Source organism: Hydra vulgaris, chromosome 10, assembly GCF_038396675.1.
Source record: "Hydra vulgaris chromosome 10, alternate assembly HydraT2T_AEP".
In the NCBI taxonomy this organism is placed as follows: Eukaryota; Metazoa; Cnidaria; class Hydrozoa; order Anthoathecata; family Hydridae; genus Hydra; species Hydra vulgaris.
In genome coordinates this window covers 16,413,856-16,558,034 of record NC_088929.1, presented here as the reverse complement: position 1 = coordinate 16,558,034, position 144,179 = coordinate 16,413,856, and the positions used below count along the sequence as shown (strand labels likewise).

General features: G+C 27.7%; 3 protein-coding genes across 12 annotated transcripts; 2 read left to right on the top strand and 1 right to left on the bottom strand.

Annotated features, from left to right (window-relative positions):
• The first annotated feature begins 8,910 nt into the window (after positions 1–8,910).
• LOC100213607 (malectin-A) lies at positions 8,911–17,444 on the top strand. Its single transcript, XM_065807384.1, has 4 exons — positions 8,911–9,410; positions 12,587–12,766; positions 12,846–12,903; positions 17,132–17,444. Exons 1-4 carry the CDS (start codon positions 9,021–9,023, stop codon positions 17,341–17,343), a joined length of 840 nt encoding a protein of 279 aa, XP_065663456.1. The 5' UTR covers positions 8,911–9,020; the 3' UTR covers positions 17,344–17,444.
• Positions 17,445–33,144: 15,700 nt separating this feature from the next.
• On the top strand, positions 33,145–97,378 carry LOC100202951 (membrane-associated phosphatidylinositol transfer protein 2). Of its 10 annotated transcripts, XM_065807378.1 has the most exons (24): positions 33,325–33,448; positions 44,391–44,496; positions 51,866–51,975; positions 52,150–52,172; positions 52,982–53,132; positions 53,429–53,491; positions 55,414–55,503; positions 56,257–56,544; positions 56,849–56,897; positions 56,977–57,179; positions 58,175–58,550; positions 58,694–58,806; positions 58,889–59,150; positions 59,430–59,599; positions 61,839–62,136; positions 62,467–62,730; positions 62,800–62,945; positions 67,821–67,937; positions 68,194–68,310; positions 72,008–72,147; positions 72,972–73,121; positions 81,355–81,538; positions 88,593–88,718; positions 96,908–97,378. In XM_065807378.1, the coding sequence occupies exons 7-24, from the start codon at positions 55,426–55,428 to the stop codon at positions 97,160–97,162; spliced, it is 3,336 nt and encodes a 1,111-aa protein (XP_065663450.1). In that variant the 5' UTR covers positions 33,325–33,448; positions 44,391–44,496; positions 51,866–51,975; positions 52,150–52,172; positions 52,982–53,132; positions 53,429–53,491; positions 55,414–55,425; the 3' UTR covers positions 97,163–97,378. The 10 variants fall into 10 exon arrangements, with proteins under 10 accessions (XP_065663446.1, XP_065663454.1, XP_065663449.1 ...); XM_065807376.1 differs by lacking the exons at positions 52,150–52,172; positions 52,982–53,132 and adding an exon at positions 34,336–34,403 and having other exon boundaries at positions 33,312–33,448; XM_065807374.1 differs by lacking the exons at positions 52,150–52,172; positions 52,982–53,132 and having other exon boundaries at positions 33,145–33,448.
• A 19,313-nt stretch (positions 97,379–116,691) lies between these two features.
• On the bottom strand, positions 116,692–143,185 carry LOC101236409 (coiled-coil domain-containing protein 42 homolog). The gene is given in 12 exon segments (XM_065807373.1): positions 116,692–116,977; positions 117,169–117,253; positions 121,221–121,293; positions 123,411–123,474; positions 123,693–123,728; positions 127,173–127,247; positions 127,607–127,663; positions 133,664–133,778; positions 138,819–138,904; positions 138,998–139,102; positions 142,754–142,859; positions 143,029–143,185. Coding segments are annotated over 12 exon segments (933 nt in total). The 5' UTR covers positions 143,085–143,185; the 3' UTR covers positions 116,692–116,902.
• Between the last annotated feature and the right edge of the window lie 994 nt (positions 143,186–144,179).

Sequence of the window (144,179 nt, the reverse complement as noted above, 5' to 3'; positions counted from 1 at the left end):
CGATAAACTTCTTGAAAAATGTTTGCATGGAAAAACGCAGAATCCCAATGAGTCTTTAAACCAGTTGATATGGAAGCGATGCCCAAAAGATATATTTATTGAAAGAACTGCTCTAAGTGTAGGAGTAGCCTCAGCTGTACTAAATTTTAATGAAGGGCAGCAGTTCTTAAATAAGTTGTTTAATGAGCTTGGAATGGAATTCGGTGTAAATGCGCAAAATTACTGTTTACGTAAAGACAATAAACGAATCATTAAAGCAGAAAAACAATGTAGTACTAAAGCAAAATCAAGAAGAAAAAGTTAAGAGCAATAAAAAAAGGTTTTTGTGACCAAAATAAAGAACTGGAAGGTGTAACTTATAAAAGTGGTGAATTTTGAACTATTTTATTCTTCTTTTTTTTTTTAATTGCGTTTTTCTCAAAATCATGTATTTGGGGTTTGCGACGTGGATTTTTTAAAAAACCAATTATCAGATTTACTTGAAATTTGGCACACATACTCACTACATTAGTATCTACAACATACACTAGGATAATTTTTATTGCTTCTCTCGTTCAGTAACTTTTAATCATTTTTTTTCATAAATTACCCCCAAAATCGCAAAATTTTACACAAATGCAAATATTTTTTGATTTTTTTGACCATATCAAAATCTTCTAGTCTATGTTGCAATGCCACATGTAATATATCACCAGGCAAATTTTCAATAAAAAATATATAAGGGTTCTTGAAAAATCTCTGTCGCAGTTTACCCCATTTATGGGCCTTCAGCGATAATTATGCTGAAGAAGATTTGTCATAATTTTTTTTTTTTTTTTTTTGCTTATTGATGTTATATTACACATTGTAGAATTTTTTTTTATTTGAAAAAGTTGATTTTTTTTTTTTTGCTAATTACTATACTACCACCTTAAGAGCTATATTTGTGAACGTTAATTATTATATTTATATTTATAATTAAACAGAATGTCATGATTTATATGTTAATTAAAATCGTTGTTTTAGGCTCATAAAAAATGATCGGTGATAACGGCAACTCTAGAGCTACTCGCAGAGCACAACAAGACCCTTCAGTTACATCTAGAAGAGGTTTCTTACTGCCAACAAGAAGGCAAATAATTGCTACATATTATTTGGGCTGGAGTTCTCAAAATGAAATTTATAAAAGAGTGCGGAAGAATTGTCCGTGGTGCCATTATTATAGAGTTGCATATGGCAATTTACTTTTCACTTTTTGTCGACGGAACGCCTGACGTCTCTCATACTGAGCAAATTGCATTTGTTCTCCGTTTTGTCTACTATGGTATTGATAAAAGATGGGTAGTTAAGGAGCGCTTTCTTGGGGTCAAAAATCTCGAAAAAAAGAAAGGTGTGGATATTGCCAAGCTAATTATGGATGTCTTGGATCAAAATGACATCGATCTGAAGAACTGTCGAGGTCAAGGATACGGCAACGGTCCCAACATGCCTGTTGTGTACAAAGAAGTACAAGCGATCATTCTTCAGAAAAATCCTCAAGCTTTCTAGATGCAATGTAGCGCTCATAACCTTAACCTAGCTTGTGTTTATTCCCTTGAATCTTCTGTTGAAATGAAGAACTATTTTGGCCGGATTCAGTTACTCTAGAATTTTTTTAGTGGAAGCCCTATACGATGGAAAATCTTAACCAAGATAACTGGTTTGTCTCTTCATCAAACCTCACAAACCTGATGGAGTAGACGCGTTGAGGCTGTGAAGCCGTTGGTTAAGCGACCCAGAGCAAATCTTTCTTTCTTTGCAGAAACTTCGGGACCTTGATTTAATTGCTGATCTATTGAATGACTTAAAATCTTTGGAGAAATGGATTCAGTCATTTGAGTTTATCATCATGACAACCTCCTGGTTCAAAGCGCTTCAAGCAATAAACTATTTCAGCGTGTCATTTCAATCAGAAAGTATTACTTTGATGGTGAGATGAAGCTTGTGAGGATTCTTATTGAGGATCTTATTAAATTTAAATCTTCTTGGCCCGAATTAATTAATAAAGTACATTTGGTTGCCTCCGGTCTAGCTAGTTATAGATTTCAGTCAAAACTAGTTCAAAAAAGGACAAGGAAGAGGAAAACCTTTTAGAAAGAAGCAAGGAAAGAAGGTTATTTCTACGAAAACGATGAAAAGCAGTTTGAGATGAACGTATTCAACACCACTCTCGATACTTTAATTCAATAAATAAGTGACAGATTTTAAGCAGCATAAATAGACAATAAACAGTTTCTTGTTCCTGTGGCTCTCAGAATCTAATAGTAGGTCAAGTGAAGAAAAAGAAATTGAACCACCTATGCTAGATGAAAAATATAAAACATTGGCGCAAATCTATGTGAACGATGTAGATGAATCTTATTTTAGAGGTCCGTCGTATGGATACTTTAAAGCGCGCCAATCTTTTCGGTCCAAAAGAATATCTTACTTCAATAGAGCTATTAAATGGAATCTATCAAAAAGGTCTAGTCTATCTTCGAATCAAAATGTATTTTATTACGTATTTTTAACACTATTCCCGTTTCCAACGCCGAAGGAGAGCGGTCTTTCAGTAAGCTTGGTCTAGTCAAGACGACACTAAGATGTACAATGAGTCAAGACCGGCTTACCAATCTCTTAGTTATATTTATTAAATTCGATCTTGCAAAAAGTTTGTGCTGCAACGAGGTCATTGCAAATTTTGCTTTAAATAAAGCCCGGAAAGTCAAATTCTCATGAAGCATTTAAAATATCTATTACATTTAAAACATACAGTTACTCGCAATATAATAAAGTTCAGTAAATTGTCATCTTGTGCTTTTTTTTTTACTTTTATTTCAAATTTGTTTAAAAAATAAATAGAAGCCTCCTTGACTCTAGTTACCCTCTCAGCCTTTGAAAGTGAACTTAGTTTAAAAGAAAAAGACTTAGCATTTTGACAGTAGCTAAACCTTTTTGAATTAGGTCAATATGACAGCGCGCTAGGTAAATTTTGAGCCCAGGTGTCATATAGGGTCGCGGCGGGCCTGTATATATATATATACATATATATATATATATATATATATATATATATATATATATATATATATATATATATATATATATATATATATATATATATATATATACATATATATATATATATTTATGTATATATATATATGTATATATATATGTATATATATATATATATATATATATATATATATATATATATATATATATATATATATATATATATATATATGTAATATAAGGTGCCATATATATAGATATAGATAAATATAAGATGCCGATTGTGGAATGCCATTTTTATTTTATTAAAAATATCATGAAAGAAGAAAACAATAAAACATAGCATTATCAACACGTAATATTGAAAGTATCCTTTATAATATTATTTTTTTGTTTATAAGATTTTGAAGCTTAAAAGAGTTGCTGTTATTACTGTGATTAAAAAATTACCGAGTTCATTTCTGCATTTTTGGTCTGCTAATGTAGAATAATTAAATTACGGATTACGCGGTTGGATGAACAAAAAAAAATCTCTAATGCCGTTTGCCATACCCATGATATGGAGGAGGCCGAGAGATCATCATGCAGATTGTTATTTTTATTGTGTCAACTTGACTGGGCTTTCTGCAAAGAACAAACACAATGTTGTTTATCAAGTAAAGGATTTAGCACGTAGGACAGTGAAACATTGTAAAGAATTTCTTATACCATTTCCTCCAAACGTTGGTAAAGGTTCTATTATAGATGAAATAGATGGTGCTGAAGGTGCAACTGGTGGCGTTCCCGGACCGTCAGCAGATCATGATTACATTATAAGATAGATATTTTGAGCCAAAGATTTTAACTCAAGGACAATAGAATGATCTTGTAAGAGATCTATCACTGTCTAAAGAGAAAGCAGAGCTTTTTGCATTGAGACTACAGAAGAACAATGTTCAAATGACAAAAATGTTTGTATTAGTTACTACCGAAAACGGAATATTAACTTAGCAAATTACTGTACAGTAGGCAGCATGGTATAGATGGTCTATTCACAGAATTATCTCAGACGTATGCAGCTTCTGACTGTCATCTATTTATGCATTTGTCGCAGAAAAGCCTGTAAGCAGCTTTCTTGAATAATGGAAATGTTAAGCCATCCATCTCTATTGCCCATTCTTTGCATCTAAAAAAGACAAATGACAATATGAATATACTACTTAAGGCAATCAAATACAATCAATCATCATTTACTTCTTCAATAACTGATTACCCATCAATGGCATAACTGTGGAGATCTTAAAGTTAAAGGTATGTATGAAGGATTTACAACATATTGTTGTTTCATTTGCTTGTGGAACAGCTGTGCTACAGCAAAACACTTCAGCTAACGTGAATGGAGTCTATGGTCTATAAATGTTTTAGGAACAGTGGCCTGTATGTCCCTCTAGTTGATCCGGAAAAGATCTTTGTTGTTCTTGATGTTCAAACTTAAGTATGTTCATTATTTGGTTTTAAGTCAGAACTCTAGCCACTGCGCCAGAGCTCTTTAATAAGCTTAAGTAATGGGTAAAGTTAGTTCAATTTTTACGAATTTTCTAGAAGCAATAGCAGTAAAATTAAAGGCGGGATATTCTGTTGGACCACAATTCCCAGAGCTTTTATTAGATAGTGATTTTGAAAAAGTCTTCAGTCCAATGGAATTGAAGCTTGGCTGGCCTTTAAATGGACACGGGCAAATTTTCTGGAGGATAGCAAGTCTCATACATAAAAGGACGGATTTTCGAAACTCATTGATGATTATAAAGAAATGGCTTATCGAATGTCTTTGAAAATGCAGTTCCTGCATTCCCGCCTAGACTTTTTTCCCGAAAGCATTGGTGTAGTTAGTGGTGAGCAAGGGGAAGGCTTTCACCAAGACATTAAAACTATGGAAGTTGTTTACCTTGCACTTTGTAATAAAAGCATGATGGCTGACCATTGTTAAGTATTGTATCGTGAAACTTAAGACCAAAAGTTTAAACGGAAATCGTACTCTCAACGCAAATATTAGCATGTAATATGTATATTCTTATTTTACAATAATCTTAAATGCTCTCTTTAATGTAAAATAGCTGTTTGCAGGTTATCGCGAAGTAATAAACAAGTGAATGATTTATTTTAGGGTGGGTCGACAAGCGTTTGATTCCTACCACCAGTTACGGATTCAGGGTGAGGGGGGGAGAGGCGATGGGTTATGCATCCCCCCACCATCACCACCAGAATTTTTAAGTCCTAAAGTATCTTAGAAACTTTTTTTTAAGAGTTGCAAAAGTGATACAAAGTACAAAAATATTTCAACACCATCCCTCGAGCAAAAATTCCTGGTTCCTTCACTGCTCACCACGCCGCTGGTATTACATTGATAAACTTGTTTTTCCACACAACGAGCTTGTTTGTTAATGTTAATGTTTCGGAGCTTAAGAGTTAAGAAATTATTATAACCACCTTTAAGGAGAAAAAGAAAAAAATTTACATGTATATGTAAAAAAAAAACGGAATGTGTCTATAGGTATTAGAAGGCAATTTTTCAAAATTGTTATTTGTCAGCCCACCCTAATGTATATGTTGCTTTTTCCAAATAAATGGTTTGTATAAAATATGACTTATTAAATACTTCATTTTGATATAATTATAAACATTTTCATAATGCACAAAAGCGTAAAAAAATTTAAAAATTATACTTGCTATAATAAAACTGAAACCAGAATTATATTCAGCATTGAATATACATTTAGAAAAGCTTATTTTTGTTTGTGATGATAAAAAAAGTTAAATTTTAATAACCTGTGTAATTAGTAGTATTTTGTGAAATTAACAAAAAATATATATAAACAGTGCTTTTTTTGTAGAAAAAAGGAACTCACTGTATTTCTCTTTATCTGTCAAAGATGAAGCATAAATAAGCAATTAAGTTTGTTAATAAATTCATATCTTAGGTACGCGTAAATCCGACCTTAACAGAACTGTTTTCTTCGTCCAAATTTTGTGCTTTTTTCAGTACTTTTAAGAGTGGCATGAATGTGTTTTTCTGAGTTATTTTTTTAGAAATTTGCATCAACATAGATTTCTTTTGAGTACTAGAATAGTTTAACTTTAATTCTGCACGAAAATATTTTTTGTAAAGTTTTGTTTATAATGAAATTATTTTTGCATTAGGTATGTATTGAAGGAATGCTGAGACTTTTTTCAAATATATTCAGGCATCAGCAAAAATCTTTCTTCTTGCCAAGTTTCATGAAAAAAAGCACCCCAGACACCCTACTAACTCACCCAAAATAAGTACCTATTTTTGACTTGAGTTCCGCTATTCACCTGGGTAGTTGTGGGAGGGTGTATCATAACAAACATTGGAACATTAATAATGTTTAAATGAATATTATTATATAAAATAAAATTGAATATTATATAAAAGTATATAAAATATAAAAGATATTAAAAAAAGTTCAAGTTTTCAGAAAAAAATTAAAATTTTCTTAATTATTAAATTAAGATTATATAAAGATTTAAAAAATCTAGATTTTGAATATATTAAAGGGTGTTAAAGAAGCCCTTTTAACGCCCGCATACGTCTTTTATGAATCCTTATTCACCTTTTTAAGACCTTTCTTTTGATACCAAGTTTTATGAACTTTGATAAGAATTGACAAAGTTATGACATATAAAGTTAAAAAAAACTCTAAGTTTGGTCACCGTTTCTTTAACAAATCCATACATTAAAATTTCGACATTAAAAATTCTATAACATTATGTAGAATTGTTCAATTTTTATAATTTTTCACCTTTAAAAACTTAAATAAAAGTTCTTTCTAATGATATATAACAATCTAGTATTTGATTAATCTAAAAGTTTCATGTCACATACCTATATATATATATATATATATATATATATATATATATATATATATATATATATATATATATATATATATATATATATATATATATATATATATATATATATATATATATATATATATATATATATATATATATATATATATATATATATATGTGTGTGTGTGTGTGTGTGTGTGTGTGTGTGTGTGTGTGTATCCGTTGTTAGGCTCCCTAACAAATAATACACAAAGAGTCAAGATCAAATAAAAAGCCGTTTCCAATGTAAAAAGTTTTTTGTATTTTTTCAAACAATGATAAGTGTTTTTTTTTCGAGTGTGGGCTAAGTGGGGTGAGGGGTCACGGCGCTGTATATAAGATATAAGTTAAACAAAACTATAAACTTCTATAACAAATCCTAAAGTTTTTTTCCAATTTTTGTTGGACCATCTTGTCTCCTTTTCTTGCTCTTAGTGTCTACAGCTCAATGCCTTACCCTAAGTAACCAAGAATCGACGTACTTTAACGGGTCAAAGCTTATTTGCGGTGGTCCCAATAATTTGATGAACAACAATGTTCAAACTGTTTTGGTCATCTATGTATCCATTGTTGGTATGATGATCAGATTCATCTGTGAAAGTACTCGTTCACATTAATTTGAGGACATAGGTATAGTACGTAGAGCGTGTACCAAATGAATCAAATTTTCAAAATATTTTTATTTTACAAGGTATCCAAAGAATCCACGAATCATTTCTCTTTCATTTAATGATACTCTTATTGCCAGATTTCTTATTTTAGTTTCACAAAATGTCATCTGAGTATTAATGTTTTTTGCCATTGTTTTTGGTCTAAGATGCGAGCCTATTGAGCAAATTCAATATCTTTGTCAGCAAGCAACCTTTTCTCAATTGACTCTAATAAGTTTTATTTAAAAGGCGTTCAGATCAATAGCCGAATCATTTTTGGAATTTTTATTGTGGAGTAAAATTCCATGAAAATGGAGATTCTGTACAGAAACTAAGCAAACTTGTTATAGAAACTTAGCGCTTCTTCAAAACGATTCACCAGCTTCAAAATGATTCATGCACTATCAGTGTCGATATCTGGCGTATAGTGGTTGACTCATCATTTATTAACAAAACTTTGCTCTTTGATTTTATGACTTCTGCAATAATTTTTTTCCTCATTTTGTTACCTATGTAACTGACTTCAAATCAGTCATGAAACAGTAATGCTTTGTCAGTGTGTTCATGATACCATAATAATTCATTGCCTGCATTGATTTTTGATTAGCAAGTTAAAAAATTTGAAATAAAATTTAAAATAATAAGTTCATAAATTTGTTATCTGGTCACGTGACCGGGGCAAGATGACTTATTTTGCAAATTTTGCCTCCAATTTTAAAAAAATTTGAAAAATACTTACTGCTCTAACTAAAGTAACACAAAATAAACATGCTCCACAAAAAATATTTTTAAAAAAGTTTCACCTGAAGGACACCATTCATTTTGAATAACCGGAAGCACGGTATTTTTTTATTAGCGCAAAAAGTAAACTTATGCACATAAAATTAGGTTAATAATATTTTAAAAAACCAATTGGCGTTTTAAAATACAAGATGGAAATACAGTTTTGTTTTCACCCATTTTTAAGTTTTTTTGTTGAGTTGTTTTATGGAAAATCACCCCATTCGCAATCTTACCCCGTGTTCCCCTATATATATATATATATATATATATATATATATATATATATATATATATATATATATATATATATATATATATATATATATATATATTTTGCTAATTACACAGAATACTACTAATTACACAGTTTAACAAAATTTAACTTTTTTTTCTCAACACATAAATCCCATATATATTCAACACATACATAATATATTGACAACCCCTAATAAATATTTCAGAGCACTTCGCCACTTAATTGATTTTTAATTGTTTTGGATATATTTAATACGGCGTCTATCTCTGGCGTAAACCAGTTCTTTATTGATATCAATAAAACATTTTAAAAACGATTTACAGATAAAGTAATACTTTTTAAGTATTTAAATAAATATCTTACTGCGCTTCACCGCTCGGTTGCATTTTTGCTAGTGTTAGAAAATTAAGATATTGAAAATGGCGTCTCTACTGCACATAATGGCAGTCTTTCAACAACGCTTTTCTTTCCATTTATCAATAGCTTTTTGTTATATTTTTCTGACTTGGTTTAGTGTTTCATATGTTAATTGTATTGGGGAAGTTGTATATGCAGTTAATTGTGGCGGATCGGCGCATACTGATTTAAATGGGGTTCATTACCAATCAGATAAGCTGTCATTTGGAACGCCATCAGATTATGGCAAAAACTTACAAATAGGTAGAGTAGCTCCAGCTGATCAAATTTTATATCAGACTGAGAGGTATCATACTGCAGATTTCGGTTATAGCATACCAATTAAAGACGAAGGAGACTTTGTTTTAGTTTTAAAGTTTTGTGAAGTTTACTTCCGTGGTTCAAAGCTAAAGGTTTCTTTATGCGTTTTATTATGTATTAATTTATTCATTATTTTAAGAATTTTTTTTTTTTTAATATTTGCCTATCAAATTTATAAACTTAATACGTATAGATATTGTCATTAAAAACTGTTGTTCTTGCTAATAATCTGAATTTTTCAAGATTTCATTTTAGTATTAAAGTCATTGAATTTAATACTAAAATGAATTTACAAATTTTGAATTGTAAGTTTTATTGATTCTAGTAATTTATTATATTTATAAATAATTTTAATTTCCGTTTTCACTAATTAAATAAATTAAACACTATAAAACAATTATTAGTTATAACATTACGTGCTTTAATTCTATATATATACATATATATATATATATATATATATATATATATATATATATATATATATATATATATATATATATATATATATATACTAGACAATTTAAATGGTATTTGCATTCAAACAAAACCTTAAAAATTATATTTACATTCGTACAATACATTTAAAAGCATGAATCGAATTCTTTTTTCTTTTATATATTATATAATCGATTCTTTTTTCTTTTATATATTATATAATCAGATTCTTTTTTCTTTTATATATATTCTTATATTAAAATATTACTAAGAAAATATTAAATAGTACTAGTAAGTGACCGGGGCCCCAGCCCCATCTAAAAATGAGACTTTTTGCAAACTTGGCCCTTACAAAATTATAAGATTTAGCAGAGGTTGATAGCCGGGGCTAGAAAAAAATGTATAATACTTTTTGTATTTTTTATTTTATATTTACATTTACTATTTGTTGCATACTGGCATAAATTTATATATTTTTAAACTCTTTACTTACATCAAGATTGCAAGCAACCACTATTAAGTTATGAGTTACTTTAAAATAAAGGACAGTTTAAAATACTAGAAAATGGTTAACTGAAGACTTTAAAAGTTGCAGGATGTATTTAAAATGAAAACACAAAGACGGGGAAGAGTTAAAAGGCTTTTTTAATGTCCAAGAACAAAAAACTGAATTAATAAAAGTTTTTATAGCATGAAGGGACAGATACAGTAAAAGGGTGCAAGTTGTTGAATAAGAAGCCAAGTAAGAATGAGTTTTGATTTATCGTAATAGTAATGATAGCTTGTTTGAACATTAACCATGATAGTATTTGTAGAAAAAAGAAAGAAATGCAATCTTACAACAATGGGAGAGTGGTTCAAGCTTGGCAGATAAAGCAGGTCTATGTACATTTACAATGTGCTTTTAGATTTTGTCTGAGAGTAAGAGGGTTTTTATTCGTCAATATAGGAATGCCAACAATATTGCAATATTTTTTTCCAGTAAATAAATCAGTTTTGTTGCCTTAAAAAATTTAAATCCACAAGCCACTGCAAACCTTAGGCTGTTACAGAAGAGAGATCAGATTATAAATCGACGCTTGTTCTAAGCAATCAAAAAGTGAAGATTTTTTGTCAAGACAAGAGTATAAAGTTGAGTCCATAGCTATTAGAGGTACTTTAGATGTAAAATTTTCATGAAGATTGTTATTGTAGATAAGAAACATTACAGGAGCAAAGATAGAACTTTGTGGTACCCTTAAAGTTACTCGAAATAAAGGGAAGTGTAGGCCTTCAAGAATAACTTTAATTCCACAGTTAGAAAGATAAAGTTTATTAATCTCAAAAATTTTATATAAAGAAACTAATAGCAGAGTAAAGAATAATCGTAGGATAGTTGGAAAGGTAAAAATGTTTTCTAGAGTTTTAAAAAATTGGAACCACTTATTTAGCACTTTTTAAAGGTTTAGCAAAAATTGAAGAGAATTCTGGTGAACACTTTTTTAAAAATATGATTGAAATTTTGTCTGGAGCACAAACTGTAGAGGTGTTCAATTGAGAATTAACTTATGAATTCAACTGGCTATTCAACAGATAGATTCGACAATCGTGTATATAATTGCAAGAAAATACACAAAAATAACTATGGAGCTATTCTTTCAGCTTTTTGTTATTCTCGAACTAAAAAATGAAAATAATTTGACATGTTTTTGTTTATGAAGATAATGAAAATTATCTTCATAAACAAAAACATGATACCTTGAACTAATACTTCCTTTTATAATAACATAACAATGGTAACTCATTTTAAAAAACTGCAATTAAATAATTCTATTATATAACTTTTTAAATTGATCAAAAATCGGGATAATAATATTTGCAATAGTGCTACTGATGATTAATACTGAAAGGCCTCTAGTACTATATAATATTTTTTTTTAGTAATATTTTAATACAAGAAACATTAAAAAAAAAATTAATTAATTTTTTGAATATTGCTGCTTTGCTTGACTTCTTTTTCCTTTAACATTTAATTGTTTAGTATTAAATTGCTTGCTATAAATATATATATATATATATATATATATATGTTGAAGGGCATTTGATATAGATAACAAATTGTTACTAGTATTTCCTACTTATATAGCTGCTGAGGGCTTCTGTACATACATCTATTATTTTATAGCCAGCTATTGCAATCTTTTCTTTTATTGTTCTTGGTTTTTTTCTTTTTCTGAAAATTTGGTATGCTGTAAAAGTAGGAAAAACTAGTAACAATTTGTTATCTATATATGCTATATATATACATTGTAGTGTGTATATATATAACATTTATAGGTTGTTTTTAGTTTTTCCCATGAGACCAAAAAAAGTTTAAAAACCCTTAGTGGATGTAGCGGCACTCTTTGAATGTTCTAACTATTTGTCAGTTGATATAGCTGCACTCCTTTTATGTTCTGCCTATTTGTCAGTCAGTATATGTACACTCCTAGCATGTTCTACCTATTTGTTAGTCGATGTATTTGCACTCCTCTGCAATAGTGACTAAATAAATTAGTCAATAAACAAAAGTGAAAACAAATAAATCGAATAATAAAAACAGTAAAAAAATAAAGTTAAAAATATTCTAAAAGTTTTTTATTTTTATTAAAAAAAAAAAAACAGAAAAAAATACCATTCTAGTCTATTCATCTGTGTTTTTGCGGTTTTTAAAAACTATAAAATTTTATAATTTTCTCAATTAATTTAATTGTTTTTACATAAAGTTTACTTTTTTTCATCTTTAAACACAAAGTGTTGTTAAGAGCAGTTTCTTTACCACAGACATTAAACTTTTATTATTTGATTTCAGGTGTTTGATGTTCGGTTAAACCATAATTTAGTGGTAGTTAAAGATTTAGACATATATGATCAAGTTGGATATGGTATTGCTCATGACGAATACATCCCTTTTAAAATACAAAATGGTCAACTCAAAGTTGGATCTAAATCTACACCTTTTACTGGACATCTTTTTGTAGAATTTATTAAGGTAAATTGTAATAAAAAATTTTGAGTTATTTGTCTGTTTCTTTTTATAATTTATTAAAATATGTTGTTTTACATTTTAGTCATATTACGACAACCCAAAGATTAATGCATTAGTAGTATTTAAAGGTAATGTTGAAGGTAAGTCAATCTTTTTTAAGTTATAAATAAAAAATTTAAACTAAAATTTGAATTACAAATTGCAATTATAGTTAACATTCTTATAATATATATAATTAATAATATAGTTATAACAAGTGATGCGTAAGTTATCAGACAAATCCAAATTTCATTATTTGAGCATAATAATTAGTTTTTGTGGTTTTATGCGTAGGCATAAACGTTCTATAAAATATAAACTTTATTATTTGAAACACAATTATTTAAAATGAGGTTAAATGCAGCTGAACGAGAATCTTTTCGAAAGCGACTAAAAATGTTTTTTGTAAATAAACCTATTATAAAAAAAAATAAAATCGTAAATCATTTTGAAAAGGAAGGATTTGCTCAAAGTACAATATATGATAACCTAAAAAGACTTGAAGCTGTTCAATCGTGTTCTGATAGAAAGCACCCTGGTCGTCCGACATCCTGGACTAGAGAAAAGAAAGCCGAATTAACCAGACTTGTCAACAATCGAAAAGGGGTCAGCCAGAGAAAAATAGGTATTAAATTCAGTGTAAATCAATCGAAAATTGGTCTTCAGTTAAAAAAAATGAATATTAAATATAGAAAACGTGAAAAGACTCCAAAATACATTATAGAACAACAAATAAAGGCAAAGAAAAGAAGCAGGAAACTAGTTAACCAACTCTATAATACAAAATCGCTTCTAGTCATCGATGACGAAAAATACATTTTTTTTGCAGGGGACAACATGCCTGGAAATTCTAGATACTACACAAACAACAAAAAGACATGCCCAGAAAGTGTTCGTTTTTATAGGAAAAGAGAAATTTCCAAAAAAATTATTAATATGGATAGCCATATCTGACCGTGGTATGTCCGAGCCATTGTTTCGCACTTCCAAGCTGTAGCGATCAATTCATCAATCTATATTAATGAATGTTTAGAAAAACGAATTCTTCCATTTATTCACAAGTATCATGGAGACTTTAACTATTTATTTTGGCCAGATATAACAAGTTCTCATTATTCTAAAGATTCTCTAAATTGGATGGACCAATATGTCTATTACGTTGATAATCCCCCAAATGTGCCTCAAGCACGAGCAATTGAAAATTTTGGGGGACATTTGGCACAGAAGGTTTACGAGGGAGATTGGCAAGCTTCAACAGAGCAAGTTTTGATTGATCGCATTAAACTAAAACTACAAAAATTGATTTAAACTTTTTACAGTCGCATATGAAAGGCGTCAGAGCAAAATTGAGATCAATTGCAGATGGTGGTGTTTTTTCATATAAAAATAATATATTTTTATTAAAAGATAAATGCTTTATTTAAAAAAAATATAATAGTAGTTTGTTTTTTTATTTATAAATAAGTTATTGATGTTTTTATTTTGTCCGATAACTTCCGCATCACCCATTATTATAGTTAATTATAGTTAGCATACTTGCATTCATACATACATACATAAATACATACATACATACATACATACATACATACATACATACATACATACATACATACATATATACATACATACATACATACATACATACATACTTATTAACATTGTCTATAGTTAGCATACATACATATAGGGTGCGGAGAAAGTTTTGTCCCACTTTTTAAGGTAACCAATTGATAGTAAAATCTTTTGCAAGAAAGATTAAAATTAACAACATTTTTATTTAAGTTCAAAGAACCAAAAAATTATAATAAATGTTCAAAGTTTCCACCATCAGCGTCGATGCATTTCTTCAAACGCTTTCGGAAGCTTTCCATGATGGTCTCAAGCTATTGGACGGTAATTTCATCCCAAGGTTTCTTCAGAACCAACTTCAAGGCTGTTGTGTACCTTTTGCCTGACTGTTGTGTATCTTTTGCCTGAGACCTTCTGTTCCAAGATCGACCAGATTGAGAAGTCAAGGGGGTTCAAGTCTGGGGAATTACTTGGCCAAACATCTTTGCCCCAGAATCCCGGAAAGAGTTGATTACAGAGACTGATTGTTGACGCGGCTCCATGGGCAGGGGCCCAGTCCTGTTGTAGCGTAAATCCAGCCTGACCAAAGTGATTTGAGCCCATACAGCTCCGCCACATTTTTCAGAATGCTTTGTTGATAAACTTGGGTATTAACTTTCACATTTTGATCAATGAATACGAGCAGGGTCTTTCCGGTAACACATACGCCTGCCCATACCATCACTGACTTCAGGAAATGCCTTTTGACTATCAATTTAGCCACAAAAGTGTTCTTCAAACCACACTTGAGAAGTTGACAAAGATTCTGGGAGTTGTGGATAAGTTGAATAGTAAAAATCTTCTCGTCCGTGAATAACACTTGCTTCAATCAACCACCAGCAACCAGACGCAACATTTTCTTGGCACGTAGCTTTCTGTTTGCTTTCGCTTGATCACTCAAGAAGTGGGCCCGATTGATTCGATAACTACGCAACCCAAGCTTTTTTTGGATAATTGTTCGCACACTTTTTTCATCAATTCACCAACACCAATTTTCATCAAAGTCTCCGGCCATCTTTCTCATCGAGTGCAAAAGGTTTTGGCAGATCTTACAACGTACTTTGTTGATGTTGACTGGAGTGACTGCAGTTGTCGGACGGCCGCTCCAAGGGCAGTCTATCTCATTTTCTAACTCTTTGTATCATTTTATGGCCCTGTTAACCATTCGCTTTGGATAATCCATCATAGAAACAATTTGTGGGCTGGTTTTTCCAGCTTTCAACAATTCAATGATGCTAGAAAGAGATTTCAATGAACAATTGAAATCTCTTTCTTGCATCCATTTTCCTAAAAATGGCAAATTTTATTTTTGAAATACACAGTAAATAGCAATTAAAATTGTAAGATAAAGTTTAAATTGTAAGAAATTTTCTAAATAGCAATTTAAACCAGTAAGATAAAGTAAAAGCAAATGAAATTCTCTGAGAAATACACGTGTTCAATGGTTTTTTAGAAGTAGGACAGAATTTTTTACGCACTTATTAACATTGTCTTTTTTAATTGTAAAGATAATTCTGTGACAACAAGTTAGAAAAAAATTGTTTTTTTTAATTCGCTTAAATTCATCAAGTAATCAAACATTTTTGCTAAAATTGTTTTTAAAAATGATATAAGAAATCGTGGCACATTGTGTCATATGATGTAGATGGACATATTTTTTAAATATAACCTTTAATACAGTATACAGCCACAACACTGAAAGCTATGCAGTTTGTCAAAATCAATAAAGCTTGGAAAACTTGATCTTTGAAGTAGATTGTTTTCTCTTTAAAATAAACTTTTTCAAGAAATAAATTTTATCCTCTATGTTTATTTTTTATTGAATGAGTATGAACCATATTCATAAAATTCTGTCAGCTTCAAGCTAAGAAGATCCTATTGAAATATTTTACCAGCGGTATTTTTTATGCTTGAAGTTAATCTGACTGATTTATCATTTTCTTGCACCATTTAGTAAAATATGATGAAATTTATACAGCTGAGGAAAACAGATATAGGCGAGTTGCTTATTTTGAACTAGTTCATGTTATCAACAACATAAAAAATCAACTTGTTTCTCCGCGTAGCGGCTTCGTTTGCTAAGATTCATGTTTTGAAGTTAAAGAAATGAGAGAGCCATACAAAAAAGGTAGCCTCCTCGACTGTAGTGGTTTTCTCTACCTTAGGGAGCTGAGTAACAAAAATAAATAAATAATAAAAGTGAAATTTTTATAATTTTGTAATAACTGCTTACATTTCAGTTGAGGTAAAGTTCTTGTAACGGTGTTCTGTTCATTCGTTTTATTCTTTTGTAGCATAAAAATAGGTTAGATTAGATAAGGTTACAATTTATTAGAACAGTAATACATTTTATAAAGGACGCACAGGTCCAAAAAATATTTAAGACTCAGACAACGTGCCCCACAACGATATGTATGAGAAAAGATACACAAATTCCGATTTTGACCCATTGTATTTTTATCTGTCTGTGATTTTTTAGGTTTTTAGGCGTTTTTTTAAGTATATAAGTAATATTATATGATGAGTATATAACAACTTGATAAAATAATTGGCAACCGAATTTTCGGTGGTTCGGGCGAGTACTTTGCCGAATAATCGGTATTCAGTAAAATCACTATTCGTGGCAATAATAATATCAAAATAGGGTGTTTATTAATAAAGTATTTAATAAATGATTTCGTATGTAATGAACCAGTTTTAATTCCAATTTGTTTTTAGACGTTCCTCGTTTGCAACCTTTAGAGCAGAATGAAGAAGAACAGCGGGAGGCTGAGTTCGAAGAAGAACTTCCCAAAGATAAAAAGAACCGGAAAACATCTGGACCAAAAGTAAAAGATCCATATGAGCTTGACGACGGAAGTTATTTCTATCCATTTATTATTGCTGTCGGTCTTTTCATTCCAACACTTCTTTGTCTTTGCAAACTTTAGACTATTTGCCTGAACTAGAAAAATGTATATTTATTTATTATATAGAGAAAATGGAAATTTTCTTGAAAACAAATTAGTTATAAATATAAAATTCAACTGGATATGTTTTTTGTTACTAAAAGAACCTGCTGCGTCTTGATACATATTTTTCGTTTTCGAGGCTTTTAAAAAAATGCAAAATTTAAAAAAAAATTGTTGACAGCAGTTAGAGCCAAAGATTAGATAGGTCGTTAGTTAAATTTGTTTATTAAAATGATTTTGGTTTTTAGTATATCCTTTCGGCATTTAAGATAAAATCGCGGAGAAAGTTTCTAAAAGTAGTTTTTTCAATTCGTTGTCGCCCTGTTATTGAAAATTTACGGTATTTCTATAGCTGCCATTTTTTGATATACCTTATAGGAAAAGGAAAAGTTATAACTTATAATACCCAATAATTTGTTATAAAGTAATATGACCATTTTGTCTCCGTGTTTAGTTTTCTTTAAGACTTTCTTGATATAATAGCACTCACGTTTTAGTGTTAACATTTTGCGCACGATGTGGCATTTAGATGTCTGAAGATTTCTCTTAGTTTGAACTGAACTATATTTGGCCGATTTTCAAAAGCTTTAAGAAATCTTTTTAATGCGGGGTTGTATTGATTGCTTTAAAGTAAAAATACAATTTATAATATTAGACTTTATAATTAGTAAAGATGCATTTTTAAAGTACTTAGTGACTAGTTAACTGCATCGAGAAGATCTTTTTTTAAATTCGATAGATATTATATTCCGTAAACTCGATGTTTGGTATTATCAAAGTTTTAATGATCACATCTAAACATTTTACGCTTGTAAATCTTTAAAATTGCTACTAATATTATAATATCATATTGTTAAAACTGTGTATGCATTTATGCTTATTTTGTATAACATTCAATCTTTCATATTTTTTGTATATTTTTGTATTCAATCTTATAACATATTTTCTAGCCATTATCCTATATCCTATATCTGGCCATGCATGAAATGCATGGTATTTAAAATTTAACAGTTAAACACATATAAGTGTGTGTGCGTGTGTTTATACACACACGCACACACACACACATTTAAAAAGTTTTGAGAAAGTATATATTAATCATTTATAAAAGTCTTTGTATAAAGTTAGGAAAAAAAGTTTTTTAATAAAAGTAAAAAATATTTTATTTAGTAACAAAATGTAAACTTCAGATAAATTAATTAAGAAACAAAATTTTCTATATATATATATATATATATATATATATATATATATATATATATATATATATATATATATATATATATATATATATATATATATATATATATATATATATATATATATATATATATATATATATATATATATATATATATATATATATATATATATATGTATTAGGTATGCCTAAATACGCGTTTTACGGATCCGAGTTTTGTGCTATAAATCTGTTCCACATTTTTAAGAGTTCGCGTTAATAATATCGCGTATTATTAACGCGAACTCTTAAATCGCGTATTTTTTTTTTCTGTCTCTCTTTTTTTTTCTGTTTAACATAAAATAAGATTTACATTTTAATTTTCAAAATATAGTTCAAAATTATAAGTAGGTAACAAAATTCAAAAAGACTTTTAAAGCAGATTGGGACTCTAAGAAAATAAGGATAACGTTGCATCATCACAATCTTTTTATAAAGCCCCTTTAAAAATCCATTCAAGCAAAACTAAAGGAACAAAAAATAAAATGAAAAAATTATAAGATTTTTTTTTTTTTTTTTTGTTCTTTTATTTCTTCACAATAACTATTACAATAAAATAAATGAAAGAAAATGCATATAAATAAAAAATTACAAATTTTGTTACATATAACATAAGAACGCGGAGAATTGCAGAAGATCAGTTAAAACAATTTCATAATGTGTATAAAATGAAGTCAAATAGAGTTTATAAAACGAAAGTTAGAAGTAAAATTTGACGTTTTATATAAATACTTAAAATCAAGACTTGATAGGTATAAAATGTATAAATTAAATTAAAATGATACACAAAAATAAAATTAATAAGACAAAATTTAAATATACAAGTATATAATTAAATAAATATTTTTTATATAAGAATTCGTAAAAACATAAATATATCAAAACAACTAAATTTAAAAATATAAAAGTATGTTTTCAATAGGGAGAATGATATTTTTTAATTTCCTTTTAAATGCAAAAAAGTTCCAGTCGTGAAAAAAATCAAAATGTTTCAAAACTATATTGTTCCATAAAAATGCCTCTCGAAAAGAAATACAAAACTTGCCTAAATTGGTTTTGAAAACTGGTTGAAGAAGGAAATTATCATTTCGTAAATTATATTTATTTTTTTCTTTAAAGGAATATAAATTGTGAATAGAAACCGGAGCTGTACGAGTTTTACATTTAAACATAAAACACAGTACATTAAAAATATTTAGTTGAAATATGTTTAAAATAATCATTTCAATAAAACGAGGCTTAGCATGTGAAAAACCGTCTTTTAAAATTAATAAGACGTGCAGCATGTTTCTGTTGGCGATGAAGAGATTCTAATTTACTTTTATTAACACTACCCCAAGCTGCATTCGCATAGTTTATGTGGCAATGAATTAATGAGTGGTATAGTTGAGTTAAAATATGTTTGTTTAATATGCTTCTTGCTTTACATAATATACTTATAATTTTCGAAATTTTGCAGGTAATGTTTCCGATATGTTTTTTCCATGTGAGATTTTCATCAATTGAAACCCCTAAAAAGTTTGTACATGTTGCTCTCTTAATTAGAACGCCATCAATAAGAAGAGGAGGAAGCTCGATTGGAAGTAGACGTTTTTTAGAGTTAGAATGAAAAAGAGACCATTTTGTTTTTTCAATATTCCGAGAAAGTTTGTTTGATTTAAACCATTAAGAAACTTTCATTAATTCATTTTCCAAAAAAAAAATTGTGTCATCAGCACAGATCCTTGAGAAACTCCGTAAGTTATTTCTAATAATTAAGATCGCGATAATTGGTCAAAATGAACAAATTGTTTTCTATTGTGTAAATAACTTTTTGTTAGCTTAAGAAAATTTCCTGTGATTCCATAATATTTTAGTTTTTTGAAAAGGATTTTATGGTCAATCATATCAAATGCTTTTGATAAGTCAACAAAAATGCCTAAAGTAAATTTGGACTTTTCAAATGAATCTGTAATATATTGAGTTAGTTTTAGTATAGCGTGCTCAATAGAGTTATTTTTCTTAAACCTATTTTGATTTTTATATAATATATTATTTTGAGACAGATGTTGGAAAATTTTGTTATAAAGAATTCTCTCTAAAATTTTAGAAAAAACAGAGAGAACAGAGATAGGACGGTAATTACTGGCATTCAACAACTCTCCTCCTTTAAATATTGGTGTAACTTTTGCTACTTTCAACTGATCAGGAAATATTATGACTCTGAACATTATCGTATGAGCGAACTCAATACCAATCTATATCAATCCAATAGTCTTGGTAATTTTTGAGTGAATATATTTTATTTGGGGAAGCCAGGATACATTTTTATCTATGAAAATTCTTAAGAACTTTATACTGACTTGTTTTTAATGTTTATCATTCGAAAAAAGAGCGAGCAAATTAAAAGGCATATTTAATTCTTGTGTTTTTTTTTATGGAACAAAGTTAAATTTTTTTGTTGATAATAAACATTAAGTGAAGGTTTGTTTTCCCTAAATTAACTTTATTAAGTTCAATCTTCACATTCGTATATAGTTGTTTAATATCATTATTGGAAAGAAATAGATTAGTAACATTTTTTACCTTTTAATCCAGCTATAGGTTGTATTAATTATACCGAATGCTTTATTTTATTTAAGAAAATGCAATGATCATCTGTGTTGAATGCTTTAGATAAATCAATAAATACTTATAAAGTGCATTTTTCTAGCAAAACCATTATTTATTTAATTGACTATTTTAATAATTGCATGCTTAGTCGAATGGTTTTTCTGAAATTTGATTTGTTTTAGGCAAAATAAGTTGTTTTTAGTAAAATATTCAAAGATTATAAATTACGCGTTTGAACAGTTTTAAATATATCTTTAAAGAAAGTAATAGTATTGGCCTACAGCTCGTAATGTCTGAACGATTATTGTATTTGCAAATACCAAGCTTTAGTGAAAGTTTCAGTATATGAAACAGAGGTCTGCTTAAGCTAGTTTCATCACATCCAGGTGATTTTTTTCTTTATAGAAGAATACGCTGCTTCTTTATTGCTTAAATCATTTAAATTCTTTTATTGTTTTACTTTACAAATTCTTTATCGCTTAAATCATTATTATTTTTATCTTTTAAATTTAATTTTTTTTACACATTTTTGCAAATTGTTTTACAATAAAATAGTGAAAAGTAAAAATCGTTACGCTATAAGAAATAAATAAAATATAAAACAAATACACAGGTATTAAAAAAAAAAAAAAAGACATCAATGCGCTGGAATACAAGGCATTTAGATGTTTTACTTTTCAGCTTCTTCTGTGACGGCCAAGGTTTAAAAAAGCGCTGCCTCAAGGCGGTGAGGCGTGCGCTTTTTGTAAGGTTTTTTAAACCTTGACTATAGTCAAGGTTTAAAAAAGCGCACGCCTCACAGTCTTGAGGCAGCGCTTTTTAAAACATTGATTACGGCAATATTCAAATAACTGCAATGTCCGTCAAAAACCAATAAAGTCAAAAACCAATAAAAACCAAAAGTCAAAAACCAATAAAAACCAAAAAATAATTTAATATAAAGATTAAAAACTAGTAAAAAAGTAACATCAATAACATTTTTGAAACGATATGGCAGATTTTTTGAGCACATATTTCATATGTATATTTTCTAAGTTGTACTCTTTTTATATCAAATCCTATTTCTTGAAGACGAAATACTTTTATTTTCAACTCAGCTTCTACTGTTTTGGGAATATCGCACTTTCGACCTAGTTTACGTTTTGGTGGCCTATCCTTTCTCGATAACGGGTCTCTGAGAGTTCTTTGAGGAATAATATAATCTCGCAATGCTACCGTTTACGAATTTCCAGTTCTAACAGAAAAGAGTGCCTTTTTCAAATCCTTTTCTCTTCAAATCCTCTGTTTTCCATTATGCCCTAATAGTTATCTCGCTGGGTTTAGTCATTCTAAAAACAACAACAATATTATTTGACAAGTTTCAAACAAAAATTATTTAATTATTATAAAAATCAACATTTCATTTGATAAATTACAATTAATGCAGTTATAAAAATCTTTAGGTTAAAAACATTTAAATAATGAGGTTGTGAACAGATAACAATAACAAAAGTAAATTTCAAAGGAAAAGGTATTCCCTAAACAGACATTTGTTCAAAGTTCACAAAATATGATGTTTAACAACTAAAAAATGATTTATCTATGGAGTTCTGACATTGTTTCCTAAATGCCGTCACAAAATTTCTTTGAGCCAACTTTCAAAAATGAAATGGCGTTATAAGCCGCCTATGTTATTATAAGGTAAAGCAGGGTAACATTGTCACATCTTTAGAAAATAATAATTTGTTTTAGTTGTGACAAACTAAACTTGGTATGCAATATTTTTACACATTTACCAATGATATTGCTGCCATAAACTGATGAAGAATTTAATTAGTTATCTAATATTATTGGTAGATAATTAATTTTGTTGATGGGGTTCAACTTTCAATGTTACCCCTATATGGGGTAACATTGACAGTAGTATGTTTATGCTGTAAAAGTGCTTATTTTCTTATCTGAAACAACGAAATAATTTTTTACGATTTCGGTTTCTGATGTTTTGTTCTTACCAGTATTATGCAACATTGTTAGGTGTTGACTTTTTAGATTTGTTGACATTTAATATCTTGGTACATTTTTTTGATTAGATTTACTCTTTTAATTTAGGGATCGCTTCGTTTGATTCCATTTCATGTAAACGTGAAAGATTTATCAAATGTAAGCATTCCACCAACTTTTGCTTGATTCTTGGCCTATGGGGTGACTTAAGCATTCCTGTCAATGTTACCCCAAAACTGAAACATGCATTTAAAAAAAATGCATGTTTCAGTTTTGGGGTAACATTAAAATTTCTTACATGCTTCGTATCTAAAAACTACAACAGAAAAACACATGTAAAATGATATTATAGTATGTTTTTATTTGTCTTTTAACTAAAGTTTTTTTGCAACAAAAAAACTAGAAATTAGTTTAATTTATGCCCGTCATGTTGTGTTGTTATTTATACTTATTATTATGCGAATCAAAACAGTTAAATTTGTTCATTCAGCATCTGGCCTTAGCATCTGTTAAAATAATTTAAACAATAGTCGACGGGTGACGGGTAAAAACATTTAATCAAACACATGTCAATGTTACTCACATGTCAAAGCAACCCAGCGTTACCTTACTACTTTATAAAGCAGTCTAATAACATAAAGAATTAAAATTATTCATGTAAAAAATTGTTTTGTAAACATTAGTTGTTGTTTTTTTTTAAGAAAGGGGGGGGGGGAGAGCGGAAAAGGGGGTAGATTTTTACTGCATTGATGATAATTGAGAAAAAGGTAGGGAAGTGATCAAAGTCACTTTTAAAAATACCTTTTTTAAGAGATTTATTAAAATTATCAATTAAAGTAACTGGTGTTGTTATTCTTCGCTTTTTAAAATTAGCGTACTATATAAAAAACTTTTTTCGCATTTTTACTTAGGTTTTGATAAAAAAAAATTTGTTGTCTGTACTTCAATCTATTTTCAGTGTTTTTATTTTTAATAATAGCAAGTTTTTAAGCTTATTATACAGTTTTTTGTTATTTTTTTGACCAATGAGAATATTATCAATTACAGTTGCCTAGTTTTTTGTAACACGATTGGGTTAATTGAGCCCCTGAGATGCATAGTGGTATAAGTCACTCATATCTAGTTTTGAGAAGTCTGAGCAATATCACCATGGCTATGAACAAAAACAGCTGTTTAGTGAGGAGCATAACAAAAAACAGTTCCAGTATCATTATCAATATCATTAGACTTATGCCACTCTGCCATGTAATAGAATAAACAAAATGCTAACCATTGGTAGCAATAAGTTAAAATATTGAAAAATGTGACTTATACCACTATGCATCTCATGGGCTCAATTAATAGTTGATAAGACATTAATTTTAAAAAGTATATCAAAGAATGATTTTGTTCTAAGAAAAAATTAAACAGTCGATGAATCAAGGTTTATGTATTATGTATGTATTCTCCGTTTGACAATAATTACAATAACAAAATAAAACTTTTTACTAAACTTTTTAAACTAAATCTTTAAATCTAACTTTTTAAACTAAACTTTATTGATTTAAATTATCGCTTCAGCACAAAACTTTTTAGACTTAGGAAGACAAATTTTTTACTGGGCCCACAAACAAAATTTAAAGGTCATTTTTTAAAAAGTATTATAATTTACAAATACAAAATTTGACAATTTTTAATATAATGTAAAATTTGATATATTTGTTCAGCAAACATATTTACATCTATTCTCATAACTTTTATTTCTGAGATGACAGTTTTAGCACACTTAAAGGCGTATATAGTGTCACTAAATTTTCCCTGCAATTTAACTATAGGCTCACGAAGAAACCACATAGTTCTCACGAAGGAACCACATAGTTCTCACGAAGAAACCACATAGTTCTCACCAAGAAACCACATAGTTCTCACCAAGAAACCACATAGTTCTCGCGAAGAAACCACATAGTTCGCTGTAGTGTAACTAGTGGTATTATTAAATCAAAACTCCCAAACACTTTCTGAAAAGTATATGCAAGATGTTTGTCTTCAACCATTTTAAATCATCTTGTAACAAAAATATCAATAAGAATCTTTGGTCTATTCAATGTGTGAAATTGGTTTTCGTTTACACCAAGTTAAAAAATTCTGTTCGCTTTGCGCCATTTTTCATCCATTTTATAATCTCCTTCCTTATATTTAATGCGTTTTTTATTTTAGGTATTTTGCAAGAATAACTAATAATCAATCTTAGCCTATAACACGCGCAACGGTGTATATTGATTTTGGTTGAATGCTCAGAAATTGTGCTTGTGCACCTGATAACGAACCTGCCAGTGATGCTGCACCATAGTATCCTAGGCCTCTCATATTTTCAATAATGCCACAAACTCCTCGCGCATCTTACGTTTCTCACCAAAAATCTTAGTACAAGGGATAGTTGCTCTGTGTGGTGAGAATCAATGATAGAAAAATATTTGGCTTCTTTTGTTTCTTTTATTATAAAAGCTTGTACCATACTTTTTCCTAAAACCAAGATAATCTAATTTTAAACCTTTGCTGAAATATAACGAGCATTTTTCACTTTTGAACTTAACAAATGCTGTTGCAGTTAATTGTTAGAATCTCCCATTAAATTAAGCAGAGAAGTAGAGTTATCAATATTTCCAAGTTTATCTACATTTTCAAACTTTCCTCGCAGAGGTATACATTGTCTTCCACAATAAATAACAGCTTTCATTATACATTTTAAAATTCGCGTATTGCATTTGATTCGTTCAGCAAGTTCTTTACTTAATTGACTGTCAACTCTAAAAAGAAACATTTTCAAGTGTTGATTAAATAATACAATATTTGCCATAACAAAATTCGAAATAAACTCTTTTTTTGTGATCATCCAATTTTCCTTTAAGCTTATTCCAATTATCAAAGAGTTTACACTAAACCGTTTAAAATAAACTAAACTTTATTTAATAATGTTTAACAAAATAATATTTAGTTTAAATTTTTTTTTGTAATATTCTATACTAGCTGAGATCGGACCCGTAGAAATACGGGTCTTTGTATATGTATATTTATGTATAGAAATATATTATATGCATATATATAGTCTATTCCAAAGCGAACTTTTCTATACTTTTTCCTAGCTTTCCGGATCCGTAAAATACGGGTCTTTACCAAACCTACCATTTCTATACATATCTATTCCACATCGATTATTTATACACCTATTCCTTATTTACTTCAATATTTTTTAGTAAAACAATTTATTCTGAAAAAAACATTCAAGAGCAGAAAACTTGTGCACCTTTTCCGCATATGTAGAGCTTTTAAGAGACTTATAATTAGGTTTGTTTTTCTGCTAAACGCATTTCATTGATAGCTCAGTGGTTAAGTACACTGTCATCAGTTTTGTTATGGGGAGTTTAAGACCTTCCCTCAGCGTAATAAATTTTGAAATTTTTTCAATCTTGCTTACATATTTATAGCAAAAAAATAATAATATAACAAAAAAGATTTCTAAAATTTAAAACAAAATTTTAAAGTTTCTCATTTTATTGATATATTATACGCGATTATTCCATGTAATGCCTGCAAACTCAATATTTGCTCAAGACGTTTAAACTTACAGACGTTTGTACGTAACGCTATACAAATGGAACTTAGAAGATCTCAGACCTAGGGTTAAGACTATTGTAACTGTAATTGTAAAAATTAAATACAATTACACATTACAATACAATAATATTGTATTGCAATATTACAGAAACAATTAAAAAAATTAATTTTGGTATTGTATTGCTGTGATGAAAAACAATTACAATAAGTATTGTATTGTTTTTTTTCTAAAATACAATAAAATTCGGGAACTATTGTATTGTATTGTTTTAATGAAATAAAATTACAATAACTATTGTATTGTTTTGATAAAAACAATTACAATAACTATTGTAGTGTATTACTTTACATTAAAGTAGAAAAGCTAACGTATTTTAACGTATTTATATTCATCTCTGACGAACTTACTATTATTTTTGCTATTTTTTATTTACGAATTTGCAATATATTGCAAATTTTATCTTTTACATATTTAGATTTCGCATCACCTATCTTATTATTAATTTGATGAGCATTCTGTAGTTTATTACTGTAAAATATTCTGTAATTTTTAAACTTAAAGAAAACTATTCATTTCATTTTTATTATTTATTTTACCTTTCTCAGGATGTATTTTATGTTGAATCGCTATCTTAGGTCTGCCGAATCCCTTTCATTTGCAGAAAAAAATGGTGGTTTCCTTTTTTTTGATCCTGTTAACTATGATTTTCAATATTTAAGGTTGCCCAATTCACCATTCTGGCACCCTTCCCACTCCCATTATGTTTCAGTAAAATAGAATCAATCATTAAATATTAGTTGCACCCTATTTCAAGGGTACAAGGGTATATAGTCGGCAATTGGACTATTAAAACATTTATTAAATTTTGACACTACAATAATTTTTTTTATCACAATCACAATATATTGTTATTGTATTACAAAGACGAATTACAATACAATATTTATTGTTATTGTAATGGGTCATTACAATACATTTTTTTTTCAGATATTGTTATTGTTTTATAAAGATGAATTGCAATACAATGTTTATTGTTATTGTATTACAGAATTACAATAGTTATAAATCACAAGTATTGTTATTGTTTCTAAATTAAGCTAACACAATAACAATAATTATTGTTACTGTTATTGTTTTCATTACAATTACAATAGTCCTAACCCTACTCAGACCACTAAAACATAGTCATAAAAAAAAAAAGTTCTTTCTATGATGATGATTAAAGCCAAAAAAATTTTGCGCTTCGACGTCAGCTCGTGGTAAATAAACTTCGATGCGTCAAGTTTCCTATTGCATTTATCTTACATCTTTTGATTTATTTTAATTATGTTGCATACAGTTGCACATAAAGATATAAAACTGGTACAGATATATTATTTCACGGATAAGATAATAATATTTATTACAATAGTTATAAATAAATAGTTTTTGTCTTTATAAGAATATATCCCACAAAAACATATTCCATATATCTTTAATAGAAGGAGTTTTCCCAAAAAATTTGAATAAAATTTTATTAAGTTTGTTTTTCTTGTGTTTTTTTGCCACAAAGTGACGTCACATGCGCTAAAAAAATTGTGGCTTCAACGATTTACGAAAAACTCGTCTATCATTTTTAATGGTCTAAGAAGCAGATGATGTAATTTTAGCAATCAGAAATTATCAAGAAAGAGACAAATCTAAAATTGAAGTTTCAAATTTTCCACTTGGATGAGACAATATGTTTTCAATCTGTTTTTTAGCAATCAGAAATTATCAAGAAAGAGAAAAATCTAAAATTGAAGTTTCAAATTTTCCACTTGGATGAGACAATATGTTTTCAATCGTTTTTTTTTTCAATCTGAAACGGGAGTAGCAGGACTGTCTTATTAAGTTTATTCTTTATTAAGTTTCTGACAATTTTTTTTTCAGACCATACGCAGTCATATATACCATATTAGGACTAATTTCCTGAGCACATTAATAACATAAACTTCTCAATATCATGGCACATAGGCAACAAATTTTTTCTCTCGGTGTTTTGATGTTTTTAGAAATTTTAGCTTTTTTAAAAACTTTTTCGTTTGTTAAAGTCTATAATATCGTTACATATTTATTTATTTTTTTTTTTTTTTTATTAACTTTTATTTCGCTGATTTAACAATATTACAACTTTTTATATAAAATAAATAACATCGTAAACATAAAAAAAAAAAACCCTTGATAAAAAACGTTATTAATTTTTTTAAATTTATAATACATATACACATACACACATATATATTAGGGTGCATCCAACGCCCCATACATTCAAAAATTGATCTGTCCCTATTCTTAAAACTTTCTACTGGTTCTCACAAGACACCCTGTTAAATTTTTTCAAAATTGAATGAGATTTAGGGGGGCCACCTCAAGTCTGAAACTTGCAACAAGACCCTAAACAGAAGGAAAAAAAGTTTTTCAAAAGTATGACATGTTGGGTCTCAAAAGAAGCAAAAATTTATAAAAATTTCAAAAATAACAAAATTTTACACAAGAATTATTATTCTAAGTTTTATTGCATAAAAATTATTATTTTTTAACAAAAAATTGAAAAAAAACCTTTTTTTTCATGTTTTTGTCAAAAAAAATTTTCAAGGTATTTTTAACAAAAAAATGATAACTATTTTTGAAATTTTTATAAAGTTTCGCATCTTTTGAGACCCAACATGACATACTTGAGGTTTCAGACTTGAGGTGTCCCCCTAAAACTCATTCAATTTTGAAAAAATTTAACAGGGTGTCTTGTGAGAACCAATAGAAAGTTTTAAGAATAGGGACAGATCAATTTTTGAATGTATGGGGCGTTAGATGCACCCTAATATATATATATAATATATATACATATATATATATATATATATATATATATATAATATATATATATATATATATATATATATATATATATATATATATATATACAAGTATATATATACAAGTATATATATATATATATATATATATATATATATATATATATATATATATATATATATATATATATATATATATATATATATATGTATGTATATATATATATATATATATATATATATATATATATATATATATATATATATATATATATATATATATATATATATATATATATATATATATATACACTGTTATAATCAGTCAGGGACTTAAAGAAGGTAAAGATGATGCGTTTATCATCACAACCTTTTCATAGAGCCCCTATAGTCACTCATTAAAAAAAAAACATTTTATTTTCTAAAGTAAAATAAAAATTCATTAAAGCAAAGCTCTTTTTTTTTTAGTGTAAAAAATTGAAAACAAAAAAAAATATTAAAACACATAAGAAAAAAAAAAAAATAATTATAAGAAAAAAATTTAAAAAAACCTGAAAACAAGTATCGTAAACTATAATATATATGTCAGGAATCAAGGAGATGCATTTTAGTTTGTCGTTTAAATAATAAAATGATTTTTAGATCTTTAATATTTTTATTTTGGAAATGATTCCATATTGATGGGCCACGGTTTGTAACTAAAAAACTTGACTGCTGTGATTTAATTTTCCCTAGGTGATAGTCGTACCTGGTATTTGAACGCAGATTATATTTTTCAGAAGATGATATCAAAAAATTATCTGAAAAAACGCTTGGTAGAAGATTATTTTTATACTTGTACATAAAAATTAATATCTGTAATGAGTTAAGTTTCTCAATATCTAGAACCATCATGCTTTTCATTACTGGGGCCGGGTTTACTAACCTATTTAAAAAATTAATTGCTTTGCATGTATGGTTTTCCAGACTTTGCAACTTTAGCAATTTGGTTTTATGGGTGCTGGTCAATACAATATTTGCGTACAAAAGCTGACTATGTACAAGACTAAAGTAAAGCATATTACGTGATTTACTATCAAGAAAAGGTCTTGACCTATAAAAAAAACACCTATTACAGAGGACACCTTTGTTTCAAGAAGACCAGTATGGTTTCTCTATGACAAATTTTCATCAAAAAGTACTCCCCAAAATTTTATGTATTTTTCACGTTTTATTTTATTTTTATAATTAAACAGTTTAGGCAGCTTTAACGGAAGATTAATTGATTTTTTTTTTTATGGAAAAGAGTAAAGCTAGTTTTTTCACAATTTAAGGATAATTTGTTTGCTAAGAACCAGAGGTTGAAATTTTTGAGTTCAGTATTCATAGTTTCAAACAAAATCTTTGCATCAGGATGATTAAAAAATAAATTTGTATCGTCAGCATTTATAGTTGTAGATATTTTTTGGGAAGCTTTACACATATCGTTAATATATATTAAAAACAATCATGGACCTAGGATTGAACCCTGAGGAACTCCACACGTAATATCAAGGGCTCCTGATTTTAGCAATTTGTATTACTCCTATCTAGTAATACAAATTGCTTTCTGTCAGACAAGTAGCTTTGAATCCACTTAAATGTTGAGCCTATTATGCCGTAATATCTTAACTTGGCAAGTAAAATACTGTAATCAACTGTATCGAAAGCCTTGGAAAGATCAATAAAAACTCCTAATACCAGTTCATCACTATCAAACGACTTATATATTTTGTCAGCAAGTTTAATAATAGCATGCTCAATAGAGCAATTGCTTTGAAATCCAAACCGATTTTTGTATAATAAATTATTTAATGTAAAGTACTTATTAACTCTATTATAAATTACTCTCTCATATACTTTGGAAAAAACTGGGAGTAGAGAAATAGGTCGGTAGTTAAAAACATTATTGCAATCACCTTTTTTGAGAATGGGATTAATTTTGGCTAATTTAAGTTTGTCAGGGAATATGCTATTTTCAAATGAAGATGATATTAAATAAACTACATACATATGTTTGTATATAATCTCTATAAAACTTCAAAAGTATTTTGTATTTTAAAATAATCGAAAAAAATAAAAAGTCACCTGTGGTAGGAGACTCGAACCACGGCTTATTTGTTCAGAAGCTTGGCGCGCTATCCAGGCTATCTTAAAAGGATTAAGTTTGGCACGACAAATTCTACTAAATCGTATATATTAAATTGAAAGTAAAGCAAATATTCAAACCAGAGAAATTAAACACAAACTAAATAAAAAGCGAATAACTCCACTACACCGTGTAAAGTAAATTAATCTAAATGTAAACTAAATATAAAACGACTAAACCCTATAATTTAAATTAGACTAAATACCAACTTTAAATAAGACAAATAATTCCACTAAGCCGTATTAATTAAATTAAACATAAAACGATTATTTAAAGTGTAAACTAAATTAAATTAAATAGTAAAGCGCACGTGTTCAATAAAAGTAATTAAAAATTGTTATCAAAAATAGAATATCCATATTCTCTCGTACGTACCTCAACTCGCCCATATATTTCAATCAGTACATAGATTTCCACAAAATTAATTCAATTATGAAGATTCTTTTCTTTTAATTAGCTGCTTTCGAACTAGACATCTGTTTAACTTCTTTTGTAATTACTCGCTTAAAATTCAGTTTAATGTAATTGTGTTTCTCCTACCCACAGGAGTTTACAACCTTACTTGTTCTAAATAGCGACCTGACTTTTGCTTGAGTTGCGAACTAGAATAAAGAAAAAAGTTTTGTAATTTTTGCGTAATTTTACCTGAATTATAAAATAAACATAAAACAAGTGTACAGTTGCATCTAATATACTAATATTAGATGCAATTAAAAAGTCTGTGCTCATTTTTTTCTTTTAATAACCAGCTATAACACTGAACATCTGTTCAACAAATATTATAACTATTTAGTTAACACCTTTTCTAATATAATAAATCCTTTATTTTTACTCAGGTGATTACAGCTAAACATCGCAAGTGACTAGACTTACTTGGTCCAGTTGCGATCTTTACGTAGGATTATAATATATTGTAATTATATAATCTCTCAAATAAAAAATTTGAATTGTTTTAATCCTGATAGGAGACATTAAAATTTCAAAAATAAAAAATAACAATTAGCCTGGTTTGGCGCAGTATTATTTTTTTTTTAATTTTTAATTAATAATTCGCAATATTAAACAAAATTTGGTTTTTGAAAAGTTAAAAACAAAAAAGAAGCAAGTAAAACATTTTAGTTTTTTCTTACTCTATGATGGAAAAAAAAAAATATATAGTTTAAAAAACGTTAAGAGAACATTTTTTTTGACCCTATTTATTATTCCATGCCAATGTGATAGTTTTTTTGTTGTTGTTGTCGTTGTTGTAGTTATTCATAAACATTCAGAAAACTATTATATTCAACACAATAGTTATAGGATAACAAACATTTCTAATATTTACGAATGATTACAAAAACTCATAAAAATAATTGAAGTTTTAAAAACCGCCACATCTGCCTCAAGCCTGTAGATGCAGCTGTTCGCAAACCTTTACAAACGAATCTGCACCTATTTTTACATAAAGTTCACTGTCGGTAATTTTCATTTATAAATAAATTTTAACAAAACTTCATTTTAAGATAAAAATAAAAAAAAAGAATTAACATTCAATTATTCATATTTTAACTTATGAAGTTATGTAAAGACGTTTTAAATACTGTGTCAAGGAAATAAAAATTGTCTTCTTGAGAGGATTGAAAGTTATCGTGTCAAGGAATTTACGTAGTTTACGCATTAGTAAACTTACACTTTTTGTAAGTGACAATCAATCTTAATATTTACTTTAAAAAAACTTAAGAGAAAACTTAAGAAATGGAAATCTAATAATAAGATAATTATTTAATAAAGTAGTTTTTTAAACAACCATATCTCAACAAAAAAAAATTCTAAATAGTTTTAATGATAATAAATAAATAAATGATAATAATAATAAGTAATAATTACTAAAATATATATATTAAGTATAATTTTTTGTTTCATATTTCCGAATTCGTATTCGATATCAAATGCATCGATTAGATTACTGTTTACATATTTGGAATTTAAAGTGCATAACTTTTAAGTGTAACGCTTGTCTTTACTTTAATGTTGTCTGTGATAAGTATCACAGACAACATTAAAGTTTATATTACATCAAAACATTAAATATTATATTACATCAAAAACTTATTCACAAAATAATCTAAATGCATTGCATTTCTATGCAGCATTACTTGCTATCGTTTCAATAAAAACTAAACGCATTTTAAAAGCGAAACTTCTGTTCAGTAAAACTAGGAATGCGTTAGATAAAATCGCCAATTACTTTTATTATAACTTAAAAAATTAAAAACGCGGTTCTATGTTTTTTTTACATCTAACTTTTTTGAACTTTTTTATTGTGAATCGATAAACAAAATTTATGAATAAATTTTAAGAGTCATTTTAATAAATACTTTTTCTTTTATTTAGAAACTGTGTGATAGGAATTAGTGCGGGATAATCGAATAGAATCTTATTTTTTCATAATAAAAAAAAACAATTGATTAGCCTTTTTAACTAGATTTAGTGTTATCAGTATATTGTAAAAAGCTAATTGTTAAGGATATTCTGATAAGTGATTACAATCTATATTAGCAGTGTACTTCATTTATATTTAAAGTAATTGTGAAGTCAAATTTGAAAACAAAGTTGTTGCATCAGATTGAATACATCAAAGAAAAAAAACCTGTATGTACTATTATTCCATTAAATCAATTAATAAAAAGATGCATGTGATATATATATATTTATATAATGTTTATAAACCTTTTTAACTTTCTTTTGTTTCAGTAAACTGCTGATTATAGAAAAACGCTTACATTTTTACAAATAGCACGTATATGTAAATTTTCTCTCGTATCAAGCCCTAAATCCAACGTATACTTCACGTATGCAAACGCAAAAAAAAAATCTTTTCATTAAAAGACAGCATACCAAACCTTTTGTTAATATATGTACACACACTGCGTTTGAGGCTAAATAAATCAGTTTATGTATAAATCCTATAGTGCGACTATCCGTATAAATCTTACAATGCGACTATCCGTATAAATCCTAGCAAACTTATTCCTTTTTATATAATTCAAGTAAAAATTCTAACACTTGATAATGATAAATTAATTTCCCTTCAAAATATTGGACATATAACTATTTGTTTTGATAAGCTAAAACTTGAAAATAAATTCAGCATTTTTATCTGTTTTAGTTACCAAGTCCTTTGATTATATAAAGTATAGCCAAATTTAAATAAATTTAGTTACATGTTTGTTCTTCTTACATGTTAGCCAACAAAAATAAAACATAATTTTGACCAGAATTTTTCTGATTTAGTTGGATTTAATTACGAGACATTGGTATTATGATTGCAAATCCTATAGGATTAATACATGCAAATCCTAGAGGATCAATACATTTATACTCCAAGTTTTTTTTTAATATATAAAAAAGTTAAAATGTTAAACAATACATTAGAATAAATAAAGAGAACTATATTTAAACTTATTTAAAAAACAATTGATTTAAAATCAGCACCCCCAGTTTATATATGTGTATATATATATATATATATATATATATATATATATATATATATATATATATATATATATATATATATATATATATATATATATATACACATATATATATATATACACATATATATATATATATATATATATATATATATATATATATATATATATATATATATATATATATATATACATATATACATATATATTTGGAAGAGGGGGGGGGGTGTTATCTTGTGTTTATTAAATTATCACATACTGATGTCTGAACCTAGCATATTTACAATACAAGTTTTTATATTTCACGAAAAATTATTTTTGCAAATAACTTATAACAAATACAAATTTAAACCAGTAGGACAAAAATGAATGATTAATCCGACGCTGAGGAAATATAATATTTATGTATTTAATTTTGTATATTTGGACGCATTTGCAATATTAAGTTTATAAAACGAAAAAATATGTTTATTATTGCGAATAAATACACATAATATATAACCAGGGTGACGGAACCAGTCAATGCAAAGTGATGAGACATAGAATACTTAAATTTTAAACATTTGAAAATTCTAAAAAAGTTTACATAACAAACTAGCTTAACTTTTAAATTTCAATTTGAAATCATTTGAGTTTAAAAAAAAAATTGTATTTTATCAATTAAATTTTATGGTAGAAGTTGGTTTGTACTAAATGATATTAATCCGTTTTTCCTTATTTCATCTATATACAAATTGTGCTATGTGGCCATGTGACCACATGTCAGAGATTGAGATTGTAAGATTGCCTAAGACTAGGATTATAATATATTGAATGTTAGAAGAAAATGAACTAATGAAAATGTTATCAGTATGGGTTTTGGTTTTTGCAGTTACACGTGTTGGAAGAATTGTGGTTGGAAATAAGGAATGAAAGCACAAAGATTCAAAATAATTAGACACGACCTGTGGTTCTCTTAACTATGTCAAAAAGTTTCATTTTATTATTATTGAGTTTGATAAGTGTTTACTTCATATTAGTATTTACTACTATTTTTAAGCATCCTTGATGTAACATCTTTATTCAGAATATATTTGATTTGATTTAATTTGATTTAAAGGGTAGACGTTTTTTTATATTACGTCTGACTTTTTTGCACAAAGTTTGGGAAGTTAGACAAACAATACTGTTCTTTACGGTGTCGCCTATTTTTAGGAGGTAAACGATATCGCCTATTTTTAGGAGGTAAACTGTATCGCCAATTTTTAGGAGGTAAACGGTGTTGCCTATTTTTAGGAAGTATTTAGTGATTAGCCGTTTAAAAAAAAACAAATTTGTTAAAGGCAAGTTTTTAGTGTTCACAGTTGCATTAAAATAATGATAATAAAAAGACTTTTTAAAGTACACTTTTAATCTTGTTGTTTATTTATTTTTTACTTTATTTATAAAAAGATTTTAGTATGCCCATCATTTAAACTGACTCAAATATTTTTTAGATTGTTTAAACTGTTTTCCCCAGTGAATTTCAGTCAAAATATATCTATATGGTTATACCAAGAAAAAGTGAACTTTTTTTTATCCAAGTACTGATGATTGGCCCCTCAAATTTCTAATAAATTATCAAAACTAATCTATACAATCAACGATTCTTAATGTTCTTAAAACCTTTTCCTGTCTAAATGTACTCACTTTTTAAAATGGTAATTAAGCCCTGTCATTATGAATGATGTTTTGTTATTCCAAACACGCAAAAATTGGGCGCAATAGCAAAAACATTAAATAAGATTTTTATAGAATATTTGAAATCATAAGCCAATTATATATAAAAAAACGAATAACTGTATTAGTCAAAATATTTAAAGTACAATCATTACGAATCATCGTGTGGAGCTGTTTGACTGCTAAATAAGTATGTCGATCTTTGATATTTTAATCTTTTCTTTATTGCTTAAAGAAGTGTAGTTTTTATAAAGTTTTTATTTAAAAGGACTATTTTATTTAATTTGTTGCAGATTTTTTTTTCTAAAAATAATTTTTCATTTGATCGCTTGATTGATTTTCTAGTCATTTATTTGAAACTAAAAAAATTAAACCGTTACATTTTTCATATTATATTGTATCATATAATATTAAATGATTTTTTTTGTTAATAACTTTATTTTTAAACTATTATGACTTAAGGGCTGAGATAACAAAACGGTATCAAAGACACGAGGGTACTGGGTGCTAGATATTAGGCGCTTCAAAAAGGAAAGATTAGTAATGATATTAAACTTAAAGAAGGAAAAAAAAAACGTTATTTACAAGGTTTAAATTTGCGTACGTCTGATTCATCTTGATTCAAATTCAAATTAATAAGAAAAAATTTTATAAAAACTTAAAATTTCAATAAACATCAAAACAACGGTAGATAATTTTTGCTCATATGTCACGATAGAGATATATTATCACTTACATTATCAATGTGCTTAGGTAATTATTTTTAAGTCTGCGCGTTTAATACACATCAAAGAGACACGGTGCATAGGAACATACTCTAAGACCTTGCAACACGTCCCCAGAGATTTTATTTTTGATTATCATTAGAAAACATTTCCTCATTCAAAAAATGTAAACGACAACTTTTTTTAGTGGGGGCCTGGGGAGAAAACACACATTTTAGGGCAGTGCCCAGGAATTTTGTTGTTCAAGATAGGTAGCTAATAAGCATGGGGCATACTCAAATTTTTAGTATGTTGATACTGGTAGCAAATGAGGATGACTTGCAAAAAATTAAGGTAATTGAAGCTAAACCAACCCCGCCCCGATCCCTAACTGCCCCTTTCCTAGAACTACGTCTCCTTTAATCGTAAATTTTTTTTTTGTTCTATTATAAAGTAGATCAAAATTCATCGACAGATTTCAAATTTCATCAAAAAATCTCTTTTCGTTTAAGATTTATAACAATGCAAAGCCTAAAATTACCCCCTGAAATAACCTTAAATGGTCTCAACTTTTAAACGAAAAATTTTTTTTGATGTAATTTGATATCTGTCGATGAACTTTGATCTAGTTTAATATAAAACAAGCAAAAAGTTGAAAAGTGTTTTTTGGAACCATACCCTAGGGGGGATTTGGGGAATCTTCTCGAACACCACAAAATCATGCCCATGCCTCATATTTAGATTTTCAGAAATATTTGTGATAGATTTATCAATTTTATTTTTTAAAGTTTTTAAAAATTTTTGTTTAACATTAAAATTTACAGACGGATAAGTAATTTTTATTACTTTCTATTTACATTTTTATTGAAATAAAAACAAAGCAAAGCAACCTTTAATTATTAACAATTAGTAAAAGTTAGCAGTTGCTAATTGTTAACAGTTGCATAATAACTCTTTGCACGCGTTGATATACGAACTGAAAGCATGTTTTTAGCCATTATATTGACATGTGTTTATAGGCATTATATTGACATTTGATTGATATTACCGATATATCATGCCAATATTATCAATCCATATCAGAAGTTTTTATTTGAAGCATTCATTTAAAATGCCTAAACATGCAGAAGAACATAGTGATTTTGTAAAAAAAATTTGCATTTGCTGCTTCAGGAAAGGCACGGATTTAAGACCAATAAATAATCCTGAAACAACTTATTTAAATCTAAATAAAAAGAAAAATGACTACTCAAACCTTATCAAAACTATATTCTGGAAAGATTATTCAGCGGATAATCCTGACCTTCCTACCATGCTTTGCTCAAAATGTAGAAAAAAGCTTGCAGGGACTGATCCTTACTTCATTATGCGACCGTGTTATGAAGGTAATTATAACTATATTGATGTTTAATTTACTTCATTTAAAATTTAGTTTCGCTATTTTAGTTATTATAGTTGTCATACAAGTGCTATAAAATTTAGACCTGAATACCAGAGTTATTAGAGGGAAAAAATGTGAATGTTTTATTTGTGAAAATGGGCGCAAATCAAAAATGAAAAAAATATTGGCCCCAATGGTTGATTGTGTTTCGGGAAAGCTTGTTTATCAAGGCGCTGAAGATGTTTCAAATAAACCTGCAGAAAGACTAGTTTGTCAACATTGTTATGCCCAAGTGGGACAGGGAATTCCATATCCCTGTACGAAATTAAATAGACAAAAGAATTTGACTGCCATTGTAAAATCAACACCCCCAACAACGCAAGGAAAAGTTTTGTCCAGCTCTATCAAAGATTTCAGCACAAATGACTCAGAGAACACCTTAGTTTTGAAAACGTTTGGTCCGAAGCAACTCACTGTCTCTTTCGGAAAGACTGAGGTTAAGAAACCTTTCTTTTCTTTAGATAAATTGAACAAACTTCAATTAAAACTACATTCCAGGTAAATTTTTGTTGCTTAAAAATACTTTTAAAAATAAATTTGTTATGAGTTTAAACCCAATTTTTGTAATAACCTTATTATGATTTATAAGTAATCGCAACATGATTGAAGTTGCACGATTTCTGAGAAGTGAGGCAGGACGAAAAAGTGTGGAATCCGGTTTCAATATTAAGCTGATTGAGAACAACAAAATAATTGGAAATTTATTCAATTGTGATAAACTCCCATTGCTATTAAAATTAAAAGAAAGCGAAGAGGTAAGTAAACTATTTCCAAAAAAATTATTTTATAGCTAGATTGCAATTTGTATTATTCATTTTGATTTTTTATGAATGTATAGTTGGTAGAAAAAGATACTCCTATTGTGTGTTGCAATGACATTGAAGAACTCGTAGCAATGGTACTTCATCACAGAAGTCAAGAAACAAATGATGTTGATATCAAGTTATGTGTAGATGGAGGGTAGGGATTCCTAAAAGTTACACTGTCAATAACCCTAAAACCAGAGTTAAAAAATAATAAAATTCCAGAGAAACTGAGCAAGAGTGACGGATATGCGTGCAAAGATTTTAAAGATTCAAGCCTCCACAAAACTATTATATTGGCCATTTTGCCTTCATTGAACGAAAAATACCATAACTTGCGGTTAATATTAGATAAGCTAAACATTTCATCCTTAGATTACACAGTATCTGAAGATCTAAAGATTTTGCTTCAAATGGTTGGAAAACAAACTGCAACATCAAAACACCCTTGTCCGTATTGCATGACGTTATCTCCTGACTTTCAAAAAGCTGATCATTATACTCTAGAGTCTTTGTGTACATTGTACGACCAATGGATGGCTGATGGTGCAAATTTAAAAAAAGCTAAAAAATATACTAATGTTGTTAACTCCCCTTTATTAACAGGCAACAAAAACAAAAAAATACTAGAACTTGTAAATATTCCTGGACTACATATACTGCTAGGTGTTGTAGACAAAATTTTAAAAGAGATTGAAAAAAATTTATTTGAAAACAAGTAGTGTGGGTTACAGTTTGTTAATCAATATCTGTCTAAAATAAACATCTGCAGAGTGTCCTACCAAGGGCAGCATCGTTTGGAAGGCAATGCTTGTCATAAATTGCTTAAAAACATAGACAGCTTTGAACTGTTTTTTCAAGAGTTTAGTCTTGGAGTTTCCGCTGCCAAATGTATTAAGGTACTTAGAGATTTTGAAAAAATAGCCCATGGTTGTTTTGGAAAATCATTAAGCTCCACGTATGTTAAAGATCTAGAGGAGTTCTCTACGAGCTATAGAAATCTAAGGGCTACAATTCCTTTGAAGGTACACATAATTGAGCAACATGTTATTGAATTTATCAACATAAAAGGTGGAGTCTTTGGTATGATAAATAACTTTTAAATTTGATTAAAAACAATTTATAATCTTAGTAATTAAATACTCTATTTCAACAGTTGAATCGTAAAATTTGCATAATTTACGACGAATATTTATTAAGTAAACTTGCATTTCTTTTGTACTTCTACTGTTCTATAGGCTTAGGTTACTGGACTGAACAAGCTCTCGAATCCATTCATCAGGATTTCAATCAGTTTTGGTGAATGAGAAAAGTTGGAGAGCACAGCCCAAACTATATAGAGGCGCTGAAAAACGCGGTTGTTGCTTACAACTACAAGCACTTTTAAAGTAGCTTTCTATTTGCAGGAATGTAGTTTGTAAAAAGTAAAGTGTTAAATCTCCTATGAACAAACGTTTAGTATGACTTTGAAATGTAAAATATCAATCATAATGTAACCATAAAAATCAGAGTTTTTTTTTTTACTGTAATAAATAATTGTAGCAAACCCTTCTCGACCCCTTATAGCCCTCCCCAGGGTATGGTTCCAAAAAACACTTTTCAACTTTTTGCTTGTTTTATATTAAACTAGATCAAAGTTCATCGACAGATTTCAAATTACATCAAAAAAAAAATTTTCGTTTAAAAGTTGAGACCATTTAAGGATATTTCAGGGGGTAATTTTAGGCTTTGCATTGTTATAAATCTTAAACGAAAAGAGATTTTTTGATGAAATTTGAAATCTGTCGATGAATTTTGATCTACTTTATAATAGAACAAAAAAAAAATTTACGATTAAAGGAGACGTAGTTCTAGGAAAGGGGCAGTTAGGGATCGGGGCGGGGTTGGTTTAGCTTCAATTACCTTAATTTTTTGCAAGTCATCCTCATTTGCTACCAGTATCAACATACTAAAAATTTGAGTATGCCCCATGCTTATTAGCTACCTATCTTGAACAACAAAATTCCTGGGCACTGCCCTAAAATGTGTGTTTTCTCCCCAGGCCCCCACTAAAAAAAGTTGTCGTTTACATTTTTTGAATGAGGAAATGTTTTCTAATGATAATCAAAAATAAAATCTCTGGGGATGTGTTGCAAGGTCTTAGAGTATGTTCCTATGCACCGTGTCAAGCTAGGGTCAAAGACAAGACACAAATTAAGAGGTGAAGATAAGTGATTAGAGTAGTCTGAAAAACGAGTTGCGAAATTAACTAAGTAAGAGATTAAGAATTACAGAGGCTATGAGCTTTAGTACCTGCATGGTTAGTGGTGTTAGAACCAAGCCATTCAGTGTGATGAGCCTTAAAGTCACCAATAACAACAATATTGGAAGAAGCATAAAAAGAGAAAAGGCTTAAACCCTTTGATCAGAAATAACAATTAAAAGAGTGCGTGCTTGAGAAGAAGGAGAACAGTAAAGAACAAAGAGAAAAGTAATTGAGTAAAAAGTGGAAGCACATATAAAATTGGATAGAGGATTCAAACCTGATTTCCTAACAAACAGATAAGTTAATGAGTAAGTATACCCCAAATCAAATAATAGTAGTCATCAAAACTGAGATCCAAAAAATAAAACAACCGAATTCAACTTAGTCTCACAGAGAGCAGGCAAGTTTAGTTAAATTTTCAAGAGGTAAGATTTAACAGATGAAAAGTTACTTTGAAGACCACGAATATTTCTAAAAGATATATTGAAAAAATTAGGTAATAGTGACGGTTTTTTATGTTTAATGTTTTTAGTTACTTTAGACATGTTTAAGTTAAATCAACATTAACTCTTGAACGTGCGTCAACGAAACCCCTGCTTTAATTGCTCTTTTTAAAAAAGTCTAAACTTATGCCTTAAAAAGGGTAAAAAAAGGGTTTTAAAGGGCTTCCTAACAGTTTCTTGATGCATAGAAAAGACATATTTAGTAACTGTATTATGTAGAAAAGCTAATTGTTATGTCACAGCCAACAGAACTGCATCCAAACAAATTCAAAGTGATGGTTGGCAAAGTTAAATAGTGGGCAAGTTTTTTTCTTCATTATCTTTTATTGAATCTTTTTTTAACGTACTTACTTATGAACAACATTGTCATACGCTTGACCCCTGCATATCTTACGGTTTGCTTTAAAAACATTGTACACGTATTCAAAAACGCGATATTCTCTTAATATCGTTTTATTTGTAAAAACAACCATTCTTTTAAAAACCGATCATTCTTCCGACCATTCTTATAAAAACTGCAACAACAGATCATCATGTGTCAGATCTAGTGTTAAATCAATAGACCAAAATAGTCACTATTACTGCCTACTTTGGTTTTTCTCTTAAATAAATGAAAGAGTTACGCAGTAAGCCTTTTATTCATTTTTGTAATAAGCACTTTACAAATTATAGTTTTACCTTAGATTAGATTTAAAATGATTAGAACAGTGATACATGCAGAGGCGATTTTACGAAGGAGTGGAATTCCCCCCCCCCCCCCATTAAAAAAAAAGAAAAAAAAAGAAGGCAATTCTCAAGTCACAGCCGGGTTTTTTTACGAATTTAGTCGGCTAGTCGGTTATTTAACTTATTTAACACCATTCAGTCGGGTGAATTTTGACATCGAGTTTTGGGTAATTTGAATTTATTACCTCGAGTGTAAATATAGTTTATTAAAAAGAAACTTGGTATATTTAGGCCAACTCAATTTTTCAGAATTTTGTCACATGTAGTCATATCTTGCTTAAAGCGACGAATTTCTAGTAGTTCCAAACCGAGAGTTCTAAGTCTATTAATATATGAAAAGTTATTTAGGTTAGCTATCTTCTTGGAAAAACGTCTTTGCACGACTTTGTTTAATTCTATGTGGTTTGACGACCAAACCGGAGAGCAATATTTTAAAATTGGTCTTATGTAGGTAGTGTAGGCTTTTACGATAACACGTGGATCACGACTTTTAAAACACTTAAGGATCAAATATTCTCCAATGTTTGATGCATGGACGATACTTGCCATATGATTATTGTAATTTAAGTAAGGAATTATTAAATTAATAAAATATTATATTACAGTAGTTGTATAGAGTTCCTTTATAATTATAATACAAAAGCTGTTATCGTCGATACTGTTTGCGATTGGCTTTTTAAAAACACGGGCACTAACTTTTGTTTCCATATTATATTTCCGTATTATACAAATACTAATAAAAAAATACTCTCACACACTGAAATAAATTCGCTATTTTCGAAGTACCGATAAAAAATAATTTTTTGGGATTTTTTCCCTAAATAAATAAACCGTAAACAAACTAAACGCTAATTTGAAGGAAAATTACTTCCTAACATAATAGATTGAAATGTAATTTTTATTTTAATTATTTTTGAGTAACTGGCAAAAATATACAAGTAATTTGGAAGTTTCAATTGCGTCAATTGCTAATTCAAGTATAACTTAAATTATTTATGTTGTAGCTTCTGTTTCTAATGCAGGTAAAATCCTAATCAAAACAACAAAGAACCCAGATGTAAATAAGTTATTTAAATGGAAAATACACAATCAAAAAGTTAGTAATGTAGCGGAATTAAATTTTCAATGGTAAGTTTTATTCAAATTCCATAAACTTTATCCGAGGCTGTTAATCTTGTAACTGTTGACTATCATGTTTAAATTATCAAAACTTATTCATTTTTTATTTTTTTTATTTCTTTGTTTAGAGTTTTAAAAACTTTTGATACTAAGCAGCTAAAGACAGGTTTATAGTTAACTGAATTATGTCTCTCTGTTATGCAGGAGTCTATTTTTAACGTTAGCTATAGCATAGTTTGATAATGTAAATAAATTGTACTTTTGAATATTGAGTGTCTTTATAAAAGTTACAACCATGCTATTAAGTTTGCTATTAATACTTAAAGATTCGCTGTATTTAAATTGTTAATTTTTAAATGTTTTTTAAGTTGTTAAAGTTTCTAATAAAAGATGAAAAAAAAAGTTTTATATGGTATGTTTTTTACTGTAAAATTGTAATTAGAGAAAATAAATCATAAAATTTCAATCATTAAAAACAACAGTTTCTAAACTCATGGATTTTTCCAGTTAATTTCAATAATGAAAAATGTTAAATAAAACTGTTTGCATAAGTTAATGAAATAATAAAAATATTATTCAGTAATAAACTCAGAGATTTAAGATTTTTATTTTTTAAGTTACGAAAAACTATTAATGTTTTAGTTTAATTTATTAATGGTAAACGATTTGCCTTTAATCATAACTCATATGTTTAATAAAACATGCTGCATTCTAAGTTTAGATTTTTTTATAACTTCTTTGAAATTGTCAGTGTTAAAGTTAGACATAGAGGTGTAAAAGTTGGTGTAGTAACTTCAGACTTTTCTGAGTTGCAGTTCAAGCTATGTAACTTACCCCTGATATACATTCATATATACCACCTTTTAATATGTTCTATATAAATAAGTTTTTGAATAAAAGATATTTTCAGGGGTCCTTCGATAACCTTTAACAACTTTTTCCTAATTTTTCCCTAATAATATTATAAAATCAAAGTTTAAAAATATATATCAAAGTTTAATATATATAATTATATAAAATTTTTTATAATTATATAAAATATAATTATATAAAATTTTATATAATTATATAAAATATAATTATATAAAATTTTATAAAATTATATATATTAAATTTTATATAATTTTATATAATTATATAAAATTTTCAAGTGATTAAAAAGTGATAACTTTGAACTAAAAATGAAGTCTATTTTTACAGCAGGCCTTGCAGTTATCCAATTGAATGGAAAGGCTGAATTTTAAAAACAAATTTTCTAAGATTTTAAAAAAAATTTTCATAATGTATTATGCCTCTAACAGTGTTGTATCGCTTTATGGCTGTTTAACAACGACAAAAATAATGAGAACTTTGTATCTGTTTATCGCTTACCAAAAGACAAAGATGAACATTTATGCTGGATAAGATAATAGATAATATCTCTTATATAAAATATACTGTGGTATGCTCTTAACATTGGTTTGAAAATTTTAATTTAAAAACAATTTACTATAAAAAACAAGTGAATGTAACTCTGGAAACATTTCAATGTTTTACAAATGTAATTATAACATTGTCTTACAATAGAGAGAATTTACTCAAGAAACTAGAGTACCACTATGAGAAGCATTCTAATTAACAAACCTATTGGTTTTTATGATAATATATTACCTAATCTTGAAAAAAGTTTTTATTCATAAAAGTATAATAATACAGTAATAAAATTGATCTTAAATTATTTATATGTTCATTCATTTATATATTCTTTTAGTTTCTTCAAATAAAAATTGTTTTAACATATAGAGTTTCATTTGGGTTTTGGGTGTTTTATTTTGACTCTTTTATATAGTTGAATAAGAGAAATAGACAAATTTCCTGTTATATCTGCAGCAGATTGTTTTTTAAACAACATTGAAATAGCTAATAATTTTTTAATAATAATAATAATAGAAAGTTCTGCAAGAAGAATTATATGCAAATTAGATCTACCACTGTAAAAAAGCCTGAGTTTTATCTGTATTGAAGTTCACCAGCCATTGTGAGCCCCATGCTGTAGCAGAAGTGAGATCCTTTTCAAGCTCAAATACCCCCTCCAAGCAATCAGAGAGTGTTGGCTTCTTATCACAACAAGAATAAATGGTAGTATCATCAGTGAACAATCCCACCTTAGATGTGAGAATATCTGGAAGATTGTTAATGTAAACTAAGAAGAGTATAGGGCCAAGGATAGAACCTTGAGGAACCCTTGAAGTTACAGAATAAGAAGAAGAGTGCTGTCCATTGAGGACAACTTTTATACTACGATTGGAAAGGAAGGATTCAATAATCTTAAAGATATTTCCAGATACACCATAAGAAGTAAGCTTATGGAGAAGACCAGCATGCCAAACTTTATCAAAAGCTTTAGAAATGTCAAGAGCGATGGCCTTAACCTCTCCATCTTTATCTAATGCATGATAAGACCTATAGGTTATTACTGTTAGCAAAGCAGCTGTAGAACGAGAAGATCAAAATCCATATAGATGATCAGAAAGTAAGTTATTAGTTTCAAGATGAAAGATTATGTGTTTGTTAATTAAAGATTCAAAAACCTTACTTATGATAGGAAGAAGACTAATGGGATGGTGGTTAGACGAATCAGATCGCTCTCCAGAATTTTTGAAAATAGGGATAACAGATGCCGTATTCCAGCAGGCTGGAAAACAAGACTCTGATAAGCACTTGTTTAATAGTTTTGAAAGTATAGATGACAGCTCTAGAGAACACTTCTGCAAGACAATAACAGGTATGTTGTCCAGGGCACAAGCTGTAGAAGAGTCTAGGCAGGAAATCACTTTAGATACAGAAGCTGGAGTGATATGAATGTCAAGCAATGGATCAACCTGTTTGATGGCTTTATAAGTTTTTTTTTTTTTTTTTGTTAATTCACCTCCCCAAGGCCCGAAGGCCACTACAGACGAGGAGGCTACTTAATTGTGGTTATAACCCTCTCTCAACTCTATAACTCCGAAACACGAAACTTGACGAACAAGGCCGCTGCGCGGAGAAACAAGTTGAGCGCGGTACTACCATCGACGTGGTGGGGATTGAACTCGAAACCTCTCGCTTATGAAGCGAGCGCTCTACCACTACACCACTACCCCATAAGGTAGAATGCAATTAGTGGAATCAAGAGATGGTATTGATAAAAAGTTCTCAGCAAACAATTCGGCTTTGTCTTTTGGTAAAGTGACAAAGTCTGAACCACACAAGAGAGGTGGAGTTACAGATTTTCCCTTATTATTGATACTATTAAAGATTCTCCAGAAGTAACGAGGGCCTAATTTTTGTGATGAAATACAAGATTTCATGATCTGAAAATAGCGGGCTTTGGTGTTAGATAAGACTTTTTTACAATGGTTTCTAGCAGTAATAAACAAATGTCTGTTTTCTGGAGAATTGTTTTGCTGATAGATATGGGAGTAATGGTTTCAATTGGCATTTGCTGCAGTACAATGTGAGGAAAACCATGGAGGAGAGTGAGGCTTGACCTGGAAGTGTCGAGAGGGAATAAAAGATTCCATGTCAGCCTAAATCCACGAAGTTATGTAAGAAGCACATTTATCAACAAAAAAGCAAAAGATTTCTAATCAAGGGCCATCTTGAAGAAAATCACGGAAAGAATCCCAGTCAGCTTTACTGTAGTTGTATAAGGTTCGATAATGGGGGGATTCAGGTGATGAAGAAGAATGAGATATTAGTTTTAGAGAGATCAAACTGTGATCAGAAGCACCTAAGGGTGAATGTGGAGAAACTGAGCACTGACTAGGATCAGAAACAAGACATAAGTCGAGTAGAGAAGGTAAATGATTCGGGTTGTCTGGAAAGCGATTTGGAAAGTTGACTATTTGAGTTAGGGATTGAGAAAGGCAAAAGTTGTGAGCTTTAATGCCTGCAGAATCACTGACACTAGAGCCAAGCCATTCAGTGTTATGAGCATTAAAGTCACCGACAACAACAAGATAAGCCGATGGATAAATAGAGAGGGCTTGGTCAATATGATTAGAAATAACATCAAAAAGAGTGCAGTCTTGAGATGAAGGGGAGCGATATAGAACAAAGAGAAAGGCGATAGAGTGAAGTGGTGCTAAGCTTCACTCTATTGCCTCTTTACGAATTAAAGGAAGATAGCCATCAACACTAGGATCGCAAGATGAGATAGTTGAACTCAAATTAGTCTCATAAAGAACAAGTAGGTCGGGTGAACTTTGCAAGAGACACAACAGAAGAAAAGTTATTTCGAAGACCACAAATATTAGTGAATGATAGGTTTAGAGAACTTGGTGATGATGAGTTTTTTTTGTTGTATAGTTTTTGGTACTTTATTCATTTTTAAATTTGTTGAAGAACTTGACTCAAAGCATAGATAGTACTCAGAACACTGTTTAATAGCCCAAGCAATTGCAACATTACTATTAATAAACCCTAAGCCGTAACAAAGGGCTCCAAATGTAGCCTCGGCAATGCATACTAAAAGTACAAACAGGGACGCCATCCATTTGCAACATGGCACTGTTAATACTTTGATATTTTTCAGCTGTTGATGGAATCAGCCTCTCTAAGAGCTACTACAGAGTTTGGGAAACCTGATTACCAGCTGGCCTCAGAACCATAAAACTGAGTTTTAGAGCTGTACCCTCATTAGGAGATAATAGAAGGAGTTGCCTAGTCATATAAACAGAGACACAAGCAAAACCCATGCATTGAGTCAAGAAGATCCAACATTCAACATCCTAAACTGGAAACAATATATTAAAAATACATCTGCGTCAGCGTAATAGATAAAGAAGGGGTGCAAGGCTGGTCAACAGATAGAATCTGTTTACCTCTTAAGTCTTTGGCTAGGAGGCCTTCTACAAGACAGTGGCCGGATGCATTTAACATCTGCCCAAGATGAATATTTTTATCAAGACACCATCTCTAGCATTTACTCAACCATGAGCCCCAAGGCAGGGAGTGTTTTAAGTCGGAGTTAGCATCTCCTAGCTTTTGAAGGACATGAAGCAGATTGTACTGGAATACATGTTACCAGTAGCAGGATAACCTGACCTGACAATATGTATATATATATATATATATCTATATATATATATATATATATATACATACACATATATATATATAACATATATATTTGTTATATATGTTATGCATATGTATATATATATGTTATATGTATATACATATAACATATATCTATATATATATATATACATATATGTTATATATGGTATATGTATATATGTATATGTTATATGTATACGTATATGTATGTATATGTAGGTCTAAGCTAATCTTGATAATAAACAAATTTTTACACAAGTATAAAAATCATTAAAATAATAGAGGAAATAAATTAATTGCATTTTATTGGCTAGAAAAATTTGTTTATTCAATTAAAAAATGTTTTATTTTCTTAATTGTTTTACACTTTCCATAGTTTTTACTTTCATTTATCAACTAATTTATTTTCGAGGCCGAAAATTCATATGAGCTTTTCAAAAAATCAAATGATGAATTATTGTATATTAATATTTACTCTAATTTTCCACCCTAAATTTAAAAAAAACAACCTGATTTCAATTAATAACATCCTTAACCTAGACTCCTATCATGAAAATGTATTCAATTCCTTTTAACGATATTCGATTTTGCCCTTAAAATAAGTAAATTACAAAGTTTTGAACTAAAATTTGACCCTGAAAACAAAATAGTACAAAAGAGCAAAATAGAGCTATGTAATTTGTAATTTGGTTACTAGAAAATGTAACTTAGTTGATCCCCCCCCCCTTTTTCCATATAGCAAAATTGTTTCCACTAAGATAGAAAAAGTGTTTTTAAAATTGGTTGATAAATGCTTCCTGCCCTCTAATAGATTACATAAAATTTTAAATCAAAATACAACTAAAGTTAGGTACAGTAGCACAAAAAATATGGAAAGAATTATAAAAGGTCACAATAATGCTTTGTTAAATAAAAAAAAAATCCTAAATGGAAAAACAACAGAAAATTGTACTTGAAAATGGAAATTTATAATGTACTTGAAAAGCTATATATTGGCTTAACAGAAGGTAAATGGAAAAAATGTTTTGCCAACCATAAACAATCTTTTACAAATAAGAAGTATTCAAAAGACACAATGCTGTTGAAATACATATGCGAATTGAAAGATAAAAATATTGATGATTTTATACCCTTTAAACAGCATCTGCGTATAGTAATATTTCCAAAAAATGCATTTATACCTACAATAAAAATTTGAAATAATTACTCATGCGAACCAAGAATGTTTATTAAACACAAAATCAGAATTGATTTCTAAATGCATGAAAATAAGTTTCTCCTAAAAAACTATAAATTAAAGCTTAAAGAATAATTATATGAAATCCCTCCTTTAAAAATATATTTATAAAATAACATGAGTAAACAATTCTAAAGATTTCTTTTTCTAATAATGTCAGCATATTCCACAAATGTGTGAAAATTTACAGTAGCTAAGACATTTATGACTTCCTGTTGTTTAATTTTTGGTATAAGTTGAAGTTTTATTTTTAAATTACCACAAAAGGCAAACTTAATTGGCTTGAACTATTTTTTTTTTTAATGCAGAATGTGATTTTTTAATGATTCATGCTGTTTTTATTCAATCTTATTTGTTTTATTTTATTGTTAAAAGGTCATATAGATTATAGCTTTTTTTTTATCCCCTGTTTTTCTGTAACTTTGTAACAAGTTTTTCTATAACTCTAAAATTAAAGAAAAAGTCATTGATTTTATTTACTTTTTGAAAAAAATCTAATTAACATTTATTACTCACTGGACCACATATACAACCTTCAGAATTAGGGTTGGCTTTTGGCAATGCCAACCTAATTGCCGACCTAAAAGTGTTTGAGAATGGCAAAAAATTGCTGACCTCGTTTTTTATTTTTTAGATAACCCCTTTGTGTCAAATTTTTTTTTGCCAACCTGATGCCAACCTCTAACAGTTTAAGATCGGCAATTTATTGCCGACCTCATTTTTTCTAATTCCGAGTTCTGCATATATAATTGAAATTTTTTAAGATAAAAGTGTATCAAACTGGGTCTCAAAATAACTAGAAATTTATAGAGATTTCAAAAGAAGTTATCGTTTTTAAATAAAACTCTTTTAAAAGTTCTTGAAACTGTATATACAAAAAAATAACATTTTTAAACGGAATTTGATATGGTCATTTTTTATGACATTTTATCATAAAAAAGTAAGAAAACATTGCAAAAATATATTTGCAATATATTCTCTTCAAATATATTATAATTTTAAAATATAAATATTTAAATTTTGTTATATAAATGCTTTTGATAATTATTTTAAATTTAGACTTACTACTAATGAAATATTACACTGAATGTTGCAAAAGTTGTTGGAGTTTATAAAATAACATATTTATCCCTTATTGTGGGACATGAAATGAATGAACTAATTATAAGGTAGTTATTTTTGCATATATTTTGTTGATTAAATTTTTTTTTTTAGTATTGATTTAACCTTTTTTTTTTTTTTATTAATTACTACAAACAACCATGCAATTATTTAAGTTGGTAATTTTTTTTTTGTTTTTTACTAAAATCTTTTACTTTTTTCTTTACTAAATTCTCCTCTAGAAGGCTCCACTACAGTCAAGCAGGTTACTTATTTTTATATTTATTTTTTGTTTGCCAGTTACTAAAAAGTTAAGAAATGAATTAAATAGTTTGTTGACAGAAGACTTTAAAAACTGTAGGTAATTTGTAGGAAACAGGATGTAATTTGTATGAAACAGGAAAACATCAAGATTGGAGAGAATTCCAAAACATTTATATTTGAGAAAGAAAAAAAAACCTAGATAAATAAAAATTTTTTGAGCCTGAAAGAACAGTTACAAAAAAAGAAATTGACCTTACTGATTGAAGAGGCATTTGAGATTGTGTTTTTTTGGTGGAACAAAAGATAACAGCTCTCCTGAGCCGTTGCCATACTTGTAGAAAAGAAAAAAAAAATACAACTTTACACAATTAAACAAAAGCTTGAACTCTACAGCATGTGCAGCTACATTTACAATTCATTTTTGGACCTAAATGAAACTAAATGAGAAGGAGTTTCCTTAGGAGAAGCATCTAAAATATGGTAACAGTATTTTATGCAAGTAAAAAAAAAAAATTAAAATTAAAGTTAAAAATGTTGAGTATAATAATAAGTAAATTACCAACAGATGCTAATTCTGAATTCTGTATAAGGTTCCCATGAGAGTGATAAAAAATAATATGAGAAGTCGTAAAGATAACAACGTAATTATTAACTGTAAACAACTGAGATTTGTTTGGATGCTGCTACAGAAAATGGTTCACATTTAAGATCAGCTGTTTTTTCTGAGCAACCAAAAAGTGATATAATAATAAATATAAATGGCAAATGTTTTAAAAATTCAATTGTAAATGTTTCATTTGTTTCTTTTAGACTTAAAGAAATAGAATAAAGATAATTATTGCTAAAGTTTAGAAAATAGATTGGGAGTGTTTAAGCAAATCCTTACAACCAGATTTTCTTTTTGAAGTCTTTTTTACAGACTAGTAAAATGATATCAATGTTTCTAAGAATTTTATTTTAGGTAAGTTACCCTTAAGTAGTCCTTTATTTTTTCCTAAATCCAAATGATGATTTTTGAATTTAATTCATTCAAGTCAACATTATTAACATTTAGTTTATCAAGCTTTTTATAGTATCATTTTAGTTATAGTTTTTTGTAACATTTCTTTTTTTAACTTATCAAAAGAACTAAGATGAACAGATGTAAAAGATAAATAAATAGTGAACAATATTTTAATATTGTTCAATAAATTATATTGTTTTGTTTTATTTTTACTTAATTTTTATTCACTTTAATAAAGAAATGGTTTATTTTAGGAGAGTTTGCTGATTTAATAAAGGTTTGGAAACTCTAAAAAGAAAAAGACAAGATCTTTAAAAGTAATTTATTTAAATCATCAATGATAAAATTATTTCTTAAAAATAAGTTTATTATCATTTTTGTTACATTAATTGTTATTGATCTTAATTATGTTGTTGATAATCTTAATTATGTTGTTGATAATCTTAATTATTTGTTGATGATCTTAATTAGATTTTAGGTTTTTATTACTAAAGAAAATCTCTTTAGAATTACTAAAAAAAAAAATCTAAGAGTCACTAATGAAACTCTTTAATAAAGCGTTATTAAATGTACAATAATTTAATTTTGTTTTTAAAGTCCTTTTAACTATTTTAAACTAATTGTGTTAAATAACGCATCATTAATTCTAACTATCATGTAAATAGTTAGTAATTCTTAAATTAATTGTTGTAGCAAATAAAGTAGATGTGTCGTTTTTTGTTTTTTATAAGTTCTTAAAGTGCTCCTCAAATAATTTCAATGTTTTTCTGCAATTGCTTAAAGAGTTTTTTTTTCAAAAAGCTGATTGAGAAGTTTTGTTTTTATGTACCAACTTTAGTTATTTGTTGTTTTTTAAGTAACTTAAATAACCAATAATAACAAATATTTATGCAAGAAAACGATTTTAAAATGTTTTTAATCACATATAAACTAAAAAATGTTAATAAAGTGCACTTTTATGCAAAAATTATTTATTTAAATAATATTTAAAGCTGCATATAAAAGCAAAAAAAAATATTAAAAAAAGCATTTTTTAAATGAATAGCAATATAATTTAAGATGAAGAGCAGTATAATTTAAGAGTCTATTTTTCTTTTTTTTTTATGTAGAATAATTTTTTGTGGTAAGAATTTTTTTCTTCAAGTTTTTTCTCAACTCATTTTTATTTAAGTATAGAACAAATGTATTAATGGATTAAATGAGAATTAACTAGTTAAAATTTTTTGTTTCATAAACATCTAAAAATGGCTAAAAACAATACTGCATTACCTAGTTTAAAAGTATCATTATATTAATAACTTCATTTATTTACTTTAGCATAATTTTAATGAGTTGTTTTTTAAAATTTTATTTTTGTTATTGAAAATATATTATCAGCTTAATATCTCAGTGAGCAGAAAATTTTTGTCATAAATACTATTCGTTATGAATAGTATTTGTTAAAAATAGTATTGCATAACTCTATTGTAGTACTTTTTAAATAAACTGTTTTGAAATAAAAATATATTAAAAAGGTTAGAGTTCTGGCTCAAAACCAAAATGTTCAAGGTTCGACGCTCTAGCCCAATAAGTGATACTAATAAGGAAAGAGACGTGGACTTTCTATTTAAATGCTCTTCAGTGGTGTTCTGTGATTGTAAGAACTTTTGAGAGCACCTTAATAACTAATTTATATCAACAATAAATTTCATTATTATAATTTTTTTAAATGTATTTCATTTAAGAAAATACTATAAAAGTATTAAAAAATGTATTTTATTTTAGAAAATATAATCACTCAAAGTATTAGAATTTAAAGATTTGCAAGCATTAATTATTAATTAAATTAGCATTAAATAAGCAGATTTTTATTCAATGTAATTATGTTATTAAGTTATTAGGTTTAAACCTTGTTATTTAACATTGTTAGTAACATAGCGGCGCTTGAGATAAAAAGAAAAGTTTGTCACCATGCTGGGTATAGAAAAATAGATATAAATAATTATAAAATTATTCAATTCAAAATTGAACAAAGTTTGAAATTTTGAACGAAACTTTGAAAAAAAAAACATTTTGCCAATTGAAAAAATTTTTATTAACTCTCTTGCTTAACTCTTTAATAGTAAAATATATTCTAATACATGTTTTTTGTTATTTTTATATTTATTTTTGTTACATTTCTTAACTCTATTATGATTTTGATTTTTTTGTTTTGAACAATGTTTATATAATTTATTTATTATTTATATAATTTATTTAGTTCTCCATAAAAATGCTAATAAAAGAGTATCGAATTCCTTTACCTCTTACACTAGAAGAATATAAGATTGCACAACTATATATGATTCAGGTTGGACCAAGTTTATTTTTTCTTTATTAAAAGTAGATATAAGAAGAATATCAGTAAATCTTAATACACTTCTTTTGCTTTTGAGTTTCACAAATCGCTTAAATATTTTGTGTATCAAAGAGAATTAAATAGCAGGTTGTAGATATTTTATCACTCAACACTTTTAATGGAAATTTTAAATTTTTTTGTCTTGTTTATTCTGAGTAAAATTAAACACCAAAGTTTTCCCATCTGCTGTGTTTAAACAATAACTTTTACTTGAGTTTTCCAGAACATTCAGTAACACTATAAAATTTGCGATTGTTGTTTGAAATTTTGTTTGACACTAAGAAAACCTGAGTTTAGGAACTCAGGTTTTCTTAGTGGTACTGTAACCGCCTTCTCCTTAAAAATATATTTTTAATAATAAAATCTAGTCATTACAAAAGTTATAATCTCTTCTTCTGGCTATTATGATCAAGTTAGAAGAAGTGTTGGAAGGAAGCACAAAAGTGCAAAACATAAAAATAAAAAAAATGTCTTTGAGAAATGTAAAATCGGTGTTTTTTTGGATACACATTTTTATTGATCAAGAAAAAAAAATCAATATAAATCAACTGATAAATTAACTTTTCAATAACATTGGTGTTTTAATTGATTTCTGTCTTTGCGCAAACCATTTTAATATATTGGTTTAATTTTAAAAAAATACTTCAAGACTATTTACTACAGTTAAAATAAATAGTTAACAGTTTTTTTTTTGTATATATGTAGAAAAAAAGTCGAATTGAAAGCACTGGAGCTGGTAGTGGCGTAGAAATTCTGGAAAACTCTCCATATCAAAATGGGCCCGGTGGAAGTGGACAGTACACAAAAAAAATTTACCATGTTGGTAATCACTTACCTGGTTGGTTGAAGTCTCTTCTTCCCAAAACAGCTCTACAAGTAGAAGAAGAAGCATGGAATGCCTACCCATATACAAAAACAAGACACACATGCCCTTTTGTTGAAAAGTTTTCCATTGATATTGAAACTCGTTATTTAGCAGACTATGGACAAACGGTAACTATAATAAAAGTATAAATGATACACAGTAGAGATAGAGTAGGGTATGGTCAGTTAGGAAGGTAGGGTAGAATAGTAAGTCTTTATATAAACATTTTAAGACCACTATATTTTCCAATTTTTTCTTTTTTTATTTAAATTATAATCAATGTTATTGGATCCTTTTATTACTAGCTATTTTTCACTTTTTCTTAAAAAAATTTTTTAAACCTACTTAATAATCTTCTTTCTTTTTTTTTTTTTTAAACCTCTACAAATGTTGTTTTACTTCTACAAATATATTTAATGCTTTTGCATTTAGGAAAATGTTTTTAATCTATCAGGTTCACAAAGAAAAGAGGTTGAAATCGGTACATTATGTTTAAACTTATTTAAAACTTTGATATAAAATTTTATTTTTTATATTTTAACTTTAAATTTCTCTCATAGATTTTGTGGATCCGGTGTCTGATGTGTTTCCAGAAAAAGATTACAAAAAAGAAGAAGATCCACTTTTTTATGTATCGAAAAAAACTCAACGTGGTCCTTTAAATGAAAATTGGTTAGCAGATTACAAAAATGGCAACAGTAAAAGTCCAGTGATGTGTGCTTATAAACTTATCAGTGTTGAATTTAAGTACTGGGGCATGCAGGTTATTTATTCAAGGAATATTCTAAATAATTTGTTTCTCAAAATTTTAAAATTTCTCAAACTAAATTTTAAACTATGATGATTAGATTAACTCAACAATTTCATCAAATTTTTTTTAAACAAATTCCTTTTCAACAATGCTGCAAGGAACCATTAAATAGTGCGGTAGTGGTGTAGTGGTAAAGCGCTCGCTTATGAAGCGAGAGGTTTCGAGTTCGATCTCCACCACGTCCCTGGTAGTACCGCGCTCAACTTGTTTCTCCGCGCAGCGGCCTTGTTCGTCAAGGTTCGTGTTTCGGAGCTATAAAGTTGAGAGAGGGTTATAACCACTAATAAGTAGCCTCCTCATCTGTAGTGGCCTTCAGCCTTGAGGAGGTGAATAACAAAAAAAAAAAAAAAAAAAAAAAAAAAAAAAAAAAGTTGAGAGTTAACAGAAAACAAAGAAAGTTGTATGATTCGGAAAACATAAAAGCGAGAAAAAATTCAGGGGCCTACTGAAAGAGAGTAGCCAAATACAAATAATGTCTGTCTAAGATGAGTTTTTTTAGTGAGACACTGTCTCTCGTCTCTACTTAACCATGAGCTTCAAGGCTAGAGGTATTTTATATTAGCTTCTACTAGCTTTTGCTCTGAAAAGCAAATTCTAGAAGGAAGTAGGACATAAGGCAGATTTTCCGGCATGTTACCAATAGCATGGTGATAATGATTTTAAAAGTATGAGATAATGGATGCAGAAGTAATAGGTAAAGAAGAAATAAAAGGTGTGAACTTTGCTACCTGATATTGATTAGAAAAAAACTGTTGCTAAAATAATTTTTTAATAAACTTTGTTGTTGGTTTTACCATTTAGACATACATTTTCATATACTCTCATAACTGTTATTAGAAAATCATTGTTTTAACAAAAAATATGTTTAACAGTTTTATTTTGGTACCTTAAAAATAAAATTATGCTTGAAAATATTTTTTTTGTTAACTTAAAACATTAATTTTTAGAGTAAAATTGAACACTTTATTCATGGCGGACTTCGAAATCCAATTCTTGTTGGTCATCGACAAGCATGGGTATGGCAAGATGAATGGTATGGTATGACTATAGAAGATATTCGATTGCTAGAAAAGCAAACACAATCAGAATTATTAAAGGTAATGAGTGATTTTTCAGAACACAATGATAAATTAAAAATTGAACCTTCGATTGTTGCAAAAGCTGAAGATAAACCTATTGCTAATTTCAACATTGCTTTAAAAGAATCCTTAGAAGGTAAAAAGACAGAGATGTGCACAACAAATGTGAAATCAGATTTTGATAGTGATAATGAGTCAAATGACAATAGTGATGAGGAGGACTTGATTTTTTATGATGCTTTAGGTATGATAACTAATAGATTTTAATTAGCTATTTAAATTATTTCTGTAACTTATTCAAATTATGAAAGTTATAAAATGTTAAAGAAATCCACCACAACTGTTTTAAAGTAAAATTGTATTCAAATTTTTTTTATTGATGTATAGAATCATTAGGTGAAAATTTGTTGGTAAACAAACAAAAAAGCTCCAACTTGAATAAATTTCATTCTATTTCATTGGACCCCATTATTATTAAGAAACATAAAGTTAAGCCACAAGTAAGTTAGTATTAAATAAATCAAATCTATTTTGTTTTTGATTAAGTATGGTTATAATTGTTTTCAATATTTCGATTTTTAGGTTAATACTTCTTTAAAATCTTCAAACAATCATACATTGCTTTTTGTACTTCATGGAGGAGGGATATCTGAACATGAGCCTGAAAATATTCACAAGTGGAGAGAATTTGAAACTTTGGAAAAGAACTTAACAAATTTTTGTGATAAATATTATCCAGAATTGCGAAGCAAACTTCATATTAAATTGATAGAATGTCCACTACTTGCAAATCCTATCATCAATAGCTTAAGAAATTTATATCTAGCTCCAACTTCAAACCCATGTTAGTTTATTTGTTATATAAAAATAGTTTTGAATCCCATAATCAATAGCTTAAGAAACTTATTTCAAACCCATAATACTTTGTTTATCTTTGTTAAAAATCCCATTATCAATAACTTAGAGAATCTATATTTAATTTTAACTTCAAAACTTAATTTATCTTTACGTTTACTTTATTTATAAATATCATATAATGTTTTATAACTATTTTGAGTAATTTTTTTTTTCAGTTTAATAAAAAAGTTGTAGATTATTTCATCTTCATCTGTTTTTACTTTAGCTGTGTTAAAGAGAAATGACTCACTACCAAACAGTTTTCCATTTTGCGCTGTTCCAGGTTTTATTTTGGACTCTCCTGCATTTCAACCAGCTCTCAATGATATAGTTGATAAGATAAATAAAAAATATACAAAAGTTGTTAAAGAATTAGGTCAAGAAAGCCTGGTTGAGGTAAGAAATTTTCATACATAAAATACAAATACTGAAAAGTAAATAGAAAATTATGCATAAAACGCATAATATTAAATGTATTAGATTTTGAAAGTTTCTGAGGAATTTATAATGTAAAATATTTTTTATAAAGAAATTTTTAGAAAGACATCCTATTCACAGATCAGCAGTTAAACTGAAAAGTTAAACATTGCAATAAAGTATAAGTTTAAAAAATGAAGGTATATAAAGACTATAAGATCACTATGAGCAAGGAGATATGTCAGAGCTAAGGTGTATTTTTTGAAAATCTATTTATAGACCCTATTTGATCTCTACAAAGTATTTTCAAAGTATAAAACAAAGTAATAAATTTACAAAGTAAAAATTATGTTTATTTCTAAAAAATTTTGTTTTAAAGCTCATCTGTTGCGTAGATTTAGGAAAATGGTGTATCATGGACTAACAATAGTCAGGTGTCATTTTTTTTATCCCAAAAATTTCTAATAATGCTCTTCCATGACTTGTAAATATTGATTCATATGTTTGCTCTCCTAGATTTTCAGGTGTAGAAAGTTTTATGCTCATATTACTCCCTAATTATTTTTTATTATGAATAGGTCTTCTAAAAGTTTAATACCTTCAAATCTTATATTTGGAGGTTGTTTTGCATCAGAGGAAAGCTGTCCAAGTCCTTGATTCATAGTATTTTTGTTTTGAGTGTCATTTTATATGTAGTTTTGTAGGTAAATCATTAGATAGTCTGTCCATTCATAAACCCTTAGCAGCTCTATGTACACTCAACAGAATTTATCCTTAGGTAGTCAGCCGTTGTATAAATGCTCCACTGTGTCTATTCCTAAACAATCTGGTGTAAACTTGTTTCTCTTGCCCTTAGGAGCTTGTGATCATAAACTTAGGAGTTTATGGCCTGTTGTCTTCCAAATAAAGCAACTAAAATAATTAAAACGATCAAGCTTTTGTGCTAGTTGTGAACAATAATAGTGGTTAGACTTTTGTTTTAGTTGCGAGCCCTAAACTAAAATGTTACTCTGACATAAGTTCTATTAGTATCAACCCTCGGAATTAGGAAAAATGATGTCAGCAATAAATTGCTGACCTCAAACTGTTGGAGGTTGGCAAAAAAAATTTGAAACAAAGAGGTTACCATAAAACATAAAAATGAGGTCGTCAAGAAATTGCCGACCTCAAACACTTTTAGGTTGGCATTGCTAAATGCCGACCCTAATTCCAAGGGTTGTAGTATCTATAAAGGTCTATTGTTTATGTGTCATTTTCGAGGTGTTTCAGTTTATAACTATTGGAATCCCTGCCCTTTTCAAAACTCTTATAATACATACATTGCTGTATGTATTTTTGCTGTGTAAAAATAATTGAAATGAATAATTATTTTTCTTACAATTTAAATGCAAAATTTCTCATTTGAGCCTAAAAACCACTGTTTCTTTTTTCTAAATACCTTTTTTTATTCTGGACATCAATCCAACATCTCTACAGATTTATTAACTTGTACTCTAACATATTTTTACTTTATTCTTCTCTGAGCTTTGTAAAACTGCATATGTTCCAAGTGATTAGAAATGTTGTTTTAATTGTAAAAATTTATTAAAATAATTTTTTTTTTGCAAGCTAAAAGTGATGCTTTGACAATGTTTTGCTTACCAGGTATCATATTTTTTCTAAAGGACCAGTGTTTTCTTACCTAATGTTTGTTTTTTGGTTCTATTGTCACAAAGACATAAAATAAGGAAACTTACCGCTTTATTTGACCAAGAAGAATGTTTGCAGTTTCTTAAAACCTCACAATTTTGCACGTAAAGTTATTACATTTTAAAGACTAATAAGATGTTACAATATTCTTTAACTTTGTAATGTAAGCAATTAGTAACATTTCCATTATATAAGAGAATCCATTTTAAGTAACATTTTGTACTTCGGAATTAATTATCCAATTTTTTTCTATTATCTGAACAAAACGCAATATTGTCTATGTTAGAAAGTTAACCCAATCATTCTTTTTTCTTTTTTCGAATAAAATTTTTTTATAAGTAATCTGGAAAGAAAAATTTTTTTTCTCATTCCAACACTGTGAAGCTTGTTTGGAAAGATTCACATCTCTTACAAGATTCACATCTCTTACACGATTCACATCTCTTACAAGATTCACATCTCTTACAAGATTTTTTTTTGTGTCGTGTAGTTTAATATTTTAAATATATGAGAAAAACTTTTTTCCTAGGTTCACATGGTTGGTGATTGTATTGGTGGATTGCTTCTTTTTTATTCTTTACAAGCAACAACATTAAACAGGTACTCAGTTAGTCTATCTGGAATGGAAGATTCTTCTTCATTTAAAGGTTCATCAGTTTTTACTGACAAAGAAATAGCTCCTGAAAGTAAACTTTCAAATTCATCAGCTGAAGATTTTGAAGAGTACAAGAGTGATGTCTTGCATTATGATTTTGTAGTTAAAAATGTGTTTGCGTTTGGCTCACCCATAGGCATTACAGTTTACAAAGATAAATTAGTCGCAAAAGGTTAGCTTTTTTTTGCCGTTTTTGTTTGGTTTTTCTTTCAAATTGCAGTAGTGTGGCAGTAGAGTGTATACTTTTTAGCAAGATTTAAAATATGAATAGATTTTAAAAAAATGCCTATTTGGTTGTATTTAGTGGAATTTATATTAAGTGGAATTTGTAATTAGTGGAGTTATTTAGTATTTAGTTGTATTTTGTTTTGTATTTAGTTTCGCCTCCATAAGTGGACTTGTGGAGGCGAGTGTTAAATTTTTTTGTTTATAAATTTAGTTTGATCAGACTAATTTATTAGAAGGATTTGCACTTAACAAAACTTGTTTTGCTTTTACATAGGCTTTCATCCACCACGATGTGACCAGTTTTATAACATTTTTCATCCATTTGATCCGATGTCTTCTCGAATTGAACCTCTTATAGATAAAAAGTTTTCAAAGATAAATCCATCAATTATCCCTCGACATCAGTCATTTCCTTACACAACTAATATTGAATCTGATTGGGAAATTTCTGCTGATGACTCAACTTCATTTGGTTCTAAACTGTCTATATGTTCCAATGGTTTCAATGAACAAATAAATTGTTTAGATGGAAATATAAGTATGATTTATTATTATTTGTTATTTAATGCTTGTTATAAGTTTTAAGCATTTACACATTCTCCTTTAGATGATTTTTGGTGGGGAGACAAAAGAATTGATTATATTCTACACTGTCCAGCAGGTGTGGATAAGTTTCCATTTAACTCATTGCATCAGTTGTGTTATAATAACTACTGGGAATCTAAAGATATTGTAGCTTTTATACTTTGGCAGGTATTTGGCATTTAATTTCAAATTCAAAAGATTTAGTTGAATTTCCTATGGATTTTTTTATAAACAACATTTTTATAAAGAAAGATTTTCAGCAACAATAATTGAATCGGTGAAAAAAAGAACAGTACTAGTCCAATATTTTTATTTCGAGATAATCAATGTTAAAGTTTTAAACAGTTATAGTTTATTAACTATTTACTTTGGATGCCAGTTATCTTAGCAGGTGTTTACTTCCATCCCCTAAGGACCTGTTAATATAGTGGTATCATAGAAAAAAAGTTGTTCTTGCTACAAAAATTAAATAAATCCTCGGACAAGTACTATTCTTCCTCACAATCAAATTTTTACAAATTAGGGAATAAAAAAACTGCAAACTTTTCGTGAAAAGATATACTTTATTAAACAAATAGGTATTTAAATTAATAATCAATAGTCATTGCAATAAAAAAAAAAAAACATTTTATAATCCAATACAGAAAGTGCATATGTTATCTCTGATGGGTTTTGGGGCTTTTTTATAAACAGTAGGCCACCAATCTTTGAAATTTAAAATGTCCTTGTGCATGATCTTTGTAACTGTAAATAGTTTGGAATTTTTTTTGCTACTGACTATCAAATCAATATACTCATCCACAAGGTAGATGCGATCATGCTTTCGTATATTTCTTTTGATAGTACCAAAGTCTCTATCACAGGCAAGGAATGAGTGTCTCTGCGTAGGAATATAATGAAAAATTTTCTTAAAACGCTTTCCAGCTTGTAGAGCTACTAGAAATCGAAGACAGTTTTTATTTTACCCAGGGCAGCCATCAGAGAAATTCTTGAACAGAATCCGTAAGTTTTGTGGAGATAGTTCTGTAGAAAGGTACATACTTCATTTGGGCTTTTTTGGCCCTGTCCTTCATGATAAACATAACAGTGGCCCGTATTATTTCCCAGATAGTGAATTTCAAATGTATTTACCCAAAACTAACAATAGTAAAATACCTCTTGAACAGGCACGTGCGGCTACGTTTGGATTTGTATTACAAAGATTTGTTATGTCTCTAATCTTATTATAAAATTTATTAGCATGACTTTTGTGGACCATGAGCTGCACTGCCGCCACTCTATTAGCATTGTTGCCTAATTTTTTTGTAGCGTATTCTTGATCCCAAGTTCTCACATTCTGAGCACACATGCACACATCAACTTAACTTTTGTATTAAACTGACATTTAATAGACTTGGGCGCATTCTGGTGATAGAATTTATTAAACTTGGTTTGGCGCGTTTAAAATTTCTATTTCAAGAAATTTAAATTTAAAGTTAAAATTAGAAAAAGGTAAAACTCATCTTTGTAGAGGACAAAGGTGAGTTTTTCCATTTTTTTATTTGACTAGCAAGGTTTATTTTATCTTATTCTAAGATCAGTAGGTAACATTCAAAAGTTTGACAACAAAGCATTAATATATTAGTGAATAATAATAATGATAATAATAATAACTAAAACAATAATAATAATAATATATTTATACGTGCCTCGGTAGGAATGGTGGACTAGCGCCAATGCCTGCATCCACATCCGTGCAAGTCACTTTACATGAACAAAAACCATAATAGTTTTCTTTAAAAAAAAAAGAATATGAAAATGTTTATTAGTTTGGATTACAATTTAAACAAGTAAACAAAATAAAAAAAATCACGCAACTTTATGTGTTTAAGATAAAAATGTGCTTTAAAAATTAATATGTAATTACACCAGAGAAGTAGTCAAGACAGTAAAGTTCAAGAACAAGACTAAGACCAAGATGTTTGGGCTCAAGACCAAGACTAAAGACTTCAAAACCAATACCGAGACCAAGACATCAAAAAGTCAACCCAAGACCAAGTCCAAGACTTTAAAATTTTTCACAAGACTAAGATCAAGATTCTTAGAAGTTCAATACAATAATACTCATGGTCAAACATGTATGAATACTATTAGGCCTTTAACTGATGTATCATTTTACCATTGATGCACGTTGCTCTATAATAAAACGTAATTACACATGCATAATATAACTATGTTATTGTGAATTGTGCAATGCACTATATTTCAAAAGTCTTTTCTTTATAGACACTCTCTTGTTTGGAGTTATTACATTGCAATTTCTAAAATTTTTATATTCAATAGCATTTTATTCACAAAGTAAAAGAAAAGCGATTGAATTTAGTAACTAGAACGATAAAAATAAATTAAAGTATTTAAATTAAAGTAGAGATATTTAAATAAACATTTGGTAAAATATTTTCTATAAAACCTTAGAATGTTTTGGTTTAGAAATATCAGAATAAAACAACTGTTGATAATTGTTTTCTGATATATGTATTTTCTGTGGTTTGTGAAGAAAAACATTTACAAATTTAAAAAAAAATGTCTTTCTTTAGTAAAACAAACAGAACAAAAAAGAACAAGCGGAAGCATAAACAGGACAAAATGAATATGAAACTGAATAAACAAACTATCGATAATTAATTAGTAATAATTATCGATAGCAAACTATCGATAATTATTACTAAAATCTAACCAATCAAAATCATTTTCATTTCTTCAAATGATTTTAAACTATTCAAATATTATCTAGATATAAAGAACATTAAAAGGAGTAGAGCAAAAAAAAAAAAAAAATCCATTTTTCATTAAAATAATGAATTTTTTTTATTAGTCACAGTTCATTATTTTTCATTATTCTTTGTTTTCTTTTTCTTTTTCTGAAAAACTGTTTGGATTTAGAATGGCATTTAAAACTTTAGGTGTGCAAAACATATTAGAGTAGTGTTGACCTAAATACGGTAGGATAATAAAATACATGTATATTTTTATTGTAAAAGTCTGTTACCATAACAATTTTGCTACTTTTAAATAAGGATGAAAATTTCCAAGATATTTTAAACTTGAAATATTTTCAGAGGAAGTTTTCTGAAAATTTTCTGGAAATTTTCAAAAAAAGATAAGTTATTTTACAATTAATTTATAATTTTATTATAAATTACAAAATTTTATGTCTTATTTAGACAGTTGTTATGGACAATTTTATGGTAAAATATTGTGAAGCAGATTATAAAAATCTTAGAATCTGCCCACTTTGAAAAACAGTTTTTTTGGTATTTTATTGAAACTATAAGTAGGAACCATGTTAATTTGTTTTCAAAATTTTCTAAAATTGTTTTATCCTGTTATTTGCTAAGCATATTGGCATTTAGTGCTGTAGCAAGCTTTGCTCAAGGCTAAACATAATTTGCACCCCCATCCCTAAATGGGAGGGTCATTTTCAATTTCTATTAAATTGGCCCACAAGTTACTGAAAAATGTAAAATTGTATATAAAAATTGTATATAAAAAGAATTGATTATTTATATTATTTATACATTTTTTACTTGATTTAACGGCGTTGTTGATTAATGGAAGGCATAAAGTAAAGGAACATTTTTGCTTAATTTGTTTGAAAGATTAGTTAGGAATAATAAAAAAAAATAATAATGACTTTGAGGTCATAAATTCTGCCGCTATGTTTAAATAAGTGCTTTTGAGACTTGAGTCTCACTTGCCATAACTTTGCTAGGGCACTTTTGACTTTATAAATCAATAAATTAAAAAATATGCTATACTTTAAAATGATTTAAATGTATTTTTCAACCAATACTACCAATTAGGCGATTTGTGTGTGTTTTGTAAGTAATCAAATTAATTTATTATTTTACAGAATAGTCAGATCAAATGTGTTTTTTAATGTCATTTATAGACAAATTATTATAATCTAACACATATTCTTTCAAACACTCTACAAAAATAACACACAATAAAATTTGTTAATCTAAAAAAGATTTCATTCTGTGTCTTTTGTGAATATTTTATATCTTTTAATGTAGTTAAAATAAGTAAAAGCTTGAGTGTTTTATATCATACTAAAAAAGCCATCTGTGGAGGATTCAATACAATTTGAGCTGGTAGTGTATTTTTTTTAAATATAAATAAAACACCTTTTTATGACTCCCAAGGCTCCTCAGGGGGCCACTACAATTAAAGAGGGTCTTCTTTATTTTTTTCATCGATGCATATACATTTGCCTATGAATATTTGTATTGTATGTTGGTGTATTTTTTTTTATTGTATAAAAGTTGGTGATAAGGATATTCAAATAAAAAGAAACGTTTTTATATGGGTAAAATGCTTTTAGGAACATTATAATATCCTCATAAATATTTTATCCATGTTAATTAGATAATTATCAAAATAATCCCTTGTTAATTAGGTAGTTGTATGTCTCCTTTTATTACAAATTATGTAGAAAAATACTGTCCTATTTTTGCACTTTATTTCAGTAAAGAGTAAAAATACTATATGCACTTTCTATTTGTGCACTTTAATTCATGCACTAGTGTTTTAGAACATTGGTTTTGTAAATGAGAAGAACAGAGTTCAAGTTGACATTGTCCCTGGAAATACAGCGCTCACTTGTTTCTCTGAACAGTGGCCTTTTTTGTTTATGTTTGCTTTTCTGGGGTATAGGATTGAGAGAGAAATTTAGCAACAAAATAAAAAAAAGCAAAACGTTTCCTAAATGACTAGCAAAACTCTGGACCTTTAAGGGGGTAAATGTTGTTTTAAAAAATAATAAAATTTGAAATAAACACTTGAAAATTTATTAAAATAAACAACAAAAAATACATAATATATATAAATATGTATTTTATATATACATATATATATATATATATATATATATATATATATATATATATATATATATATATATATATATATATATATATATATATATATATATATTTATATATATAATAAAATAAGTTTTATTTATATGTATATTAATATTATATTATATATTGATTTTAGATTTTTGACTTTGAGCAGTACATCCCCCCTCCAGTAGTTTCTGATATAGGTGGTTCTTTTTTTCATCAGCATCCTCAAGAGAAGTGGATGAAAAAAAAGACCAAAGTAAAAATAAAGGTATTTAATATTTAATAAAATATTTATATAATGCTATTATAAATATTTGTAGAAATTTTAAAAGTTTTTTTTTAAAAAGTTTTAAATAATTTTCAAACTTAATATTTTAAATATGAGTTAATATGCTTCATACTTTTTAACTACTTTTTTTAACTTTAATAATTACAAAAAATTCTCAAAGTTTTGAAATTTCTAACAATCAATCATTTTTATTTTTATTGTTATGTTATTCTATCATATATGTTTTTAATTATAGAATATGAGTCCAAATCACAGAGCAAATGATATTGTTGTTCTATGCGGCTCACAGACTTTTATAATAGGAAAGTTTACTTATGGTCCTTTAGACATTGCAACTTTAAATGGTGAAAAGGTATTTCTATTTATAACTTATGTATCTAAGTTTGTTATATAAATAAAAATTAAAATTATATACATATGTATATATATATATATATATATATATATATATATATATATATATATATATATATATATATATATATATATATATATATATATGTAAATATATGTATATATGTATATATATATACATATATACATATATATACATAAATATATATATATAAATATATATATATATATATACACACATATATATATGTATATATATACATATGTATATATATATATAAATATATATATATATATGTGTGTGTGTATCTTTTTCTGAAAATGTTGTATGCTATAAAAATAAGTTAAACTAGTAAGCATCTAAACAACAAACTGGATTGCCAGAAACAATAAATTGATTTGACATTAACTACAAAGTGGATTTCAGTAACAATAAACTGGATTGGCAGTAACAACAAAATGGATTCTTAATAGCTGTAGTAGTGTAGTGGTAGGGTGCTAGCCTCATAAGCAAGAATTCAATCCCCTCCTAGTCCCTAGTATTACCACACTCAATTTGTTTCTATACACACAGGCCTTGTTTGTCAACGTTCGTGTTTTGGAGTTATAAAGTTAAGAAAGGGTTGTAACCACAACTAAAAGTTGCCTTCTCAACTGTAGTGGCTTTCATGAACTTGGGGAGGTGAATTGAAATAAAGAAATAAAATAATAACAAGGTATAATTAAGGTTTAATATAATTTTTATAATAAATAAAGTTTTATAGTGTTATTTATTTGTACACTAATTAACCCTTTTTGTTTTCTATATGCATTATGCAGTGTCTAACAACTATCTTTCACAGAAATAAAACATAAAATGTTAACAAACAGAAAATTTTATATTTATTAACAATAAATTTATTCAAATTATAACAAATGTTTTATTGCTCTAATTTGATTATAAAAAAATTAAAAAAATATATGGAAAGGAAACTGTATATACATAGCATGTATTTTAAAATAATTAGTTTTTCAAAATATTGTTAATGCAATTTTTTATGCATAAACTTTTTTTTTTTAATGTCAAAAAAAAAATATGGTTGCTATTATTGCTAATGAGCGGTAGTCTACAGGTTTTATACTAACTGGATGGTAGTCTTCAGGTGGAATTTTTTTAAGCAATAGTTTCTTTGTAACATGTTTTTAATACTTTAAGTTAAGTAGTTAGTGTTTTAAATTTAACAAAGTTATTGAAACAAAAAACTGAAATGTTACTGTTTCAGTTTTTTTCAGTAACAGTTTTACTAAACTATAGATTTTAAAAATATTTGTTATTTTGCACTATCTTCCTTAATACTATTTAACATCTTATAAATTTGCATTATATACAGCTAAAATCATGAAAGTAGCAGTACATGAAATTTTTTAAAAACTATTGAAAAACATTTTTGTACAAAAAAATCTTATTTCTTTTATTTTGATTCTTTAATTTAATTGAGTGAAAAAATGTTTTACATTTTATTTTAGAAACAGAACGATAATATAAAAGTTGCAGTCGTTGAAGTAACAGTGGCATCTGAAATTGGAAAAAAATTTTTTATGGGGTTAAAATTGGATGACTAAGCAGGCTACTCCATAGCCTCAACCCCATTGACCTGTAAACATTCCTTTGCTTTAGGGCAGCATAACATTATTGAAAGTATTAATATGTTGTTCCATAATAAAATTAATCTTATGAATAGATCCTACACCATTATATAAGAAGCACCCCCATATCATGATTTGGATCCACCATATTTTACAATCAAAATAGAATATTTGTGCTGGAATTTTGTGTTAGCTGGATGTCTTATAGATATGATTGCAAATAAAAGTCAAGGGCTTCTTTAAGCTGATTGAAGAAATATTTATAATTCTGATTAGGGGGTTTGTAAGTAGTTATGACAAGTCATTTCTGCATTCCTAATTTAATTTCAAAAGTGAGAATTGCTGGATGCCTTACATATTGCATTAAATCTGTATATTTAATTCATTAAATCCATGAAAAATAATTTTTGATTCATTGGTCCATAATATGTTGTGCCACTTTTTAATTGGCCAATTTAGATGCTGGTTAGCAAATTGCAAACGTTTAGCAGTATGTTTTTTTGTCAACAAAGGAATTTTTTATGGAGTGCGTGCATTTAAATTATTCTCTCTTAAGCACCTGTACAATAGTACAGCTGATACTCTTGTAATAATCTTTAACTTAAAGTACCTATAATTTCAATATACATTTTTGGTTTGCTTGGCTGATGAAATGGTTTGCTTTTAACAAATCTAACTATTCTTCTGTCTTCTTGAGCTTCCTGCGCTGTAGTTTTACGTTTTCCACCTTGTTTTTAACTTTTTCATATTTGCTGAACATTTGAGAATATTTAAAATGTATGAGTATGATGACAGCACCATACACAACATTATAAATAATGTTGTGTACAGTGCTGGTGTACAGCAAGAAAGAAAACACTTTTACCATTGAATATGCACAATTTTGAGCATACACAGATAAATAAAAAATATATTATAATTGAAGTAATATTTACTTAATACTAATACTTCCTCTATGGAAATTACAAAAATTCTTCTCATTCTCATCTCTTCCTTTCTCCCACTCGATACCAATACTGGTATTCCCACTCGATACCAATACTGCACTGGGTCTAAAATTAAAAAAATGTTATTTCTAGCATTGGATGAACACTTAAGGCACCATGTTAAAGATGAACATGATATCCATGTATGGCTTTAAATCCTCATAGAAATTAAACTCTGTTTTCTATAATATATTGCCATAACAAGTTGTGTTTGTTTTAAAAATAAAATTAGAAAATAAGTTTTAAGTTAAACATTTTGATTCGAGTGTCTATCTAATGTAATTCAAAAGGGCATCTTTTTATTACATTTATGTGTATTCCAATACTCTAATTGTTTTTAAAGATTTCTCTAAATTAATCACAAAAAATAAAACCCTCAAAATATTTCAAAATATGGTTTAATTGTTAAATGCTCTTTTGTAAGTAATTATGTAATGGCGCCTTGCTAGGCTACAGTATTTTTTTCTGAATTTTAGCTGCCATTTGCAAAAATGAGTTAGAGGTGTAACATCATGGTTACCATAAGACCATGATGTTACCCTTTTTTTTTAAAAATCCCCTTGATATACATATATATCTTCTATAGATCAACATTTGTGGACTTATTTAATAACTAGATTCTATCAATAAAGCCTAATAAGTTATATTCTCGTATTCTTAAGAATAAAACTTCAAACAGTTGATAGTAAAGCTGATAATAAAGTTGAAAAAAAAAAAAGAAAGAGAGAAAAAGCTTTCAAGTAAACTTTCATTTTTTTATATTTACATAGGCTTTAAGTTTAGCAAATAAAGCCACTGATTTTTGAACCAAATATTTAAAATTGATTTTAAATTATTCGACTAAAATAAAGTTTTATATTGAACTCATACTTTTCTATTAACTAAAATCATGTATAAACACATTACTATATTGTTCCAATTGTATACCTCCTAATCTTAACTAATAATATTGTAGATTTTCTTATTCTATTTATTTGTTCTAATTCTATTTATTTGTTGCAGAAAATGTAATAATAAAAAAAGTTACATCAAAAAATGAAGTTTAAAAAAATTTTTTGATAATGTCATGCAATTTTTATGAAGGTCGACATTTATATTACAAAGAGTGCGCAGTTCAATGATTGGAGCTTTGTTGCCAATGAAGTAACAGATAAACATGGCAAAGTTCTCCATCCGTTTCAAACTGATCAACCAGGTGTTCATTCTATTCGTATGGTTGTCAGGTAACTTAAAAAGTGTTTTTAAATTAAATTTTAAATTAAATTTAAATTTGTTTTTATTTACTTAATAAACCAAAAGTAGTAAATCTTTTATATAATAAAAAATAATAAATAATTTATATTTAAATTTTATTATTATTTTTTTTTTGTTTTTTTAATATTTTTTTATTTATTGAGCTAAAAATAGTTAATCAGGAGCAACTTTCTGCTATGGTTTGCTGTAAACGATTTACTTTTCTTGATGTTTTCATCATAAAATTTGTACAACCACAATTTTGAATGTTGATATTTTGTTGATATACTTTAAATTTTCTCTTTTTGCTTTTATTTTAAGTTTTGCGTATACTATTGTGTATTGCATATACTATTGCACATACTATTGCACATACTATTGCACTAAGGTCATAATTTTGTGTAGAATACATTTAAAGAAGTAATGGGACATCACAAATAATATAATTTTGTGTAGAATATTTTTAAAGGATAAATAGGACATCACTAACCCATAATATAACACTTTTTTTTTTTTTCTTTTTTTTTTTTTCTTTGCTTTTTTTATAGAATTTTGCTTTTTTTTTTATTTTTAATTAAATTGTTCATATTAATTTTTAAATTATTATATTTATTCTATATTTTTTGACAGAACTAATATAATTTTATAATATATTATTATATATGCAATAATAAGTTGTTCAAAATGTTGTTAATGATTTTTAATTCAATTAGTATTATAAATAGTAGTAATATATAGGATGAAGTTTAATTTTTTTAATTTTTATAAATTTTAAAATAGTAGTAATATAGAGGCTGGAGTTTAATTTTTTTAGGGGTGATCATTCTTTTGTGGATTGCAGCTTAGCCATTTTGCCTCCAAGTACAGAAGCGGTTGTTTTTAGCATTGACAGTAGCTTTCTTTCATCATATTCTATATTTGCAAAAAATCCAAAAGTTAGAGGAGGAGCTGTGGATGTTGTCAGGTAATCTTTGTAAATTTATTTCAACATTTATAGAGGAAGCAAAACACATAAAAACTCAATTGTTATAAATTATTTAAAAAAAAAAAGGATTTTTAAGCTTACAAATGCAGAATTTGAATTCACTGTAGTTAGTGTTTTTACAAAATAAGAAGTCACTTAAATGATGAATCTTTAAATGTTTTCTTTTGATATATGTTTCAAACCTTTTTTTTAAAAAATTAGATAATAGAGTGATGCATAAAATGCATTGTTATTAAGTTGTTATTAAAAATACCATTATCAATTTTTTTGGTTCCTTTCGGTTCTCTTTGACAGTTTCAGAAAATTATCCAAAAATTACTCCTTTAGTTGGTCCTATAAATCCAAAAAAACAAAAAAAATTTAATTTATAAACATATATTAGGGGCAGGATCGCATATATATATATATATATATAAAAATATTATCAAAGTTTTTTTACCTTTTATATCTGCTTTTAGAATATAGTTTTTTATTTTTATTTTTACAAGATAGATACTACAAGATAGACTTAAAAAAAAATGGAGCTAGCATCAAATCTGCCCCCCCCCCCCCTCCTAATGTCTCTTCATTAACTTCTTAAGTCAATAACCTAATATCAAATAAGTCTAATATTTTTCACAAAATAGATCAAGTTATATTAAAATAATTTAAATTAAAAAATGTAACTTTTTTATGGTACTCTAAGTTTTATGCTATTTGGCAATCATTCAGCTCTATTATTCAAAAATATGAAATAAAAATTGTTAGAAAAAATACAAGTTTAGCATTTCAATGGCATCTGATGTCAAATTTATGTGATCCAAGGTTTGCTAAAATCCGATATCAAAGTGTGAAAGCAGAAATTTTTTCTTATGCCCATGCAGAAACCAATTCACTTTTTTTGTTAAGTAGTAATCCGTAATCAAAAGTCATAATAATATATTTTTCATAAAGACAAAGGTTACACTTTTTGTGGATCGATTGATTATGGGCATGTTACCTGCATCCTTATGTTTCCAGATTTCCTTAGAATGTTCTAATCATTTTTGTACTTAGTTGCGTTAAATGATTTTAGGTGGTTTGCAAGCCTAAGCTTATATGTATTTTCACTAATGCAATGCATAAGATTTATCCATGAAGCTTCAATTAGCTAATTTTACAGTGGTTTTATATATGATATTTTTTGATATACACTGGTTGTTTAATGGAAATGTGGTTTTCTTGATGCAGTTGCAGTTTGTAACACTAGCATTGAGTTTGTTGCAAAATTTGTTGGTTGTGTGAATTAATAATGGATAGAATATTTGGCATACAACTATAACTAACTTTAATTTCTATTGAAAATTTTGTGGAGCTTATGATGTAATGGAAAATGTAAGTCAATTAAGGTTAAGAAAAGGTGCCCTTTTTTCAGTTACAACACTTTTAGTAAAAGAAGAATAAATTTCTTTTTCTTTTTTTAGTATTAGGAGGGTAAACAATCACAGAAATCAAACATAAATCCTAAAAAGACTCCAGATCCTCAGAATCACAACTATCCATATCCTTAGAATCACAACTATCCTTATCCTCAGAATCACAACTATCCATATCCTCGGAATCACAACTATCCATATCCTCGGAATCTCTTGAAGGAAGAAGAAGTCAAAATAATATGATCTATTATATTGCTCATGGTATCAAGAAAAATAATTTGCTGTACCATAGGTGTATGCATCATCAATATCAAATTACTGCATATGAAGGCACTACTGACGACTAACTAAGCAAGTAGTCAAAAATTGCGAAAAAAGGAATGATTTCTTCACTTAACACTTGATAAATGCATAGAATACACATCTGTTAAATGCAGTCCATGTAAATGCCTATTTTTTAAGATCATATTGCTATAAAATGTACTAATAATGTATACAGTACCTTTAAGCTGTCATAGCTTGGTGTCACACTACTTTATTAGAGTTGTATATATTTTATATTGTATTAAATATTTAATTTAAATAAAATATTAAATTTCTAATTTCTGAGTAATCAGATTCAAGTTCACATATATACATATATATATTAGGGTTATAATATTCTGTATTATCAGTTCCCTGTATAAAAAATAGATGAACTTTGGTTCGAAAGTAACTAAAAGTTGTTTTTTTTATTTTTTGAAAAAGGATGTCCCTAATGATTCTTGGTTATTCACTGGGTCCTTTTCTTTTCTCTGAAAATAATTTAATTTGTGTCTCTAAAGAACCAAAATAAAAAAAATTTAAAGTTAATAATGATTTTCAATATACTGTCAGACAATACCTTTTTCAATCCTCTTGCTCTACTTGCTAACTGCTGTGACTGAAAGATTTTATTGTGCATTAGATGGAGGCCGAGAGGCTAGGGCTATTGCTCTTTACACATCTAAAGCTTTTGACAAAGTTTGGCATGCTGATCTTCTCCATAAGCTTGCTTCATATGGTTTATCTAGGAAAGTTTTGGAGATTATTAATTTGTTTCTTTATAACCGCTTTATTAAAGTTATACTCAAAGACCAACACTTTTCTTTATTTCCAATAACCTTATGGTTCTATCCTTGGTCCTGTTTTGTTTCTTATCTACATTAATGATCTCCAGATCTCCTTATATCTTAAGTAGCTCTTTTTGCTCAACTTTATACTCTTGTCTTGACAAAAAGTCATCTCTTTTCAATCGCTTAGAACAGACATCTGATCTCACTTCTGTAACAGATTGGGGCTCGCAGTGGCTTCTAAATTTTAACTCAACTCTATTATTTACTGCAAACAACTATTATAATACTGCAACCCTCGGAATTAGGAAAAATGAGATCAGCAATAATTTGCCGACCTCAATCTTTTAGAGGTCGGCAAAAAGTTTGATACAAAGGTCTTAAAACATAAAAACGAGGTTGGTAATTTTTTACTGACCTTAAACACATTAAGGTTGGCAGTTAGGTTGGCATTGTTGAATGCTGACCTTAATTCTGCGAGCTAAATACTGTCAACATTCTTATATTAATGAATAGGAGCCCTCTCCCTGAGTTTTCTTCTTTATGTCTTCTCAGATTTATTCCTTATGGCTTTTTCAGAAAAAAAAGAATAAAAAACAAAGAATAATGAAAAAATCAAAAAAATGATTTTTTATTATTACATCTTTAAGGTAAAAAAAATTTATTGTTATTGAAGATTTTTTTAAATGTTTTTACATTATTTTTTAAATAAAATTGATAAGTTTGAATGGCCAGTAGAAGAATTTTATTAAAAACCTTGTTTTTGTATGTAAAAAAACAACAACAAAAAAGCACTATAGTGCTCTAATGTTTTCTAACAAGTTATTTAAATTTTTGGTTTTTATATTTTCAGTTAAAAACTTTTTAAAAGTAAAATATAGAATTTAACTTTCTCAAACTATTTATTCAAAAAATAAGAGAACTTTTTAATACGCAACACTTTTATAGTTGCATTTTTAAATTTAACTTTGAAGAGTGTAAATTGTTGCTTGTGTACAATATAAGTTTAATAGGAAAAAAAAAAAACTTTTTTTTGTCTTCGTTTGTTGCTAAAAGACCTTACAAAACACTTTCTAATTATCTAATCAGTGATTCTAGCTAGCACTCTTTTTAAATTATTATTTATTTATTTTAGGCATTTTAAGGCTTTTCTTATTATTTTAAATTACTAAATAATTTACTATTTATTAGTATTTAAATTGTAGTGATTCTAACTAGCACTTTAAAAATTATTTTTTTTGAAATAAATTGTAGAAAAATTTAATATTTATTAGTATATAAAGTTTATTATACTATTAGTATATAAAGATTATTATTAATATTATAAAGATTACCAATAATAGACAATCTAACATCTTAATAAACAGAATTAAGATGTTAGATTGGGTTTCTCAGTCACCAGACCTAAATCCGATTGAAAATTTATGGAATCTTTAAAATTAAAGTAGCTGATCAAAAACCATCTAGTTTGTCGCAGTTAAAGGCAATTCTCATTAAGGAGTGGGAAAAATTTGACACGCAATGGTTTAAAAACTTAGTAAATTCAATGCCTAAAAGATGTCTTGCAAGTCATCAAGGCAAAAGGCGCACAAACAGACTATTAATTTTATATTAGCAAAATAATTGTTCAAGGGGTGATTTACACTTTTTTTTAATTAATTTTATATTAGCAAAATAATTGTTCAAGGGGTGACTTACACTTTTTCTAATTTAGTGGATAATTTTTGTTTCAAGTATAAGAATATTAATTTCTTGTTATAAAAATGTTTTTTGATATAAATTCAATATAAAAAAAAAATTAAGATGAAAAATCTAAATTTAAGCATATAAAAATTTGTTTTTATTGAAAAATCATTAGGGGGTGATAGTCACAAAAAGACTAAAGAAATAATATAGTTTTTTTTGTCTACCAAAAGCAATTTGGTAGCATCAGTTAGTATCACCTCTGATATAGATGCAGAAATTAATTCTAGTGAGGAGAAGTTTATAAATGATGCTCATGATGATCAGTTGTCAGATTTCTGTGACATAGCTAGTGAATCTGGCAGGAATATGATAAAATTTCCAACAGCTGCCAAAGAATGTGACAGTTATCGTGTATCTGATGCTGCTTGAGCTGCAATTGCTACTGCCTTTGCTAGGCCCAAAATCAATTTTCTTTGATATGCAAAAAGATATAACTCATGTGCATTAGCAACTAGCAATAAAGACATAATTACTGAGGAACATATTGCAATAATAGAAGAACCTCATTCCATTTTTCTTGATTATGTTTCTCCATCAAGTGCATCATCAACAAATATCAAGAATATTATAGATTTTTTGATGAAAACAAAATCACTTGATAATGTGTTGATAATTGTAATAAGATTACTGGAACTGTAATTGTACTAGGATATCCTGTTCAATTGTTAGTGCATAAGTTCCATTTTAATGAACTACCATTGATAAATTTAGTTTTGCATTAAAATGGCACAATTTCTGGGCATACTGCATTTAGTGACAACATTAGAAAAGCACTTGCAAGTTGTCATGAGTTGCAAATCATCAAGTTTGATGTCAGACAAAGTAACTTACTGAATGTTCTAGATAAGATTGTGACAATATTAGCATAGATCAACAATATCTTTATAACATTTGCAAGACAATAGAAATAGGTGAGATAAAAGAAAGCCTAGCAAAAAAAGCCTAGCCTGTTGATTCATTTTCGGTGGCTGACAACAACAAATCAAATTCGTTATTTGTATGTTGCTAGCACTCCTTTGTTTACCAAGCTTATAATACTTACTGATTATATTCTTCGAGTTTATGCACTGGTGTGATTCTTTATAAAACTAGAGCCTTAATGTTACATGGACATTGTGGTGCTTAATTCAATTATTTCGCTTTCTTTCTGTAAGTGGTTGACATATAGTTGATAAATGCATTCAAAGAAATGCATGATATGGTCACCCAGAAAATATTTTAATGTCAATGTTATTAGAAATTAGCAGCTAGAAAAATTAAATTTGCAAGGCAATGCACAGTTTCAAATTCTACAGAAGTAAAAAAATTCAAAATTGATCTTCTAAACCTTAAGAGTACCATAGTCTTATAAATTGGGAGGAACTTCCTAGGATTCTACCACCTAAGTTAAAAGAGTTAAGTGATGATTTCATTGAAAATGCAATACAAAATATTCAAAAAATGCAATACAAAATATGTACGAGCTCAATATCAACTTTATTAAGGCAATACTTGATTCTAAAGCATAATTTTTGAAGACTTCCTGCATGCCAATTAATCTTGTAGACAAGGCTTTTCAAAATACTTCAAAAATTTTCAAAAGAACCACATTCTGACAAGGGTTATCTGCTTTCTCAACCAAGTTCACATTTTTCTTGTTTAGGTACATGATTACTGTTTTTGCATAGTGAGATGATGCCAAATTGGGCCAGAATGCATATGTACGCATAAGTATCTGAATGATACTTATCGAAGAATGGAATGAGTCTCTTCTAAATGCATTTGTTTAAGTAGATTTCTTGATATACCGCTAGCCTCAAAATAGGGCTGAGAAATGCCATTTTCAAAAAAAGCAATCTATACAAGTAAGTTTTTTGAAACTTTCATTTTATTTGGTATTTAACTGTAGATGGAAAAGATTTTACATTGCTAGTATAAAAAATATCATCTCAAGCGATACTGAAGTGATTTAAGGTGAAACAAGACTCATCATAAATGATTGGTTTATGATTTTCAAATTTCTAATACAATCAACTGCACTTGGTTCTAGCAACTGCTTTTTGCTGGTCAGAACATTTTGAGATTGTCTTTATTTTTTTGGAATAATTTTTGTATTTTTTTTTGTTTTACTAATGCGTTGCTGAGTACAGTTTTACTTTTTTTGCTTTTTATACTTTTATACCTTTTTGTCTTTGTCATTTTTTTAGCCTTTCCTCTACTTCCCTGAACTCTTTAGTAACCAGATTCACTTTCAGTATGTTTAATTATCTTGTAGATAGTACTTTTAGGTATATTCTCAGTTTTAAAGTGATCATAAGTGAACTTTTTACCAACATTTTTGTAATTTAAATAAAATTCATATAACATCTGTTCACAAAAAATCCGGAATGAAAAATTGTTCTTAATTGAATACAAAATTAATCGATTTTTGACAAAAATTTTAACTAAAATGAGTGACTGGACATTGTTAACTATTTTATAACCGAAAGTATGTCCTAAATCAGCGGCTTTTCGAACTTTAGTTTTGACTGAATCCATTAGGTTGAAAAAGTAGTCTGGATCAAACTCTTTCAACTTTAATCGAATTCTATTCTTAAGGTGGTCAAGATTTTTCGCAGTAAATCCCTTTCCATAAACTTTTGCTTTTAAATGTGCCCAAAAATTTTCAATTGGCCTTAACTGCGGTACATTTGGGGGGGTTATCTTTAGCGTCGACAAAGTTAATACCTAAAGTGTTGTAAGTTTCTAATGTGTGTTTTGCATAATGACATCTCGCTCCGTCAGGCCAAAATAAAATTTTCATGTTTTGATGCTTGGAATTTATAAATGGAAGAAGTCTTTTTGTAATACATTCTTTAGAATAAGTTTTTGCATCCAGTGCACAGTTTTTTACAGCAAAATAAGGCGATGAATGACCAAAACGACTGATTGCAATCCAAACAAGAACTTTCTCGTCAAACATTTTTTTTAAGTTGAATTTAATGTTAGGATCAGTTTGAGAACTATCCTTTGTATAGTAGCCAGAGTTTTGTGAACAATTTGCACAATTAACACAGAAATAAGATTCATCGTCCATGATGATTTCAAACTCATTTGATGGCTTGAAAAAAGTTTTTGAAAGTTTTAATAAGTTTTTCTTTTGTTTAATTTCTTGCTTTTCTGTTGTTTTTGGTGCATTTTTTCTTTTGGTATACTTTAGTCCATGCATACTTAATAATCTACTTACGTATGAAACGCTTATCTTATATTTTAGTGCCAATTTTCTTTGCGAAATCCCGATTCTCTCTTCTGCTCTTGCAATCATAGACTCTCTTTTTTCTGGTGTAATTTTAAAAGGTTTTCTGCCGCAACCGATTTTTTATTCATTGGCAAATTATTTTCAGACCTTTTAATTATGTCATAAATTGTAGATTTAGCGATTCCCATTTTCTTAAAATGATCCACTGTAAATTTCTTTCCACTGTTTATGTTTTGTTCATAAAAATTTCCAATCACATTTCTAACATCGTTCTCTTTTAGATGCTCCATGTTTATTTGAATTAATTATTTAAACTCAATTTTGCCACAAAATGAAACTGTTGTTGTTGAGCGATTAAATTTAAAAATTTCGAATCGAAAATTCGAAATTTAGAACAATTTGTGTACATTTGAAATCAGTCCGGATTTTTTGTGAACAGACGTTACATGTTTTTTAATCTCTTCTTGTATTGAAATTTTGTTTGATTCTTATTTCTATAAAAAATAAAAACTAGAAATATTTAAAAACTAGAATAAAAATAGTTTTAAAAACATTTTTCCTTTTTATTTTATCTTATACCTTAAAGAAATTATGTCTTTAAATCCAGTCGCATTTTTCAGTTGTCACCCATAAAACAGCACTTAAAAAAATTTATATTATTTAAAAAGCTTGTTATTTATTTATGTTATTCCATTTACATATTTAATTTAGCATTACCATTTCAACCTTACATATAATAGTTGTTTATCTTTTTGTTTTGACAGACATTGGCAAGAACTTGGTTATTTAATTATATATGTGTCAAGTCGCTTATTATTCCAAAAATGTCAGGTTACAAACTGGCTCTCTGAACACAAGTTTCCTTTTGGTATTGTTTCATTTGGTGAGCATGTTACTGGAGATTACCAAAAACATAAGATAGATTTTCTCAAAAGACTTATGAATGTGGTAAGTTTATAGTGGTGTCACATAATTAATCTTGGTATTGTATACACACTTATGTATATATATATACATATATATATATATATATGTATATAAATATATCTATATATATATATATATATGTATATATATATATATATATATATATATATATATATATATATATATATATATATACATATATATATATATGTATATAAATATATATATATATATATACATATATATATATGTATATATATATATATCTATACACATTTATATAAATATATATATATATATACATTCATATAAATATATATACATATATATTCATATAAATATATATATATATATATATATATATATATATATATATATGTATATATATATATATATATATATATATGTATGTATGTATGTATGTATATATATATATATCTACTATAGCATAAATAAATCAGCATGTGCTTACTAGTTTTTCTTATTTTTATAGCAGACAGTTTTTACAAAAAAATAATAAAAAAATAGAATAATGAAAAAAAATATTGCTGCTCTGTGCCTTTCAGTTCATTTAGCGGCACTCCTATGTGGCACCAGGCTATAAGATAGTCAATGTATGCATGGTTTTAATTGTGCAACACTGTCTCTGAAATAATGGATTAAAAGGATGTGTAACATGTGTAGCTGAGGTAGTTCTGTGACAGTTGGGGTTGCTTTGCTGGTCGCAAAATAGTCGAATTAGTCAGACTTGAAAGAAATTTTGTTAATTTATTTAGTAACATACTTTTTAATCTGAACAAAGATTTTTAGACAATCATTAATATTTTAGTGTAATGATTTTTTAGCATAAAGAGTCAGTTAATTTTTTAGATAGCAATCCTAAACAGAGATTAAAATTGGGTAAAACTATTGTTTTTCAAAAAAATGCACAAAAGTATTAACATACATGGGTTGACGCCCTTAGTCACTGGATTGCAATCCCATTGGTATGATCTAAACAGAAATGTTCAATTAATGCAATCAATCAATCAAAACAAGTACCTACAAAAATTTATCCTCTACTTATGTAACATTGGTAATAAATCCGGTACTAATTCTACTCTATAGATTACCTGAAAACAATCTGTACACCCCACTCAATACACCCCTTTGCAATATATACTATTAGGTTTTGTAAACTCAATATTTCTTTTAATTAAAGATATATAATATATATATATATATATAATATATATATATATATATATATATATATATATATATATATATATATATATATATATATATATATATACAGTGCCGGTTTTAGCACTAGCAGCGCCCTGGGCGAGATTTCTACGGCGCCCTTAGCTCAATTTAACCCCATTCAAAAAAAAGGCAAAGGGTAAAATAACCAATTAGTTTCGCCCCTTTATATTCAGCGTCCTGGGCCATCGCCCAACCAGGCCCTACCCTAACGCCGCCACTGTATATATATATATATATATATATATATATATATATATATATATATATATATATATATATATATATATATATATATATACAGTACTCGAATTAAAGGAAAAAAAGTAACGGGATGGTATTTGGAAAATTAAAAGTACCTTTCCACCTAATCATTGTTATATAAAGAGATTTATAAAAAGGCAGCGGGATGGTTTATACTTTATAAAAAGGTGACAGGATGACATCCTGCCTCACTTCGAGCACTGTATATATATATACATTTCAGGAAAATTTGAAAGAAATTGGACTTTTCATGCAATAGGTATCTCAAGTTATGCTCTTGTCTGGTTACTTTTGTACGCTACTGTACGAGGCATTTTGTCTTTAGCATGTGGTAGCATAACATCTTTAACTATATCTTTGTACATATTTTTGTCCATTTTGCCATCAATTAAATGGATATGACCGGAACAATCTCTATTCAAGTTAGCCCAGTTCATAATGTTTCGACATCTGTGCTTTACTTTTGATAGCTGGTATTTAGGATTGTTTTTATGGCCTTTTGGTTGATGGGCATATCTAATATTATCAAATCCAAATAACATAAACATAAATTCATCACTAAAAAGTACTTTCAGTCACTGCCCAATTCAAATGTTCATTAGCAAATCTTTATATAAAGAATTACAACTTTATATAAAGAAATACAAAGAAACTTTTAATTATATAAAGTTTCTTTGTAGGACGTCTTCCAAATAGATTTGCAGATCTCAAAAGACGTTTCATTGTGTCAACACTACATTTTACATTAAAAAGTTCTTTAATTTTAGCATTTATCAAGACAGCATTTTGGGTGGATCATTTTTCATGGCTCAAGGATGGATGTTTTAGCAGGACAATTACCCTAAGCACATTTCAACCCTTGTGAAAAAACTTTTTCAAAACCAAAGAAATTCGATTAATTGAATAGCCTTAGCAAAGTTCTGACCTTAATTCAATTAAAAATCTATGGGAACACACAGTTGGACAAATTTCAGGTTGAAAACCAACAAGTAAATGTGGTTTATTGAATACTCTGAGACAAGAATGGGGAAAAATAAAAGTTACTGTGATTATGTAGCTGGTGGACTCAATCCTTGTCACTGTCAAGCAGTAATCAATGATAAGGTGATGAAGTACTAAAGCAATTTACTTTAAAATAAAGCACTTTCAATTTAAAAAGTGTTTAAAAAAAAATCTAATTTAAGTTTTTTTTTTTCCGGATACTTTAGCACGCGCAAATATTATTTAAATGAACTTTTAAGATTAGATTGCTTAGATTTATAAAAATTTGTTTGTTTTTAGACTTGTAATTAATTTTTTGACATTTCAGTGAAAATTTGAAAGAAGTTGGACTTTTCATTCAAAAGTTATCTCAAGTTATGCTTTTGTCCGGTTACTTTTGCACGCTACTGTAGTTCTGTGGCCATTGGTCAATTTATGATAAGTGCAAATATGACATTTTGCAGAAGAAGAGCTTGAAGTTTTGATTTGTCATAAATTGGGTAATAATGAAAAATAAATTATGGACCAATCAGCTATAGATCTTTCTGTATAAATTACAGCAATCATAGTTTAATCAAATGAAAGATCTAATGAAATAACAAAATTGCAGCCCATCTCTAATATATGTATATATATATATATATATATATATATATATATATATATATATATATATATATATATATATATATATATATATATATATATATATATATGTATATAAATTAGTAAAAAACACTTATCTAACTTTTATTTTCTACTTTAAGTTTCACCATTGCTGGATCATCAGGAAGAGAACTCTTCCTGATGATCCAGCAACTTAAAGTAGAAGATAAAAGTTAGATAAGTGTTTTTTACTAATTTATTATTGCTCTGTTCTTTAAGAACATTGAGCACTCTAATTGTAAAATACACTAACATAATTTAAATTAAACAAAAGAAAACCACAACGGCAAAAAATGTATATTTTTTTCAATTATCAAGGGAGTATTAATAAAAGAAGTGAAGTCATTAAAAAGTCATTTTAGAAAAATATTTAGAAATATATATATTAGAGGTTCTCCTGATTCCAGCTTAATTCCAATACTCAAGAAATTGTAAGAGTTGTGATTCTCTTCTTTTTTCACGATTCCGATTTTTTTCTAAAATGACTTTTTAATGACTTTACTTCTTTTATTAATACTCCCTTGATAATTGAAAAAAATATATTTTTTTTGCTGTTGTGGTTTTCTTTTGTTTAATTTACATTAAATTTTCACTTTTGCATTTAATATCATTGTTGAAGTTAAGCAAACTGTGAAGGAAAACCTTAACAAAAGTAAATATTACAAATACGCAAAATGCTGCCACAAAATTTTAATTGATTTTTGAACTGGCGCTACTTGCTTGTTTTATTATAACTATTATTTGTTTGTATTTTTTATATGTTATTTTATTACATAGAACACATTTAAAAATAGCAAAAAACATCTAGTGCATTTAAAATAAAATATTTCTTTAATAAGTATTATGGAAATACACAATAACAATAATAAAAAAATGTTTAAACAAAAAATTGTTTATTTAAATTTGAATTATGTGACATAAAAACAAAAGGTATCGAACTCATTTATTCAAATTTTAATTATAAAAGTCTTTAATTATAATTGCTTTCTCTCTTGCTTGAAGCTATTTGAGTACAATTTTTAAACTTTTCAAATTAGAAAATTTTATTTCAGAATATAGTATTATCATGCCAAAATGTAAGAAAAGTGAGGTATGGGACTATTTTACAAACAATTTAAATGACACTAACTCTGCAATATACAACTTTTGCAAATCAGTTATATCCAGGATGGTGGCAGTATTTCTCAGTTATACACATCATCAGACATGCTTAAGCATTTAAAAACTTTTCATAAATCTGATATCAAAAATCAGAAACAGGATAAAGATAGTATTATCGGTTTTGATATATGTGAAGATACCTCTACTGCAGGACCATCTTCTAAATCCAGTCCTAACCCTGTTTTTGAAACTCCTATGACCATGCCAAGGGAACCTCAATCTATTACACTCACCTCCATAATCACAAGTCTCAGGCCTAATCTGGGGATGTGGAGATCAATACTAGAAGCTCTTCTTTTACAATTAGTTCTGTAAAAGTGAAGCCTAGATCTCATCTCCTAAACAACCGACTATACAAGTGTTTGCAAAGACAAGGCCTCTCACATCTACAGATCCAAAGGCAATAAAAATTACAAAGCTTATTGCTAAAATGATATGTACAAATAACCAACCTGTTAGTATCATAGAAAATCCTGGTTTCCAAGGTTACTACAGTTTTTGGAGACAAGATATATGATACCACCCAGAAAATATTTCTTGACTATTGAAATTCCTAATTTATCAGAAGGTATTAAGTAAAATTCGTTTCTCGGCAAGGAAAGCTGATCATGTTAGTATAACTACCGACATGTGGAGCTCCACAGCTAATATTGATTACATGAGCCTAGCTGCATATTTCCTCATAGAAGATATGAAACAAATTCACATTTGTCTTGATATGGTATCTTTTCGTTTGAGCATTGGGGACTACTTGAAATTCTCAATGTAGTAGTAAGAGATAATGCCAGAAATATTGTCTCTGCTATGGGAGTAGGGAAGTTGTCAAACATTCCTTGTCTCACTTTAGTTGGTTGTAAAAAATGGCTGTCTTGATAATCAACGCATTTCTTTACTAACTGCTACATGTAGAAGAATAGTAGGACACTTTAAATATTTGGTTAAGTTGTACAAACTTTTGAGATTTTGGGTCTTCCTAAACACAGCATCGTTCAAGATGACTCAACTAGATAGAATAGCACCTTTCCCATGCTAAATTGTTTAATTGAACAAAAAGATGCGATTTTGTTGATAATGCTCCATTTCCCAAAGCAGCTTGTTAAAACAAAGAATTATCAACCAAAGAATGGGACAGTTTGGTTCCTCTTGTTGCTGCTTTAAAAGTTTTTGAAGATGTCACGCTTACTGCAAGTTCATTGAAAGTGATCACATCAGAAATTATCCCAATAATAAATGCAGTTAACATGTCAATTGATGGCTTTAAGGATTACAGAAATTTCACAGAATCTCTGTGTGAATCTTTGCATCGCTGTTACGGAGACTGCGAGAACAAACCTTTATTTGCAACAATACTAAATCCCAGATTTAAAAACAAGATTTTTATGAGCAGAAGGATGGCTGAGAAAGCTGTTACTTTATTGATGGGTGAAAACCACACCTGCTCCATATGCTGTCTGGTCATTATATAACTAATTAAGCAACACAAATTCTGTAGTAAGTATTGTATGCGCTTCTATATTATTATTGTACTTAAAATATTGCAAAATATTTTACTAAGTTTTTCTGCGATCTTGTTTGTCAAGGTCCATCTTTTGTATTTAAAGAATTGAGAGAGGGCTGTAACCACCATTAAGAATACAAAATAATTAAAAAAAATTTTTTTTTGGCCTTGTGGAAGTGAATAATATAAAAAAAAATTATAATTTTTTTTTAATATTTTAGATACATACTGCATATGTCAGACTAAGTAGCAGTGTACTTAAAAGAACCTCTACTCCCAAGTCACAAAGACATGTTAATTGGAGGAAATTCAAATTTCTTAATATGAAAAAACTAGCACAGAAATATTTAGGGACGCCTCTATGTACAGTGTTTTTGGAGCGGTTGTTTAGTATTGCAGGGTTCATATGCAACCAATTAGAAGCCAGTTGACTCTGGAACAAGTGCAAATGCTTGTGTTATTGAACAAAGACCTGCCATTTTTTAACTATTAGACTAATGGTGGTGACATATGTAAATGCTGAAAAGACAAAATTCTGTGTATCTGATCACTTACCATTACTTATGACTATATTATTTGTTTCTTATTAATACTAAGTATACAAACATTCTGTATATTATTTGTTATTTATTATTATGATATTAGATAAGTTGCTATTATTTCACAGGGTCGATGACATGGTTTTCATAGTGAGGGGGGAGGAGGGAGGGATACACTATTATTTTGAAAAAAATCCTCAATTTCTAGGTCAATTTCTTTAAAAAAGAAGTTTTTGATAAAATAGTGTGTGGAGGCGTGCTCCCTAGAGCTCCGATGTCGTCAGCCCTGTTTCACCTGTACCAATATAACTGATTTCAATGTTTTTACTTTTAAACTCTGTGTAAGTATTAAATTAACGTTAAATTATTATAATTAATATCAGTTAAATTAAAATAATAAAAATCACAAAAGAATCGTTAATAAATTGAATTACATTTATGAAATGGCATTTGAGAATTGAAGTTGGAAAATATATATATATATATATATATATATATATATATATATATATATATATATATATATATATATATATATATATATATATATAATATTATAGATAATTAGATTAGTTGGTTATATAAACATATTTATTTAGTTAAATTTATATAATTTGTTTAACTATAAAATGTATTGTTTATAAAATTTTGTAATATAATTTATTTAAAAATTTTTTGATAAAATCATGTATGAGCTAAGAGTTAAACAATGAATGTTTAGGAAAATGTTTTGTTTCATGCTGTGTATGGATCATCTCGTGACTCTACTGTTTATTTGGATGCTTTAAAAATCTCTCCATCTCATGTATTTTTAGTCAGTAAAAAAAACAAAGGCAATGGGGTTCAGGTTTTTATTATTTTTGTTGATATATTGTTGTAATATTTTTATTTTTTGTTTTATTATTAAAAGAGTTTAAAGAAATTTTACTTACTTAAAAGTACAAGTTTAGTAATATCTTACAATTCTCAGTGAATTTTAGTAGACAAGGGGTTTTCAGATCTTTGTTTTCTTCCAAGTTTACTTTTCTCTTTCTGTTGATAAAAGACTCATAGTTTTTTTATCAAACTGAAAGTTTGTAAAAGAACACTTTTTACTCTTTAGTCAATTTTTTAATCCTGGCATCGCCCTAGCGACAAAAAAGTGAGACCCTAATTTGTTATTGGCCATTTTTAAAATTGCTTTTTCTTATAATAATAATCATAATTAACTTTTATGTTAGTTGTTTTATAATATAATAATTTTTTTTCCTCCTATTTTATATTAAACAAGTTTTTTTCTAAAAATGGTACTAGCTAAAATGCCAACTGTAAGTCCGTAAAGAACTTTTTTGCAAACTAAGATCTTTTGGGGAGATGATGTAGTAGTTTACTTGCCAATTTAAGACTATAACCTTGTGATATGATGTATGTATAATATAAAAATATTATATAAATTTATTTCAATTTAAATTAATAAAATATTTGTGGTGCCAAAAATATTGCTTGTATTTTACTTGTTGGCAGTTTGCATTTTACTGACTGCCATCTAAAGATTAAATAATTTGCTATCAATTAATACTGGAAAATATGTTTTTATCCATCCCAACTTACCATTGATAAATTATATAATGGATAATCAGCATATTTAATTGTATTAAATATGCTGATTTTTTGTTAAAATTAGCTTTAAAAATAAAATTTGAGTGCTCAATATTATTAAATAATAGAGCAATATTTATTTATTTATATAAAATGAATAAAAACAACTTTTGATGGAACTCTGAGTTTCATACCTTTCGGCAATCATCAGCCATTGTGTATTTCGTCACTTAAAAACCGTTTAAAAATTACAAATTAAAATTATGGTGGAATAAGTTCTGATGTTACAAAAACAAAACAAAACAAAAACAAAAAGATGTCAAAGGCTTAAAACTATATTAAAGAAACTATATTAAACTATATTATTAACTATATTAAACTATATTATAAACTCTATTCGAAACTGTATTAAAGTTAGCTATAGTTGCATACTTAATGTCAAGTCTTTAATAAATGCACATAACAACAAAATTTTACAAAGCAATAGAAATAAAACATCAAAAAAATGCAACTGCATAGACAAAAAAATTTGTCCGTTAAATAACCAATGCATTTCTAACAATGTCGTGTACCAAGCCACTGTAAGTTCTTGAGATCCTCAATTCAAAGATAAAGTTTATTTCGGTATAAGTGAAACCACATTTTAATTAAGATATGCCAACCATCTTAAATCTTTCAATGTACCAAAGTATAAAAATGACACTGAACTTTCCAAAGAAATATGGGAACTAAAATCAAAAAATATAAAACCTGTTGTTACATGGAAAATAATAGCACGATGTAAGCCCTAAAATCAAGCATCAAAAGTTTGTAATCTTTGTATTGCAAGAAATTTCATATATTATCATATATCAACCTTTGACATCTTTTTGTTTTGTTTTGTTTTTGTAACATTAGAACTTGTTCCACCGTAATTTTAATTTAATTTTTAAACGGTTTTTAAGTGACAAAATACACAATGGCTGATGATTGCCGAAAGGCATGAAACTCAGAGTTCCATCAAAAGTCGTTTTTATTCATTTTATGTAAATAAATAAATAAATAAATATATATATATATATATATATATATATATATATATATATATATATATATATATATATATATATATATATATATATATACATATATTTATATATATATATCCTAAAATATCTTACCCGCTTTTATCTAATGTCTACTGTCCGATTGCCATTATATTCGCATTATGCAAAGTTAGGCAAAGATCTAAAACACCTAAATGGTATTCTCCATTAACAGTTCGACCTTCTGGAACAAATTCCTTGTGGACAATACCCTTCGAATCATAAAAATTAATCAACATTGTCTTGATTTGAGACTTCTGGAAACGCAATTATTTTGGTTTTTGCTTGCCTTTGGACTTCCATTCAGCAGATTGACGCTTAGTTTCAGGGTCATATTTAAAGCACCATGACTCATCACCAGTTATGATTGAATCAAGAAAATCTGGATCGTTTTCAACAGTTTCAACCATGTCTTTGCAATGCTCCACCCAAGCGATTTTTTGGTCTTCATTTAATTTATGTGGAACAAAACGTGCACATACCTTTCTTTTACCCAAATCTTGAGTTAAAATTCTCCAAATAGTGTTTTTACTTGTATTTAATTCCTCAGCCAACATTCTTGTAGTAAAATTTGCATCGATACCAATGATTTCACAGACTTTTTCCACCAATTCAGCACGATTACTAGCTTCTGGACGACCTGGCCTCAGATCGTCATTTAAATCCTCATGATCATTTTTAAATCATGTAAACTACGTATAAACTTGAGTATGACTCATGCAATCATCACCATAAACTTTTTTCTTCAATTTATATGTCTCAGCAAATTTTTTTTCAAGTTTAACACAAAGTTTTATATTCGCTCTTTGTTCCATTTTCGTTTTGTAACATTAGGACACGTTTTTCTTTTATTGAAATGGCTGTAACTTTCACATCTGTCATCCGATTTACATGAATGTAGGTGCGTTTGAAAGAGGATGATTGTATCTTTTTCATGCTGCAAATTATCGATGGATGGCGCTGCATGTTATATGATTTAGATATGAAGTTCGGTTATTTTTGGGACACACCGTGTATATATATATATATATATATATATATATATATATATATATATATATATATATATATATATATATATATATATATATATATATTAGGGTGTGTCGTAAAGCAATATTTTTTGAAAATGTCTGATGGTACCCCCTAAATGTGTTCTTTGTAATAATTTAATACTAAATTTGATAAAAATTTTAGGGGTTGCTCAAGACCCTTAAACATCAGACGGGTCCCTAATATTTTGAAAAAAAAAATTCTTTAAAAGCGTATCATGTATAAAAATTTCAAAAATAATGAAAAAAATTTATGGAAACACAATTTTAAAAACATATTTTCATAATTTTTAAAAAAACTATGAATATATGTACTTTATTTTTTGTTAAAAACGATAGTTTTAAGCCATAAAACTTAAACTAGTATTCTTTATATAAAGTGATTATTATTTTTGAAATTTTTATAAAATTGCACTTCTTTTGAGACCCAATGCTTTTAAGGAATTTTTTTTTTCAAAATATTAGGGACCCATCTGATGCTTAAGAGCAACCCCTAAAAAAAAATTTTTATTTAAAAATTTTTTAAATTTAGTATTAACTTATCACATAGAACACATTTAGGGGGTATCATCAGACATTTTCAAAAAATGTTGCTTTATGACACACCCTTATATATATATATATTTTTTTTTTATTTTTTTTTTTTTTAGATTATTCACCTCCCCAAGGCCCGATGGGGGCCACTACAGTCAAGGACCACTACAGTCATTTTTTTGTGTTTTTTATTTTTTATTTTTTTTTAGTTATTATTTGTGGTGCAACCCTCTCTCAACTCTTTAACTCCGAAACACAAACCTTGCCGAGCAAGGCCGCTGCGCGAAGAAACTAAGTTGAGCGCGGTACTTCCTGGGAAGTGGTGGGAGTCGAACTCCGAACCTCTCGCTTACAAAGCGAGCGCTCTTACCACTACACCACTACCGCATTTATATATATATATATATATATATATATATATATATATATATATATATATATATATATATATATATATATATATATATATATATGTATATATATATATATATATATGCAGTTCCGCAAGAAGGAGGGAAAAAAAAGAAAGCAAAACAGTTATGAAAACACATACCGTAAAATGAGGTGACTTTGGCCAAATTTAAAATCTTTTTTTTTCAAAATTTAATTATAAAAGATTAATATATAATATAAAAGATTATCTGTAATTATTTGATATTCAAGAGTGGATACCTTGGTTTTTTTACAACAGTTATTTTTTTCTTTGTCTTATTTGTATTTATAGCTGCTTGCATATTAACTACATCAATTTATGATACACTTTTTCCTGGGACAACGGAGGCTTTATGTTGATTTTTATTAGGGGGTATATGGTCATAACTTAAACAACTTCAACTAAATGTTGCATGAAAGAACCACTGACAAGAGAACCTATTTCTACAGTGACATCTTCATTTGTAAATGTTCGTTTAGGATGTCTATCTAGTATCTGTTTTCGATCAAGTGGATATAATCCGATTTTTCTGAAGCCTGCCTTCATACTTTCACAACCAGGTTCTTCAATTTTTTTTATGAGACATTTAAGCAATGCTAGAAACTGATCTTTTGGAAGGGAAGGAGCTTTACATCCTTTGCCACTCTCCTTCCAAGTTGTTAATATTTTTCTCCACTAAGCTTTCATTGGTCAAAAATATGCAACATCCAATGGCTGCATTAAATGCATGGAGTTAGAAGAAGTGCAATAAACTTGATGTTATTTTCTTCACACAAAGACAGTACATATGTATTTAAATATGATGACAAATTGTCTCCAATTAGAACATGTTTTCCAGAAGTTTTTTTAGTTCAGGTAACAATAAAGATTCAAACCAATCTTTAGAACAACTGGAATCAAACCATCCACTTTTCTGTCTAAATTGTCTACATCGAATCTGCTTTATATACAAAATATGTAGAAAGGATAGGCCCTTTTGCATTACCACAATACATCAAAGATGTAGCATACTTTGTTGAATTAATTATCCTCTCAGGATATTTTGATCTTTGCTTTGTTATTACTAGTTTATTACCAGGGTCATGGGTTAAATTAGTTTCATCGTAATTCCAAATTTTTGATGGAGGAACCCCTGCCAGTTCAAGAATGATGTTATCAAAAAAGTTGTTAATGATAACAGTACCTACTTCCACTCTCTTTTTTTTTAATGTTACATGCAAATCTAACTCTTAATTGTTTATATCTATTAAGGAATGATTTTTCCCATTTAACAACAGACATACTTCCTGCAAATTGCCTAATAAACATTCCTTTACGGTCTGCATAAGACTTCACAATACTTCATAAATCATAACAGTCAACTGGGAATCCAAAAGAAGACATAGTTATAGCATAGTTTGCAAAAATTTATTCAATTTCACTAAATATTGTGTAACCACCTGTTTTTTCATTATGTATACCTTTCAGTTTATTCTTTATTGTTGATAGAGGAGTTTTAAAGGTTAAGCAAGCATCTGTTTGTGTTAAATTACCACTTACCAATTACCACTTCTTACTTCTTTTTAACATTTGATTAATGTGTCCTGGGTGTATGGAATATAATCACGACTCCCAGTAACACATTTATATGTTCTTGGCATGTTTTCTTTGATATAAGTATGATTATTAATTAATATTTTGTCCGAAAAGCTAAAGTTAAACCAATAAAATTATATCTATAGACAATATTTTCTGAAAAATAAATCAAAAATATAACATTGAAAATCAAATAACTACATTTTTTCACTCAGGTTAAAGTCACCCCAAGTTGTGGCCAAAGCCATAATTTTACCCCCATAAATTTTACTTAAAGTTATTTTTAATTAGAGGAATTATAAATTTGACAACTATTGTACAAAACTCATCCTATTTAAATTTACTATTAGTTATAACATCACAGCACACTCAAATAAACAAAGAAAAAATTATATCCTTATATTATTTATATAAATATAAATTATTTCCGCAAACTACAATTAATCTAAGTAATAAATAAACAGAATAACTTTACTTTTGAGATAAAATTTGGAAAAAGTCGCAAAAGTACAAAGTAGTTTTTAAAAGTTAAAACTATTTTTTATAAATTAGCCAGTCACCTACCAGACCAAAGTCACCTCATTTTACTGTACTAAACTCTGCAACTCTTAATTTTAATCATTTAAAAATACTTTTAAGCAAAAAAATTATTTTATCATACCATAACATGGTTTTAAAGGTGTAAGGGTTGTAAAAATGTGTTTTGACGTTTATTTAAAGTCTTGTTGTTTAGCGTTAAAAATCGTATCGTAATACCATAATTGATAACTTAGAAAATGATATTTTAACATTTTTTTAACATAATTTACACGGTTTTAAATATTAAAAATCATTTATACTTTTTTTCCTACATCATTGGTTAGGTCGTTTTATTTGTTGTTTTTTAATATTACATTTTTCGTTACGACCATCACTGTTACAATTGTCATGACAAAAAAACATAAAAATGGATGTAAAACCTCAAGTAAAAACTATGAAACTCAGTATATAATAATATCAATATGCGCTAAATACACACAAATGATTTTTTTTACCATGCTGTTTGCTGCATTATATCTAACTTTAATGTTGTAACTTTTGCATACTAAATTATATGATAGTGTTTCACATTTCTAAAAAATTTTAAGTCATTTCCATTTTTTAATTCATTTTTAATACCTTAAACAGCGTCAAATGTTACAACCGCCATTCTCGCTGATATATATATATATATATATATATATATATATATATATATATATATATATATATATATATATATGTGTGTATATATATATATTAGACGTATGGCTAAGAAGCACATTTCATTTTTTCGGAAATGGCATATTGTTAATAGATGTACTTTTACTTGGATTTACAGAAAATATTAATACTTTTTACCAAATCAATAAAAAATTCCCCCACCAGCGCAGATGAAAATTTGGTCCCAGCAGTCTGAAAATACAAAAAAATCTGTTGACTTAAAAAGTGAAATGTGGTTCTTAAAAGAGGAGGATGTACTTGATTAAAATTAAAAAAACTGTAAAGATATCATCTTGAAAGATAAAGCAATAATTTTAAAAAGTTGACAAGAAGCTGTAAATTTTCTCAATGATCAAAAAATAGTAACATGTTCAAAAAATGTCGCGCAAAAAATTTTTTCAAAATAAAAAGTGAAGAAAACATTTAAAGGTTATAAAGAGTCCATTGGGAAATAAACAAATTTTTACCAAAAGAACAAAACATAATCTATAATTATATAGATCAAGTAACAAAAAGAACTCTAATGGTATTTTCAGCCTGCTGGAACCAAATTTTCATTTGCACTGGTGGGGAGACTTTTTTCGATTTGAAAAAAATATTATTTTGTGTTAATATAAGTAAAAGTTCATTTTTTGCTGCTATGTCATTTCCGTAAATATAAAATGTGTTTTTTGTCATCTCTTTAATAATGTGTATATATATATATATATATATATATATATATATATATATATATATATATATATATATATATATATATATATATATATATATATATATATATATATATATAGCATATTTATGTTAGCACTTGCTCTTTTTTTTGTACCGTATCTAAAACGATACGGCTTTTTTTTTTTTTTAAATGAATAACGAATGAAGAGATTGCTGTCCCATCCCGAACCCTCATTCGATGTAGCAGCACTCCGCTGCGAGTCAGACTATTTGTCTGTCAATGTATGTACTGAAGCCCCCGGCAACAGGCTATTTCAAAATGACATCACACTGCTTACCTAAATCAGCAGTATAAGGTATATAATGGCCATCCAACTTTAATATGATGATGCCAACTAGTTAAAAAAAAGTTTAAAAGGTTTTATAGATTTTTTAGTTGTTTATAGATTTATAGCATATTCATAGCTGCTTCACGATTCTGTTTGTAGATTTACAATTTTTTTCTTTTCTGGTACTCTTTACGAGATCGATAGTAAACCCATCATTACTAAGGTGTTTCTAGAAATATCACTTTACCCTACGTTAGAAAAGTATGAGTTATGTATAGAAAATGTATGAGTTAGAGAAGTACATGTTTTAAGTTGTTTACAAAAACATTATTTTATACCATTGTACATATTGATACCTTTTTTTAATCTGATGGTTTCTAATGAAAAATATAGAATAGGCATTAAAGGTAAGGAATTGACATTACTTTGAAATTGAAAAAAAAGATTTAATACCATGTAACTATCTTATATGTATTTGCGTTAAATTGTCATCAATGACGTTTCATCCTTTTTGTTTTCGTTTTTTAATATAGTGGATTGTGAATGGATACTCGTCACATTTGGCAGATCTCAAACAATCGTCATTGTCAATACGCTCAAAAAACAATCACAATTTGTTTTTTTCTTTGGGATCGTTTGGCACCAATCATCGTATAAGTTCAAAAGAGCATTCCGCAGAAAAGAAATACTCTGTTAACAATGATAACCGGAACACCACTCATTCGCTTAAACGCAATACCTGCTTAAAAGACACGCATGAACTGCATTCTGTAAACTCTTTCTCTTAAAAATGTCGTATAAGTTTGAAGCAAGTAGAATAAATGTTAATATTATTTTTTTAAATTTTTATTTTTTTTAAAGAAATTAGTTTAAAAAAATATCGAGTATATTATACGCTTGTTTTTCAAAATTTTACTCTTTTCTAAATTTTTTGTACGTCACTCAAAACAACGAATTGTAAATTAATGTATTTATGTTTACTTATTTATAAATTTTTGTTTTTTTCTTTTTTGTTTTAAATTACACGCGCGGGCTCTCAAAAAAGCGTGTGCACTTGTTACTAAATTTTAGTTAAATTATATTGTTTTAAGGTTCTAGGAAAAAAGCACGCTAGTAAAAATCCCCCAAGAAAAAAATATAGTTTTATTTATATTTTGATACGCTTTTGTATAGTATCATTATGTTTTAAGAAACTTCTTAATTGAAAAAAGAAAAGTTATATTAAAAAAATGATATTTTAATAGCACCACAATAAACAATGGAAAAAACGTAACGTAAAGGAAAAAGCGTAAGTTTATCTCGGTGCCACCTGCGCCAACCGAAACCTTTAGTCGATGTATGCATTAAAATTAAAATAGATATATGTATATAGATATATAGTCGATGTATGCATTAGAATTTAAATAGATATAAACAACAATCTTTTTCTAAACTAAAATGCCCAGATTATTTTTGGAACTTTTTCGATTATTTTCGAATCTTGCTTTTCATGTTTTTCTTGTTGTTTTTTTTATTTGTTTTGTTTTTTGATTTTATTTCATTTTCGTTTCTGTTTTTTTTGTGTATGTGAGGTCTTCATTTTTTTTATATTAAGTATTTAACTCTTGTGAGTTTTATATGTGACTTAGTAATGGAACAGTGGACCGTCTTGTAATTAATGCCATTGTATTCATTATTAATATCTCTACAAGGCAGACGCCGGAGGAGAGAAATAAACAACAATATGATTTATGCACGCTCTCTTGCATGTTTTCCCTATTCTAGTGTGACATCAGCGATAGTCCCTACGGTCTTATCACATAAAACGTCTTATTCTGTAGTGTTCTGTGATAAATCCTTACGGTCTTTTTTTTTTTTTTTAAATAATTTACCTCCCCAAAGCCGAGAAGGCCACTACAGATGAGGAGGCTACTTGTGGTTATCACCCTCTCTCAACTCTATAACTCCGAAACACGAACCTTGACGAACAAGGCCGCTGCGCGGAGAAACAAGATGAGCGCGGTACTACCAGGGACGTGGTGGGAATCGAGCTTGGAACCTCTCGCTTATGAAGCGAGCGCTCTACCACTACACCACTACCGCAGTCTTATCGCAGAATGTAACTAGAAAGTTTACGCCTCTTTCCTTACCAATTATGCATGTATAAATATGTATATATGTGTGTGTGTGTGTGTGTGTATATATATATATATATATATATATATATATATATATATATATATATATATATATATATATATATATATATATATATATATATATATATATATATATATATATATATATATATATATATATATATATATATATATATATATATACTAGACCGATTCAAAAAATGTATGCACAAAAAAAATAATTTTTGAATTCTAATTAAATCTCTTTGTATAATATCCTATCCTCTAGCTTGATGTTGTTTGTGGTCAGGAAAATAAGTTAAAAATTATAAGCTTAATAAATGTGTTTTAGTGACTGCTCAAAAGTTATAACAAAAACGAAAACTTGCTAATCTGCTTTAAAGTTTTTCTTTAATGGAATGGTGATAAGCTTTTTGTGGTATTCAACAATCTGAAATATTAACTGCCGTTCAGCTTCATCAAGTGTTAGCACATTGTTGAAGTCTGTTGCAAACTCAACAGTCGTTGCTCAGCACAGTCATTGGTGACTGTCATGCATTTTATTTTTTACAGAATTTGGACAGTCATGTATTTAACCCATGACTGTCTAAATTCTGTAAAAAATTATAACCCATGCAGTTGGATTATAAGTAAGAAAAATTGGTTCAATTTTAAGCGCAGTGAACAGGTTCATTGATCTTTAAGTAACACAATCTGACAAAGTCTTTTCCTGAAAGTGGTCAACTCATTTTGAATCAACTCTTCTGAGATCAGTTTTCGTTGGTAAATTCTTCAGAGCAATAACCATAGCCTCTTTCTGGCTATTTGGAACCAAGTCAGAAAATAATGCAATTCCAATCAAATCATATGTCCTTTCAATTTCGTAATTGCAATATCTGCTACCTTTTGTCAACAGCAAGATATGACTCAAAAGTTTGGATAAGACTCAAAGGTTTGGAGTGGAAACAGTTCTGATGCTCCATATAAAGGTTATTGTATGGAGCATCAGAACTGTTTGGAGCTTTAAGCCAGACTTTTGCATAAATTTTTATAATGAAAAGAAAGATACAACGAAGACCTTGTAGCTCATATACTGTAAGTTTGAATTGTGTACGGAACAAATAGATTTTAAGACAGTATATTCCTTTTTCCATCCATCTGGCACGATGATGGGCACTTGGAGGCCTGAAACAAGTTGCATCATCATTTTCACCCAGTGCGATTAGTGTCAGTTGAATGATATCCAGGCAAGGCCGGATCCATAGGGAGGGGGAGTGGCAATGGGGCAATCGCACCCCCTATCCCACACACACTACCCCCTCTCCCTCCCTTACATTATTTGAAAAAACATTTTTTTGTATTTAGTACTTGTAGCCTTTTATAAAAAAAGCATAAATAACTTGTTGATTGTTTTAAGAACTTATATTATAAATTCTAATTTACGATTTCCCGATATTGCAAAACGGTCAACCACGTTTTCAACATTTACTGTGCACATTAAGTAAGGCCGATCCGACTAGTTTGTTTTCTGTCATTCGAGTTCTCAGCCAATTTTTAATTCTTCGCAAGGTTGAGAAGCTACGGGATACTTACAGGACATGACTTGATAATTTCAAACAACTTGTGAGTGATTGGATATTGCACCTGGTCACACAAATCAAAAACAATAAAAAGATCAGTTGGTAGTGATGTGACTCCTCCCTCATCTTTCATCCTTATACATTTGCACTGCCATAGTTTAAATTCCGATGTAAATTTAGGTGCAGGTAAGTTTTGGATACTATGTCCAAGAATGACGCGATAGGCTTTACTGATTGCAGAATCAGTTTCAACGATATCTTTATGATTCAGTGTAATAATATTTTTTGACATCAAAGCATAGATTTGAAGACATTTAAATTTTAAACTAGAAAAACGTGTATTTATATCCAATATCAACGCATCAAGCAGAGGGATGTAAATTGATTGCCTGTAATATTTTTTATTGTATCTAAAAGTATATTTTCACAACATGTCTGTAATTGTACTATTCTTTTGTAGATAAAACTAACACCTTTTTCAATTATTGTTTTTTCTGCGTCTCTAAAAATTTCCTTAAACATCTCTTTGCAGTTTTCTCTTTTATGTTTTGAAACAATTAACAGGTCTAATTTTGTATTGATTATCGTGAACCATTCTCTTGGAATAAAATAGTTTTAAAAAATTTTACTGAGGATTTTATTCGTCAAAGTAACTACTTTTTTTTTAAACGAAAGCTTAAAGAACTCATTTTTACAATCGAAGATTTAACAATATATATCTGATTTTTTTTTAGTGATCTTCCTTTTTACTCTAATTTAAACATGAATTTATAAAAATCATATAAGTATCATTACCAATTGTAATCTACATATAAAATAAATATAACGCATTTTGTATTTATAACTGAATACTTTAAGTTTCTTAGTTAGTTACTTATTTTTTATCTTGTAAATATCTTATAAATATTAACACGAACATTTCTTAGCGGTACTCGACGACAAGACTGTATGATCTTCTACGAGTCCCCGCGTTCTTTTATCTTTTTAAGAACGATCATCATATATATATCTTTTTTTATTATTATATATTTGTATTTTAAATATTGTAATGAAATGCTTATTTAAAATGTAATAAAAAGAACAAAAAAATTTATATCGGTTGAAAAAAGTTCACATTCAGAATGTAAAGAAACTGGTTATGAGGAGTTGCTCATTATTTTCTTGATCGTACAAAAACTACATCGGCTCAGGCTATGTACATTCTTGTGCTAGTCCTCAATGCTATTGGGATTGACATACAAGACTGTATCTGTAAGCTCAATACACAGAGCTCATAAAACAATTATAAAATTTATACCTTAAAACATTCAAGAAACGTTTGTGACACCCCCCCCCCTCATTGCCCATTTTGAAAGTAAAATTCTACCCGACACATGCTGACAGGATGCCAATTATTATGTCAGATTTCAATGTTGAAAAACTGTTGGTCATTTCTAAACTTTCCGTGGGTACTGGTAAGTTTATAGGAAACTCGGTTGTTAAAGTATTGAAAAAATGGAAAGATGTTCCAGATTGGCAGTTCTTTGTTTTGACACAACAAGTTTAAACACTGGTGTTCACACCGGTGCAATTACTACCTTATTAAATTCTTGTCAACAAGAAATAATTTTATTGTAATTATAACTTTGATTATAATGTTATTTTTAATCAATAAATCACTTGCATTAAATGCATAAAAAGACAAGAAAACTATGAAAGAACTATACAAAGTTAGAGTCAAACATAATCTTTAAGCAAATTAGTGCGTAATAATGAACTTTGAATAGTGCCGAAAAATGAACTTCGGAATAGTGTCGAATTTATTAAAAAAACCTAGTGTCACAATAAAAAAAGAAATAGTGTCGCAAATGAATTTAATCAATATTGTCAAAAACAAAAAAAAAGGAATAGTCGCAAATGAACTTAATGAATAGTGCCGAAAACAAAAAAAAGGAATAGTATCGCAAATAGTTAAATTCAGCAAGTGCTTACTCGTTTTGCTTATCTTTATAGCATACGGCTTTTACGAAAAAAAGAAAAAAATAAAGAATAATGAAAGAAAAGATTGCTCTCAAACCACAAACTCTCAGTCTTGTAGCGGTACTCCTTTGCGGTAGCAGGCTCTTATACTTATACATATTACTCTTTAATTTTTAATTTTAATCTTTAATTCTAAATAAACTTCTTTAACCAGTGTAACTATGAAATGACGTCATACATTGGTATATCAGTAGTCCGGTTTAAAATTTGCGCTTCACAACTTAATTCAATCACTTTTAAATAGTACGTTTAAAGTTAAATCGAAAATAAATTTATAGAAATTTCTAAATTCTAAATTCTTTTTATTTCATTACTTACCATGGAGTTACCATGGTTTTTATTTTTGCAAATAAAACATTTTCTTTTTATTATTTTACTTTCCTTTTAGTTTTTATTAATGACACAATTTAATATTTTATTATTAATTTGAAATTAGTAATATTTGCTTCAAGTATATTCAAAGTGACATAATAAACTGAACGTTAGGGATAGCCGAAATTTAAAAATATTCATAAAGGTTTTTGGTTTCGCAACAGACTATTTTTTTAATGTTTTTCAGCTTTTTTCTGTCTTGTTCTCTAAAATTCTTTTAAATAATTATCTTTACAATTATTTCCGTTAATCTTATCGTTTTTAATAATCTTAAAAAAATAATTTACCTAAAACAAACCTGTTAAACTAATGTAATAGTTTTTTTTGCTAGAAACCAGTGCTTTTTATTCAGCAGGTAACAGCGATTAATTTGGGTATATTGAAAGATGTTGAAGTAAAGTTTTTGATCAAATGTTATTTACTTAAACTACACTTAAAATAAAAAATAAAAACTTTCATTTTTAAACAATTTTGCAATATTAGTTTAATATCAGTTTGCAATAAAAAAACGAATGAACTCAAAACCGCATCAGCACCACCAAAAAAAAAACCGCTTCTAAATAACCACCACCGGAAATTAGTACTAGTATTGCTATTCAACATGTTGAACTTGAGAAATCAGAACTACAAGACAAAGACATAAACGGAGAAAGGCAGAAAACGACTGGAAACTTTGTCGGTACAACTATTTATAGAAATAACTATAAAAAAACTGTTAGAATTGCCATGGAAACCATCAACTGACTATAAAATGCCGCATTCAGTTCACATTAAGAAAAATAATCAAGGAAATAATTCTCATCTGGAAAAATACGAATGGTTAGTATATTCAGTTAGAAAAAGGGGCTATACTCCAAAAATTGTGCATTATTTTCATAAAATTGGACTGCAGGATCTCACAAACAAGTTACACTTCAGATGCTAGTTAAGAAACCATTACAGGTTTGATAAGCTGTTTTGCAAGGACGGAGATCTTACAAGTGACGAAAAAGCAACATATCACAAGAAAGCTGTTGAAGCAGGAAAGTGTTTTTTAAAAAACTATAATAAACCAGCAATGGATATTGTAAACAGAGTAAACGTTCAACGGCTTCAGAAAATTGTCAACAATTGACACCTATTTTTAAACAATTAGATTTTTAGGAAGGCTAAATATTCTTTTTAGAGGCCACAAAGATGATGGCAACTTATTAGACATAGACTTCTGATGTGATGGCAAATGAAGGTAATTTTCCAGAGTTACTAAAATTTAGAGTAAACTGTGGCGATTTAAATTTAGAAAATCATTTGAAAACAGCTAAAGCTTCTGCAACATACATTAGCAAAACTACCCTAAATGCTTTAATAGAATGCTGTGGAGAAGAAATATGTGAACAAATTGTGAGTCGTGTTATCTAGAGAATCAAATTATTGTGCTATTGTATTTGATCAAACAACTGATGCATCACATCAGTCACAAATGACAACAATATTACTATATTTGATGCCTAATAAATCAGTTCGAGAACATTTTGTTGGATTTGTTGATTTTCACAATCAAAATCATCAAACTAAAAGTAATGCATCTGTTTGCAATGAACCTATTCTTGACGGCAAAGTTATTGGTTAATCCGCTATAAACATGTCGGAAAAAAGATACACCTTTCTTTAAAAAAATGTATCGGTGTGAGAACAGTTGGTTATAATGTTATTTCGTCATTACAAAAAAGAGCGGAATTTAAAATTCGACAAGTTGCGTCAAATGCTGTTTGGTGTCCATGTTACAACCATGTTTTAAATTTAACTTTATTCAAGTGTTCGCTCGTACAAGCAATAAGAAACTGTTTGGGAGTTATTAGCAAAGTTGTTGCTTTTCTCTATGCTTCTGTAAAACGAAATTTTATTATAAAATAAAAGCTAAATTCACAACTGCTTTCACTCTGCGAAACACGATAAGTTGAAAGACATTATGCTTTGCTGAAGTTTAGTGTTGAGTCTAAATGGAATGACAGAACATCATCTTCAAAAGCAAGAATTTTATTATTATCAATTAGAGAAAGTGGTTTTATTATGTCTATGGACTGTGCAGTACATGCCTTCTCCTTACCAAATGGGCTCAGTCAGTTTTTTCAATAAAAAGTTTAGATTTACATAAAGCAAATATTGCTTTAAAGACCTGTTAATTGTTCCAAAACATAAAAGAGAAAACTGCAAAGAGATGTTTAAGGAAATTTTTAGAGACGCAGAAAAAACAATAATTGAAAAAGGTGTTAGTTTTATCTACAAAAGAATAGTAAAATTACAGACATGTTGTGAAAATATACTTTTAGATACAATAAAAAATATTACAGGCAATCAATTTACATCCCTCTGCTTGATGCGTTGATATTGGATATAAATGCACGTTTTTCTAGTTTAAAATTTAAATGTCTTCAAATCTATGCTTTGATGTCAAAAAATATTATTACACTGAATCATAAAGATATCGTTGAAACTGATTCTGCAATCAGTAAAGCCTATCGCGTCATTCTTGGACATAGTATCCAAAACTTACCTGCACCTAAATTTACATCGGAATTTGAACTATGGCAGTGCAAATGTATAAGGATGAAAGATGAGGGAGGAGTCACATCACTACCAACTGATCTTTTTATTGTTTTTGATTTGTGTGACCAGGTGCAATATCCAATCACTCACAAGTTGTTTGAAATTATCAAGTCATGTCCTGTAAGTGTCCCGTAGCTTCTCAACTTTGCGAAGAATTAAAAATTGACTGAGAACTCGAATAACAGAAAACAAACTAGTCGGATCGGCCTTACTTAATGTGCACAGTAAATGTTGAAAACGTGGTTGACCGTTTTGCAATATCGGGAAATCGTAAATTAGAATTTATAATATAAGTTCTTAAAACAATCAACAAGTTATTTATGCTTTTTTTATAAAAGGCTACAAGTACTAAATACAAAAAAATGTTTTTTCAAATAATGTAAGGGAGGGAGAGGGGGATGGGGGGGGGGTGCGATTGCCCCATTGCCACTCCCCGTACACAATTCAAACTTACAGTATATGAGCTACAAGATCTTCGTTGTATCTTTCTTTTCATTATAAAAAAATTAATCAAAAGTCTGGCTTAAAGCTCCAAACAGTTCTGATGCTCCATACAATAACCTTTGTATGGAGCATCAGAACTGTTTCCACTCCAAACCTTTGAGTCTTATCCAAACTTTTGAGTCATATCTTGCTGTTGACAAAAGGTAGCAGATATTGCAATTACGAAATTGAAAGGACATATGATTTGATTGGAATTGCATTATTTTCTGACTTGGTTCCAAATATCTCAGAAGAGTTGATTCAAAATGAGTTGACCACTTTCAGGAAAAGACTTTGTCAGATTGTGTTACTTAAAGATCAATGAACCTGTTCACTGCGCTTAAAATTGAACCAATTTTTCTTACTTATAATCCAGCTGCATGGGTTATAATTTTTTACAGAATTTAGACAGTTATGGGTTAAATCCATGACTGTCTAAATTCTGTAAAAAATAAAATGCATGACAGTCACCAATGACTGTGTTGAGCAACGACTGTTGAGTTTGCAATAGACTTCAACAATGTGCTAACACTTGATAATGCTGAACGGCAGTTAATATTTCAAATTGTTGAATACCACAAAAAGCTCATCACCATTCCTTTAAAGAAAAACTTTAAAGCAGAATAGCAAGTGACCATTTATTATTGTAGTGAAAACTTTAATAACACATTGTATAACACACTTAAACTTGTTGTTACATTTATATTCAATCAAACTTATGGGATAAGAATGTTTACTGTTTTCTCACCATATTATGTTATAACTTCTTGAGCAGTCACTAAAACACATTTATTAAGGTTATAATTTTTAACTTATTTTCCTGACCACAAACCACGTCAAATTAGAGGATAGGATATTATATAAAGAGATATAATTAGAATTCAAAAATATTTTTTTTTGTGTATACAATTTGAATGGTCTAATATATATAAAAATATGCAATCACAGAGCCGGCTTCGAACCACGAATACTTGTAGGAAGAAAGACGTAAACCTAATAATTCAATGCTATTGTGCGGTGCTCTGTGATAAGACCACTAGGACTACTTTGAGCACCTTCAGGTATAAAACCTCTCAAAAAATATTTTTTCTGAGAAACAACTAAATAACAGGATTTAAAAAAAATCAAAATAAACAACAACAAACAACAACGACAAGATATTTATTTTCCTAAAAGTTTACAATCATATAATTACAATAATATATTACTTAAATAATAATAATAATAGTAATAATAATAATACTAATACTAATAATAATAATAATAATAACAACAATAATAACTTTATTCATTAATAGAGCAAAAGTAACACCAAAAATAATAGTATCAATTACAATTATAATAATAGTAGTAATAATAAAAATTGCAGTAATGAAAAAATTAAATAATAATGACAAAAACAATAAAGTTTTTACAAAATTAGTATAAAATTAGTATAGTAATTAGCATAAAATTAGTATAAAATTAGTATAAAATTAGAAGAAAAAGAAAAATTGTAAAAAATTAAAGTTTAAAGTTTATTTAAGAATTTGTTTAAATTTATTTTGTTTTAAATAAAGAAATAAAGATAAATTATTTTGAAGTTTTAATTTTGCAAACTCATTCACAATGCACACAAGACTTCGATTTCATTCACTGATGCACTGATGTGTAATTGAATACTTACCATACCTCAAAGTTTTATAGGGAGGTAAATTTACTTTTCCATTATTGATGTTTCTAATTAAATGTGAATGTATAAATTGAGTTTCAGTGAAGAAGGTTGTAAAAGAGGAAGGTAAATTTTTATGAAGGGAGTCAAAAACAAAAAGAAGATCAGCAAATCAAACTAATGCTGAACCCTGGGAACTAGTGCTGACAAGATTGGAATTTTAAGTTTTTTAAAGAAGTTTGAAACTTCTGTATTACGGAGTTGAAAACTTATATTTCAGATGGATTGACACTGAGTTGATAACAATTTATTAATATTAAAGTTGCCAATATGTCCCCAAACCTGACAGCAGTAGTTGAGATGAGACTGAAAAATTAAAAAATACAGATTCTTAAGGGTAGTTTTATCAACATAATGGCGTATTAATAAAAGCATGCCATTAGCTTGATTAAATTTTTTACGGAGTTCATCTATATGAGAATTCCATGAGAGGTTCGAATCTATAAAAATACCAAGATATTTAACAACGTGTGTTGAATATAAACGTCTATTATTAATTTTAATTTTAATTATATGATTGTTGTATATGAGTTTTTGTTTTGGAGATAAAAAAAATATTAGTTCAGTTTTTTCCAAGTTCAGAGAAATTAAGTTTGCATTTAGCCAATGAACAAAATCTTTTAGATTTAAGTTTATATTTTTACACAAGGAACGATGAGACTTCTTAATATGAAAGATATTAGTATTATCAGCAAACAAATGAACTGATGAGTGGACAGAGTTATTTAGATCATTGATATAAATCAAAAACAATAAAGAGCCAATAATAGAACCCTGGGGAACGCCACAAACTATGTGTTTGTTATTTGATTTGTAACCATTAATGCTAACAAACTGCTTCCGGTGTAGCGTTTTTAATTTTCTGCCGTTAAAATTTTACTGCGCAGCAAAATTCCAACGTTAAAATTTTATTGCGCAGTAAAATTTCAACGTTGGAATTTTACTGCTATCGTTATTATTTTACTGACTTTTTTAAAATAAAGTTTTTGACATTTATTTTTTTGGCATTTTCAAGATGCAAAAATAAAGATGTAATTGAGAGATCTAAGATGTAAACGAGAGAGGAAAAAAAAGGCAAACTTTAAAAAGAAATGTAAAAACTTTGCATTTATAGACAACAAATTAATGTATTGCAAAAAAAATATTTGCATTGTGTGAAAAACTTTTTAACTAATTCAAAATTTCAAAAAAAATTTTAACATTTAAAACATTTTTTTGGTTCTAATTATTGTTTTTATTTAAATGTCTACAAACAAACTTCTGTTTCCCGTAGGTGATTGTGGTAATAGATCGGGAAGAGCAACTAAACATAGTTAAAGAAGTTCATGAGGGTCTAGGAACTTCAGAGAAAGCTGTTGCATTGGCCAGTCACTTGGCATTAGTGCTGTTAGAAAGCAAATATCTTCAAGATTTTTTTGGCTTTCAATAGTGGGGGATATCACAAAGCGTATAAATGAATGTGATCGATGTCAGAAAACCTCCAACAGAAATCTTAAAGTTTCTCCTGCTTTAAAACCTGTTAAAGTGGAACAACAAGTAATGAAGCAAGTTGGTGTGGATTTAATTCAATTACCTGAATCGAATGGATTCAAATTTGTGATTGTTCTTATTGATTATTTTTCTAAATGGACTAAAGCTGAAGTGATGAAATCCTTTTTGCTTTACATGTTAAAGTGAATGACTCAATGGGGTACTCACCATTTTTCCTTATGAATAACCGACAACCTTAACTTCCAATCGATGTAAAATACATAGATAGACTCAATGATGATGAATATAATCCTGTATATGATAAAGAGGTTTTACAAAAACCTTTACAAATGAAAAGAGGAACTGAAGAAAAAGCCATGAACAATGAAGTTTGTTTTGCAAAAGAAACAAAAAATTGCTATGACAGAAAGCATGCAACGGCATCAAAGTATTGTGTAGGTCTGAAAGTACTTTTGAGAAATCCTAAAAGAGATAATAAGAAAGGTGCAAAAATGACTTTCTCGTGACTGGGACCATATGAGATTCTTGATATTTTATCAAATTCTACATGCTTATAAAGTAACAGTAAAGGGGATGACGCATTGCGAAGAAAATACTCTCAACATCATCTTAAACCATTTATTGAAAAAGAAGGTTATTCAAAAATGTCTGAATTATCTTCAGAATGTGGTGATAAAGATGAATTTCAACGCCACCTCAACCTAATGAAACATCCCTCCAAAGATATTCGCCAGAAAATTGCTGAAAAACTTGCTCTCAAAATACTAGTTATGCAAGATCTTATTAATGGAAAAGAAAATAATGTACCTTTAAAAATACATGCATGCAAAGCTGATGGAAATTGTTTTTTTTTGAACAATTTCATATTTGATGTCAGGTTCTGAATGTCAACATGTATGTGTTCGCGATCTGGTTGTGAAACAAATGACAACAGAACCTTGCTCCAGTCTCTTATCAGGATATTTAGGTGATAACGTGGAAAGTTATCTCACCAAAAGTGGTATGGCCGCAGATGGTATATGGGCTACAGATGTAGAGATTATTGGTACTGCAAATCTTATTGAAATTGATATAGCGGTGTGGTCATTCGCAGGACAAAAACTAACATGGTTAAAATATCCAGCTTCCACTAAACTTGACCAACTAACATCTCATACTATTCTTTTAGAAAATAAATCCAATAACCATTTTAATGTTGTTTTGCCACTAAAAACTTTAAAGTGAGAAAAATTTGTATTGAAATAAAATGTTGTTGGTTCCACTTGGTTTTCATGTTATTTTAGAAGTATCTACAGTCCTATTGGAAGTATATCTTAACCCATTCATCAGATATATACGTCAATAATTTATGGCCTTCAGTTATTTGTAAACTTATTTGATATATTTTCCTAAATGTATAATCTTCTAATGCTAAGAAAAAGGGAAAGTGCATAACTTAACATAAAAAAGTTAATCAAAATCTAGCCTAGAAAGTAAACTACCATTTAATGTATGCATAAAATAATAAAAGTTTCATAAGAAGATAAATCGAAGTATCCTTAATTATATAAAACATCCATATTTTTACCCGCCCCTCCCACAAACTTTAACATTTCTTCTTTACTTGATGACAGTAAATTTTTAACGTTGTAATTTTACTGCAACTACAAGCAACTACTTGGATTCCTAAATGTTCAAATTTATAAAAAAAAAATTTTAATTTTTTTTATTTAGGTGTCCCAAGTAGACCTAACTGTCTTGTCACAGAGCACCGCGGAAGTGCATTTAACCAGAAAGTTCACGCCTCCTTCCATACCGTGACGCGAAAATGTATCCTGAGCTCGTTTCGAACCTGGATCTCCTGCTTCTAAAGTAAGAACTCTAAAGTAAGAACCACTGCACCACGGCCGCAGTAGTTAGAGCGCTTAAATTAAAATGGTATCATTAACATCATCGAACGCTTTTTGTAAGTCGATAATAACAACATCAACGAAATGACCAGTATCCTGTGCTTTTTTTTATTTTTTTGGTTATACTTATTAAAGCGTGGCAAGTAGAGTGTTTTGATCGAAATCCAAACTGAAAATCATTTAAATAGTTAAAGGAACTCAAAAATGAGTATAATCTAGAATACATTAGTTTTTTAAGGAGCTTGCTAATGTTACATAAAATTGAAATTCGTCTATGGTTAATGCATGAGAGTTTTGAGTCATTTTTATATACTGGAATGACACAAGATAATTTCAAAACGTCAGGAAAAATTCCATTTAAAAAGGAGATATTAAATAGCTTAAAGATAATATGAGGAAATTCAGAATTAAAATCAATAAGAATGTTGTATATATGTTGTATAATAAATAAGTTTATTTGTTGTAAAGGTTACCAAGTAAAATGTTTGACATCTAAAAATGTTTATTTCACCCCGGCCATACTATTTCAGTTTAACCGAAAGTATATTAGATATGATTTTTTGCCATATGATTAACAACATATTAATCTACAAACTGAACAAAAATTGTTCTAAAAAACCAACTACTTAAGTTACGCTAAAGTTTTTAAAATGGCTTTAAAAAAAATGCATTTTCATCGCTTTAACCTCCACAAATCAAAAACTCTAAACAGCACTGTAAATCCTTTTAGTTGTAATTTTGCAAATAAATGCAACATTTAATGCAAATAAATGCAACATCTCAGGCAAATCTGACATAAAGTTTATTAAATAGGATATGGTTGGCCACATCCTGAGGTGAGCGTCAAGGCGACATCAGGTTCCAGAAGTGCCTTGATGAATGTCACTTAACTCAGCTTATCACATTCCCAACCTACCGTTGTAGTCGATACGTCGAGCCTACTAGCACACTCGATCTTTTTATAACAAATGAGCCAGACCGTGTAATCTTCATTAAACAAAGCGATTCTCTTGGTGACACTTCAATGGGCCAAGTACACTGCTTCATCGAAGGTCAATTTGCTTTTGCATGCCTCAACAACTCGCCTACTTTGCCGCTAAAACCTCGACTCATTTGGAGTCGAGCAAACTACGCAGCAATATCAGCACATATTGCAGCTGTTGAATGGGAAGCAGTATTCACTGGACTAAGTGCAAACGATGAGTACCAACTTCTAGCAAACGTGTATAATGAAGCCACTAACCTACACATTCCGTCAACTACCACTCCCTTTACAGAAAAACAGGAGCAATGGGTAACACCAGAACTTATTGAGGCAGTCAAAGCTAAACGCACCTCTTGGGCCAAATATATTAATGCAGGTCGAGATACGCACAAATTTCTCAAAATATCGCATCGCACAGCCTGCAAAAAAGTTAAAAGAATGGTCAAAGCTTGTAGGCAAAAGTACAAAGAGCTACTCGTCAGGGATTCCGAAAGCAACCCTAAACGCTTACATGCATATGTAAGAAGCAAGCAGAGCGTCAGTAACAACATTACATCGCTTGAAACAGTCAATAGCAACATCACAACCGATACCGGCGATATAAGCGCATCGTTAAATAACTATTTTCAATCAGTCTTTGTTTTAGAGCCCGAAGGTTCAATGCCAGGCTTTGAAAGTCGTACTGAAGCAGTTTGTGTCATCGATTCAGCAAGTCTCTATCGATATAGTACAAAGCACCTTGATGAAAGAAAATCAATCGGTTACGATGGATTACATCCAAGGGTCCTTAATAAATGTTCAGCTACCTTTGCCAAGCCTCTTTCGCTTATCTATAAGTGCTCGTTTGCAACTGGTGTAGTTCCTGAATTTTGGAAAAAATCGAATGTAACACCTGTTTTCAAAAAGGGGAGAAGGCTTAAAGCATCCAACTACCGGCCAGTCTCGCTCACTTCCATACCTTGCAAAATTATGGAAAGTATTTTACAAAAAAGAATAATGGAACACTACGTTGCTAATGGTCTAATTTCTCCAAATCAGCATGGCTTTGTTCATCGTAAGGGATGTGTATCAAACCTTTTAGAAACTCGGGATATCATGACGGAAACAACTCACTGCAGACACGCAGTAGACGTCATTTACACAGACTTTGCAAAGGCGTTTGACAAAGTACCACATAAATGCCTTCTTCATAAGCTGAGAGCGTACGGTATTCAAGACGCTCTTCTTGACTGGATCGCAGCTTGGCTAAGCAATCGATGTCAACGAGTGGTTATAAACGGCATTACTTCTGAATGGAAAGCAGTCACTAGTGGAGTGCCTCAAGGCTCAGTCTTGGGCCCATTGCTATTCGTAATCTTTGTAAAGGACCTGCCGGACAGTATTACTCATCATATGAAACTGTTTGCCGACGACAGCAAAATAATAGGGATAATTAAAAAAGGAGTCAGACAACATCACTCTCCAAGATGACGTTGACTGAGCAGTGAAATGGTCACATATTTGGCTCTTGCATTTCAACGTTGAGAAATGCAAATTAATGCATGTTGGGCGCGGATGTAACAAGTCAACGTACAAATACTCAATGTCAAACGTCGACGGCACCCGTCGTCCTCTCGAAGAAACCGCAGTCGAAAGAGACCTTGGTGGGATGGTCTCGAATGACCTTAACGTTAGACCGCAAATAGAGTCAGCCGCATCAGTAGCAAATAGAGTGCTAGGGCGACTCAAAAAACATTTTGCAGTCGCAGTTTTTATTTATGGCGCACTCTGTATCTTACTTACTTTCGCCCCCATCTTGAGTTTGCTGTACAAGCCTGGTCACCGCATTTAAAATCAGACATTGCCATTCTCGAGCAAGTCCAACATCGAGCAACAAAAACAATATCGACTATTAAACACATGACCTATGAAGATCGACTCCAACGGCTCGGTTTAACAACTCTTGAAGAACGCCGCAAAAGAGCAGATCTTATCGAGCAATTCAAAATCACTCGTAAACTCGAGCTTGTTAGTTTTGTCGTCCCGCAAAAAATTTCAAAAAGTAAAGATAAGTATATTCTAAGAGGCCATAACCATAAACTAGAACGTCAGATGGTAAAAAACTGCGAGGAGCGGTATAACTTTTTTTCAAATAGAATTGTCGCCCCATGGAATTCGCTTTCGCAAGAAGCAGTGAACGCTCAATCCATCAACGCTTTCAAAAACAACATAAGAAAGTAACTTTATAGATACAATTGCTGCTTTGTCTGTAGCTTCTGTATCTCCATGTTCGTCAGCATAGGGGGGCCTGGTGTAGCACCTCTTCATCAAATTATAAATAGATTATTGTATTTGTATTTGATCACTGAATAATAATAATAATAATAATAATAATAATAATAATAATAATAATCCTATTTCATGTCAGATTTTACCTTCCCGGCCGGCTGGGAAGATAAAATCTGGCAATTTGCGAAAAATTCATTTAAATATTATATTCACAATTTTACCAAATAATTCGTGTCAAATAAATCATTTAAAACTTTATTACTTTTATTAGAGTATTTTTATTTTACACTAATTCAAGTTTAAAAAATGAAATTTGCAATTGCATTCTTAACATTTATTGGTACTTAGTCGCATTTATTCAAATTTCTAAAAAAATTTTTCCCAAATAGACGTTATTTGTTTGTGAATATTTTATAATGCGTGAACACGAAATAAATGTGGTAGTAGAAAAACAACTAAAAAAAAGTACTCCTCAATTTTTATTTCGAACCAAGTAATAATTTTAATACAATAATATAAGAAGATCAAACATTAAAAAAAATAATTAATTATTCCAGTGGGAATCTAATAAAACTTCGAGCTTTTGCTTTTGTGGTACCCAAAGCTTGCAGACAGAATAAGAATTAAAACTATTTAATGCTTTTTTAAATGATATTTTAATATCTTTAATGTTTCTGCAAAGCTTTTTTTTCTTTTTTCTTTTTCCTTTAATAATAGCCCAGTACTTTTCAATAACTCTCAATTATGGACAGTTTGGAGGATTTGGACAAATTTCACATTATTCTTTTTATACCATTCCATAGCTAGTTTACAATAATGAATTGAAGCTAAATCAGGCCAGAAAACAGGTCTGTTATTGTGTGATTTAATGAGAGGTAAAAGGCGTTTTTGTAAACATTCTTTAACATGTATTTGACCAGAGAGTGTGGACTGAGAAATATAAGGTGCTAATTTTTTAGCACAACTGCAAATAGCTTGCCAAATCAAAGCTTTTTTAGCAAACTTGTCATGTTTTGTGTATTTTAATTTCTTATCTGCTTTTCCTCTATATTTGGCAATATAATAAACAGCACCAGGAATTTTTTGATGATCGTAGTTGATATAAGTTTCATCGTCTTCAATAATACAGAAATTTTTAGAAATAAAACTGTCATACAACTTTCTGCCGCGGGTTCTTGCACTTTTTTGTTGAGTTTCAGAACGGTTGGGCACTTTTTGTGCTTTGAATGAAAAGAATGAAAACCATATTTGTTTCTAACTTTTGCAACAAAACTATGAGAAAATCCATATATTTTTGCGAGTTCCCTTAGTGAAAGGCTTGGGTTATTCTTAAAACTGTTAACCAGTTTTCTAACTAGTTTTATATCTTTAAAACCTTCCTTTCTTCCACCAGACTTGCGTTTAAACGATTTTGTTTGAGAAAAACGTTGAATAACACTACTAACAGTGTATAGATGTATTTGCAACGATTTTGCTATCGAATTGTAGCTACTATTAGGATTTTGTAAATATTTTTGCATAATTTTTTCTCTAACGTCTTCTTTTTTTGTCATTTTTAAAACTAATTCAAGTTAAATCCAAAAACTAACATATTTTTTTGAAACCACAACACTTTGTAAACAAAATACAAAACTATTAAAAAGATTTTAATACAACCACTGAAAAAAAATGACGCGCTTATTCTTTCACACTTATTTCGTGTACACGCTTTAGAATTAGTTTTAATGGAAAGAAAATTGCAGGTTATTTAAACATTTATTAAAATGATTCTTAAATGATAATTAAAACGGCTTCTTACATAAAGTATGGCAAAAAAAGTAATTCTGCTGTTTGGAAACATATTTTAGGAGAATAAAAAGAGGAGACAGTGATGTTCATCACTAAGGAGACCTCTAATTTTAAATATAAAAAAAACTTTTTGCAGTCAGTATACTAACTTATGTAAGTATAATGACTGGAAAAAGATTTTTAAAGTTAATGGTCTCCATACGCACTTATTTTCTGCCCATAAAATTAGTCTCACACCAGCTACAATTTCAGCAAACAGACAAGATGAGCCATCATCAACAACAAAAAAACGTTAACTAATAATTTTTTGATACTGGAGCGAAAAGAAAAATCACATTTGCACGACAATTAGAGTATTTGTTTAACTTTATTTGCCATTGATAGTGAAACTCTGTTGGGTAAAAAAATTATTTATAACTTTTATATAAGATAGATATAAAAGCGTAAAGTTTCCTTAAAATGCTTAATGCTTAAAACGCCTTAAAATGAGAGCGCTATAAAGAAAGAAACGCAGTGGACCTAATATTTAACCTTAAGAAACAGAGCATGGATTGTAAAAAAATAGGATAAAAATTTATTCTGATGTATCTTAAAACACCTAATTTTTTTTAGGCACCGCCTCATAAAGAAGAAATTCACTCATATCAGAAAGGATTGTAAAATCATCTAAAAAAAATCTCAGGTCTTCTTATCTCCCACATGTTTACTGTGAAGTTACATTATGATGTTTGAGTTACTTTATGACAATCATGTAATGATTAGTTAATATAGTTGTCAAAATAAAACTTTTTTCATAAACTTAAAATATTTAAATTGGAAACCAAAACTAAAAATATTACAAATTGTATTTGTTAAACAAATAATAACTTAACCAATAAATTATTTCAATTAAACTATCGTAAGCGAAATATAATTCACAAATACTACAATTTTTACAAAATAAAACTGTGAAATAAATAATTTAAATGTCTCTTAAGTTCGAAGGATACAACTATATTGCTAAAAGACGGATTTTTATTAATTAAAATCTGAGAAACAGGTGTTATATTTCCAAAAAACAGCTTAAAGATGATAAAAAATACACAGCAGCAGTACACAACAAAAGTACAAAAAAAACACAAAGAAACAACTTATATAGAACAGTACACAACAACAATACAAAACAAAATTTATACAACACAGTACGCAGCAACAACTTATATAGAAAAGTACACAGCAACAATTTTTATAGAACAGATTTTATATTAGGTTTAGATTTTCCGATCTTTTTATCTCGTTTGTTATTTGCGAAAGATCTTGAATAAAAGTTTGAATCTAAAAAAAAAAAAAAATTAAAAGATACTTAAGTAATAATAAAATATATATATATATATATATATATATATATATATATATAGATATAAATATATATTGATATATATATATATAACAGTATACAAAAATAAACAAGTATATTCCCTGCAGAAACACGAAAAACATTTATTGAATATAAAGCCGTTACAAACCTTATTGAGCTGTTCAACTGTGCTTTCGACTGTTTCCGCTTCTTTTGCATTTTTATTGATTAACTGGAACAAATTGTGAGTAGCCCTATTGATGAAATTATAAATTTTGAGTTACCATACCATATTTATACAATATTTTGAGTTACCATACTATATTTATACCATAAGTTTATAAAGTTGCTCTTGTCAAGTGGAAAAGATTTGCACAAGGGCGACAAAAAAAGTAAGGTCTATTTTCTTGTTGCCGACAAGAGCGACAAGAAAAGTAACGCCTGCACTGATCTCAAGTAGGATTATAGAGTTTATAAAAAAAAGTCATATAAGTAAAATTGTAAATCAAGACGAATAAATTAATAAAAGTTAACAGCAGTTTCGATGTAGTTTATTATAGTTCATTTTATACTTCTAGCAGGGATGGAGAACTTTTCGTTATAGGTTTTTCTATTTTTTTAAATAAATTTTATAAAATTAGTTTGCATGTTACCAATATTTAGTTACGTTAATAAAAAAAGTTTAATTTTGCAATTCATATTTTTTGGAGTTTTTTTTCTCTTATGTAAAAAAAGTAAAAATTGAGTCATGTAAAACTTTTTTGTGAGTCGCATGTGACATGCATGTTATAAGTTTGCCATTCCTGATCTAGTGTGACACTTCTAATGACTCACATGATGTCATACTTTAAGTAGTCATTAGTGCATACTACATGTCATATACTTAAGTATAATCTGCTAACCAATTACCACTTAAAAATAATCACAGTTATTTCATATAACATAATTTTATTAACAAATATTTGTTCACGTCAGTATGAAAAAATACTTTTTAATAAGAACTTTACGAAATTTCAAACTTTCATTTTCAAATCAGTTTATTTATATATAATATATATACAAAATGTGTTTATTGTGTTTCATCTCAAAATTAGTTCTTCGTGACTTTCATTGTTATTCTTGCAAGCATGAAATGAAAAGTTCTTGTGTCTTCTTCTTCACAAGGTCTTCAATTAGAATGATTTATAGATTTTTTCATAACTGTTTCTTTAAAACTTCTTTAAAAATTATTTAGCCGTTCCTTTGATGTTTACATTTTAATTTTATTGTTTACATTTTGCGCTCATTTTGTCTTGATTACTGATAATGGCTTGGTCATAAATCTGGCGCCAATTTAGTGTCTCAGCTTTTATTTTTCAAAAAATCGTTGCTTAGTGTTTTGATTTCTATTAAAAAAATGCCTGATGGGTTCAAAGGAAAATCTAAAATTCGGAAGCCTAAAAACACATCAACAAGAAATCAAATTATTGTAAAGTGCATATCTTGTCTTTTATCTTTCAAAGCAAAACTAACATCAACACTAAATCAACAAAAAAATTAACAACGTTACCTTAACATTTATAAAAAAATAGGAAAAACAAAAAAACAGTCGCCATATTTCATAATTCAACTACCTTAACCATTCTCATCATCTTTAGTTACAAGTTCGACTTCAATCCTCAGTTTTTTAAATTTCTTATCCTCTTTCATCATCAGAAATAAATTCAAGTTTGAGTTTAATCCTGCATCAATAACAACTTTTAGTGTTTGCCATTTTTTCCAAAAAATAAATTTTAACTTATTCCAACTTATATTAATTAATTAATATAAGTTGGAAGAAGTTGTCAAAAAAGTATTGATTTTAAAATAAATATACAGGCTGAAAAGCATTGTAAACTTATGTTAAAAAATATTAAGAGATGACGATTTCTAATTATTTGAAAGAAGAAATATTTTAAATATAAATATACATATTTCTATCTCTCAGAGATGCTGATCCATCAACAGCTGTAAAATATCATAGTTTTAACTTTTCACCTAGAAGGTGACCCTGATAGTGCTTTAGTGTGCATTGCTGAGACAATGAATCTTTTATTAGAAGTTGCGGTTAATTAGCAGGAATGATGCAACCACATAACTCATAGCTTATGATGTCTTGCTCGATCAATGATTGAGTCAAGTTTTCTAATTATAAAAAAAATGATTAAAGCACTTAATATAAAAATAAAAGATTAAAAGATTAAAAAAAAAATTTAAACCACTAAACTACTTCACTCTATCTTTTACAAATAAACATGGTCTTTGAAATAACTTTTCATCCCTTGAATCATGAAAAATTCACTAGACCTACTTGCTTTTTCTAAGACTAATTTAAATTAAGCTGTTTCATTGATTAGGTTTAAATTGTCTGAATTATTTTCATGTGGTTTTACTTGGCTCTTTTTCACTCATTAATCTTTCTTTTTTTCTTAATTGATTTCTTTTTTTGCAACTCTCCACTTATTTTGATATTGTTTCTAATAAAATTGATATTGTTTCTAATAACCCACCCCTTTCTCTTTATTCCTCAGGCAATATTGTTTCACTTTAATCGTTACCAGACCCAAGCCATTTATTACACTGAATGGCTTGGCTCCAGTACCACTGACCTTGCAGGATCAAAGCTCAAATTTTTTGTCTGATCTCTTATTCAGATAGCTAACTTTTTGATGCATTTGGATTTTGATTCTCTCGTTCTACTGCTGACTTGTTAACTGTTAAAACAGAAAGATTCTTTTCTGCATTATATTTTGCAAGATATTGTGAAATTACTTCCAAAAATTTATTGCAATATTGTTAACATTCTATTTTGGTGAATGAAAATACTCTTTTTGAGACCTCCACAATATGTCTTCTCCGATTATCATTCACTTCTAATCTATAAAAAAAACAATTTATACAAGCAATTGCAAAGTTAGTATTTGCTAAGATTACCTTTCTTTCTTGTCCTTGTCGTATTATACTTCTGATTCCTTTTTCTACCTTTATAAATCCTTGTACAGAATACTTTTGGCTGATTCTACTAGGAAGACCCTTTATTTTTAGACAAGGTCCAAAAATCTCGTTGTTAAACCTACCTGCTAAGCTTGAAACTCTGTTCCATTGTTGTTGCATTTTTTTTCTCTTCTCTACAAATACTACCACAGTAACTGCTCAAGTGAGCAATCATCACTTGTTATATCAACCTAAAGTCAATTGTATGCTATTCATCATTCAACTAAGTTGCATACGTTTGCGGTAACTGTTCCTTCATGATAAAAAAAGTTTTATACCATTAGTTTTTTCTACAAGCATCAGCGGAGTTTGGAGTTCACTCCAAATACTCATGCTCATAGAAAAAACAGAGAGAAATTCCCTAAACCAACTTCTTCCGCCATGTTTTACCGTTGGAATTTTATTTTTTTTTACAGTTGGAATATGGAATTTTTTTTATGGAGTTCACTCTTGTTTTCACATTTTTCTAACACGTAATTTACAGGTTTTATTTTTTTGCATAGTTGTAAAAACCATAAGTTTTTTAGGTATTTTTGGAGTGAGTTTGTAAACATTAGTTGATAAGCTACTATCACATGTCAAATAAAAATGGGGTTAACAGTTTTTTGTCCAAATAATGTTTCAATTAGTCAATTTAAACATTATTTGGACAAAAAACTGTTAACCCCATTGCTATAATCTGTTTTTTCTTTTAAAGAGCACTGCAGTATTTAACTAAGATTATAAATAACATTTAACTAAGTATATGCCTCCTTCCTTACAAGTGTTGCGTACAAGGCGCCATAACATTAGAAATGTAAAATAAAACTGTGTCTAACTAAAAATTTGCTAGACATTTTATTTAAATTGAATTAAATCTACATAATATATAACAATGTCTAATAATATATAATGAACTCTTTTGCTTTTGGAGCAAACTAGTTTGATACTGGATTGGATATAAAATTTAATACAAAATAAAAATAAAATTTGAAACCCCCAAGTTTTTTTTAGTATAAGTTCTTCTTAAGTCTCCTTTTCAAAAATATACAATAACTATACTTAAAAATAATGAAAAAACACACATAACTGAAAGAATTTAAAATAGAAATATTAGAATTTTTAATAAATGCACAACCTTTAAATACACAAAGAAAGCCTTGCAGATCTCCTTGAAGGAATAATTAATCTTCTCTTATTATTTGTATAATTATTGAAAAAAGCACTTACATTTTAATTTTCCCCAACAACAAGGTTTTCTTAGCAGCTGTATTTTGTATGTGCGTCCACTCTGAGTCCCCCTCTAAGATATATATATATATATATATATATATATATATATATATATATATATATATATATATATATATATATATATATATATATATATATATATATACATATATAAGAATATAATTACACCATACTATTTTAGCTTATTATAATCTAAATAATACATAATAACTATATATATATATATATATATATATATATATATATATATATACACATATATAAGAATATAATTACACCATACTATTTTAGCTTATTATAATCTAAATAATACATAATAACTATATATATATATATATATATATATATATATATATATATATATATATATATATATATATATATATATATATATATATATATATATATATATATATATATATATATATATATATATATATATATATATATACAGTGGGATGCAAAAGTTTCTCGCCACTAACATTTTGTACTCAATTTAAAAAATGACTAATGGTTTTTAATCACTATCGGATGTTGGAATGAAATAAAGGAAACAAAATAAAATAGTAAAAAAATTTTATTCACATTTGTGAAAGTATTTATTATTATAATTATCATATCTACATGAGCAAAAGTTTCCGGCCACATAATATATATTGAAGCAGAAGGGTGTTCAAAACAAATCCAAACTTGTGAGAGTCATAAAACTTTCAAAAAAAGGAAAGTCTTCTCAAAAAATTGCTTAACTATTATTAATATGTAAATCAATCGTATACAATATTATTGTAAAATACTGTTGGATATAGTTTAAAGATCATTTATGTAGTGGAAGAAAAATATCTAAAAAAATTAGACCGCATCATTGAATGTTAGTCGACAGTGGATATCATGAAAACTGCTGCTGATATTGCACACAAGGTAAAGGATGAAAACCAAGCTAAATGTTAATCTAGCTTCCTCAAACAAGTCTAAGTTTTATCTTTTTGAAAGCGATGACAACATGTACAATGTCCAATTTTACAAGAAACAATATTCATTACTAAATTCCAACGGTAAAAAATGGTAAAAGAAGTGTGATGGTTTAAGGAATTTTCTCTGCGCAAAGAGTCAATCCATTGGTCAAGATCAAAATAAATATAAATGCTTCTATTTACAAGGACATTTTAGAAAACAATTTTTGTTATTATATGCTGAAGAAACAATGCTGTGAAATTAGATATTTTAGCAATTTAATAACACTAAACACACATTTAATTTGTCAAAACAGTGATTTTTGGCTTCAAATGTGAGTGGCTTAAGGTGGCTTTCTCAGTCACCCAACTTGAACCTAATGGAACACTTATGGGAGATCATCAAGTTTAAAAGCTTTCATATTCAAATCATTGAAGGAAGAATAGGATAAAATTCAATCTCTTTGTATTTATCAACTAATTGAGTCAATACTATATCGCTGTGCAGCTGCTATCACTGCAAAGGTTATGGCTGCAAATTATTAATATAAAAGTATAATTAAATTATATTATAGAACATGAAATGAGAAACAGTAAATTAAATAACAAAAACTACATAATGCTACATAACCACAACTTAAAATTTTATGTGCTTAAGTAGCATTACAACAACAAATTTTATAAACTTTATAAAAACTAAACAAGTTAACTTGAATCAAATTCAACTTAATATATAACTTAAAGTAAAAAAAAAAAAAATCAATTAATAATAGTAATACTGTAATAAGTATTCAACCAAATTCAGTTTCAGTACAAATATTAAAAATATGAACAGCTTTAATTAATTGATCATCTATTTTCTTTTATTTATATCCACAGCGCATTAATTTATTGCTGATACTTTTATCTTTACAGTTTTACATAATAGTGTTTAAGTACTTATTGTCATTCATTCATTTCAATTTGTCATTCATTCATTTTAATTTGCTAGTTTGATAGGTTTTGGATACCTAGTGTATTCCAGGAAAGAAACAAAACCAAGTGATACATTGATATTAACTTGTGACAATAAAATATGTGATCACACAAAATATGTTACAATAAAACATGTGGTCACACAAAATATATGGTTGCAATAAAATATGTGGTCACACAAAATATGATTACAATAAAATATGCGGTCATACAAAATATATGGTTAAAAAAACAAAAAAACAATGAAATTACCATTTTAAAGCATTGCTTTGTTCTTTTTCAAGTTCTGTTTGAAGCTGAGCTAACTAAAGTAAAATAACACAAATTAGTCATCTAAAATTCATCTTTTTCAAAAAATTTGAAAAAATTTAATGAATTAATAATACTTTATAAATTATTGTTAACCAGTGTCAACAATTGGATATTATAAGTTAGTAATTGCAACAACTTGTTATTGCAATAGATATTGCAACAGAACCATTATTTCATTATTTAGCAATCTAACAAATAGAAATCTGAATACCTGATTGTTGTAGCTAAGCATTTCATTATTTTTTTTCTAAAATAAATAAAAATATTATATGTAATACTATTTTTAGTAATAATAATAATTAACTAAATTATAATACTTATAATAATTTTTAAAATAATAATATATGTTGTTATAACAATAAGTAATGTGATTTAAATTTAAAAGCAACAAAAAAACTAAAAAAAATAAAAAAATAAAACTAAAACATTGAACTAAAATTAAACTAAGATTGAATAATTTAAAAAATCATTTAGAAAAGTTAGGACGTCAACTAAGACCACTATCAATCTATGTGAAGAACATTGTTTAAGTTTAGAACACTAAAGTTACAAACAGCACTCTTCTCAAAAGTCTCATAGTGAATATTATCTTTTTTACAGTCTCTTAATAAACAGTAATTTTCCCTGCAGCTTCTTAGCGAAGATTGTCTTTTCGACAGTTGGTGAATAATACTCTCCTCCGCAGTCTTTTTATCATTCACATACCTAGAATATGTAATTGTGAAACCTTGTGGTAACCCAGAGTTTACTTTAAATAAAAGAGAATATTGTGTATCAAGGATAGCATTAATATTGCTTTAAGAGAGAAATAATTGGTACTGAAGATAGTTCAAATTTTAATCTCTTTTTGATTAATAAGAATTTAATCTCCTCCACTGAATTTAAATATAATTTCTTTACTGTAATGTGCCTGGAGCTAAAAATAAGTAATTCTGATATTCCAATCTACAAATGACAATATGCTTAATGAATCTAATTCTTTGCATCTTCTCAGATAACTTTTAACAACTGAACTTTACTGGAAACCATAAAACAAATCCATTTCAAAATTAGCATAAAATAAATGCTGAAAGCTATTATCTAAAATTACTTTTTTTATTACAAGTTCTATTCTATCCTTAATGTCTATTTTTAGTACCAATTTTTATTCATTTATTAAATTTACATTTATAAAATAAAAAGCGTTGAAAATATATTTAGCTTTATCATATGAACTTAAACCATTGTCTTTAAGCATTAGGTAGAACCATTATCTCCAATACCTCTTTTCTTTAAAAAATGCATTGCATCAAGACTTTATCTCCACAACATTAAACTGATGCTATATTGATGCAGGTAAATCTCTTTAGCCATAAAGGTATCTTACTTAGGAAAAAAAAATTGATATAAAACCCTAAGTTTAATTGTGAGTATTGGTTGGAGCTTGTAAACTTTAGATTTAGTTTAGTTCCCACGGGTAAGGTAATCTTTCTTTTAAAATCTTTTTACATATCAAAATTTTCATGTTTGTCTGCCAAAATCTTTTTGCCAAATTCAATACAATGTTCAATATAATTATAAAATAATTTATCTATTATAAAAATAAATGCCCTTAAGGACAGAAAATGTTTTTGAAAACTAAACTGTAATAGATATAATTAACTCATGTAACTTAACATGATTTTTTTAAACTATTGACCTACACCAACAAGCAAAACTTTTAATTTAAAACTTAAAACAAAATTATAAAATTTTAATTAAACTAATTAACTATTTTTATTAATACTATTGCATTATTAAGAACTTTTAAAACTTAAAGAATCAATTTTCAAACATAAAAATATTTTAATTAATTTACTAAACATTTATAATATAAATATAAATATAATATAAAATATAAATGTAATATAATATATAAATATAATAATATAAATTAAAATAATAAATATAAATAAAATATAAATTTAACTATAATATAAAAATATCTTTATTAATTTTTAAATATTTTTTTCTAGTAAATATATCTTATATATTTCTTCACATCTAGTATACTTTATCACATCTAGGTTAAACAAATTAAAAAGTACATTAGTTGTTGGCTGTTGAAAGGTTATTTTTAAAATAATTTAATTCATTAAAAGCTCGGTATTTATGAAAAATTGTTTTTGTTTTAAAATTTGATTAAATGACAAAAAATTAATAATTTGTTGTTCAAATGTTAACAGATAGTCAAAACTAGTAACTCAATTATATTTGAAACTATATGACAGTATTATTACTAAAAACATTGTTATTATATTTTACAGGGTGACCAGAAAGTTCTGGCACTCACTTATTAGTTTATTAGACTTAATAAAATGTATTATTTGTCAATACTTTTGTTTCCATTTCATTCCTATGTCAATTTTTAACCGTATTCAGGCATTATTTTTATTTAAATTTATTTTATTTTTAGTATGAAAGTCACAAAAGACCATCGAGTTTCTATAGAGCATTTGTTCTTTAGTGGATGCACTGAAGCAGATAGCAAAAAGACTTAAAATTCTTTGAAGAACTGTCTATAACAATTTAAAACGTTTAAAGGAGACAGACAGCACCCAAGACAAGCCTAGAAGTGGAAGACCACCGACATCAAGTAGCAAAATTATTATCAAAAAAGTGCGAGATAGAATTCATCAAAATCCAAGGAGGTTGATGAGAAAAATGTCAAATGATTTGCAAATAGGTTGTGAATCCATAAGAAAAATATGTAAGGATAAGCTAAAACTTATCCCATACAAGATCCAAAAAGCTCATCTTCTCACAGACAATATGAAGAAAGTAAGAATGGAATGATGCAAGCTTTTGCTCAAACATTTTTCTTTGGAGCACTACTCAGGAATTGTTTTCACTCATGAATGTTTATTCAATGTTGAAGCTTTCTTAAACCATCAAAATAATCAGATATTGTCCAGAAGTATCAGTGATGCAAACATGAAGGGTAGAATTGCTTCTCGTTAAGGAAATCCGCAATCCGCTATGGTTTTAGGAGAGATAACTTTGGATGGCCAAACTCCGTTAGTTTTTGTGGATTCTGGAGTTAAAATTAACAGTCAAAACTATTTAAATGATGTCCTCATAAAAGAAGTACTTCTATGGTCCCAATCACACTTTGGTACAAAACCCTAGACATTGCAACAGGATTCAGCTCCTGCCCGCAAGGCAAAAATCGTTAAAGGGTGGTGCAAAAACAATTTTCCTGATTTTATCAGCGCTCAAGAAGGGTCTCCCTACTCGCCAGATCTCAACCCATTGGATTATTTCGTGTGGTCAGTTTTGAAGACCAAGGCATGTTCTATCCCTCATAGGAATTTAGACTCTTTGCGCCGAGCACTTCAGAAGGAATGGAATAATCTTTCTTTAGAATACCTGCACGCCGCAGTCAATGATTTCCCCAAGAGACTTAGGGCCTGTATCAAAGCTAAAGGCGGTTATTTCTAAATCTAATGTTGTAATGTGATTGTTAGATGTAAGAATAAAGTTTATTTTTAATCTTATTCACCTTTTTTAAATTTAGTCGTTTTTATGGCAATTTTACTGTGCCAGAACTTTCTGGTCACCCTGTATTATTTATGTTATTGTTATTATTATTTTTGTTGTTATTGTTGTTGTTCAATTTTCAAAACAAAAACATGAATATTAAAAATAAAAAAAAATGTAAAAAAAAATAAACCTCAACAAATTTACTGAGTTTAGATTTTTCATTTTCGATATCATCTTGATGCTTGTTTTCTCTTGCTAGCAGTTCCTAAGAATTAAAAATTTAACAGCTCAGAATAAATGTTAAGAGAAATACAAAAATCTGGTAAAAGAAACAATGTAAATTTAATACTAGCACACAATATCAGCCATGACACAATATTTAAAATTTAATGCTATCAGTATACTTCCCCAACAAACCTGAAAGTAGCAAGTATTTTATCTATCTTTTACATCTAGTTATTTTAAATGTACTTATATTTTTTATTTATATATTTATTTCAGTTTATATCTGTCCCTCATTCTAAATGATATTTTTTCCATCAAGATTTACAGTTAAAAAACTTTAACAAAAAAATTTTTAAACTAAATTTATAAAAAAAAAATATTTAAAAAAAAAAAAAATACATTGTGAGTGTTGATAAGGGTGTCATAACGAGCAGTGATTTCTCGAAGTTCTTGAAACTATAATTAAAACCAATTACAAAATTAAATTAAAAAAACAGCACTACATAATATATATATATATATATATATATATATATATATATATATATATATATATATATATATATATATATATATATATATATATATATAAAGCAATAAAAGGCTGATTGATAATTTTTTTTTAACTTATTCATAAAATAAAGCAGAAATACTAATTGTCAAATATATAAAGGATATTTCTTTATTATTATCTTGAACTTAATTAGAATACAACAAGAGTGATAAAAACAATATTAAAAAAGTGTGCAAAAGTATTAGCGCACTTACAGTTTTTCAAAGATGGTAAGAAAGTTTAATATTTTATGTGACCACCTTTGTTTTTAAGGCATGCTAAGACTCTGCGCGGCATAGAATCTATAAGTTTTCTGATTAATTCTTGTGGCAGGGTATTCCACAACTCTTGCATCTGCGTTTTGAACTGCACCAAGTTAGTGGGCTTGCTTTTTTTTAATTTGCAGTCCATCCAACTCCAAAGATTCTCAATAGGATTTAAATCAGGTGAGAGAGCGGGCCAAGGCATTAGATTAAACCATTTTTTTTCCATGTATTGCTTTATTGAGCGTGCTGTGTGGAATGGGGCGTTTTCTTGTTGAAATTGCCATGTGGAGTTAGCCTTGAAAACGTCCATTGATGGCTTTAAATAACCTTCTAATATCCCTCTATATCGATGTTGATTAAGGCGATCAATGTAAAGATGCGCTAGTCCATTGCTAGATCCAGCAATGCAGCCCCAAATGCTAATTGAACCTCCTCCTCTTTGAACTCTTGACATAAAAAAACGAGGATTATATTTTTCGTTTTGTATCTCTTCACGACAACCTTTTTCTTGCGATTAATAAGTTTAAAATTTGACTTGTCCGAGAAAATTACCTTTCTCCATTGCTCTACAGTCCATGCAGCTCTCTCTTTGCACCATTTTCTTTGCTTGTGACGGTCTTTGATACTTAATAGTGGCTTCTTTGTTGCAAGGTATGAATTGAGAAGTTTTTTCTTCATAAGCTTGCTAATTGTTGAATGGCTTACTTGATGTGCACCCAACGCTGTATTCAGGTCTGAGGCAATTTCGGCTATGCTTATGTTTGGGTTGCGTCTAGCAAGCATAATTGCTTTATTTTCGTCTCTTTCTGACATTTATTTGGGACAACCAGAGCGACTTGTGTCTTTGACTGTTCCAAACTCATTATAGTTTTTGAGCGTTGTTCTAACGCTGCATTCACTGATTTCAAGTTGACGTCCGATTTCTTGATTGCTTTGACCACTTTTGTTCAGGCCAACAACTTGCCACATTGTTTCAATTGTTATGCTCCTTAAACCCATATTTTTGTTGTTGCAATTTTAAAGTATTAACTAACTGTATTTCAAATGATATTTCCGCAACTTCAATTTATTCTTCTTACATTTTTTATTGACTATTAATAATCAGCAGAGAGTTTTAACACAAATTAACCAAGAAAGTTTTTCTCAAATGAATTAAACGAGTGTGCTAATATATTTTAAATGAGTGCGCTAATACTTTTGCACGCTTAATTTCAGACATTTTTCCGAGTAATCATTAAACTTCTAATTAACTCATAAAAAAAACAAGCAGGTTGACAATATTTGACATTATAACTAAATTTAATTGGTTTTACCTTTCATTTAAAAAAAAAAACTAGTTCAAAATTAAAATTACTTTACAATTTATACTGATTTGAAGTTGTCTATAATAAAAAAATTACGAGTGCGCTAATACTTTCTGGAAGCACTGTATATACATATATATATATATATATATATATTTAATATAATATATATATTAAAGATATATATACTATATATATATATATATATATATATATATATATATATATATATATATATATATATATATATATATATATATATATATATATATATATATATATATATATATATATATATATTATATACTATATATATAATACATTATATACATATATGTATGTATGTATGTATGTAGTATATATATTTATATATATATACATCTGCATATATATATATATATATATATATATATATATATATATATATATATATATATATATATATATATATATATATATATATATACATATATATAATAGGAGAGCAACAAGTTGCTAAAATAATTTTTTAACTATTCTCAAATAAATCTATATTGATTGATAAATTTTAAAATTCATACAACAGTCTCTTTGCATTCAAAAATTATGATCATATAAAGTTTAAACCCCCTCAATTTAAGGGGGTTACAAAATTAATAAGGCCATGATTTTTGAACGCTAAGAGATTTTTTTATGTATTTTAAAATTTATTGATGAATATAAATTTCGTAAAAATTAATGATGAAAATACTTACCAGGCTAAAGTCATTGCAATTTTTTACAAAGCATCCTCATTTGATATGAGTATAAATATATAAACGCTTATACTCATATAATCTCAAATATCAAAAAAAGCTGCACCCACCCCTGTATATACATATAAATATGTGTATCTGTGTATATATACATATATATATATATATATATATTTATATATATATATATATATAAATATATATATATATATATATATAAATATATATATATATGTATGTATGTATGTATGTATGTATGTATGTATGTATGTATGTATGTATATATATATATATATATATATATATATATATATATATATGTATATAATTTACAAAGTATTTTTTTTCAGTTTCAATTTATACCCAAAAAACTTCAATATATACCAAAAATTAAATTAAAGGAGGAGAGGATGTCATAAATTTTTCAACTACTCTAATATTTCACACATTCAAATATATTTTGGTATCAGTGAGACACTATTCAAGCTTAGATACACAACTCATTAGATATCTTTTTATGCGGTGAAAAACAGAAAAGATACCAAGCATTCTAAGAAGATTTGGAATTTAGAAAAAAAGGACATAAAACAAGCAATAAAGTGGTAAATTATAAAATGCTGTAAACCTATAAAAACAACATTTTTTTAACCTCTGCCTTTCAGGTTGTTTTAATTGTGATATAAAATTTAAAATTTTATATCACAATAAAAACAACCTGCTCAATGAAAAAGAAGAGATTATTTTTAAGTGTCGAAATTCCAACAAAATTCTGCTGCTCTTTTTTAAAACTAAATGGTTTTTTATTACATCAGAATTCATTCTAACGCAATTTTTAATTCTTTTGTAAACAAGTTTTATTAAAATGGTTTTTTCTAGTGGTTTTTTATATATTAAATATCTGATGATTGCTGTGTATGGCACAAAACTTTTAAAGTACTTTTAAAAATGTTATTTTTCATTTAAACAAAATTTAAACATTTATTCCTTTATTATTATATTATTGTACTATTGTAATATTGAGCACTGTTTTATGAACAAGAGTTTTTGTACTATTCTAATTTAAATAAAATACATCAAGTCTTGTAATGAAATTTTGTTGTAATGGAAAAGCGTAACACAAGTAAATGTAACTTTACTCAATAAACAAATTTACATTGTTAAAAGTTTAATTATGTCAGTTGCGTATTTTAAAGTCCCAGATTGTAATTAAATTTAATTTGAAACCTCATCAAAAATCACTTTAAGTCTTTATCTTTGTAAAATATTTATAAAATATCTTTAAATTAAACAATATTGTTATAAAAAAATTATTAACAAAATTTAAATATGTTGTTTAATAAAAAAAATATAAATTTTCTTTATTTAAAAAAACTCTTATTTAAACTTACACTATTTTTTCTTGAAACATTCGTCTTATGTTATTTTTTTTTAAATGAGAGGGCAATTTTTTATGGTTATTATTTTTTATGAACTTCTTTGAAGTCAAAAAATAGATAAAAACTGACATTTTTTTTTAACATTTTGGCTTTAACAAAACCTTTGCATACTAGTCATAAACTAGTTAATCATTTCTATGCAACGTTCATTCTATAACCAATCTAAAAATTAATGAATAAGAAATAACTTTTGTTAAAAACAATTTCAAAATCAAAACAATCATCTTTTCATTAACTTTTTATATAAAATTTACTAAAAAAATTCTCTAAAATATTTTTAATAAACCTTATAATTTTGGCTACAGGCTTGATAATGATTAATCTGGCAATGCATTTATATACAGTTATAAGTGTATTTAGCACTTTTGTATATTAGCACTTTTGTAATGGGATTAAAAATTATTGACTTGAAACTATAAGTAAATAAACAGATAGTTGCGAAACAAAATAGTTGAATGTGATACAAATATTTTAAAGTAACTTGAATTAAGTTTGTTAAAAAGAATTTCCTTTAACATAGCTTGGAAACTTTAGCAGTAAACAAATTGTAAAATGGAGCGCTTTAAAATTAAAAAAAAAATTTAAATTAAGTTTAATAAAATAAACTTATATTTATTAATATTTAATAATAAATTTAATTTAAATATAATAAAATAAATTGAAATTAATTTTTTTTTTTGAAACAGAAAATAGACAAATTTTTTATTTAACTATCTGTTTTTCTTATCTAATAAAAAAAATATTTCACAAATACTTTTTTACAATTAATTATTGCTTAATATTTTCCACATAAACTATTTTAAAAGACTGTTTAAATAATCTAATTGAAAAAAGTTTTGGCATAAGGTATATGGCTTTACACATAGAAATTGCATTTTGTATGTAAAATTTAAAAGACGTAAGGCTTTATAACAAGGCCTGATGCATAAACAATCAATATATATATATATATATATATATATATATATATATATATATATATATATATCCTTATATAGTAGTTGAAAGACTTTAATGGTAAAAATAAGTTTTTTTCAACACTTTTTTTACATTTAAGCGACATCATCAATCAATCGACAATTTATGTATGCACACATATTCATTTATGTATTTACACACAGATAAATTTTAAAGATTAGTTTTTTTAAATAATTTTTTAAATGACTTTTTAACTTCTACAGTCTAGCTCAAACTTTCTTATGACTATTTTTACCATTTAAATCAATTCAAACAATAGCTTTCTGATCACAATAATAGTTTCAATTCTTGAAAATTTTATAAAATTTATGCAATTTTGGAAAGTGTTTTTTAACCAAGTTCAAATAAATTCTTGAGATGTTTCTTGTTACGTTAAGTGCAAAAAGAGAGTTAAAAATTCTCTTGAACTTGGTCTTACACATAATCACATAAATTTTATAAAATCTTTAACAAAAACAATTTAAAAGTAGGCTACAACTATTTTCTTAACATCAAAAATATTATCACTACCCACAGTAAAAAAACCTTATCTGGTACTAACACCCTAACCAACCAACTATGCCACTGACAACAAACTTTGCAATGCCCTTCAGATAGAAAATGTCTCGAAAAAAACATAGTACACAGCTGTAAAATAAAAACTTCACCACAAGATAGTGGATTTAATTATATTTGACTAATAGAGAATACTTTTAAAAAACCGCTTGTACAAACACAAAAACTTATTAAAATGTGAAAGTAATGCAAATTCAACAGAGCTTTACAAACTTATGTATGAAGATGAAAAAAAAGGGATATACAAACCCTATTATAATATTGAAAATTGTTGATAAAACGCAACTGTTTAAACCAGGAGGAAAATTATGCAACCTTTGCTTATATGAAAAAAAAATAATGTCAAAATTAAAACTATTAGTATATATATATATATATATATATATATATATATATATATATATATATATATATATATATATATATATATATATATATATATATATATATATATATACTACAGCATATATAGGTCAGTTCACTGTTTTTGCATACTTTATTCCATACTGCTTTTTCAGAAAAAGAAAAAAATGAATAATGAATAAAAAAAAAATGCCGCCTCATGCACACTAAATGAAGAATATTAAACTTCTGAAACCATTATCAAAAATATTAACAATTTAGACTTACTTCATCAGAAATCTCTATGATTTTATCTAGATACCGTTGACAAACAGAGTATTTTTCTGCCTTTTTTTGTATTTTGTCCCTAGTTTTTATCAGCTGTCGCATCTCCTCTTCAAGTCTGTAAAATATAAATAGAATCATCAAATAAACTATAAAAATTTTTTATATAAATATTAATGGCATAAAACTGCTCTAATTTGTAAAAAACATAATCACTAAATGATAAACAAGGATTACAACTTAAACTGCACATATTTTGAGCTGCTAAAGCAGCCATAGTTCATTTAGACTTCAGATTTGGAGAAGCAAAATGTTTAAAAAAATTAATTGCAGCAAAAAAGTTTGTTCTGTTTTTTTTTCACTATTTTCTGAATAAGTGTCTAGAATAAAGCTGGTATTTAAAAAAAATAAATTATATATAATTTAATTTATATAGTATATTAGTTTGAGTTTTTTCAGCAACCAAGTTACACAATTTGTTATAAAACAGAAGACAACAGACAATCACTTTCTTTCTTAAATCAAAAAAAAGTCAAGACAATTATGATGGAGCAATTACTCAATTTTTAAACATATTTAAGTGCATTGCAGTGTCTTAATATATATCTTAACATTTTTATATACAGTAGCATGCAAAAGTTTAGAAACACCAACTTTATTTTCATTTTTTACTGCATAACTTTTTACAAACTTTCTCAAATAAGATGAAATTTTTACCAAATGTGCTCTATATTATTTCAATTTATAATACAAACCACAAAAGTTGTAAAACTTAACGGTTAATTAAAATTTAATTCTGTTTTTTTAAAAAGCTTCTGTGCAAAAATTTGGAAACAGTATCATACCCCCAATTAAATCATGTTTTTTTAAACAAAAATTTGCTAAACAATTGTTAAAACAAGCTTGTTTAAAATTCATTTACTTTTCTTTTATTCATTACTATTTAAATTACGCTAACATTGCTTAGTACAACACTAATGCATCTAGGTTGCTTGGTGCAGCATTAATGTATCTAGGTTGCTTAGTGCAGCACTAATGTATCTAGATTGCTCGGTGCAGCACTAATGTTTTTAAAAATTACAAGCTACTAATTAAACAAAAACATGCTGTAAGAATTATTGGAAATGTGGATCGCTTCTCACACACTAAATTTTTAAAAACATTTTCTTATATTTATTTATTTATATAGATATATTTCTTATATATTATATTCAATTTTTATACTATAATTTTGTGTATTTTATAAAAAACTTTCTAAAAAAATATATTTTATGTGAAGTATACATTATAGCATATAAGTATTGTTTATGATACTAGCTCCAAACCTCCCTTCTTTTGTTGTTCTTGTTTTATCTCCTTTTATTTATTTAAAACTGGAAACCTTATTGAATAAAAGTTAAAAATAATAATAATAAAAGTCTTTTTATATTTGTATCTATATTTGTATTTGTATCTATATATGTATTTTTTGCATTATTATATCGCGATGTAACAAAAAAGGGTTATTTATCATCATAACATAATTTTTTATCTATATTTTAAAGGGACTTGGCGATAAGACTGAATTTTTCCTTCTTCTTGCCTCTTAAATATCTCAAATTACTGTGAGATATTTCAATGGCAGTGAAGTATTACTAATTGCCAAAATATTTGTAAAATTTTATAATTCACTTATTTAGTGATATTTTAAAAGCATGGGAAAGACTAAGGAAGTTTCAAAGAAAATAAAGGAATTAATTATAAAAACCGTCGAAAATAAAATGACTTACAGGCAGTTTTCTGAACTTTAAAATGTTTCTAAACCAAGAATAAGTCACATTATGAAAAGATTTAGTCTGTGCAAATCTATTGAAAGCAAACCTCACTCAAATCCTCAACTGGAAGACCTACAGTTACAACTGAAAGGACTGATAGATTATTAGTAAAGTATTCTGAGAATAATCCTCAAAAGACTGCTGTCAAACTTAATTCATTTATGCATCAGTTTTATGGCACAAACTGTAGTATTGATACAACTAAACACCGCTTACAACAAAATAATCTGCATGGCTGTCTTCCAGTTAAGAAACCGCTGATATCTGCAGGAAATTTAAAAACCAGAATAAAATTTGCAAAAGATTATATTAGCTGGTCAGTTAATGACTGGTCAAAAGTCCATTTTTCTGATGAATCAAAGTTTATGCTATTCAGTAGTGACAGATTTAGGTCAAGCACCCAATAGAAGACAGATTTAATCCAAAGTATCAGTTACCTACTGTTAAACATGGAGGAGAAAATGTTATGGCTTGGGGATGTTTTAGTTGTGACAATGAGGGTCTCATTTATCACATAGAAGGTATTATGGGCCAGAGAGGTTATTTAGACATCATAAAGAATGTTATGTTGCCACATGCAAAGTAGTATAAAATGACTCGCAAATGGATCTTAAAACAAGATAATGATCCAAAGCATTGTGTCAGATTTGTTAAGGAATACTTTAAATCACAAAAAATCAAAGTTCTTAAATAGCCTTCACAGAGCCCAGATCTAAATCCTATTGAGCATCTTTGGGAGTACATCGACTGGTAATTAGTTGGTAGGAAAACAACCAACAAAGACCATTTATTTGCTTTGATTAAAAAGATATTTTACTGCAAACAACTATTGAAGGACTGTTGACATTCTGATACTAATAAATGGCAATCCTCTCACTGAATCCTTTTCTTTATGTCTTCTTGGATCATTTCCTACTGACCTTTCATGGAAACCATAAATATAATCAATTGCTAAATTAGCAACTGCTAAGGTTGCTTCTCTTTATTGTGCTTGGCACTTTCTCTCTCCTGATTCCATTCTCTACCTCTACAAGTCTCTTATTCGCCTCTGTATGGAATATTGTCATATTTGGGCTGGTTCTTTCTCTTCTAGACAAGGTTCAAAAGCGCATTGTAAATGTAGTTGGACCCAGTCTGCTAAGCTTGAGCCTCTTTCCCATTGTGGTAAAGCTGCACCTCTTTCTCTTTTATACAAATACTTACATGGTGGCTGCTCAAAGGAGCTATCATCTCTAGTTCCATCAATTAAAACTCATTCTCCCTTGACTTGTCATTCATCAAAGTCTTTTTTTTTTTTACTGTGTCTGCCGCTGCATGCTCAAAAAACTTTTATTTGTCTAGTTTTTTTCCTTGCACTTCAACTCTTTGGAACTCTTTCCCATCTTCATGTTTTCCTGACTCATGCAACCTTCAACTCTTTAACTCTTCTGTCAACTGTTTTCTTGCTGTATAACTCTATTCTTTTTTTCTAGTAACTCCTAACTTAATAGTGGTTGCTTGCAGCCTTGTTGAAAGTGTTTCATAATAATTAAAAAAAAAGTTGGTTTAATAACTATGGTTATTAAATGGTTATTCCTTAGAATGTTCTCATTTATTTAGTAGAATTAATGCCTTTTTGCTGTGATGATGTTTTAAAGGCAAATAAATATGCCACCAAATACTAAATGTTGAAATTGTTTTATTGGAAAAATTGTTATTTTGTGAATTTTAGTAAAAGTTTTAGCTTTTTTGAAATATTAGTCAAATTCAGTTGTTTCTAAACTTTCCCACAGACATAAAAAAAGACTATTATAAAAAACAATTTTTTTTCTTCTAATAAATGTATTTCATATATAAACTGCATTTGCCCAAACCAAATCTTTCATGCAATGTGAAATCCAAACAGATAATTAGAATCTTTACAATTATCTAAACAGATAATTGTACAGATTATTATGTTTCAATGTTTGCAGATGACACAAAGATTTTAGCTGCAATTTTTATAAAATTATATTGTCTATATTTATGATAAATAACAAAAAGCTATTATTAAAATATTGAAAAGAAATATAAAATAGGAGCTATGTATGATGTTTGTATTTAAATAGAAAAATTAAAACTATAGAAAGTATAAAAAAAAGAGCAATAAAATAAGTTAAGAAACTACAGGTACGAAATCAGACAAATTTTAAAAAATTGTCTTTAGATACATTAATATTAAAAAGTGATCTGACCTTTCAATACAAAATCCACAAAGATTTTGTATTGAAATGAAACAACTAATAGGATAATTCCATTGCACACATACCAACTTTCTGTAAAAAAACTTTCTATAAGAAACTTTCTGTAAGAAACTTTCTGTAAAAAACAATCATTCTATCATTAAGCAGCTCATAAAAACCTTTGGATCTGTTGCTCATTTCAATCACTTTATTTTTCCTTGTAATATAATAAACTTATATTACACAACTTATAGCTTATAATTAAAAATCTTATTATAAAAAAAATTCATTGGCTCTTACTAAAAATTATGTTAAACTTTTGTACAATTTAAATAGATTTAGAGGAACCACCTCAAGTTAACTAGACCCTTAATGAAATAAAAAAGAAAAATATAATACAAAAAAAGAAAATTTATATAATACATAAAAAAGAAAAATAATATAAAAAAATGTAGGTTCTTAAAAGAAGTGAAGTTATATAAAAATTTCAAAAATATAAACATACATACACTTTTAAAAAATATATTATTCGGCATTTAGGGTCTTGTTGTAAATCAATAAATTTTTCATTTTTTTATAAAAATAGAAAAAGATGTTTTATGATGCTGCCTAATGAGTAAATGATATTCGAAGATTATAAATTGGGCTTAGAAAGTTGTCAAAAGGAAAATAAAAACTCCACCAATTCTATTTGCTATTATCTTTGTGCTTATTTACACTTATTATTTATGCACAGTTTTATATAAAACATATACTAAAATATAAATTATAACAAACTATGACTAACTAATACTATTTTTTTTTTTAAGCATAAAAAAATTAGAAAGACCAATTTATAAACTTCAAGTATAATTCAGTTTATATATATATTTATTATGAGCCATATATACACACACACACATATATATATATATATATATATATATATATATATATATATATATATATATATATATATATATATATATATATATATATGTATATATATATATATGTATATATATAAATTAAACTGATACCCAGCTAACACAAAACGTTCATAGAGCATGCTCAAACGTTCACAAGGCTCATCGAACGTACTTGAACATTTTGTGTTAACTGGGACAATAATGAATATTAACTAAATCTATATAAGCAGTATACTTTTCAATTTCTCTTTCTTTTCCTCGTTTTGCTTCTCTTTCATCAGTCATTTTCTTTATTGCTCGTGCACGCTTTGAATCATTTTCCTTTTTTGAAGCATTTTATTATTATCAATATTTTTTTTAATTAAAAAATTTTAAACACCTTTTATCAATTAAATACTTAGCACTTTTAATTGCCTTAAGAAACTTGTCAAATTTTAGAAGAGATTCTTTGAGTTCATGTTTTTTTCTATCTAACTGCTCTCTACGCTGCTTTACACTCTCCATCTGCAATTGAAACTCCTAAAAATAAATTAAGTGAAACTTTAAGAAATTACATATCTAAATTTGAAACACTTTAAAGGCTTAACACCACATTACTTTAATAAATATTAAAAATTTATATTCTGAGAAATGTATATAACAGTTTATTTTGTTTTTATTTTTATTTGTTAAATCATAAATGTTATAAAAGTTAAATGTTATTTAACTTTGAAATTGAAAGTAATTAAAAACTATTAATTATAAAAAATGCAAATACTTGCATAAAGAAGGATCAATCCCAAGTGAAGAAGTAAAAAAACTGGAAAAAAAAAAAAAAAAAATACAAAGAAATAAATATAGTGAAGCATGTGATAACCAATTGCAGTATGACTACAGGATGGTTTATAATTGAACCCAGTTTTTAACTTTCTAGAACTATTTATAATTGAATTATAATTATAATTATAATTGAACCTAGTTTTTAACTTTCTAGAAAATTCTAGAACAGTTGAAAGATTGTTTAATCTATGTTGACTTACTGTAAATTACTGGCTGACTTGACAAATATCTTCAGCTAGCACCTTAATGTGTTCCATATGATAAAATAACACTAGAATTAAGTTTTTTGAATAAAAAATATCTTTAGAGATGACTCAAGACCTTTGAACATTTAATGAGTCCCTAATATTAATTTCAAAAATAATCATCATTTTTTAAAAAAAATATTATTTTAGGTTTTACTGACAAGAAAATGACATTTTTTAACTAAAAATAAAAAATATGTATTTTTAAAAAGTTTTTTAGTTAAAATAATTTTCATCAATGCTTTTTTACAAAATAATAATTATTTTTATGTATATAATTTTTCTTCTTTTGAGACCCAACAAGACATAATTTTGAAAAACTTTTTTTTAATATTAGAGACCTAATAAATCTTCAAGGTGCCTGAGGCACTATTAAAAATCATTTTTATTCAAAAAAAAATTTACTATTTTATCATATAGAACACATTAAGGTGAGAGCTGCAGATATTTTTTAAAAGTATTGTTTCTGAACCACCTTTATATATATATATATATATATATATATATATATATATATATATATATATATATATATATATATATATATATAAGCCTCGGCGGGAGTAAATAAGTGCAAGTGTGGAGAAAACCTCTCCTAAAGTGAACATGGCAGGTCCTGCAAGTTGTTCCTCTAAACAGCGTCTTACGAGAGCTTTTGGTTTTTGCACGAGCTATCTGTTTATTCATTTAAAAAATGTTTATTAAATACGAAAAAAAAAATGTTTATTAAATACGAAAAAAAAAAGGTTTATTAAATACAAATAAATAATTATTAAATACAAATATTTGTTACAAGCATATGCTTGTAACAATAATGTTACAAGAATATATACATAACAAGCATCATTTATTGCGCCATTAAAAAATTCTTTAAAAAAGCATTGTCTTTGGGTTTTTTTATTTGATAAAAAATTAGACAAAGATCTTTTTTGACTAAAAAGTTTTTACTGCTTATAAAAATATTTTATACTTTTTTATTGTAATACTTTATCAATAAAATTTAAAGTTTTATTTTCAAAAGTTAGTTCAATCTAATCAAAAATATTTGCACTTCAATCAGCACTCTTTTTAAATTTTTGTTGTTGTTGCAGCAATGGTAACTTTTAAAAAGCATTGTAGTTTATTATGCAACTAATTTATATTTTGACTTCGCGATTTTAATTTTAGTTACAATTTTAGGGGAGGGTGGGCAAGAGCTAAAGCTCTCGCTTCCTGCCGAAGCCTGTAAAATAGTGAAAATTCGCATTTTTTTTGTTTTTTATGGAGTTTTTTGGTACTTTTGAACTCTTTTTTTTAGCATTTTTTAAGTTTTATTTGCATAAAGTTTGGAATAGTTTTCTTTTATTCTAGTATATTTTTAGTACATGATCATTAAAAGCACAATTATATGTATAAACACCAATTTAACTTATATTTTTAATAAAAAATTGAATTAGCTATAAGATAGTTATATATCTAGGCATACTGTATGGGAATATTTATTTGTTATGTTGTACTTCTTAACAACTGTAATACTCTCATTATATATAGAAACTATTCTTATCCTATAAAAAAAATACCATTTTAATTTTGATAATATAAATATATTAGTATATAATACCATGCCAATTTAATACCAGACTTCAAAAGCTCAAAGTTAAATAAGCAATCTATCAAGATTATTTATTTCTTTGAGTATTTGAATATTGTGTAGTAGTTTAGTCTTTAATTGTTTGTTTGTTATATTTGTCAAAAAAATATATATCGCTAGTAGGCCTTTCTAAAAAAAGTCCTATACTGAACTTAATTTCACAAAAAATTTAAAAATTTTGAACTATTATTATTTACTGAGTTTCCCAGACCACCTTCATCTGATGATTCGTAATTTACTTATTCATAATTTATTCGTTTATCTTAATTCTTTTTACATCTAGACATTTTCATGTAATACTACATCAGGACACTTGCAAAATTTTTCAACATGCTTTCTTGTTCAAGGTCAATTTTTAGACATATTATGGTATATTTTTTATACACTATTTACATAATATCTATATATATATATATATATATATATATATATATATATATATATATATATATATATATATATATATATATATATATATAATATTTATGTATATAATACTATTTATGTATATAATATATATATATATATATATATATATATATATATATATATATATATATATATATATATATATATATGTATATATATATATATATATATATATATATATATATATATATATATATATATATATATATATATATATATATATATATATATATATATGCCGGAATTTATTTTTTATCTTTTTTTTTAAGACATACGACAGACTGTGTAAAAAAATCATTGTCCTACAGGGCAATAAAGAACTATAGGTAAACCTAATAAAAAAATAAAAAATTCTTAACAAATACAATGTAATTTCCTTTAGATCCCCTTAAATGTATCCCCTTTAGATAGAAAATCACAATGTTAAATTAATGTATCCCATTTAGATAGAAAATCACAAATCAGTGTTTTTAATACTTAAATCTAATATACACATTGTACTTATGTCAATATAATTAGTTTTCCTTTATACATCTTTTCTGATTATTATCTTCTACCTCTTACAAAAATTATTTATTAAGTCTATGGCAAAACTAGTTAATTTAAAATTTGCCTAAGCACCTAGTAGTACAAAAATAAATTACTGTCTAAATTTAATGTTATTCTTACAAATTAAATTTTAGTACTTTATTGTTAAAATATCTTTTCATTCCTTGTAAGAAACAATGCAATATAGATATTGCTACTCCAAATAATTTTAGTTTTTTTGACATGATGCAAAAGCGCATTTTTAAAATTATTAGCAATATCTCTGAATTTGAAACAATTCATAATAATTTGTTTTTGCTATCATAATATCAAAATTTTATCATAGATAAAATATATATCATAGAGTTTCTTGTTTATAATCATATACTAAATATTCAAAAGAATAATATATACCAGGTATCTAATAATATATAAGGTATATTATACTTTATACATTTAAATGTGTATTCTAATAACTTTTTTTACAAACTAAATAGTAAGAAACTAAATATAATTTACTTCTTTTTGTGTACTCAAAGCTTGCTCCATTTCCAATATTTCTCTTCTTTTCTCAAGGAGACGAGTAGCAGGTGTTAAGAACTTATCAGCTCTCTCTGGCATACTTCTAAAAACCAGAAATAAAATGTTTATAACTTTTGACATCAGTAAGGCACTGAATTATGATTTTTTCTGTTGAAAAATAAAAAATTGAAAAACTAAATTGAAAAATTTGATAAATGTTAAGAGAAAATTTATGGATAAAAAAAAAAATAAAACAATTAATGAATGTTTACATCAACAACTTCTCTTCAAAACTAGCTTTAAAGTATTCTTCCCATTTACCCGACATTTTTATTATTGCTTCAACTAAACAACTTAAATCAAAAAAACTGTTTCAAAATGTTGAAAAATGTCAATATAGTTAATAAATATCAAATAAACAAGTAAAGAATTTTTTTAATTCATTACAGAACTAAGTAAAAAAAGTACTAAAAATTAGATACAATATTGAAGAGATATATAAGAAAGAGATAAGTCAGATAAGGGGTTTACAAAAAAGGTGGAATAGAAGTAGATAAGTAATATTTGCATAAGAGGGTCATTTGTGTGCTGTCATCTTAATCCAATTTAGTACCTCCTGACTTAATATTTTCATGGGTAAATATCTTTTTTAAAGTCTATCTGCTTTATGATGTTCCTATTAGCCTTGATGGATTGGTTATTTGGAAGCATCATAAAGCAATAGGTTTAGACAAAGATGTAACAAACTATATTCCAAAACTAGTAGCTTTTGATACTCCTCAAGCTTTCATGCAACAAAATTTTAAATAAGAAATTGAAATATCTAGTGCCCTTTTAACTCAAATACCATTTTAGATAATGATTTCCTTATTTCTTATAATAAAATTGTTAAAACTGGAAATCATTAAATTAATGTGTATGATACACATTAGATTTATTCTCACTGATTAATGATTAATCAGTGAGAGTAAATCTTATGTGTATAACTTATATATATATATATATATATATATATATATATATATATATATATATATATATATATATATATATATATATATATATATATATATATATATATATATATATATATATATATAGCTTTTTTAGAATTAAAGTCATGATATTTATTCCAAAAAAGAATATTTGATGTTTGTAATCCAAGAAAACCATGTCTTATTTTTTCTCAAATTTTAGTGATGATATCATCATAACAAAAAATTTTATGTTTAGAAATTTTGATTTTTATTTATAAACAAGTGAGTTAAAAAGAATTAAATTATTTATAAACATCATTAAAAAGAATTAAATCAGTAGGACCTGACTGTATAAATGGAAATGTTGTGATAGACTCTTATGACGTCATGAAAAATATTCTTTACAAAATCTTCAAATCACCCATTAAACATTGTTCTTTCCCAGA

Bases quoted from the DNA above. Each gene is read 5' to 3' on its own strand.
- LOC100213607 (XM_065807384.1), top strand. From the start codon at position 9,021: ATGGCGTCTCTACTGCACATAATGGCAGTCTTTCAACAACGCTTTTCT. The intron at 9,411-12,586 runs GTTTCTTTATGC...ATTTGATTTCAG, and splicing joins TCCGTGGTTCAAAGCTAAAG to GTGTTTGATGTTCGGTTAAA. The intron at 12,767-12,845 runs GTAAATTGTAAT...TTTACATTTTAG, and splicing joins TTTTTGTAGAATTTATTAAG to TCATATTACGACAACCCAAA.
- LOC100202951 (XM_065807374.1), top strand. From the start codon at position 55,426: ATGCTAATAAAAGAGTATCGAATTCCTTTACCTCTTACACTAGAAGAA. The intron at 56,545-56,848 runs GTAACTATAATA...TTTTGCATTTAG, and splicing joins TAGCAGACTATGGACAAACG to GAAAATGTTTTTAATCTATC. The intron at 62,946-67,820 runs GTATTTGGCATT...TATTGATTTTAG, and splicing joins TAGCTTTTATACTTTGGCAG to ATTTTTGACTTTGAGCAGTA.